This window comes from Sander vitreus, chromosome 4 (genome assembly GCF_031162955.1).
Source record: "Sander vitreus isolate 19-12246 chromosome 4, sanVit1, whole genome shotgun sequence".
NCBI classification, from domain to species: Eukaryota; Metazoa; Chordata; class Actinopteri; order Perciformes; family Percidae; genus Sander; species Sander vitreus.
Genome location: NC_135858.1, coordinates 10467846 through 10612024, shown reverse-complemented (window position 1 = coordinate 10612024; position 144179 = coordinate 10467846). Strand labels below are relative to the sequence as shown.

Genomic DNA, 144179 nt, shown 5'->3' with positions numbered 1-144179 from the left:
GCTTCTGGTCACGTTCCAGCACTTTGTCCACATTAACACGCATAATATCCACCACCTACTCTCTCACACACACACACACACACACACACGCTTGAGTAACCTCGAACATTGTTACCTAACAAAAAACAACATACATAGGGAGATCACAACTGCACTCACTCACTGTAAAAGGTAAAAAAAAAAAAAAAGGTAATACACACTTCTTAATGACAGAGTTAGAACCAGACCGGCATGCATGTGCGTGTGCACAGACGGTATTGCAAACTACACATAACCCATATGTTCCACTGATCCACAAATCTCACAATTGCCCCTCCTCTCAGTCAGACTGGCAGCTGGTGGAGAGAAGTGTGCAGGCCCATGCAGGTCTTACATAACCATGGTAGCAGTGATTATATAATTCTCTGGCAGCCAATCGGAGGCTTTGTGTGTGACATGGTAAGGGGAGAGTTCTGTTTAGGAGGGGCTAACATGAAGAGGGCCACAAATGAGAAAGAGAACAGTAACGATTAAGAACGAAACCATAGGGGGAATGAGACTTAGCAGCCACTTTTTCCTGATGGCGTCACTGACGTAGTTTTGAATATCAATTTTCTCTGGCATGTGAGCTGACATGTGGAGGAAGAGCACATTGTGGTGACTAATGACACTGCTGCCAGGGGTTATGCAATCTTTGCTCCAGACAGACATTAAAGGAAAAAGGGAGTTAAGGCACTGACGCAACAAGGAGACCGTCGGCTGTCGGTCCAAATTGGGACTGTGAGCGACCGTGAGACCTAGTTTTTGTGGTGTGTCCCACACCATCGCCACACGTCAGCTTTCGTCTGCCTTTTCGTCGGCCGAATAGCCAATCCATCTGATTGGCTGTTCCGCTTGAAAAACGGTAGTGAAGAAAGCAAACAAACAACTGAAGGGCGCACTCAGAAGGGTCTGACCTAATTTCCTTTTAGAATGACATACAGGTGCTGGTCATATAATTAGAATATCATGAAAAAAGTTGATTTATTTCAGTAATTCCATTCAAAAAGTGAAATTTGTATATTATATTCATTCATTACACACAGAGTGATATATTTCAAATGTTCATTTCTTTTAATTGTGATGATTATAACTGACAACTAATAAAAATCCCAAATTCAGTATCTCAGAAAATTAGAATATTACTTAAGGCCAATACAAAAAAGGATTTTCAGAAATGTTGGCCAACTGAAAAGTATGAACATGAAAAGTATGAGCATGTACAGCACTCAATACTTAGTTGGGGCTCCTTTTGCCTGAATTACTGCAGCAATGCGGCGTGGCATGGAGTCGATCAGGCTGTGTCACTGCTCAGGTGTTAGGAGAGCCCAGGTTGCTCTGATAGTGGCCTTCAGCTCTTCTGCATTGTTGGGTCTGGAGCATCGCATCATCCTCTTCACAATACCTCATAGATTTTCTATGGGGTTAAGGTCAGGTGAGTTTGCTGGCCAACTAAGAACAGGGATACCATGGTCCTTAAACCAGGTACTGGTAGCTTTGGCACTGTGTGCAGGTGCCAAGTCCTGTTGGAAAATGAAATCTGCATCTCCATAAAGTTGGTCAGCAGCAGGAAGCATGAAGTGCTCTAAAACTTCCTGGTAGACGGCTGCGTTGACCCTGGACCTCAGAAAACACAGTGGACCAAGACCAGCAGATGACATGGCACCCCAAACCATCACTGACTGTGGAAACTTTACACTGGACTTCAAGCAACGTGGATTTTGTGCCTCTCCTCTCTTCCTCCAGACTCTGGGACCTTGATTTCCAAAGGAAATGCTAAATGTACTTTTATCAGAGAACATAACTTTGGACCACTCAGCAGCAGTCCAGTCCTTTTTGTCTTTAGCCCAGGCGAGATGCTTCTGACGCTGTGTCTTGTTCAGGAGTGGCTTGACATAAGGACTGAAACCCATGTCTTGCATACGTCTGTGCCTGGTGGTTCTTGAAGCACTGACTCCAGCTGCAGTCCACTCTTTGTGAATCTCCCCCACATTTTTGAATGGGTTTTGTTTCACAATCCTCTGCAGGGTGCGGTTATCCCTATTGCTTGTACACTTTTTTCTACCACATCTTTTCCTTCCCTTCGCCTCTCTATTAACATGCTTGGACACAGAGCTATGTGAACAGCCAGCCTCTTTAGCAATGACCACCTTGTGCAAGGTGTCAATGGTCGTCTTTTGGACAGCTGTCCAGTCAGCAGTCTTCCCCATGATTGTGTAGCCTACAGAACTAGACTGAGAGACCATTTAAAGGCCTTTGCAGGTGTTATGAGTTAATTAGCTGATTAGAGTGTGGCACCAGGTGTCTTCAATATTGAACCTTGTCACAATATTTCTGAGATACTGAATTTGGGGTTTTCAGTAGTTGTCAGTTATAATCATCAAAATTAAAAGAAATAAACACTTGAAATATATCAGTCTGTGTGGAATGAATGTATACATTATACAAGTTTCACTTTTTGAATGGAATTACTGAAATAAATCAACTTTTTCATGATATTCTAATTATATGACCAGCACCTGTACAGTAGATTACTGCTGGCATGGAGAGTTATTTCCTGTCACGCAGGCGCAGAACATAGGTGGTAGTTGGCCGTCAGTTTTAGTCTTTGCGGTGTGTTCAAGCACAAATCTTTTGGCCAAGACAAAGGCCACATCCGGCGACATAAGGCAACACCACAGTCGGCCTGCGTCGCCACTACTTCATGGCCATCAGCTTGGTATGTCAGGGCCATACACAGAGCGGCTGAAGATGGAGCGAGAGAAGGCAATAATCAGAGACGTATCATACCTCATCCACCTGGGCCTGGGTCTGCTGCAAGCGCCTGTTGCCTGACGCTGCACCAGAACCTTCTGGACCGGCTGCTGACCTGGTGAAAATGATGAAAATTAAGTGTAGATATTAGCCTTCTGTGAGATTACACAAAAAAAGATTTTGCATAACATGTTACTTAATCTGCACCTAAACTATTAAGACACATATGACTAATAACAGCTGGTGATAAGTGGAAGCAAACTGGTCTATCCCATAGCTATATAATCCCTGAACACAGTCAAACCACTTTGACCGCAATCAGTACGATTGACCAGACAGTTCGTGGCGACCATGCGCGCCATCCACACCGCCAACGACCACGCTGAACACAAGAAGCATGAAACCCGTTTAAGAGTAACATGACGTCATGCACCCAACCCCTCTCAAACAGCAAACATGCCCCTGACTTCTTAATTTCCTGAAGCTTGTTCTGTCATAACAACTTGGGAAGATTGTTTCTAAACAAGGACAAACATATAAACCATGGTAACTGGAACAAGGAAATTATACAGTTTGCTTTAATTATGGGTTTTAGATTTGATATGTATCCTTGTCCCCATTTTCCTTGGTCCCTACACCCCTTTTTACAGTGGTTACCTACTGCCACCATCTGGCATGAGACAGTATTGCTCTGCAATGATCACACTTTTCTTAACAAAGACAATAGCTAACTGAAAGCGATGGGTTGAAGGCTTTTACACCAAACTGTAGGGATTATTCAGGATGTATAATGCCTCAGTAAAAGAGACAAGTGTGGCAATTTACACCACCTGCTTAGACTCTAAAAGAACAGCTGTAGATGGATCACTTGATTCTGATTGGTCAATTACGGCATTCTACGGTCTGTTATTTCTGAATGGCAGCCCGCTGCTATGAATCGAATGAAACGAACCATTGCGAGTTCTGATCATAGACTCTGGAACACCATTTTAAATCAAGAAAATCATTTTTAAAATCACAATTTTGTGTCAAACTATTGATGTCTTTAGTAAGTAGCCGTGCAATAAGCAGGATAATGAAAAGCGAGCGGGACAGACATACAGACATATTGGTTCCAGCGTATATGTTGTTGGACATGAAAGGTTTTTTTTTTTTAACAGAACGCATGCTTGGAGTGATTTGGAAATGGTGTCATTAGGTTGTTTGTCCAGCAGAGCGTGGTCAGCAATTGACTGATACTGAACATACAGTACTGATGTTTATTTAGCTATTTATTTTTATTTTATTTAATCTTTATTTCTGGTTATGTATAATAATTAGAGCCTGACCAATAAAGGATTTTTAAAGCCGATATCGATACAAATATTTAGTGATTTAAAAATCTGATATTCCGATATATATCGGCCGATATAGATTTTTTTTTAAAATAATCCAGAAATGCTTAACAAAACATTAACAGATTTCCCTAACATTAGTTATTTGTAGTTATTTATGAGTCCTCACTAAAATATTATGATAATGCAGTTTAAAAATAAACCCATTTGTTTTATTGTCACAACAGAACATCAAAATATATTAAAGTTCTGATAAATAAAATACAAATATAAATACAAACTTAAGATATGAAACTTAAAGGGTTAAACACGAGTGTTGCCAACAGGGACGTTGTAGAGCGCCATCTGGTGGACAAAATATGCAAAGACGTGGTTGAAAGGGGTTTCATCCGTTTTTATTTTATTTTTTAAATATTCATTTATTATAAATGCCGATACCGATAGTTTGGAAAATGCCTAATATCAGCCCACCGATATATCGGTCAGGCTCTAATAATAATAATGTTATTATCTCTCTCTCTCTCTCTCGGCTGCTGTATCAGTAATCAGTGAATTTTCCCCCCTGTAAAACTGGTATCGGTCTCATAAATCCTATATTTGTTGGGTTCTAAATTAAACCCCTTCAGGATGATTCAAGACCTGCATCACCTTGACAGAGTTTAATTTGCAGTAATGACCTGCTTGCAAAACAATTAGGCTATTGTAAATAGCAAGCAGGCACACCCATGCATACTAAAACACAAACACAAGGTCCACAAAACCTTTTAAAAGATCCCTTCTCATCCCTTGCGGCAAACAAAGCTTTAAATGAAATTGCTTCTTGGTACAAAAATTAAAATATCTGATTTATATTTAATCAAGGAATGAAACAAAAGTGAAAGCTAAAAAAGGGCCAAAGACCCTGATGACGAGCAGTACAAATCCTCACATCATCTTTCTCATTTCTCCTGGTATTACAGAAAGAGGGGCCTTCTTAGTTTCAAGATTACACCATTAAATATGTTTATGAATATGAGGAAGCAGAGTGCAGCAATAATAAAGGATATATTTCCATATATTCAAGCCAATTACTCCATCCACTCTCTCCAAACTCCCAGTAAATGTACATACCCAAGCCTTATGGGCCAGAGCAAGCATACCATCAGCGCTTTGGTTTAGAATCAATATGTTGTGCCCGGGTTAGCTCAGTCGGTAGAGCAGGCCCACATATATAGAGGTTTATTCATTGACGCAGCGGCCGCGGGTTCAACTCTGACCTGCGGCCCTTTGCTGCATGTCATTCCCCCTCTCTCTCTCCCCTTTCATGTCTTCATCTGTCCTCTGGAAATAAAGGCCTAAAAATACCCAAAACAATAATCTTAAAAATAAAAAACACTATATGTTAACAATCCTGACGTACACTGCCACCTACCAGGTCAGGAAACAAACCTATTTGTTCATCATACAACCTGGCTGTTATAGAGCAGAGTGGCTGAGAGAGAGTGTAAACATCACAGATCAGTTAGAAATAAAACATCTGTCAGTATTTCAGAGGCGACTGCAGCTGCGCCCCCTTGTTTAAATATATCAAATGTAAAAGTGAGAGATAGCTCACTTACATTCCAGACAATTTAATAAACTAAACACAAAATGCATTTAAAAAGAAGAAGGATTTAGATTAAAAAAAAAAAACGTATTACGTTTGCTTTTATTTTGTGGAAACGTTTTTTAGTCAAAGGTGAAACAACACAGATATGATGCTATAGTGGGACTTGCCATGCCCGCCCTATTAACTTCAATAGAACTCGCACTGGAACATGACTCCTCCTCCTCCCTCCTAATATTCCTTGATGGAAAATATGGAAACAAGGGAATTTGATTTGGCTTGCGGTGTGGTTATTGTAACATGACCAAAGTTCGATAAACAATAAATGGAAGAAATAAACATCACGGAGTCCTAGTTACACCATTTTAATTAACGTTACCCTCTTATTTATACAATTATTGACTAACGTACTGATAACAAAACGTACGTAAGCCATAAATACATTTCCTGCTGTTAAATTGACATGTTACCACTAATTACTTGTAACGTTACTTTGCTCAAATTGTAGTTATGCCCAATTACAGTTGCACTATTTAAAACCACAACATAACTACGAAATGTTTTCAGCTTGTTTTTAACTGAATGCATACACGTAGGTAGTTCTCTCTCAACCCATTAATAGAGATAGCTAACGTTATATCTATGAGGTCAACAAAACAGAGGAAAGGCTAAACTAGCATAGCGTTAAAGCTCATTGGCGAACACTAATATTCAACTGCGGACGTTATACAAGTCCGTCATCTACAGCAGCATGCTTCCTTTAATTGTCTACTTAATTAACGTTAGCAAATGGACGTTAACAGTTTGTGTTGACCAAAGTTACCAAGCTCTAATGTAACGCTGCGATAGCTAGCTAGCTTTGCTAAATCTCAACCCGTGCTAGCACTTGTTGCGTGCTAGCGAGTTGCAAAGTTTTGGGCGTTGCTTTTTTTCTGTGATCTTGTGTCACCAAAGTACCCGGAGGCCGGTATGTTAGGCAGGTTTGACCGAGTAACATTTGATTTTTAAAAACGTATGGTATAAACGTGATAGACTTACATTGTGAAATGAAATTTCTTTGAACGACAACGGCGCTGTTTCTTGTCTGTAAGCTAAAGCTAAAGTGTCAAGCCGTAACAGTTACTGCCGTGGTTTGCTGCCTTCCCGTGCTATCGGAAATGGGAAAAGTCATGCGTATGCAAACGACCGATGAGTAATGTACTAAATAAAACCAGTAAAGTGAGAATTTTCTTTTTTACTCGTTGTACCAAGATGTGATGGCAATTTATATTATGATAATAAAGTCTATAGAATAACTTTTAGCACAATTAATATACAAAAACTAAATGTTAAGCCTATTTCTGATTGTATTGTTCCTTATTCACCGTGTAATCATGCACAATGTAACTCTGTGCTACTAAATAAAATATCATAAAATAACCGGCTCATGTTATCTGGTACATTTTGTTATTAGATTAGAAAGTATTAAGAGTAAGCTTACGATGAGAACATGAAGGCAGCATTAAAGAGGCAGTAGGCTAGTCTGTCGCCCTCAGTGCATTGCTCCAATTGTCAACGCATAACATTAAATTCTAACATCAAAGGGAGCTTTTACTTGAATATATGGAAATATATAAGATTTGTCATTAAAATAGAAGCGTAACGGTTTAAATATGTCTAGTGTGTTTCTATTAATTCTATTGGTCAACTGTCCAGTAGATATGCGAGCGAGGAAAAAGCGACCATCAAAGCCCGTGATCATCATGTGACATGGGAACCTGATGGGAACCAAAACTTTACATTGTACATTTTTAAAGTTAGGAGCATTCATCGACACGTATTTCATAACTGCAATAGAGGAAAACTTCGTTATTTTAAATAGACCACATGGACAAAAAATATTTCTGTAGATTTAGTTCTTCAAATGTGAAATAGGCTACTTGGAGAAAGAAACACACTGCTGGACCACTGTTCTTGATTGTGTGCATTCCTCCGACTTATAAATAGAAACAACACAGAGGACAATGATATTCTTTGTTTCACAGAACATGAAATAAATGCTACAGGTTGCAGGTCAGGACACGATCTGAGCTATTTTCCTGGCAGTGAGTGAGTTGTTAAAGCCATTAATCAGTGGGTTAGTGCTAATTCCCTGGATTGTTTTAATTAGATGGACTACTAATACCAATATTATAACAATAACAAAACATATAAGACACACAGGTCCACATTGCAGAAGAGATGAATGCACACAGACTTGTTTACAACCATCTGAAAATGTTTAACCCATGATTAATTGTGTACACACTATGTGACAGCATTAGCAAGTGATTACAGTGAACAATTATTAAAATGAGTTATAAGAGTATTGAAGCGGTTCATGGTGGCCCAATCTTACGAAGACCCTTAATGTTACAGTCCTTAAATTACCCAGCCGTATAATTTACTACAAAATGAGACAAAATGAGCCAACATGCTCAACATTAATTTAAATGTTCCTATAAAGCTTCCTGTTGAAAATGTATAGTTTTTACTTAACGTGCACAGAAGCTTTATGGTAGGTCGAATAGATTTTTAAATGTTAGTTATAACATACTACTAAAGTAATTTAATATTGATGTACTTTTTAAAGTCTTAAAACTTTAAACTCTTTTTAAAATTGTACAAGTTGTACAAAATTGAAACAGAGTTTACAAGAAATTCTCAATTAAATGTTCTTACATACTGGACACCTACTTTTTTTTTCTATTTCCAACTCAAAAGTCACAGTTACTGAGCTGTAACAAGTAACAGTATCAAGTACTGAACCTATAACAATAACAACTGGAGGTAACGTATAAAACAATCTTTATCACAGTTTTTAATATTATAACTTAAACAAAAAGAAAATAAGCATGCAAGTTAATCCTTGAAACAAATCATCTTAATTGAATAATTCCTTTGTTCAAAGGTTAATATTAGTACTTTATATTTTACATTGATAGTGTATTGGTAATTGTAATGTTTTTCACTGATATACAATCAACCATAGTTTCCCTTGGTACCAGGATGCTTTTGGGAAAGCCGAGCTTCCCTCGACCCAACAACAACATGTCGTCTTGTGCTCTCCCTCTTGGCTACATCCCAGATCCTTCATCCACTACGGCTTCCCCTCCAGGGCTCTGCTACAAGACAAAAGTGTTTTTAAGGCATAGTTGTTGTAATGGCTTTATTCATAAACATCTTTTTGTAATATGACTTACAAAAAAAAAAGTTTAGATTCAAAGCCAAACTACATCTTACATGGTTTATTTCTTTGTGAGCAGCACCTCCATTATACAGCAGGCTGGAACTCTCCTCCTATAAAGAAGTTGTTTTATTTTTTTTATTTTTTTAAACAAAGTAGGCTACATAATACACAACAATACCAAGCTGTGATTGCTGATAATATCCACGAGATCTCGCTTAAAAAACTAAATTGGTTTATGGCATGACTTTATGTGAAATAAAGGAACAACATAAATGTCCTGCAACATGACAGAAATCCTCCTCGATCACATTCCACCTCTCTACTGGCTTTTATGCTGGTCACTTGATATTTGCAGCAGGTGCACTAAGTAACAACGTTGATGTTAATGGCCTGTCTTCACTCTGTCTTCTCATTGCAAGCCTGGTATGTAGGAACACAGTAATGGTAAACGCCTGAGTGATTTGCATGATTGAGTTACACCTTATCCCTGTCGAACAGAGGAGTGCTTCTAAACCCTTGAGTCAAAGTTCTGGACATGATCTTTATTCATTTAATGTGGCTAGAATCTCCCTCTGTGCAGAGACTCAGCTACCCAAACAGAGTGATGGCCCCCTTTTACTGTAATTGAAACCTTCCTGTTGACATTGTCTATAGTTACTGAAGTCTACTTGTTTTGAAAAATTAGAACTTGCAGAGAGTAATTCTAAAGATTTTCAGTCTGAATACTTCTAAAATAATCAAATTGTGCTTTGAAATGTATTGTTTTTTACTGTGTTTTAGTAAAAAGCTTGACCTGAGTAAGTTTGAAAGGTAACATTGAGATAAATTAATAGAAAGAATAAAAAGTATGTTAGTGAGAGCTAGAATAGGACTGTATTTAAACTTCACTGTGATTATGGTTTTGTACAAAGTATGTAATGAGTTACATTACATGAGATATAATTTATAAACATGACTGTGTTCCTCCCAAACCTAAAGAAATTTCAAATTCACTACTTTCCACTTGTCCCAAAAATAATATAAGATAATATCTATTATGTAGCAATTCCAGGTTTTTAACCTGGAAAATAACAATGACTAAACCCTGGTTTATCAGAGTGACAGCTATGCATCCTCAGCTGCTGGATGAAGGATTTACATAAGAACAAACAAGAAAACATATGTAAAAATCTATTTTCAGGTAAATGTTTGTTATACAGAACTCTCTATTGGCATCAAAGGTAAAAGACAGACCAAATAACGGAAAACTTACATATCCTACATCTTCTGCTTCCATCAGTTCTCCAGCCTCACTGACCTCTGAGCTGCAGCCTCCAGGAAAACACTCGGACTCACGCTTCTCTCTTATTTTTTGTAGGAAGTCCGTCGCTGTCGATTTTCTCAGCAGCGCTATCGCATAAACAGGTGACACACAGATGCAATAATTTCCCATCAGATAATAGCCGAGAGGTTGCATTTTCTCATGAGCTTTCAGTCATGCTGTGTAATAAAAAAAAACATCTCACCTCCCTGGCAGATGTAGGGGATCATGAGCATCATAGTCAGCAGTGTTGCAGCCATCGCCTCATGCAGACTCTTCATCTCTCACACACTTGCAGCTCCTGGCACTTTGCGTTTGTCACCTGAGAAATCCCTACCCCCACCACCTTCCCAGGTTCACTTCCATGGGAACAACAGACATTGGGTGGATTTGTACTGTATTACAAGTCAGCAGTGGGAAGCGAACAAATGTGTGAATGTGTGGAGAACGCACATAATATCTGTAGTGTGTTTTGAAGGCATTGTGAGAGTGATGAGAAAAGTGTGTGTGTGTGTGTGTGTGTGTGTGTGTGTGTTGTGTGTTTGAAGAGTGCAAAGTCCTCAGAATAGATTTTGGTTTGGAAAGAGTTTAAAATTTTAAAGATGTATTTAAAATGTTCAGCATTTTTATTTGCTGTGGTGAGTAACTTTCTTGCATGATGTGTTATGATTCACTATGACTCACTGACAGGGCGTCAGACAAAATGTAACTACCACAGTTGTATTCAAGTACAGTGGATAATTTCAGAGTTATTAGTAATGGAGCTTTAAACAATGAAATAATTATCAGAATATCCTCGTGTGAAAAATGTATTCAGTGCCTGTACTTGTGTTGAATGGTCTGCAAATCATGCCTTCTATGTGATCGTCCAGTTAAGTGAAACGAAGCAAAACTTGTAAATGCTTGATGTTGCTGCCACCTAGAGGTGTGTATATATATATATATATATATATATATATATATATATATATATATATATATATATATATATATATGTGTGTGTGTGTGTGTGTGTGTGTGTGTGTGTTTGTGTGTACACACACCACATTTACTAAAGTATTCAAACCTTCATGAGTAACGTCTAATTCCTGTTCAGCATAGAGTCAAGTTATTTGAGTATTTTTTTTAGTATATTATCTTAATATGAGAATGTTTTCCTAATAAATAAATAGAAACACAATAAATGCAAAATTTGATGTCAGTGTACACCACTGGTTCCTAACCCTACACAGCCAAACTTTTCTTTTTTGACTGATTTTCAACTGCCATGTAACTTTTTATTTTAATTAACCCACATTCCATGATGATACATTCCATGATGTTATAGCCTGACATCGCCAGACCAAATCGCAAATGCGAGTTATCTGCCAGAGAAAAGCTTTAACCCTAGCTTTTAGCAGCCTGCCGGCTGCCACTCAGTCTCCGGCTGCAGCACAGGCTTTGGCCTCAGACTCGGCCACTGGTGTGACTGCTGCACATCCGGGGCTCCAGACTTGACGCCACGGTCTTTCCCTGCTAATATGCTCCTCTCCCCCCCATCTTGCTACAGCCGGTTGATCATACAGCCGGCTGGAACACCGCCGGCTGTGAAGCAGCGACCCCAGCGTCAGCTTCTACCTGCCCCACCCTCGGTCCCCCCCAGCTTCTCAGGTGGCTGCTCCACCCACGGCCCCTCAGCTGGTGATGCTAGGCCCAATGACTTCCCAGGACCGTGCATTGTTTGCTCCACAGGTCCTGGGTGTCAGCATGTCCTCTGTCCCTCCTGTTCCTGTTCCTATTCTTGTTCTAGTTCCTGCTCCTGTACCTGCCATAGACAGTAAAAGAAACCTGCACCTGACTGTAAGCTGACCCGACATGTAGCCTACTGCATAGGCTAACGCATGTAAAAAAAAAGCTGGCAGTTCAGGATAGCTGAGACGGAACACAGCCAATACAGGGGCATTGTTTACTGCCCCTCTGTAGAGGCTGCTCCCAAGGAGCAGTGGTTAGAGGAAATTAAAAGAAAAACAAACAAATGATTGTTTATTCCTACCTCCCAACACTCCCACCACCCTCAAACCAGAGGTAGGGAACCTTGACTCTTTTATTTCTGTACATAGTTATGTTATTGCACGTTGCATATGTGTTTTATCATAAAGCGTAAATGTTATAGACTGTTCAATTGTTATACGTGTTCTGCGTTGTTTCTATTATTTTTGTTTCCATTGTAAATACAAGTTTGTATTTTCCCTATCAGTTTTCCTACAGCCTAAGTTAACTTTGTATTAAATTAGAGCAGACAAATTCTAATATCAATACTGCAAGTTATAGACACCACCCTGACAGCAAAAACATAATTTTTTTTAAGGAACACTTGGCAAAAACGTTAAAATATTTTTAAATATAATGCAGTAAAATACATACCTATTGGAGATACAAAGAATATATGATAGTCAAATACGTAATCTAGACTATGTGCATTAGTTATAAGTCAACAGCTTGAATGAATTTAAGTTTAAATGGGAAACACAAACACTTTTATTCTGCATATTGTAAAACTCAACCTTGCCGGTGTTGAGATTCGAACTTGTGATCCTGTGGACATGTCATCCTGCTCTAACAATGCACAAAAATAACTTTTTTTTAATTAAAAAGAAATTATATTATAGTGATTAAAGACTGAAACAGAGGTGCCACAGAATTTAGTTTTCTCCTTTTTGTCTCTTTTTCCTCTTCGTCTGGTTCCCAGGCTAGAATATTATACGTTACTTAGCCTAATTGTTAAAATGTTAAAGCCGAGCCAGCCAGGAGTCGAACCTAGTATCTTCTGATCGGTAGTCAAACGCGTTATCTATTGTGAGTGGCGTGGTAGGTGCTGGGGACCAGCCAGGGGATGGCACGGCAGACGCAGGGGACCGGCTGGTGGGTTGCGCGGCAGGCGCTACATCAGCAGAGACGGCGCCGAGTCAAGGCCGTCAGCAGCCGTGGCAGTGGGACCAGCGAGTGGGGGAGGTTCCAGGATGGGGACAGTAAAGTCCTCTACCTTAGGCTCAACATAGCCCTCATCCTCGGCCACAGACACCTCCTCTGTCTCTAACGCAGCCAGTGTGCGTTTGTAGTCCTCCAGTGCACGGCCAGTCTGGTGATACAAATAGGCTACTCCACCCCAACGAGCTCACCTGAAAATCACAAAAACATAAAACAAACACATCAAACTATATGCAAGTAGATGCAAAACAGTTTAATTCAAATGAGATTTTTTAGACACAAGTAAGTGTAGGCCTACAAGTGTATTTCCGTGGAGGTGTGTCCTAGCAGTGATTTATCATCAATGCTAGGCTTTATGAATGAAGCAGAGGTCAGTCTGTGAGTGATCAATCGTTTTCAAGTGGTGGAGGGGATCCTTCGGTAACTTTGAACTTAACCTGCAGGTTATAAACAGTGTCTATTTATGTCTTGTTTATGCACTAAGCTAACATGACACTTACAATACAGTAAAAAAAAAAACGTAAACAAACTTACCAACAAAGTCGAAATATTCCTATCTTCCAGAAACGAAACTTGCCTAAAACTTTCCAGAGGGAAACGCGCCTCCTCATTGGCTCCTTTTCTAGGGAGACACTCGAGCTGTCATTGGCTGCTCGTGGCTGTTTTCTGGTGGTAACGAGCCCCCTCATTGGCCATTTCTAGAGAGTTATTCGAGCTGTCATTAGCTGACCGTTGCTCGACACACAGCCGGCCGTGGCCCTGCAAAGAACTAATGTACATTATTCGCTCAGTCTTGACCTAGCTAGAAGGACACTTTCTGCAGATTCCAGACAGAAGCCGCAGTTGCTGAAGAACTAGTGTGACATCCCTCCCAATAGGCCTATATTAATAGGAAATAGGTCCTATGTGATGTGGCCTACTGTATTATTGTGTTACAATCGCAATTCAGTGGTATGATGACGGTTTATTATGTTTTACGTTACATAATGTAAGTAGCAGTGGGCATAGCTATAGGTTAAATGTTGAAAAGTCGAGCCAGCCAGGAGTCGAACCTAGAATCTTCTGATCCGTAGTCAGACGCGTTATCCATTGCGCCACTGGCCCTACAGAATGCTATAAAGTACCGGGAAGAATCACTTTTGTTATTGGTAAGAAATGGCTATGAGATCTCTTTTGATTGGCAAATAATGGAAGGGAGCTTTGGGTTTGATTGGTAAGAAATGAAGATGAGAAAGTGGACGGATAAGGTGCGCCAGTATTGATCTTCCTGAGTCTTGACTCTCAGGATCCTGTTGTACAGAATGCAGATTTCAGTTCTGCCTCTCAGCGAAACACTAGAATGATATATAATGACACACATATGTCCCTCCTAAGCTTGTGACCTCTCTAACAAAGTATACACACTATGAGAGTTCAATAGAGTGAGAGAAATAGAAAATGTTTTGTATTCCCTGTGTCAGGGGCTTGTGTTCTGAGGTTCACACAGGATTCAACTTTCTCGTCTGTCTGGTTTTTATCGGAGTCAGCTGATAAACATATCAACTTACCATACCTGAGCACCAGCTCAACATAATGGGACAGCCGGCCTGCGCATTTACATTTTCATTATAGACCCTGGAGTGTGCCTAAGTGTGGAAAAGATCTCTAAAGTCAACTCCACTGAGCATGCATGTGTTCATGTTGTCACAAGAGGGCGTCACTGACCTATTCCAAACTTAGTCTTTCACTATTGGCTGTAGATACTTTTACGACGTTTCTTTGTTGCATTAATTGCCACCTTATCTCACAACATTGGAGCTGGACGATTTGTTGTAGCCTATTATTAATTGTATTTATTAGCCTATTTTATATAAAATTATCATTTTACTTTGGAAAATTCACACACAGGCCTGAATGCACACACTTGCACACCTCCTGGTCTCATTTCAAAGGTCAGAGGCACATTCTTTGCAGGGGATGCTGGTGTGGACGGGTTGATCCACTGATCGCAGGTATTGTGGCTGGAGGAGGAAGCAAGGGCCACAGAGAAGTAATCATCGGTCCGGTACTATTTCGTTGTGTAAAACGTTATTTACTCACTGTAAATATCTGTTGAGGCAGCTTTTTTGGAAGTAGGCTAAGTGCATGGAGTGAAAGCCCTGCAGTTTTTTTTTCGTGATTTCATCCATCAGCAGCATCGTGCGGGTCGGTGCGCCTCACTGACCCACAGTCGTCTCATCTCTGTCGGATCATGTGGATTATTTGGGTGTTTATTCTGGCAGCGGCGGGTCCTGATAGGAGCTGGGGATGTCAGCTGCCCCGCGACTGGAGACCGCAGACAGAAGCGTGCCGTGCCGAGCTAGCGGAGATCATAGTCTTTGCCAAGGTTTTGGCACTGCACAAGGAGTCTTACAATGTGTATAACGACCTGCCGTCCGACACCGAGCTGCTTTTCTCCGCCGAGATTGAGCTGCTGTGCGACCAGGCGTGGGGCAGCATGCTGGAGGTCCCCGCCGGCTCCAGATTCAATGTCACCGGCCTGGGCTACTTCACCTGCTTCTCCTACAGTGTCACCAAAAACAACAACTACTACTTCTTTCTAAGGTGAGAAGACAGGATATCCCATAGCCTATTGATCGAATCAGTCATGAAAAAGATTTATTGTCACAGATGCATTTAGTTTTATTGTACAATGAGTAGAGAGACTTTATGCATCAATAGAGTTAGGCCTACAGTACATAAAATAATTTTTTTTATGATTCATTTCCAAACAAATAAACCTGTTCAGTTAGGGCACACTTTATCTCATAGATGTATGCCCTCCTATAAGTACTCTTACCCTATATATTGCTCAGAGAGGACATGCATTACCCACTTGAACCCTCTTTTTTTAATTGTGTGTCTTTGCTTTTCCAGATTTTCTGTTTGAGCTTAAAGATAAAGCTTGAAAAATGTTGCATAAATGTCTTTGGATGCTTAAAAAGCAGGCATCAGCTTTGTCAAGTTTTGGGAAGACAGTTTATAAACTCAAACTCAGCCAGAAAAGATGACAGGACCGCCTCCTTTTTATTCATTTTGCATCCATGAATGGCAAAACGTTATTGATTTGATAATAACCGATTGTGAAAGAAAACTGCATAGCCTACTATATTTCAATCTCTATAAATGTGTGAAACAATGGGGTAAGTCATCTTATGCATGTGATGTAAAGTCTCTCCGGAAAACTTGAGATATCCAGTTAGTATAGTTGATTCAACTTATGCATCCAATCATATTTCTCATTTCTTCTAAGAAATTACATTGCAAAAAATGTTCTGGCATTGTTGCCGTTATTCAATAGTGACAGTAACAGTTGAAAGGATGCAATAAAATAGGAGGAGCCAGAGGGGGAATGACACTGAATTAAACGCTAGTCCTCCAGTACATTTCTCAGTAATGTATTTTCTAAGTATGAAAAAGTTTAAAATGCATGGATTTAACCTCACCTCCTCATGGCCTGTCTCTACAATGAAAACCAGAAAGTCTTCAGACCTGTGCACAGAGCTCTTACAAAAAGAAGTAAAGACTCTCGGAGGATTCAATCAATCGTTGGCCAATAAGGAAACATTCAGCAGTCAAAAACAGAGGATTGGCACTATCCACACATATTCTCTTTTAATCAGCATCTGTCCATGTGGTACCATATTGATTTCAGGTTAATAATATATTTAATAACCTGCCAAACATTCCACTCAGATTTCAAAAAAGTACGAGGCAGGTTCATTCTTAAATGTCTGTGTTAGACAGAAACAACACTGTTACTCAGGAAACGTCTGTTGCATTCCAGCCAGTGTAATTACAGAGCCAGACATTTCACAACAGCTTGAAGGTAAACCTGGTCGGTATAGGACCACCTTTTGTCTTGCTGAAACACACAAGTGTGCTGCTCGATCAAGGGAACGTGTGCTGACAGGCCTTACCGATATGTTTTGTCTCATAGATGAAGAGTTAGATATTCAGAGGGGGTACTGAAAAGCATTCCTGAAGTATAAAGTTTGGCTGTCCCACATGAGGGTCTGCAGCAGGGCCAACTACTATAGTATTCTGTATAGCATATGTTACACATCATATGCACAGAATCACACTCACATTGTGTGATTGTGTATGTCTGATGACGGCTAAAAGACTTTTAAGATGATTTCATTGGTTTTAGTTCATTACATCTCCAGGGATGATGTTGCTGCCCCATGTTGTGATGGCGAAAACATCCGGACCTTATCCCCATAATAAGCCTGGCGACCACCATCGGAAACTCCCTGAAGCTAAAGTCACAACAGAGTTACGTTTAAATGCAGACCTGATGATAATTAAGAAGCAATGATTGCTCCAGTAAACCAAAGCAGTGGTTTTTTTGTCAGTGTTTCCCAGGGATATAATGGAGGGATCAACTCCCCAAGAACGCTCATGCACATTTTCCTTTGCAGCATACTTTAGCCCACAAAGCACTCTCCAGCTACCAGTCCACCATATGGACCAAAGTACGGTGGTGGACTGGTAGCTGGAGAGGTGCCAGTTCACCTCCTGGGCACTGCCAAGGTGCTCTTGAGCAAGGCACCGAACCCCCAACGGTGCGCCTACCCATCGACAGCTGCAGCCCCCTCACTCTGACATCTCTCCATTGGTGCATGTATAGGTACTGAGCATGTGTGTGTATTTCAGGCCTGTGTATAATGTGTGTTCTAACAACAGAGTCAAAACATTGTAATTTCCCTTGCAGGATTAATAAAGTATAAATGATTATTATTATTATTATTATTATTATTATTATTATTATTATTATTATTATTATTATGTCGATCTATGGGAAACATAGTTCAGATGGGTAATAAATAATGTCCAACATCGTTTTTGCACCTACGGTTTTGAACGGATTAAACAAACATGATACAATATGCTAATTAGTGAGCTTTATAGGTGCTGCTAGGTGTTTTTTGTTACCTTTGGGATGAGCCAGGCTAGCTGTTTACCCTGTTTCCAGTCTTTATGATAAGCTAACGGTCTGCTGGTTTTTGCTTCATATTCAGAAAATCAAATAAGATTTCCCAAACTGTCGGAACTTTTCCTTCAATTTTTTATTAAGCTACTGGTATTAAACCTTAAACCGTATTAAACCGTATAGATGTATCACTATTCAGAGTAAATGTCAACTTTCATGAAAATTGAAAAATAATGAGCTCCATGGCATTCTCGCGAATGTTAGACTCCCTGTCATAAACCTAAAACAGACCTGTATAGAGTTTCAAAGGAGTGTTGTTGTGGCAGCTCTGCAACACTGAGTCCCAGACAAATGTATGAGCAAGCCAAAACTAAAAAGTTCTCATCGCAGTCTCCAGTGGATGTCTATTTCCTGTTATAGAAGAACAACACTTATCTCAGACCAAAATAGTCTTTCCAATCCATCATGAGTATAATCTCCCAGGACAGGACAAATCAGAGCCTAGCATGGAGAACCAAGGATGTCCCTCAGGACCTCTAAATAAAACAGATTGACTGTTCTGCTTGAGCCATTAAGAATGTAAAGAAATGATGCCTTTAATTTTTGACAGGACAGCTAGGTGAGAAAGGGGCTAGCGGAGATCATAGTCATGCAGGAAAGTGTCACAGGTCAGATTCAAACCCTGGACCGCTGAGTCGAGGCATAAACTTCTCAGTATATGTGCGCCTGCTGAACCCACTGAACCAACCTGGCCAACGGTTTTAATATGTTGAAGTGCATTTGTGCTGCAGTGTAACATATACCAAAAAATGTATTACATTTTCACAATACATTATACAAATGGGTTTTATGTCACTATTGTTGTGCTCAGTTTATTTTTGTGTTCTTTGGATCCACAATTCCTTCTGACCTCCTGGTCACTGTGCTTACACCTTACCTTTGACCTTTTCTGTTGAAGCAAAACATCAGCTTTCTCTTTCAACCCCCCCCCCACACACACACACACACACACACACACACACACACACACACACACACACACACACACACAGTCTCTGATAGGGACAACCAAACTTTTGATGTCCCTGGAGGGTTACAAGATGGAATCCAGATGTATGGGAACACGCTGCTTCAAGACTTCCTTCCCTCACACAATCTCACACAAGATATGAAATATGCACAGTGAATCCATTTGGCTTGTAGTTTGCTGGCTTGACTCATCCACATAGTGCTTGAATTTGCATAAGACCAGGCTCTGCAAACAACTATGCAGAGATGTTTTTGTGTTTTTACTATTTATAGGATGAATAGGAAATACACATGCACAATTATACGTTCATTTTTTGTGTATCAATACAACTGTTTCCTTTTCTGCCATGCAGGATGGATGAGAACTACAACATTATCCCTCATGGAGTGAACTTCCAGGACCCCATCTTCCCCGACACTGCAGATAACCACCGCATGTTTGCCAGCCTTTTCCAATTTGCCAACTGCACGTCTGGTACCCAGGTTCACAGCTACGCCCCGGAGTGGGAGGCTCAGGAGGACAGCCGGGTATGTAGTCGATCAGAACTACCACCATTCCATGGTTCCTAGTGTTGTTTGCCTCTTTTGAAGTGCCTTTCTCACACTCAGTAAATGATAAGTTGATTATGTTGTTGTGTAGGCTATTTACAATGGCTACACAAATGGTTTAGGAAAAAGAGTGGATTGAACCACAATAGCCCAAACTGTGGTGCACACATAAAATTATTCAATATTACATCCTGTTGTTTTCAAAGGAATACAACGAAGAAACTGGCAAGTGAGATATGTTCTTAATGCATGGGAAACCAAACACACATTTCCTGAGTTTTGGGCTACGGCTACACAAATAACTCACTATGTTTAAAGGAAAAATCTTCTTTAAGAAACATTGTTTTGCCAGCTTTTTGGCAAAACATTTTGTTGTTTAATGGAGTATTTTCTTATGCCCAAAGACAACAGCTCTAATGTAGAAGTGACATCATGTGGTGACATGTCCAGTGCAACTGCAATGGTCTTTGATGGCTCAAAAAACACAAAAGTCAGGTTTGTGTGTCAGTCCCTCAGAATCAAATACCAAGTGCTAGTTTATGCAGATGTTCAACAATTTGTATTTGTCTACATGTGTAGACTAGCACACAAGTGTAACCACAAGCAGTGTTGTAGTACTCAAAACCGGTCTTGGTCGTTTGGTCAAGACACTTTTTGAAGGTCTCGGTCGTGTCTCTGAATCAACCATATTTTTACTCAGCCTTGTCTTGGTCTTGGATAAAGAGGACTCTGGATTTTATTTCAAGACCGGTTAAGACCACAACTTCAGGGATATCACAAAATTGCCTGTGTATCATTTGATTTATGTGTTAACATCATTACTGTGCTTGGATGTAAAATGTCCTGCTTCAAATGAAACCAATAACTTTCGACTTTTGACTCATTTCTAGCTGTGCAATGTAACGCTAACCGACACAGCTGGGGCCACTTATATTTTTTATCTGCACTTAGTAAGGAAGCATTAAGAAAGGTAAGCTAAGTGTAAGAATATTGAGTAAAGACAAACCACTTTTTTTTTTGAAAAACCAACTGCCTTTGTATGTTGCATGCAACAATGTCATGTCCATCCTCTGGGGGATGCTGAAAGTAATTTATGGAAATGTAGAAAACCACTAACTAAAGTAAAACCAGGAAAAGTGGATACATCATAAAAGTTAAAGCGTAACTCTTGCCAAAATGCAACCTAGGGTGTTTTTGTGAATGTACCTGATTCAAACTTTCATTTAAAACCATAATTAGGACGGAAACGCCACTTTTAAGATTTACCGTATTCTCGTTTTCAGTCAAATGGCTGTTTGAATGGGAGTGCTAGGGGCACTACAATGATAGCATCAAAATCACTATTTTTAAAACACTAAGAAGGCTCGACACAACATGAAACTTTGCTCGAAGTATCACCAGGGGCTCTACACATGAACTCCAGCATTGAGAATATTGTGTACACAGAGTTTACTAAATAGAAAGGTTTTGAATGACTTACTTTAGCAGTTGTTGTTTCCGGTCGCTACCATCTCGCCAGTCAAAAAGTGTCGATCTCCGAATGCGAATGAACGGACTCCATAGGAGGAAATGTCATTCTTATATGAGGGTCCTTTTTCAACTACAAGGTCAATATTGTTTTTCACTAACGACAAAACAACAAATTATCCGTGCATTTATATGGACCTAAGCTTTAGGAGCTTTCCATCTTTACTCTCCTCCCTGTTACATTGCATTCGGCGATCAACACTTTTTGACTGGCGAGATGGTAGAGAAAACACCAACAGCTAAAGTAAGTCGTTCAAAACCTTTCTTTTTAGTAAACTCTGTATACACAAACAATGTTCTCAATGCTCAAGTTCATGTGTAGAGCCCCTGGTGATACTTCGAGCAAAGTTTCATGTTGTGTCGAGCCTTCTTAGTGTTTTAAAAATAGTGATTTTGATGCTATCATTGTAGTGCCCCTAGCACTCCCATTCAAAAGGCCATTTGACCGAAAACGAGAATACGGTAAATCTTAAAAGTGGCGTTTCCGTCCTAATTATGCTTTTAAACGAAAGTTTGACTCAGGTACATTCACAAAAACACCCTAGGTTGCATTTTGGCGAGAGTTACGCTTTAATGGATCAGATTGATGAGTGTGTGAGAGTATCTAAAGGTCGCTACTCTTTCTAATGCTTATGACAAAGTGATCTGAATCAATATGCTTCAGCTCCACTAATTGATGAAAGCTCATTAACCTAAACACATTTGGCAAACGCTAACACCTGGTTCTCCCTGACACTGTAGGTTTCCTGAATCTTGTCCCAGAACCTATATGTCAGTATATAAATGGTTTACAGTCAATCACCATTGCTTTATCCCCTTTAATGACTCTAAACATTTGGCCTAATCCAACTGATTTAGGTCAGTCTTCTTCTGTTTCCAATCATTTGCTGACTACTCATAAAAGCACAAATCCAGCATGGATAAAAGAGAATGAAAATGTGGTTTGTATTTCCATTAACAGCAAACTTTTGGGTCAAGCCTGTGAGTGTAATTACAGAGCAACATTTAGATATAAATGCTGCATCATAATCATTCTCATGATTAGATTTCCTCCTAACAAAATAAAAACAGACTTTGTTTTTACTGGTACTGCGCAACTATTGTTTGGACAACTAACTTAAAATCACATCAGAACAGATCATGACATCACATAATCCAATGTCAAAGTTAATCAGATGGCATGATGTCATTTTCAGATTTACAGTAACACCAAACAGTATCAGCAATAAAAACATTATTTTAAGCAGTTTCCCACAGTTTTATGGTCCCAACACTAATGCAGAAATATTCGCTTTGAAGGGCTGCAAACACTGCCCTGACTTGATGGCTGGATACAAAGGAAGATTTCAGCTTCAGTTAACGTGGTCCAACTAAAATTTGTCTGCTTTTTCTCAGATGTCAAGCATGCCTCCTCTGAGATGGAAAATAACACACAGAGAAGGATTCGGTCTAGCTTAGAATATAAATCCATTTGTTTTGTCCACGTTACAGTTAGGTTTGGATGACATCAGAGTGGATACAATCCTGCTGGGTACCAAGGGTGTGCCCCATGGATCTATTTTGGGGCCTGTCAAAGACTGGGGATCTTGAGTTTGAAAGGCTCTGGGGGGCTCTAACGAAATGTATGCTATGTAACAAAGTTGCATTGTGGGAAATGTAGGAATCAGTGTTTTGGAAACTTGAACCATACTTTGCTGTGTTTGATTGACAAATTGTCTCTATGCCAGTGGTATGATTTTACAATATACCTGATTTCTGATTCAGCCATTAAGAAATAACAATTCTATTTTTTTTCTTAATGACATTAGATTAGTAGTGCAAATAAAACAAAATGTATGTTGTTTTTTGGATACAGAGGTATAGATGCATTTCTCCTTTCACACTCTTTAATATTCATATCAATAATCTTAGCATCTGACATGATGGCAAATTTACAAATAACGCATAGAAGATCTTGTTGCTAAACTGTGACAGAAGCTTTACTTTTTGTACAAAAAAACTAAAAAATGCTTCCCCATGAGTTGTAGGAAGCATTATGGAGATATGATTCATGGATATGCGACTGTGTCTATTCATAAGCATTTAGATTCTTTTAAAACTTTAAATCCTAAGTTTACGAACGGAGGTAATTCAAATACTCACTGCTGCACTTTATATGATAAATAAGTTCAATGTGCCTTCCATTATTGAGAGACTTAATAACCACTGACTAACCATTTATCTACAAAACCCTTGTTGGAAAATCGTCATGTCATATCTCATATATGCTCTGGCCCATACTTAACCTGCCCTGATGATTGATTAATGCTTATGAAACAATATATCCAAACTAATGTAAGAAAGACTGCTTTCCTGTAAGGGCAGTAGTCTACACTGCTTTAATTAAGCTTATATCCTCGTATATTATTCTGTCCTGTTAAAGGGTAATTACTGTTTTTTTCAACCTGGACTCCATTTCCCCATGCATTTGGGTCTAATAGACTGAAGTGACCAAAAATCTTTGAAATTGGTCCAGTATTGTGCGAGATCGCAGTGGCAAGCGATGTGTGTGTGTGTGTGTGTGTGTCTGTTTGTGTGTGTGTGGGTGTGTGTTTCTGTGTGTGCGTGCATGCATGTGTGTGCGAACATTGGTGGTTCACATGCACAAGTGGCAACATGAACTGACAACATGAGCTGTGTGTATGTGTTCTGTCTATCACGTTGGCCATTGTTGTTTTAAACGAACCGTCGCGGCCATCACACTCACCTAAACCACGCCCGTAGCTGCCAGTAGCTCCTCACCAGACGCTGATTGGTTTGGTAAGCTGGAAGTTCAGACACAAATACATTACTTGAAGCCTGAAAAGATGGACTTTCGTGTGATATGTGATCCTGTGATTCTAGCTGGATCGCGATGACCGGGTAGACATGATAACAACTGATAACAACATGATGAAGTGCCCTCTAGGGTGGCCTTAAAATTGAGAAAACAGGATGCAGTGCTATATAGGCTGCCCTACATGCTAAAAAAAACTTTCTGCACACTGGTGGCCCACTACATGCAGCTGTTCCTGTTTCATTTTTTTGCACGTGCCCCTCAGACAGCCTGAGTCCACCACTGCCCCAGCTCTACATAACTTGATTGTTCTGCTCCTGAACTTTATCTTTTGCATTATAAGGTTTCATACCCCTTTTAAATCCCTTATGGGACATAAGTAAGAGCACATGGAAAAAATCCACAGATAATATTGCAGAGAGTAATGCACTAACCAGTGCCATCGGCAGCCAGCAGCACATTTTTAACATTTCCTCAAAACCCTCAGCGGTTGTTATCTGATGGCAGGGAATATACATCAGTGTTTCATGCTGGCCCCATGTGGAAGCATTAGGATCTATGGAGGAAATCCACACTCAGGCAGACAAGCATGCAGTGAGAGGCAGCTGGAGCTAATTCTTTCACCTAGGAAAAGGTCGTCTGTTGCAGGTTCACAGGCATGTTGGGTTTCATCTCTAGTTGGTGTATTGCTGAAACAGGCGGAGCATGTTGTGTAACCAATTTTCCTCCCTCAGAGACATCTTGGTCCCTAGACCTAGAGCAACAATGTTTGTTGTCTTTGGCTTATTTTAATTGGCTGGTAAATAAAGATCATACAGTACATGGCAACTCTTAAAGTGAATTGAATAAATCGGGTATAACCTAAAATAAGACTTAATGAATTCCTTGACTTTTTTCGCCTTCCCCTTTCTTTACTTTTAAGCTACAAGCAGCCAAAAAAAACACACTTTTTTGTCTCACTCATACATAAACAGTGAAATATGCTGAAAGACTTACTAGCTGTTGGCTATGGTTGTCAGCCCAAAGAGCATGCCAGAAGTGTTCTCTCATGTGCAAAGGAAATCCAGTATCAAAAACACTTGCTACGTCATAAATGTTAAAACAAAACATACTAAATATGACACTAGTATTTAGTATGAGCAGTTATGGGATGAAAGTCTGTATATGATTTCATTCAAAAGGCAGAGGGAGATGAAAATCTGTTGGGAATCTTGCAAAATATATGCTGATGTTGGCCTTCTTCATGCAAGTAACGTAAAGTATTTAATCAATATGTGACAGTTCAGTATTCAAATGGCTCACAGTTAGTCACGTTTCCCTGCAGTACACTTAATCACATGCTCCTTACGCTTTTCCTGATATTTCAAATGTATTTGATCTTCACAGTTGTTGTGCTCTGCGGTGCAGAAGGCTCTGTTTGAGGAAGAGGAGAGGGTCTGGACTCTCTCCCAGAAGGTGCGCTCCCTGGAGAAAGCCAACGACCACCTGAGGGAAAAGGTGAAGACCATGAAACGTCTGCTACGCCAGGCCCAACGAGAAACAACAAAGGAGCAGCAGATCCTTAGCCTCAAACAGCTCTATGAGTCAAAGACGGCCCAAACTCACCCGGATCAGGACACTACCCAGGACCAGAGGAACCAGCCACTAAAAAAGGCCCTCTCCAAGAAGTTAAAAAACTAGAGTACAAACAGTGGTGATCAATTTAGAGTAACACCATATACTTTAATTGTAATTTCATTACATTCTCCATGTCTTCAACTGAATTACAGTAGTAAGCTTACTTCAAAAGGAACATACCAAGTTTCAAGAAACATCACCTGCACAACCAAATTTGGCCATTTTATTTGTCCAGTTTTATTTCCTGGTAAAATTGAATTGTGCCATTGAGACTGTCACCTATAAAGAGAGCACATCTACTATTTACATCCTAATCCGTATACTAACTACTCTGTGTGTGTGTGTGTGTGTGTGTGTGTGTGTGTGTGTGTGTGTGTGTGTGTGTGTGTTTGCATGTGCGTGTGTGTGATCGTGTGATTGTGTGGGGGGGCTTGAGCTATTTTGTGTCCCCAGATGAACTAAAGTGAAGGATTAACTGCCTCTGAGATAAATGATTTAAATAGTTTTACAGGAGTAAGAAATCTCCTCAACTCTTATTTCACCCTATTAGTCCAATATGATATTTCTGTCTGAATAACTGTTTTTTTTAGTTTAATTCTGTGGCAGCACAAACATTTTCAAAACATCGGACCGAGCTCTGAGCTGACTGATGCACTGTTGAACAATGTGAGGACAATGTTAAAGCATTGACAATTGGATATGTTGTTTCTTTCTGTGCTGGACACATTATGCATTGTATAAATATTAGAATTAGTTTCTCCCTCATCAGGAATACTATCATCAAAATGCTCCAAATCAACCATCTTTTAATGGTCCATACTTGGACAAGGTGATATGAACATGTCAATGTCTTTCTCATAATGCTCTGACTGTGTATGTGAGCGTATAGTTACAGAGAAGCAGTTGTGTCAAAGTTTAAAAAGCTGCAAGACCTAACATTATGTCACATCATACTTTTCTACCTTTGCCTGCTTTTCATTTATTTGCATAATTTATACCCAAGAAACTATCCCAAAGTGTATGATTCTTTAAATTCAGTGAATTGTTTCCCAAGAGTGCCTTTTCCCCCCAAGCCCTTCCTTTATGCAAGTCTGTTCATACACATTGTATTGAATAAAAGTGTATTTTTTTGTATTTGAAAACAGAGTGCTGAGCACTCATTAAATCCAGCCAGTGAGCCTGGCGTGGTACAGGATTGGCTTTTTCTGTGTCAGAAATGAAAGTTTTGCATTTATTATAATTTCTGTATTTGCTTCTATTATGATTTTGCTTCCTCTAAACTATAAACATATGGTTTGCTTTACCAATAGCATAATGTGTGTAACACATGTATTGTAGCTTTTTTTTTTTTCATAAATAAATGGACTTTTACAAAACTTCCTATGTGGTCATTTTTAGTTGTCACAGTTACTTTTTTAACTTTTTTTGGGTGGAATTTGACAGAAATGAACTATTTTAATATGAAAAGTAATACATCCACAGATTAGAGTGAGTCACCATAACAACTACATCTACAAAGCACTCAACATATAAATCAAACAAAAAAACAATATTGTGAAAAGTAGCTTCCTGTGCTTAACCACAATCCCTACCGTGAGAAAAGGGATGAAACGCTTTTGTAGTTGCAATCTAGAAATGCAGATTGTAGTCTTGGTGTTCATGCTTGTATCTTTAATTTGCCTCATTGACTTTTCAAGACCTGTCCAATCAGCTACAGTTTAAAGCAACAATTTGAACCACTTTCCTGGTTTAGGTGCAAACAACAGTAAAAAAAAAAAAAAAAGTCTCTCTTTTCATCCGCAACACACTTTAAAATAAATGTGTCTAGCCAAACACCAGAACAAAGTAACAAACTCAAGTAAAGTTCTCTAACCTCAATTGAAACGCTTCCTGCTTTCGATATATATTCAAGTCAGACGTGATAAATGCTTTTTGGCTTGCACAACATGTTTAGCGTGATTTAGTGGAAATAAATCAAAGGTTTTCAAAGAATTGGTTTCAAAGTTTTAAAGAAACATCAATTTCTCAAGCTGTTGTCCAGTTTTTGGTCTGGAGCACTTTTAGAGGGAACACAGGACCATTCGAGATGTAAAATCATCTTGGCAGATGACATTTTCAACACAATTTCGAGGAGAGCTGAACCAAATCTCTTCCATATGGTGGCGTCGCATGAACCGAGGGAGCGAGAGGCAGGGTTTGCATGGCAAGAGGAGAAACAAAAAAATGGACACATTTCAAATATGTTTTACTATATGTCAGGAACTCTCTCGCAGTATTGTTCTGCAGTAAAGCTGGACATGAAGCGGACATTTACAAGCTTTCCCTCTTACGCATCATTTGAACCTCCTTAGCAAAGAAGTAGTTACTGTAGGTCTTTGAGAAGATGCACCTTCCCAGTATTTGTTTGTGGTGCTAAACCAAAGTGTATAAAGTTCCAACGTTGAATACCCAAAGGTGAAAAGGTAGCACACACACACACACAGATCTCCAGGACAAAGTTGACTAATCTCAAATTCAGCAATTTATTCTGGCCTTGTCATACAAAAATAAATTGGTGAAACTGAGATTAGTCCCAAAGAGAGAAAGTGTTGCAGAGAACAGCTCCTTTTATTGTCTCCTCGTTAGCTCTTTGTTCTCCCCGTGAAACCTTTGCATCAGACTACCTTGCCTGCAGCCAACTGTCAAAATCCCATGGACCCGGGCCAAAGATGATATACACACACTGCTTTCTCAACATAAACCACCGTGCACAGCCAAGCTGCAAAACAGATGTCAGGCAATACGACGGCACAGTGGTGGTCCCTTCCAGAGGACCTGCTATCTGTGGATATGGTTTATTTTATCTAGCCTGGTTATATGTTTTCAAATGCTGTTACTTTCTCTGGCTGCTCTGGTTTCAATTTTTCTTTTTTTTGTATTGATAAGCCCAGAGCATCTGATTGGTTAATACAGTATGTGTTTGTTTCTTTTTTACCCCCCTTTCTGTTCAATTTTTGTCAAGCAGCTAAACTCTTTCACTCTGTCAGTCATCGCTCCGCATAAAGAAATCCACCAAAGAGGTTTCTAACTTTGAGCTCTATGACCTGCCATTGGCTCCATTATTTCTGGAGCTAATAACTTGGGTCTGCACATGGAGAGCCGGTGTTTCCTTTTAAGAAAAGAACATCAGCTCTTTGTGTTTTAAATTAGTCAACCCTGTTATATTAAACTCTACAGCCATGCAAGTGGCTCTTTGAGGCAACACAGTGGTGCTTTGAGCTAAATACTAACATAGCGTAGAGTTCATGATTCTGCTTCTTTCTTTTTCCGATTATCAATGTTAAATAGCTTTTTTTTGGTCAAAATCATAAATGTTTGTACAGATCCTAAGGCAATCTATCTAACACAGACTAGACCAAAGTGATGAATGAAAAGGGAGACATTAACAACACCAGAATCTGCTATTCATATCAAACTTTCTAGGGAATTTGATATTATGTTGCACCCAAGTGCAAGTCAGCGAAACCTTTAATCTCTGTCAGTTTGCACCTTCCTCACAACTCTGTCATTCAGTTTTGAGTGAACATTACCCAGCACCTCTGTGAATGTGGATTCGATTTGAGTGGAAACGCTCATCCATCATCTCTTCACACTTGACCAGCCGTATACTCTGGCGAAGAGGAGGTCATTTTTCATTGTTGCCTGTCCACGTCGGTTTCAATAAGGATGACGGATGTGTGTGTGTGTGTGTGTGTGTGTGTGTTTGCCCTCAGAGACCGCTGCTGTTCCAGTCAAACTGAACTCACAATATTGTGCTTTTAGCCTCAGCAAAAAAACTGTAATCTCAATCTTGAGACACCAGAGAGGGAAATGCAGGATTTTGTGGAGCTAAAAAGAGTGAGCACAGTAATTGACTTTAAGGCTACAATAATGACCATAACACCGGATACAATTCCACAGCCCAGTAATGGCATACAAAAAGACCATGGCTCAGACTTGAGAATTTCGATTTCACTGTGTTTTTTTCACTCTGGGAAACACTTTGTCATGTCTGCAGTTCCTGACTAAAGAATATGACACACACTTTATTTCAGGCTGGAAATCACCTCAGGAGTACTTAGTGTGTTTGCATTTAGTTAAATTCTTCTGTCATAAAGGTAAACTGCTGTTTTTACCTTCACGAACAGCCTACTTCTTCCCCTCCCTCATCCTCCTCTTCTCCTCCCCCTTTCTTTCTTTCTTTCTTTCTTTCTTTCTTTCTTTCTTTCTTTCTTTCTTTCATCCTCCATCCTTCACTTGTAATTATTACTTTCTTCGTCTGGGTTACTGGCGAAGTCCACAAGACAAGCAGGAGGAATTTGACCTCATGTGTTTGTTGTTAGCGCTGCCAAGCGGGTTTCTTTATATCTGATGGTTAGACTCTGGGACGTTAGGTTTATAGTTGCTGTATTTTCCAACCTGAATGTTTACAGCGGTTCTGAGTGATTGTTCAACATTTGAGGGTTTTTTTTGGTTTAATTCTAGCCTGCATGTGAAGTATTTTCATATTTCATATTTTCATAGTTTCCAGAGAAGAGTACCATACAGCGGGGTGACTGTTGTTTTGTGAATCCACCAGTTGGTAATTGATTTTACTAGTTTGATAAACACTGAGGTGTTAGATGCGTCTCAGATGTGAATACACGTGAGTTGGTCAGTGCTACAGATCTGATCATTAGTATCATAAGCTGAGTCAAAGCAGATGGTGATGAGGTTCAGAGGTGGAGCTGATTGGAAGACCAGAAGAGTCTGAGCATCTGATTGAAAGAGAAAAAGTATGTGTGACAGAGGTGGAGCATGATGGATCATGCAGTGTGGTGATGAAGCTCGATGGCTTATATTTATTTATTATTTATTTTATTTACCTTTATTTAATCAGGAAGAGACTCATTGAGATTAAATCTCATTTTCAAGAGTGTCCTGGCCAAGACAGGCAGCAGTACAACCACACATACACACAAACACAATATACACAAAAACACTAAAAACATAACTGAAACAGCAAATCCCTTAAAGTCAACCCAATCCTAAGCACATCAGGCAAAACATCTACACCCAGATGTGGCTGCCTCCAAGTCAATCAACATCCTCTTAAAGGAACACGCCAACTTTTTGGGACTTTAGCTTATTCACCGTAACCCCCAGAGTAAGACATACCCTTCTCGTGTCCGTGCGTGTTGTAACGCTGTCTGACGGTTCCACCGGTAGCTTAGCCTAGCACAAAACCTGCAGGTAACTGGTTCCAACTAACCTACTGCTCTGAATAAGTGACAAAATAATGCCAACATGTTCCTATTTACATGTTGTGATTTGTAGACTCACAGCGTGTACAAAAAACAACGTAACATGAGACACAGCCATCTTCTAACCGTAAACAAACTGGGATCTATATTCTCAGAAAGGCGAAGCTCTGCTACTTCTGCTACTTGGGCGGAGTGATTTGCTTTACCTTTCTGAGAATATAGTTCCCGGTTTGTTTATGGTTAGAAGATGGCTGTGTCTCATGTTACGTTGTTTTTTGTACACGCTGTGACTCTACAAATCACAACGTGTAAATAGGAATATGTTGGCGTTATTTTGTCACTTATTCGGAGCAGTAGGCTAGTTGGAACCAGTTACCTGCAGGTTCTGTGCTAGGCTAAGCTACCGGTGGAACCGTCAGACAGTGTTACAACACGCACGGACACGAGAAGGCTATGTATTGACTTGTCTTACTCTGTCTAAGTCATCGTGTTCCTTTAAAGGTCCTATGACATGCTGCTTTTTGGATGCTTTTATATAGGCCTTAGTGGTCCCCTAATACTGTATCTGAAGTTTATTTCCTGAAATTCAGCCTTGGTGCAAAATTACAGCCACTACGAGCCAGTCCCACAATGAGCTTTTCCTTAAGCCCCTGACACACTAACCCAGCGGCCGACCATTGGCAGAAAAGGCAGTCGGACTGATCAGTCAGCTCCCCGATTTCCAAAAAGTGCCACAGAACACACCAAAGCGACGCCGACTTGAGTGTGTAATACGTCTCCATAACAGCAGGCAGCGCTAATCTGTATTGTCGCCCAAAAAATGAAAACCGGCAGCTGATTGGACAAACGCGTCACGTGGGTCTGGTTTCTCCGTAAATTCAAAGCCAGACTGTCATGGCGGCTTGTTTAGAATACGATCTCATATTTTACTAAGCGTGTTTCTGAAAACATTTTAAGCGAGAAATAGGCCATTCCATTTTAGATTGACAAATGTCAGTTTAAAAGATTTTCATCAGATTTTGAGAGGCTTAGTCACGCTCATCCCGCTCGTGATTTCCGTGTTAGCACTCCACCAATCAGATTGGTCATGGAGTCCGACTGCCAAGACGCAACAAGTCAGGTCGGCCAAAATGAAGGCTGATGGCCCCTTCGGACAGACGACGGCATGGAACACACTGAACAGACTCGAGTCACTGACCTCGCCAGACTGTCCGACGGCCGATAATCAGGTTGGTGTGTCACTGCCTTTAGGACGTGCCATTTCTGTGTCTGTAGCTTTAAATGCTATTGAGGAGGAGAGAGGGGGGGCAAGGTGGAGTATGGGGGTGTGGCCTTGACCAACTGCCATGCTTTGCCATGATGTCTCTCTCTTTCTCATGGGCGGGCAAAGCAGAGAAAGGGGAGGTAACCTTTCCCCTTATGACGTCATAAAGGAAAGATTCCAGATCGGCCCATCTGAGCTTTCATTTTATCAAAAGCAGAGCAGGATACCCTGGGCTTGGTTTACACCTATCGCCATTTCTAGCCACTGGGGGACCATAGGCAGGCTGTGTTTAGGGCTGCAACTAACGATTATTTTAATAATCGATTAATCTGTCGATTATTTTTTCCATGAATCGATGAATCGGATAAAAAAACAAAAAATAAAAAAGCATTAATTTACATCAACTCAATACATACTTACATACATACTTGTTGTTTTAGTTAATAGTTGTGTAAAGGTAAGTAACCCAAAGAGCTACAGACAACACACACACACACACACACACGCTGCACTGCTCCGCTCCGCACTTCTCCGCTCTGCGCTCAACTCAATTTATTTTTTTTATCTCCGCAACTAAGGGGCATACAACGAATCGATAATGAAATTCGTCGCCAACTTTTTTAATAAACGAATTTCATCAATTTTATCAATTTTATCAATTTTATCGATTTTATTGATTCGTTGTTGCAGCCCTAGCTGTGTTAATGTTATAAAACCTCATAAAGTGAAATTTTCATGCCATGGGACCTTTAAAAGCGACCAATGAGACTAGCTCATTAAGTTTTATGGATTTCTGTAACTTCCATGTAGAGGGAGCAGCAAACTTAAACGCTTTTTCCCCCATTTCAGTTCTAACCTTTGGAACAGACAGAAGAAAAAGATCCTGGGAATGAAGATTGCAAGTCCCGATACTATTTACACTGATATAGGTCAGAAGGTAGGATGGACGTAGATCTAAAATAGCCTTGATATATGAAGATATGCCAGTGTTGAAGTCTCCGTGTTGATAAAGAAGGCCATCCAACACGTTCATACAGTTCACAATGGTGAGTGAGGGCTTTAAAACCAGTGATGAACGTCAGAGCTCCATGGTATACAACAGGGGTCAACAACTACATTTTTCCAAGGGCCAGAATGTTTCTAAGCAGACACTCCGGGGGCCGGACTTACAAATAAAGAAAATAAAATGAATTTATACCTAATACGCCTATTCTTGTTTGAAATTTTCACTTTCTTACTGAATTAATGCTATTTTTAATTTTTGTTACATGTATTAGTGTGAGCAAACTCCTAAAAAATATGGAAACTCCATAATGATAACTAGCTCTTTAACTAGAAAAAGATCTCAGACTAGGAGGCAGTTCACTGAGGAGTGATGGTTAAAGTCTGTGATTAGGGAAACATGGTTGTAGTATGCAGCGTCCTGATTGGTGGAAAATGCTTGCAGAAAGAAATGGCTGTTGTCAGGTAATGGTGAAAGATGAATGGACTGATAAGCAGGCTATGCATTATGCCCCATTTGCAATGACACGATGCTGTTGCAAAATAATACAACCAGCATCATCATCAACAATGAAGAACGCGAACATAACGATCGTGTCATTCACATGCATATTAAGTAGCCACATGCGTCTGTTGTGGTCTTATAATACCTCCATAGGTTTACCGCTCCAGCAGAGAGGATGGCTCGTTCAGTTAAATTTATAAGAATTTGTCCAAATTTCAAAATTCCCAGCAAACTAAGATAAACAGTTAGACTACAAACAGACAGCTTTTGTTTTAGATGGTTTGTAAAAATTTGCTATTTGCAGAGTAGGCTAGAGCTGTGTTCGCATAAAACAGTGTGGTGGACAAGAGTGGACTGAGCAGACAGAGCAGATTGAAATATCGCTTTCTACATGTTTATGCCTGTCTATAGAGGTGAGTGCATTGATAAGTATTGACTTTTTACTCACAAAGGTTTTATTTTACTTACAGTAACCAGACTAGCGTGAGTTGATCTGCCCCAGCGGCCATTGGTAATCCTCTTTGTATCGTTCCCAGTCAGGTACTGCGTGTTTTAACGCACACACATCTCGGCTCAGCTGTGTGTGTGGAGCGCGGGCATCCCGGCATGTGAATAGAGATACAAATACAGGGGCTGGGTTTGTGCTCTACCTGTGTAATGTTACCTGCTGTAAATGCTTGAAATGCTAAATAACAGAACGCATTTTTTCCTCTTCACATTTTCTGAATTCATGATTAGGCTTATTCTGCGGGCCAGACTAAATGCTTTGGCGGGCCGGATGTGGCCCGCGGGCCGCCAGTTGTATCCAGTATCCAGTATCCAGTGCATGTACACTTATAGAGAGTAAAAGGGTTACAGAATATCTGTCAAATGTAAATCTGTATTGTGAAAAAGGTGTAATTATCATTATTGTTGTTGGTATTAAAAAAAATCTACAAAATGAAAGTGTTTTGAAATCGATCAAATCCATTTGACCTGAGTCACTGGGCATGTTACAGCCGATCGATCAGCAGCACTCTTTGCATCGTGGTACAAACCCATGCTGTAAAATCTGACTGAGCATATTATATGAACATGCATTACTGCCTGAGAAAAGGTTTCAGAAAGCATAGGCCTGAAGTCTGCACATGCACAGTGTTCAAGCGTGTTTTTGCATGTCAGGGATTGGTGGATGGGGCTTCAGTAAGTCAATCAAAAATGTTTTTCCTCAAGCTGGTTTTGTTGAGAATGGGAAGTACGAACCTGGACCAGAATTAGTTTAGTGGTAAAACTGAAAGAACTGCTGTTATTTCTACATCCCAGTTTTAATAAAGGGTGTAGGGGCCAATACATTAATTGTAATTTCAAGTGTTTACTATGTAAATAAGAATATAAATCAGTGGAAATGAAGAAATGAAATGCTCCTGAAAGTAGCTGCTGTGTTGGACTGACCTGATCATGAGGGTGAATGAATGAATGAATGAATGAAACTGAGTTATCAGGAAGTCGTTCACATAGACATTTGCCACATTTCTCTAGTGACTTCGACCCCCAATGTGACGTCAGACAACTCATAATTCCAATCTGCATCCTGTCGGATGTCTGCTTTGATCCATTGCCCCCACAAAATCTGTCAAATCCCATTCTAGATGTGCTACGGTGTGGAAACAACACTCTTTCAGGATTTTCCTCTGCATATATCCTGCTCTTTTCATGTTTTCTTCCTGACAGTGTGTTTCCTTTTCATCTGCCGTGGTCAGGGACTTTGTCGTCTGACGGACAGAGTCGAGGTAAACTCCCAGCACAGGCCAGTATCACATGTATTACTTGTGCAAGTAACATGGATGTCTAGTTTCTGCCGACGTTTGACCCTAATTGCAGGTTGAATTTTCCCAAAAGTAGGAAAATTAGTGGCTCTCCTCATACTGCCAGATACTCTCCATCCTGTTTATTATTACCTACTGCGGTTTGCACATGCCATGTCATGCAGGACTTTTGAGGGTCTGCAACTTGTCATAAACTGTGGTGCTTTGGCTTCAGGAGCTGCTGTACTCTGCGTTGATGTTCTGAAAGGGGTCAGAATTCAGTCCATGTTTCTCGCAAAAACAGATCCCTGACCATCTTTGTGGACTTAAACAAACTTTGAAGAACTAGCCTTTGAAACATTGTAGCAAAACACTTTCACATAGTCTCTCCCACTCAGATCTGCTACAATGAGTCATTCACAGCGAGTGAATTGTTCAAAAACTGCACGTCACTCATCTCAAGGGCCTGGAAAGTAGGGTGATCTCACTGTGTAGTTAAGTCTCTTTCCCTCTGCTGTGCTCCAGCACCTCAGGGACTTTGACATGCTCAAACTCAAACAACCTGGTTTCACTCCGAAAACAATGTGAGGCCAAAGAACCAAGGAGAAATGGAACTGGAAAATCTTTTTACATTAATGATTTGTGTCTGTTTTTCCGTGTTTTGGTCCAAAGAAAATATTTGGCCAAGATGCTCTCAGCTATCTGACATTGCATCCAAAACAAATGCACAACTGAGATACAAGAAAATATCTCAGTCATTAGGTGTGTGTGTGTGTGTGTGTGTGTGTGTGTGTCTCTATATTTATTTGGTATTTTGTTCATAAATCCACTCTAAATCTATCCACACAACTAACCATAACAGCGACGTGTGTGTGTGTGTGTGTGTGTGTGTGTGTGTGTGTGTGTGTGTGTGTGTGTGTGTGTGTGCGTGTGTGTGTGTGTGTGTGTGTGTGTGTGTGTGTGTGTGTGTTGACCTGTTCAACACACAGTCTGTAAGAAGTGTGTGCTAGTTTGAGTGTCAATTTAGTCTTGTTCAAAGCTAAATAAACATTATTAATTGATTTGTATCCTAATTAGCTCCTCACTCTTCACCAACATGTCATATGGCGTTATACATTATTTGTGCAGTATCTACATGATGAGATTAAACTTTGGATGTCCTTGTGTCATGAAAATAAACAGCATATCAGACTTGACGTGGCGTGTCATTGAATTTGTTGTTACCTCCACCAAGGAGGTTACGTTCATTTGTTTATTTGTCTTTTTCTAGTCAGAGGTTGATTACATTTGCTGTTGAGTTCTACCATGGGCCAAGAAAGAAGTGATTTGATTTTGATGCAGATGCTTTATGAATAAATGACCAAGTAAAATAATAATCATATGAATGGCAGAGTTTTCTATTCCCTCAAATATTTCTTTTCCCAAAAGGCCTCATAGAGGAAGACCAGTCTAGTACAGATTATTTATTTTTTTTAGATTCTTTTTTGGCCATTTTAGGCCTTTATTTCCAGGACAGCTTAGACTTGAAAGGGGAGAGAGAGGGGGAATGACATGCAGCAAAGGGTTGCAGGTCGGAGCCGAACCCACAGCCACTGCGTTAAGGACTAAGCCTCTTTATATGGGTGTGCGCTCTACCAGGTGAGCTACCCAGGCGCGCCAGTCTAGTACAGATTTAACATATTCTACTTTGACTAAAAAAGAGTGGAAAAAGAGGGAAACGCTCAACTAGTGAAATTTCTCCACACCCTTGACAGCACAAATGTTGAAGGACAACATGCATAATAGGCACATAAACCTCCTGAGAGCACTGACAGACAGAAGCACAATAGGTTCCTGCTGACAGACAGGAAGGCAGAGTGTGTGCTCGCTCTTTCGCTGTGCACACAACACATTTGATTATTAAACCTTACCTCAACACTTTGACATAAGGTGAAACCTTGAATAGTCAGTCAATCAATCAATTTGATTTGATTTGACTATTTCCCAAAATATGCCATTATAAATTCACATACAGCTTGACCTACACCATCTTATCAGTTATCTTCATAATTATTGGAGTATACATTTGTGCCAGGTACAGTAGGTCACCCTGGATGGGAGTAACAAAGGTTTGTGGACCTGTGAGACAGCAGTGCTCGTCAGAAAGCAACTGAGGCCAACAGTGCTTTAGCTTTTTAGCATTGTTAGCAATGTTGGTCTGTCGGTTGGTCCACCACTTTGGTCCAGACAGTAACATCTCTTCAACTATTGGAGGGATTGACATGGAATTTTGTAAAGACATTTATGGTGCCCAGAAGATGAATCCTCTGACGTTTCTTGACAAGCTGCACCATTAAGTTGAAATTGTGGTTTCAAGTAAAATCTTGAAAAAGTCTTGAAACAACTCAAAAGTCTTGAAAACCGACTTTGGCAATCCCCTGACTTTTCATCTAGCGCCATCATCAGGTCAGAATTCTAACTTGTCCAATACTTTAGTTTATGACTAAAAACCTGCAAAACTAAGGACATTCCCATCAGCATGAGGTGTACTGTTTAGTGCTACTTGGTAAATGTTAGCACGCTAACACACTGAACTAATATGGTGGACATAACAAACATTATTCCGATACTTCAGCATGTTAGCTTTGGCATTGTTAGCATGCTGACATTAACATTTATTTAAGTCCCAGTATGGCTAACTCAGGTATGACTGACTGAATAAGGCCGGCTACACACTGGATGCGTGGCGTGAAAAGATGTTTATATGTCATTTTGACACAAATTCATTTTATAAATGACATTTTGATGTTTGAAAGTAGGTTTTGACATAAATGCAGATATAAATGTAATTTAAAAAAATTATAAATAGTTATTGATTTTCAAATATTGCACCTGTCAATCCAGAACGAAATATTCTGTAGCCTATTTTGCCGTCAAAACTGACGACTTTGTCTTTGCTGTAATCAAATCAGTATATATTTATGTTTAACATGAAGTATACTACTGCTTGAGTGCATTTTATCAATAGGAAACATACATGTGTACAGACCGCGTCAGACACGTTTCTGACACGCAACAGAAACGCCACGCTCACGCCACGCTCACGCCACGCATCCAGTGTGTAGCCGGCGTAAACTATATAGGATTTCTGCCAGTAATAAAGCTGAAATGTGTAAGCAAACAAGTTGGCAAATAAACAATAGCCTACCTCATTACAAGCTCAAAATTCTCATACAGCTCAACTGTATACTGCATTCATATTGAGTGTATGCTAGTAATTTTGTGCCTTGTTCATTTCATTTCATCCTATTCATGATGATTCTCATCATTATAGGAATTAGCTTAAAGTGTTAGTTTGAAAAAGGTTTGAATTGCTGTAACCGCTGAGATAAATCCACTATGCAAATGATGAAGTTGTGAGTCAGTAATACCAGTGTTGTTCACTTTTGGCTTGTTTCTGTATCGTGTCTCTATTTCACATTCCATGCAAGCATGGACAACAGCACTCCAGATTCATGATGGCAGGAGGATGCGCACAATCTTCATCAATGTGCTGCTGCTTTCATACTGTAGGGGAAATTAAACCCAGGCATAAAGTTGTTTGTGTTAGCTTAAAAATGTCTTCTGGACCCATCCTTGATTTAGATGTACTGTTTTACACGGTGCCAAGTTTTACCAACGGCCATTTCACTTAATTTTTTCCACTCTACTCCACATCTAAACACCGCTTGCATCTTTCAGCACTCACTACCTTGTGATCCATGCAATTTATCTCCCATTATTTTGAACTAGTCCCTTGTTTCTGGTTTGACCGCATCATTTTTACTCTGTCTGCTGTCTCCTGAATGAGGTCGACCAGCAGACTCATGCTCTCGCTCGGTTCTCTGTATCCTCCAGTGCAAACGATCCAGAGAGCCAAACCACAAGCCTCAATTACCCAGCATTCCTCGGAGAAGACGAGAGAGGCCTCATGTAGCAGACTATGAAATTAACATTCATGACAAACCTCTCAAGCCACAAAACTATTTCATGAGAGCAACAGTTGCAAAATTTCCCCATTGAGAAAAGTATCACTTCTATTGTATTATTATTATTATTATTATTATTATTATTATTATTGTCATTATTATTATTATTTTCATTATTATAACATAACTTTCTTACAGGTTTCTCGTTTCTGACAAAGGATGAGACTTTTAAAAAAATCTGACATGATACGTTTATACCCTACAAGTTAAACTACATTTGATCAAAATGTAGACATTTATTTTACCATATTACATGTTGTTATGCTATATAAATATATAATTTCAAAGAAAACAATAGAAACAAATAGTCAACTACACAGCTTAGCAAGTAAAAGCTAGCTAGGAGTTAGCCACAGCTAGTATTGGCTAAAGCTAAAGCCACTGCCCTTTCCCCACTAGCTGTCTCCTCCTGTAATTGAATACATTTTGGGAACTAACTTCTTGGTAATTTAGTGTATTATCCCACATAAATAAGGCAGCAGCAAAATCCAGTCAAGACTAAAAACTGCTAAATTAGTCCTGCTAACAAGGTAACTAGCCTAGCTTAGCAAAGTAGCAGTTCAGCTGCTAACTCAGCTTTTGACTCAAGTGGCATTCACGATTTGGTGTGGTTAAATCACTTGTACTTTAAATTGCACATGTATTATTGCTCATTCATTTATTAGATTTGTTTAAAAGTAATAATATTGAATGGAAAGCCGAAAGGACAACTTTTGTTGGTTGAAAGTTGCTAACGTTTTTCTAAAGGTCATTATTACTTTGTAAAATAATAAATAAGATAAGGCATAACGACGGACATGCCATCCATTATATCTGTCAGGGCAGTATTGGTTGCATTATTTCCTGCTTAAGTGCAAAATAATACATTTGCTTAAAATAATTGTTTTCCAGAAATAAGCCCTGTGATTAAACATTTTGGCATACATTGTTAAAGATGTATGTGACATGAAATATAAGCTTACAAAATGTCTTTTTATCTTTTACAAATGGACTCAGACAGATTCATAATGCATAGCAGGGGATTTAATGTACATTTCACTCACAAATCTGTTTGAAGCACAAGTCATTGGCTTTCACACTGAGCAGTAATCACTTTTCAACAACCCATGATGCACTGCATCTATTTTACAGTCTATGGTGTATACAGCGGTTACTGTAGCCCAAAACAGCATTTCTTAAAAGGCAACATATTTAGTTAACAATCTTATCACACATTGGTCATTCTCTATAAGTGTTTAATGAGCGATCAAAGGAGAAACCTTCACACAAATCATTGAATTCTTTCTGGCTGATGCATTGTAAACTCCAGGAACAAAATGTATGTAGGCCTATAGTATGTCATATCACTCCTGCTATTTTCCTGCCAAGGTGGTTGAGTGGTGAGGTAATGGGATACTACTTGGTTATGTATTTCATTGTCATTTGTTTCATTGCACTGGAATGTAAAAATCTTTAGTTCCAGGTTTGCCTCAGCAGAGAACAGCACAAGAACAACAGAGATTTCTTTGTTAGGTTTGCTGGTTCAAACCTCATTCACAGTGCTCAATTATAACAAAGTGAATTCTAACAAAATACTTTTACTTCTCTAATATATCTTTAGATTTTTTCCTACAAATTATTTTTTCATTTAGGGTTTTTGGGAATCATTTTTGAGCACTTTTAGGATTAAGTGCGCTAAATCAAAAGGAGCTGGAGTATGTAAAAAAACTTTGTACAGTATATTAATACAATAAAATTAATCATCAGTAGGCAAATTACAGGAGCTAAATAGGACTACTGGAGATTTATGACTGAATGTTTGTGGCTATATGTCAAATTAGCAGAGTTGTTTTTATTATCAGAAGATTAATTGTGATTAATCTTCTGATCTTCAGTCTGCCAACATGACGAGACTGAGGACAACAACCGCCACCATGCCTCAGCTTTCCTCTGCGTGTTTGGGTCTTTCTCTGTAACAGTAATTCATGAAGTACGAACATACACACTGAAAATCCCAGAAAAATAAATATCTTTTATCTACGCTTTACAGTTTGGAGTCACCAAATACACTACAACGCCTATCCAATTAGGAATGCAGAATAAAGCTCAAAGACAGTACATTGAACTTGCTTTGACATGTTAAAACGTTAATACAACTTTTGTTGCTCTTTACTTATCTGCATGACAAACTTGAAGAGAATTTTGAACTTGCTAAAAGAGTAAAACCTCCGACAAAATCTCTCCTTTTAAAAGCACTCATCTCATGGCATCTGTTACATTATCACAAGAAGTGTACACACTATTCATTGTTGATCATGGGATTTGAAAAAATTCCAAGCTACATCATGCTAATCACATCAGTACCAAATGTCTATATGGTTGTATCAGAGAGAAAAAGAAACGGTTAAAAAGAAAATGTGATCCTGTTAAGGACAGGATGATGCAATCAGAGGATGGAAGATCTCAGCGCCACTTTCACTGCCTTAGTGGAGATCTGTGTGCCATGTAGGGCAGTCCAAAAGGAATTACAAAGGATTCGAACAAATGTGCATTAAGCTCCTCTACATCTGATTGTCTGAGCACCATTCTCCTCTAAACAATTTACATCGTAAAAGAGCACTCACTGCTATAAATTTGTCTATGCATGTTTTAAAAAAAAAAAAAAAGAGTTGGATGAATGGAAAATTAATACAGAGTTTGTACTCTTCATGCACACACAAACATAAAAAGCACCGGTGGAAGTGTAGTATAGATGAAGCGAGTCAATCTGATGCATATTCACATTTTTTAATCCAGGTTTCCTTTCTAAACAGGCTGCATGTTGAGGACATGAGTCTGTAAAATAATGTAAAAAGAAAAGGATTGGAATGAGGGTACGATTACAGTACATGGTGACAGATGCATATCAAATTTTGGTTGCAGTCTTTTTTCTTTTTTTTTTGCATTCACACAACATACTTAATCCTACTAAATCAGCCTAGTCTCGAGTATGGCTAAGCACACTGATCAATGCTTTTTCTGGTTTGCAAATGTGGGTTTTTTTCACAAAATTTACTATAGGATTTGTGTTGAAATACATCAACACAGTTCCTTTATATGTGTCATTGAGAGAGCTGGCAATATACTAATAATATTTCTGAAAAAAACATGTTTGAAGGATTCTTTTTGAAAATAATCCTGATGAAGCTCTACAGAAAGGCTTTAACAATATTATTGTTTCATATTGTAATGATGACTGCATTTTAAAGTTTAAAATGTGATATATACAAAATATGGAGTTACTGAAAGAGTCTATACTTTGACAAAACATTTCAGAAGCTACCTGAAAATAAACTCATCATACTGTATATCCTAAAGGCACCGTAGACAAAGATATAGCCCTGTGCTCAAGTGGTTAAAGAGGTTGGGGTTGAAAAACGAGAAGGGAGAAGCTGCTTCCTGTCAAAAAGCCTAACCGCTGCATGGAACACTATATCGCCACAAGAAAGGCTACATAGTCGATAGATGGAGTTTTCATTGCATAAACTATTCTTACTGATTGTCTGAAAGCACGACTTAAAGACACAGAATGCAGTTCTGAAAAATTACAAGATTTGACTCAATTTCATTTCAAATACCGCAACGCATCAAAATGCTCTATGCCTTAGCAACTTTGCACGCAACACTCACACATCATTTGCATCGTACTGTGATACTGCATTTCTGCAACAGGGTATATCTCTTAAGATAACAAAACATGCATGGGGAAACGCTCTCCTCATCATGCAGATATTGTCTCTGGATTTACACTCTGGATTAGGAGGTTAAAAAGACAACACAAATATATATATATATATATATATACATACATACACACATACACATACATACACACATACACACACATATATATATGTATAAAACAATAAACAATAAAACAAACAAAGAGACAGGCTGAACCAAAAATTAGTAAAAACAGTGTTCAACGAGCTCTGTCCTGCTTCAGCAAAAAAAATACCCCCTGACATGCTGGTGGAGGAGGTTATCTTCCCCTCCTTCCTTTGTATCCTCTCCCCATTTTAACTCATCCCAAACTACCATCCTGGTCTGTAAAAGTAATCCTCCAGTGCATCATCATCATCTTCATCATCAAGTCTCCCTACTCCTCCTTTCATCCCATTTTAGGTCTTCGTTCTCAGCCTGGACAGACTTGCTCCCCCTGCAGGTGAGAGGTTGGAATGACGCTGTATTCCTAACCAGATAAGGGGGGAGATGGTACCTCCCATTCCACCAAGGGGGTAAAATTTGGAAAGTCATTGGGATTGATTAGGCATGTAAGTGGAGCAGGTGCAGGGATCACACCCTGCTGGTTGGGTGACAGCGGTAGGTGCAGTTGGACAGGGGGTCAGCTCCGCCGTCAACGTTCTGGGAGCATCCTCCCTCGCAACAAGCATCTGAGAGAGAAAGAGGACTCAGTTCAGTACAGATCAGTACTGTACCTGTTTGTCATTAAAGCCAATACATATGTTACACTAGAAATGACAACAGCTGCAGTCCATATTCACTGATGTATTTTAGGGGTGTGAATCTTCACTGGTCTCACGATTCAATTTCATTACGATGATCCTGTCAACGATTCGAATCGATTCAATACCACGATGCATCCCGATGAGTCTTCTCCTCAATATTATTATATATTGCAAATTCAAGCAGTCAGATATATATGAACTCCCCTTTTTATTGTATCTGCTCTTAAAAAAAGACACTTCCTGATTGGAGCAGAGTCTGAACACAGTAGACAACAGACAAAAGACAAAAAAAAAAAAAAAGCATCATCCGGAAAATCAACAAGTTACATCAGTAGGCAATAATTGATTATGGTCTGTCACTGCATCGATGCAGAATCTACCACATCTGCATCGCGATGCATTGATGCAATGATTAATTTCAATGCCTCTAATGTATTAACTGTGTGTGTGTGTGTGTGTGTGTGTGTGTGTGTGTGTGTGTATATGTGTGCAGCTAGTACCTGCTCCTTCCTCAAGCAGATGAGTTTGGCATGGACTGGCCAGGGTGGGGTTGAGTCCCTCGTGGCTGGTGCCCAGCTGGAGACGCCTCATGTGACGGACCACTGCTGTGGCGTTGAATGCTTGCTGCAGAGGTAAAGACACAAATGCAATATAACCCAGAAAACTGTAGAATCTCATTCATCTGAAACTGAAAGTGGACCAACCTCGACAGCCTAAAGCAGTGGTTCTGGACATTTCTTCAGAAGAGGGTGCACGTCTGTGAGTTGTGAGCAGTTTATTTAAAGAGTGTTTCATATTAGTAGTTTTTAGAGGCCCCGAGAGTTAAACTGTGCAGAGTACGAGCAAAGTTTAAAGAAAAACATTAAAAATAAACCAAATTGGCGCGCCCAGATTGCTCAGTTGGTAGAGCGGGTACACATATATAGAGGTTTAGTCCTCGACGCAGCGGTGCGGGGTTCAACTCCGACCTCGGCCATTTGCTGCATGTCATTCCCTCTCTCTCCCCTTTCATGTCTTCATCTGTCCTGTCAAATAAAGGCCTAAAAAAGGCCTAAAAAATGCCCAAAAGACAATCTTTAAAAAATAAATTAAAAAATGAACCAAATTCTACCGAGGCACAATTTTTTCTTCTTATTTCCCATACTGGTTATCATCTTGTGATCCCATGGATTCATTTAACAACCCTTGAGGGGGTCCCAACTACCAGGTTTGAAACCACTGGCCTAAAGATTTTTGGCAGTCCCAAATCTTTACCATTTCTAGCTATTCTTCAGTTCAGACCAAGACAACACTTTTTATTGTAGCTAAACTGTATTCTCTCCACGTACACTAAAAGGCAAAACAAATAATCATATGGCATACATCCAAGATAAACTGGAAGTGTGACTTACCTTCCACTTGCTCTTTGCAAAATTCTTCTTGATCTGAGCACTGACAGACTCGTGGATGTTCTTATCCAGAGCAGTATCCCCAGCAATCCTGACAAACAGAGGAGGGGTGAGGGTTGGGGGGGGGGAACATAAGAGTGAGTCTGCGCGAGAGTGTGTGCCATGGATAAAAGTGACATGTACAGCCACAACCGGGATTAGTTAAAACCAGAGATGTATAGTAACGAAGTAGAACTACTTCAATACTGTACTTAAGTACTAAAAGGCTGTATCTGAACTCTACTGGAGTATTATTTTTTTCTCCTACTTCCACTTTTACTTCAGTACATATTTTCAATGACTTTAATACTTTTACTCCGATACATTTTGTATGTGCTGCATCGTTACTCGTTAGGCTAAACATTTGACATAATAGGTGCTTTCCAACTGGATAGTACTTGTACTTTTTATAGGAAAAGTACACTTCTAAGCAGTTCTAAGAACTACTCTCCCCCAAAATCTTTTTTTCCGTTTGCATTCCCACTGGCCAAGTGGCCATAGGGACTGGTAGGAGGGGTAAGGGAGTGACGCAAGCACGGCAAAGGTCTTTATAGCATCGTCACTAGACCTTAGCGCCACATACAGTCAGGTCCATAAATATTGGGACATCGACACAATTCTAATCTTTTTGGCTCTATACACCACCACAATGGAGTTGAAATGAAACGAACAAGATGTGCTTTAACTGCAGACTTTCAGCTTTAATTTGAGGGTATTTACATCCAAATCAGGTGAACGGTGTAGGAATTACAACAGTTTGTATATGTGCCTCCCACTTTTTAAGGGACCAAAAGTAATGGGACAGATTAACAATCATAAATCAAACTTTCACTTTTTAATACTTGGTTGCAAATCCTTTGCAATCAATTACAGCCTGAAGTCTGGAACGCATAGACATCACCAGACGCTGGGTTTCATCCCTGGTGATGCTCTGCCAGGCCTCTACTGCAACTGTCTTCAGTTCCTGCTTGTTCTTGGGGCATTTTCCCTTCAGTTTTGTCTTCAGCAAGTGAAATGCATGCTCAATCGGATTCAGGTCAGGTGATTGACTTGGCCATTGCATAACATTCCACTTCTTTCCCTTAAAAAACTCTTTGGTTGCTTTCGCAGTATGCTTCGGGTCATTGTCCATCTGCACTGTGAAGCGCCGTCCAATGAGTTCTGAAGCATTTGGCTGAATATGAGCAGATAATATTGCCCGAAACACTTCAGAATTCATCCTGCTGCTTTTGTCATCATCAATAAATACAAGAGAACCAGTTCCATTGGCAGCCATACATGCCCACGCCATGACACTACCACCACCATACTTCACTGATGAGGTGGTATGCTTTGGATCATGAGCAGTTCCTTTCCTTCTCCATACTCTTCTCTTCCCATCACTCTGGTACAAGTTGATCTTTGTCTCATCTGTCCATAGGATGTTGTTCCAGAAATGTGAAGGCTTTTTTTAGATGTTGTTTGGCAAACTCTAATCTGGCCTTCCTGTTTTTGAGGCTCACCAATGGTTTACATCTTGTAGTGAACCCTCTGTATTCACTCTGGTGAAGTCTTCTCTTGATTGTTGACTTTGACACACATACACCTACCTCCTGGAGAGTGTTCTTGATCTGGCCAACTGTTGTGAAGGGTGTTTTCTTCACCAGGGAAAGTATTCTTCGGTCATCCACCACAGTTGTTTTCCGTGGTCTTCCGGGTCTTTTGGTGTTGCTGAGCTCACCGGTGCGTTCTTTCTTTTTAAGAATGTTCCAAACAGTTGATTTGGCCACACCTAATGTTTTTGCTATCTCTCTGATGGGTTTGTTTAGATTTTTCAGCCTAATGATGGCTTGCTTCACTGATAGTGACAGCTCTTTGGATCTCATATTGAGAGTTGACAGCAACAGATTCCAAATGCAAATAGCACACTTGAAATGAACTCTGGACCTTTTATCTGCTCCTTGTAAATGGGATAATGAGGGAATAACACACACCTGGCCATGGAACAGCTGAGCAGCCAATTGTCCCATTACTTTTGGTCCCTTAAAAAGTGGGAGGCACATATACAAACTGTTGTAATTCCTACACCGTTCACATGATTTGGATGTAAATACCCTCAAATTAAAGCTGAAAGTCTGCAGTTAAAGCACATCTTGTTCGTTTCATTTCAACTCCATTGTGGTGGTGTATAGAGCCAAAAAGATTAGAATTGTGTCGATGTCCCAATATTTATGGACCTGACTGTACAACAACAACAAATGATGCTAATACTTCCATTCTCGTAGTAATTCACGTAATGTTTTGCTCAACACAGACAGGGCTTTATTATACTCAGAACAGACCCCGCCTCTGCCTGCTACGCTGTGGACGTGTGTGTGTGTGTGTGTGTGACTGTATGTGTGTGTGTGTGTGTGTGTGTGTGTGTGTGTGTGTGTGTGTGTGTGACGGCCGGCGAGCCGCAGGACACGCTTGTGGAGTTTAACTCCGAAAAGACAGTTAACCACAGGTTCCCGTTAATCTTATGATGGACATGTGTTGTGATATTTAAACAAATGAACCGTCAACGGCGAAATAAAAAAGCCTCTTATTTACGAGAGCGGTCTGAGAGACCTCCAGCTTACCGCCAGGTGTCTGAGCATGACTTGGCTGAGCGACGAGCTAGAAGCCGGGGCAGGCGCTTGCTGGCTGTCGCTTGCTGGCTGTCGCCTCACTTGATGGAGCTTCTGAACTCCGAAAACTTTGAAGCAAATTGTCAATTCGGCATCAATTTTCGCAAGACTGCCTATATTCGAAATCTAAACAGTTAATTTCTCGCCTACAACATTGTCAGAAGTGAATTTAATGATGAATAAGATGGTGAAAATTGTTAAAAATGTCCCGTTGTTGGTTGTTGCTCTGTCTGCAAATTTCCGAGTTGGCATCAAGTACACCTAGGAAAAGGGAAAAGATCCTGCTCTGAAGTAGGAGCTAAAAAAGTACGCTACTGAGGCCAGAGGAACTTAAAAATCCCCAAATTTTCCTGTTGGAAAGCGACGAAAAAAGTGTTCTAGGAACGTTTAATTCTAAGAACTGCAAAAATCCCTCCGGTCGGAAAGCCCCTAATATAAACAATATGATATTCAAACTTTTGACTGCTTTCTTTAACAACAACAACATAACACAATACTTTTACTTTCAGTACTTGAGTTGTACATTTTAAAATAAACTACTTGCAATACTGAAGAACAAAAAATGTTGAATACTTTAGTACTTCCACTTAAGTGTGGTGCTTAAAGAGCACTTCAACTTCTACTCAAGTCACTTTTACTTTACTTTACTCAAGTCTGGGTCTCTAGTACTTTATACATGTCTGGTTAAAACTAGTAAATCACTGAAGTTGAGAGTATTAAGGTTTTAATCAGACGACAGAGGGAGGACCAGTACCAGGGGTGCTGCAGAGCCTGATCACAGGTGTACCGTGTGTTGGGGTCTTTCTCCATCAGGTGGACTATAAAGTCTTTAGCTATAATGACAAAAAAAAAGATTTTACAAAGTCAGTATTCCAAAAGTTGCACCAGTTGCATTGATGTAATAATTTAAGTGCTGTCAACAAGAGAAAACAAATCTTAAGGTAATTCCCATATGCCGGAAATTTGTCCGCTGCATCAATTGTATACTTTGTTCTAAATGTTGAAGAGATCCTCGCACAGAGCAGGGAAACAGGGATCAAGTCCAAGAAACAATACTGGGGGATACAAAAAATAAACATGGGATCATTGCTTATGCTTGTGGGCTCACCACCTGTAAGGTGAAAGGTAGGGATTGGATAACATATTAACTATCTTAGAAAACTTGAGACATCACTCTCTCTGTATGAGAAAAAGCTTGACTGGCTCTGGAAACACACTCTCGGATAAGAGGTGCTCTCTGTCTTGTACTGTGTGTCAGGTGAGTGAGTGGATTCTAACAAGTCCGGGCTGCCTACTTGTTTTTCCTGCCGGATGAGAGTGTCTGTGTGTTGCTGAGAGGACAACTTGTTGTTTGCACATAAATGTGCACAAACAGCTGTTCGGCAGTGAGTATTTAGTCTTCTTAAAAAGGTGCAGTAAGCGGTGTTAATCCAATACACTTTTTGTCAAATTCAGCAAAAATCTCCTCGCAGTCTTTTTTGTGCTGAAAAAAAAAATCTGGTGTTCCTACAAAGCCCTGGCTGTGTAAATGGAAAACGAACAGAAAGGAGAGCATGAGCACCAAAACACAATTCCAGCCAATCAGCAACAGGTGACTCCAGTTGCTCGTGCAAGCGAGTGATGGGGGCGGGGTGGGGGGTAGGGGGGCAGCATGTGAATGGGCCGTCTGGCCAGGAGTTATCAAGAGATCGCTGAGAAACAGCAAAAGCTAATCCACAACCTAGATAACATCGATTCTGCCATATTTCCTTTAGTTAGCAGAGATACTAGCAGAAGTGTTTCACTGGTCGCTATGGCAATGTGCGTTACATGTGTGTCCAATCTGGGGTGGAGATTCTAAAGGGTGGGGGGGGCAGCTGAGTTCAAATATCAACAATCTTTGCGCAGTATCACTTACTGCACCTTTAAGGGAGAAGGTGCAGGAGAGGACTTTGTTTAAACATGTTTGTTGTTACTGTGAAGAATTTCATCTTATTTCAGTATTTATCAAGGCAATATTTGGCAAAGATTATTGTACTAGAAAATATTTCAGCTCAACCTTACCTTAAGTTTCCTATTCCTTTCTGACATTTATACAATTTAATATTCAATGTCATTTTCAGGGTTATTTTTATGACTGGAAGATGCAATTAAAGAATCCCAGGTTGTTGAGTTTTTCCAGGACATGTGTGGGATGTAGAGTCTACGTTTTAACCCTCACATATGATCACAGGCTTTGTGTTGTGATCGAAAGAATGAAATCACTGGTATAAGCAACAGAAATGAAATGTATCCCATAAAGTGGCTGACCTCAGTCTATGTGATAAAGTAAAAAGTTAAGTAAGGAGGGAGGATAATGGTTTTAGGCCACTTCTCAAATAGATTAAGAGGAATTCAGTAGGTTTGGGCACTAGGAAGATAAAATAGAATAGAATAGTTTATTTGTCATTGCTTTAAAGACAACGAAAAGCAGTTTAGCAGCTCCGCATTGACAGCATAACGCAACATTAAAAACACAAACAGTCATGCCAGGATAAAATAAATAAATAGATTTAAGTTAAAAAGTTGCATAAGGGATTAGGGTAGATGAAAGTGCATACAGTGCTAACAGACAGACAAACCGGCAACACACACAAACAGAACAGTCAGACCCAGGACAGTTTCTAAGCTAACTTGAAATCAGGGTAAGCTGTTGACAAAAAGATGTTCTGGGAGGTTTAATAATTGTTTCCCCGGTGACTTTTAATAGATTATGCATCTCGAAAAATAGCACATCTAAAGAACTTAATGCATATTTGGAGAGCTACACATTCAAAGATATATATAGATGTGTTTGATGTGTCTCTCTGAAAAATCTGCCTTTTTAAGAGAAAAATAGCTTACTGTACCTGAATCAGAGATATCATCCCAGTAAGGAGAATCAAACTCGTATTCTGCCTTCAGGATCTGTTCAAACAGTTTGGCATCATTCTCATGGTAGAACGGAGGGTAACCACACAACCTGAGACACACAGGAGAGCACAGATGTCATGTTTTTTCTACTAGAAGCATCCCAGGAGGTTAAAATGACAATCACTGCAGTTATAAAAGCAGTCAGCAAGAAGATGATTATAACTGCATCAGTGAGTATAACACCTGAATCTATCCTGTGTTAGGCTCGGTTCATGTTTTAAAAAGTGTACTTACAGAATATAGGCTATGACACCAATAGACCAGCAATCCACTGCTTTACTGTAGGGTTTCTGAGCCAACACTTCAGGGGCTGAAAGAACAAAACAAGGTTATACAAGAGCATTAGCATGACAGATGTTTAACGATGTGTGACACTAGGCCTGTCGCGATAGTCAATAAATCAATTAATCGCATAATATAAAAAAATGAGCTCGATAATTTTTCCGGCCACGATAATTTCCATTTTCTCTCTCTCTCTCTCTCTCTCTCTCTCTCTCTCTCTCTCTCAGACGGTGAACTGAGACTCCGCTACCTGCTTGTTGGTCAACGGTTAATAATCGGTTATTTAATTTCATTGTGCTTTCTTTTGGAAGGCTGGCTGCCAAAAATCGCCACTTACTAGCTAATTAATTAGCCTGAGGTAAACAATAGCTATTAGTAAACAGAAGTGACGTGGTGGCTGGCGTCTGGTGTGTGCGCCAGTTTGTGTGTGTGTGTGTGTGTGTGTGTATGTGTGCCGCCCCCGCGAAGCTCCGACCTGTAGACAGCAGAGGAGCAGAAGAAAGTAGCTGCACCTTCGCCAAAATGAAGACTGAAAAACAGAACTATTTCGATACAAACATTTACTCGCCATGTGGCAGATAGCCACATAGATATAGATAGATATAATTTATTAATTATATATTATTTAAATTTCATATTTAGTGTTTATTAAATAATTGCTAAATGTAGTACAGAGTCTGTAGTCTATCGCACAAACACTCCACGATTCCTGCAAACATTTGACAGCCAGTACGCCAGTACGCCTGGGAGAACATACGTGTCACAAACGGCAATTCCACAACTGTACAACAGCGTGAAAGACGACATACTAAAGGAGATCAAAGACATATTGTGGATATTTAAAATGTCTTCCAGTTAAGTGTTAAATATTCTTTAGAAATAAAAGTTTATTGATCTTTGAAAAGGTGTCCCTGCATTATTATGCCATTATCATTATATTAGATGAAAATGGTCTCAGAACGACAATATTATCGTTTATCGCAATAATTTCTGGGACAATTTATCGTCCAGCTAAATTTGTTATCGTGACAGGCCTATGTGACACATGTTCAGCAGCATTAGTACGTTAAAAAGTGATTCATTTTCTAGTTGAGCATGTGAGTAAAATTTGAGATTTTTAATTCCTGACTTTGAATATCTATATGAGCTTCCGATTAGCTGTAGACGGTGTTTATTGAAAGATTTTGCATTACAGTACCAGTCGGATATTGGCATTGTGCTAATATCGCATGACACAGTGTTCCCTGCCATGTAAAATGGATTCATTCTAAGCAGAGTCTCTGACTTCTTTACCAACATATCCAGGTGTTCCACACGCTGTCGACATCACACTGCCAGAGCCCTCAATCTTAGACAGACCAAAGTCACTGATCATGATCTTGGAGTCTTCATCCATGCTGTAGTACAGCAGATTCTCTGGCTGCGATGAGGAGGGACAAAACCAAAACCAGAAATGAAAGATGATAACAGAGTACCCTCACACAAATCATGCAAACTTTTTCCTGAACACACACAAAAAAAAAATTGTCAATGACGCTCATATGCAGGCTAACTTTCCATTAATATCTGTGGCCTGAGTACTGACCTTGAGGTCGCGGTGCACAATGCCCATGTCGTGGAGGTATTTGACGGCATCCAGAATCTGCTGAATGAGCTTACTGGCATCTTTCTCCGTGTAGAAGCCCTTCTCTATGATACGATCGAAGAGTTCCCCGCCAGATACCCTAGAAACCGTAGGAGGGATCCAATCATGAAAGCGAGTATGTGGAATATATAGTACTGTATGGAGACAACAACCACACAAATCAGACTGGACTGGAAATAATGGAAGGAGCCCACTGATTGGCCGAGAGAGCTAAAGATTTTCCTTCTTGATGTTTGCAATGGAGGAATAGTGAGATAAAGTCTGAAAGTGTAAAAATATATGGTGTAAACATAATATTTTGAAAATATTTGTGAACAAGACAAATTGTCAAGAGTGTGAGACAAACCACAGACAGTGTGATGATGTCTGCTTGATGTTAGACTTAGAAGCCACTAGATGGAGACTTCACTCTGTCTACAGATAATGTGAGGCCATGTGTTTGAGCCTCCAGGAGAAGCAACCTTTTAACAGAAGATCAGAACTGTGGGCGTCTGGTCTTGAGCATTCAAGTGTTTCTCCTTGCAACATATTGTTTTGACGAAGGACGGGAGGAACGGGGACGTACTCAAGAAAACAATTTTCCACTCATCCTTTCTCTTGATAAATGTACACCCTCCCTCTCATGTCTATGATGTGCCATTGACTGTGATTAATGCATCAATAATTTATTTTTTTCTGGAGCCTCACAGTTAACAGCGCTTCTGATTCTAATCTGTTCTCTCTCTCTCTCTCTCTCTCTCTCTCTCTCTCTCTCTCTCTCTCTCTGACATTTCAGTAGTTGAGGTGGGTGGGTGGCTGACAGGCTGCAGGTGTGAGGGCAAACTCCCCACTGGTGTTCATGAGTAGGCATAGTACAGTGTTGCGTGTGTGTTACAGGGTGCAATTAATGGCATGTGACATGCAGTGTGCGTGGGAGAGAGTTTGAAACCCACATCACACAAACCCACACACATGTTAATACTCACAGTTGCATGATAAGGTAGAGGTGTGATTTACTTTCAAATATCTCTTCCAGAGATACAATGTTGGGGTGTTTGATCCTGGGAAGAAGGTGAGAAGAGAAATAAGGCAACACATTCTTATAATATTAATAATTCTACTAGTCATTCTGTTGTCAACTCTGTGCTCTGCTGCCCCTTGAGACCCGTGGGTGCGGTGATAGGGGTAAAATGATGACTCACCAGATCGAGATTGGTATGGTAACAGTGTGTATCATACCTGTATTACACTTTAATAGGCATACTTGTACATTCTAATACAATTCCATGTTCATAGCTCTGGCATAAATTCTACCATTACAAAGGTCGCAAAAACTGAGCATGATAGGAATCATACAGTAAAAGTAGACTTTATGGTAGAACAATTGGATTGCATTTGGTTGTACAGATGTACCTAATAAAGTGGCCACTGAGTGTGTACATGTACAGATGTATTTTTATTACCCTGTTCCCGCCTTGTGACAACTTTAATACTCTCCATTTAAAGGGGCCCTTCTTGTAAACAATCAAAAGTTATGTTTACATTCAGTGTCTCTCACCACAACACATGATGTGTAGCCCTGAGGTCTAACAAACATTTTCTTTCTCATAAAGCATTTGCAAAGCCAATTTTTAAAAATATTTTTGTTATAATTATTTGCTTGTGTGTAACCCATTCAATTAATTAACCTTAGTACCTGGACTATGAATGTGGGCTTGAGCGTTATTGAGTTTACTTGAAGGTAGGAGGACAAAGACAACACAAAGCCAACATGTGTCTGAGCTGTACCAGAGGTAACTGTGTATGAGTCAGCATGAGCTCATGCTGGATTACGCAAATGACTCTTATCCAGATTGTAAATACATGAACTTCATTCTGCTTAGCTCAGTGTGGAAGGAGAGATGGACCCAGTGAAGGATGAATGATGGATTAAACCTGCTGAGTGGGCAGACTCATGTAAAGAGTGTGAGCTCAAGCATGCACTTTCACACACAATTACAGAAGTCAAATAAACGCAGTAAAGGTGCATTTAACTTGAATTTCTGTGAATGTGTGTTTGTGAAGTACTTATGGGGGACACTGGTCATGCAGTAAGCATGATCGATCCGCGTACAGTGAACGCTAAGAGTCTGTATTACCTTATTTGCAGATGTATGCATGCCGTATGTTATTTCTGACAATTTGATAAACAAAAATGTCTATTATGCTTCAGTAAATAAAAACCCAAATTAACAAAAATAATATTAATATTCAAATACTACCGTTAAAATCTCCAGGAGAGTCTGGGGAGTCTAAAACTGAGTTTAGGACTCCTATTCTAGTTTATGTTCTGCTTTTTCAACGGTTGTTTGGTAAATTGCTCTTAAACACATTTAGAGAAGATTTGAATCGCTATTTTCATTCTCAATTCTTGTCATTTTGGCGCTGGTGTTTTTTTCTTTGGGGCTGGCTAAAACCTGCTCAATGGTGTTTTAAGCCCCCAACCTCTGCTTCCAGGCAGCGCTGAGACTGTTGACTTCAAGGCACCTAACCCCAAACCTAACCCTAACCATTGCCTAATCGACTTCAAGGCAACGCTGCGACCATTGACTTCAAGGCACCTAACCCTAACCATAACCATTGCCTAATCCTAGTGCATTCCAGACAGCGCTGCCTGGAAGGAGACGTTGGGGGCTTAAAACACCGATAAACCTAAAACCTCTTCAGGGGGACGCCAAAAATTCCTCTATGTAGGAAAAACCTTGGTCATGTTGACTGTCAGGGAGCTGAAATGTCTATTGAGGGCTGGTGAATCTCTGCAGTAATGACTACATCTGACATCTGGGTGAAATTGGTAGATCTACTGAGTCTTTAATCCATTTTCTGTTGAGTCTAGGCATGGGCCGGTTACCGGTTTCAAGGTATACCGCGGTTTATAAGAGTCAAGGTTTCAAAACCACTAACATTTTCTGTCATACCACTCTAAGGTATGAGCTATTTTTTATGAGTGGTCAAGGAGAGAAACTGCAGTTTAGTAATCCGTCTCCCTGCCAGTGTGCAGTGTGTTAAAAAATAAAATACGTTGTGTTCAATGAAAAAAACCCGGACATTTGAAACAGCCATGTTAATAAGCCTTTTCAGAGTTTCAACAGAGCCTCCACAGCAACTTTACACCAACCATCATTGGCTACAAATGACTTAGCTAGACCATGATTAGTCCCTCTTCTCCGGGAACCATCACCTTATCGTGGTGGAGAGGTTTGTGTGTCCCTATGAACCTGAGGGCTGTGTTGTCTGGAGCTTTGTGCTCCTGGTAGGGTCTCCCAAGGCAAAGTGGTCTCAGGTGAGGGGCCAGACAAAGAATGGTTCAAAAATCCTATGAAACATCGAGGAAGGGATGAAGTGACCCTGCGCGGAGGAAGCCCGGGGCCCCCGTATGGAGCCAGGCCCAGATGGAGGGCTCGTCAGCGAGCGTCTGGTGCCCGGGTTTGCCACAGAGCCCGGCCGGGCACAGCCCGAAAAAGCTACGTGGCGGACATCTCTCCATCCCATGGGCCCACCACCTGTGGGAGGAACCGCTGGGGTCAGGTGCGCTGCCACATGGGTGGCAGTGAAGGTCAGGGGCCTCGACGGACCAGACCCGGGCAGCAGAGGCTGGCTCTGGGGACGTGGAATGTCACCTCTCTGTGGGGGAAGGAGCCGGAACTTGTGCGGGAGGTGGAGCGCTACCGGTTAGATCTGGTGGGGCTTACCGCTACGCACAGTCTTGGTTCTGGAACCATACTCCTGGATAGCGGTTGGACTCTTTTCTTCTCCGGAGTTGCCCAGGGTGTAAGGCGCCGGGCGGGTGTGGGGATACTCACAAGCCCCCGGCTGAGCGCCGCTACGTTGGAGTTTAACCCGGTGGACGAGAGGGTCGCCTCCCTATGCCTGCGGGTTGTGGGGGGAAAACTCTGACTGTTGTTTGTGCATATGCACCAGTGGTTGTTTGTTGTTGGACTTCTGTGCTAGTCATGGATTGTCTATAACGAACACCATGTTCGAACATAGGGATGCTCATAAGTGTACTTGGTACCAGAGCACCCTAGGCCAAAGGTCAATGATCGATTTTATAATCGTTTCATCTGATCTGAGGCCGTATGTTTTGGACACTCGGGTGAAGAGAGGGGCGGAGCTGTCAACCGATCACCATCTGGTGGTGAGTTGGGTCAGGGGGTGGGGGAAGACTCTGGACAGACCTGGTAAGCCCAAACGGGTAGTGCGGGTAAATTGGGAACGTCTGGAGGAGGCCCCTGTCCGACAGACTTTCAACTCACACCTCCGGCGGAGCTTTTCGTGCATCCCTGTGGATGCTGGGGGCATTGAACCCGAGTGGACAATGTTCAAAGTTTCCATTGCTGGTGAAGAGCTGTGGTCTTAGGGTCTTAGGTGCCTCAAGGGGCGGTAATCCACGAACACCGTGGTGTACACCGGTGGTCAGAGAAGCCGTCCGACTGAAGAAGGAGTCTTTCCGGGATATGTTATCCCAGAGGACTCCGGAGGCAGTTGCAAGGTACCGAAGGGCCCGAAGGGCTGCAGCCTCTGCCGTGAAAGAGGCAAAGCAGCGTGTGTGGGAGAAGTTCGGAGAAGACATGGAGAAGGACTTTCGGTCGGCACCAAGGTACTTCTGGAAAACCGTTCGCCACCTCAGGAGGGGGAAGCGGGGAACCATCCAAGCTGTGTACAGTAAGGATGGGACGCTGTTGACCTCAACTGAGGAGGTAATAGGGCGGTGGAAGGAGCACTTTGAGGAACTCCTAAATCCGACTAATACGCCCTCTATGGTAGAGGCAGAGCTGGAGGATGAGGGGGGATTGGCATCAATTTCCCTGGTGGAGGTTGCTGAGGTAGATAAACAACTCCACAGTGGCAAAGCCCCAGGAATTGATGAGATCCGTCCAGAAATGCTTAAAGCTCTGGGTGTGGAGGGGTTGTCTTGGTTCACACGCCTCTTCAACATTGCGTGGAAGTCTGGGACGGTGCCTAAGGAGTGGCAGACCGGGTGGTGGTTCCCCTTTTTAAAAAGGGGGACCAGAGGGTGTGTGCCAATTACAGGGGTATCACACTTCTCAGCCTCCCGGTAAAGTCTACTCCAAGGTGCTGGAAAGGAGGGTTCGGTCGATAGTCGAATCTCAGGTTGAAGAGGAACAATGCGGATTCCGTCCTGGTCGTGGAACAACGGACCAGATCTTTACTCTCGCAAGGATCCTGCAGGGAGCCTGGGAGTATGCCCAACTAGTCTACATGTGTTTTGTGGATCTGGAGAAGGCGTATGACCGGGTGCCCCGGGAGATACTGTGGGAGGTGCTGCGGGAGTACGGGGTGAGGGGGTCCCTTCTCAGGGCCATCCACTCTCTGTACGACCAAAGCGAGAGCTGTGTCCGGGTTCTCGGCAGTAAGTCGGACTCGTTTCAGGTGAGAGTTGGCCTCCGCCAGGGCTGCGCTTTGTCACCAATCCTGTTTGTAGTATTTATGGACAGGATATCGAGGCGTAATCGGGGTGGAGAGGGGTTGCAGTTCGGTGGGCTGGGGATCTCATCGCTGCTTTTTGCAGATGATGTGGTCCTGATGGCATCATCGGCCTGTGACCTTCAGCACTCACTGGATCGGTTCGCAGCCGAGTGTGAAGCGGCTGGGATGAGGATCAGCAACTCTAAATCGGAGGCCATGGTTCTCAGCAGGAAACCGATGGAGTGCCTTCTCCAGGTAGGGAATGAGTCCTTACCCCAAGTGAAGGAGTTCAAGTACCTTGGGGGTCTTGTTCGCGAGTGAGGGGACAATGGAGCGGGAGATTGGTCGGAGAATCGGCACAGCAGGTGCGGTATTACATTCAATTTATCGCACCGTTAGACGAAAAAGAGAGCTGAGCCAGAAGGCAAAGCTCTCAACCTACCGGTCAGTTTTTGTTCCTACCCTCACCTATGGTCATGAAGGCTGGGTCATGACCGAAAGAACAAGATCCAGGGTACAAGCGGCCGAAATGGGTTTCCTCAGGAGGGTAGCTGGCGTCTCCCTTAGAGATAGGGTGAGAAGCTCAGTTATCCGTGAGGAGCTCGGAGTAAAGCCGCTGCTCCTTTGCGTCAAAAGGAGCCAGTTGAGGTGGTTCGGGCATCTGGTAAGGATGCCCCCTGGGCGCCTCCCTAGGGAGGTGTTCCAGGCATGTCCAGCTGGGAGGAGGCCTCGGGGGAGACCCAGGACTAGGTGGAGGGATTATATCTCTAACCTGGCCTGGGAACGCCTCGGGATCCCCCAGTCGGAGCTGGTTAATGTGGCCCGGGAAAGGGAAGTTTGGGGTCCCCTGCTGGAGCTGCTACCCCTGCGACCCGACCCCAGATAAGCGGATGAAGATGGATGGATGGATGGATGATTAGTCCCTGTATGTCTGTGTTTGAGTAAATATTTGGTCTATATAAAATGAGAAGAGGATGAACAGCCAGCTAACCAATGTGATGATATCATATGTCTACATTATACATCAAACCACCATATAATAATAGATTATCATTAAATCATCATCATTAAATAAACACCAATAAATTATAGCTGGAGACATAACAGGAGTCATAAAAGAAAAGTCAAGATGACAGGTTTGGCTCATAACAGGAAGGAGAAACAAAGACAGCGTGGGCCGTATAATGTTCTACCACCGTTTCAGCCTCAGCATTTTTATTACAGAATAACATTTTGTGTGCCAACTGTCTCCTGTACTCAAAAACAAGAGAGCAGGTTTACTTCACTGTAAATCTTCAGTGTTGTGGGGTGGGAATTTTCATTATATGGAATAAGTACATTGCTGACACAAAAGTGGGATTTGATTTTCAACAATTACACAGGTACATGATCAATTTAGTGTCAGCAATACTTTACTTACTGATTGTAAGTTTGGCTGTTGTATTCAAACAACTGGCTGTGATTACACCTTTAACTGGACTGGACTGAATAATCCAAAGAGAGGAAATATATTTTCAATCTGATGACTTCATGACCTTGCAAACCAAAGGAAATGTTAACATATTACACTATTTTAGCTTACAATTACACCTATTCAAAGCATCAGAAACTATCTGGTTCTCAACTCCTAAATGCTGCTGGAAATAAGACTGATGGCAGCGGTGAGACTGAATCTAAACAGTAACGTTGCAAACCATAAAACCAAAACAATTATATGAAAGACTGCAGAGCCGAGGGGGACTGCAGCGTCGGGTTGATAAATCTCTGTGGGTTCAACACAATGAGCCACGCCGCTCACCTTTCATGTAGTCATTTGATCCATTGTTAATATAAAAATATGAATTCATGCAGCTTTAAGGAAATACTACTCAGTCAGACCTCGTCCCCATTCTCTGTGTACAGAGGGGGAGTTGAGGATGACGTGTTACAATGAGTAATGAAACCTTTGTATGAGTCTACACAAACTTCAGACAAAGAAGGCAAACTATGATTTTCAGGCCAAGTTTACACCATTTGTCAAAATTGTAACAGCTAACTAACCCCCACCACTCTCATTCCACCTCACCTCAGGAGGGATCATAGCTGTATATTGGCTAGAGTTGTGTCTCCCGTAACCCAGGCAACAAGAGCTCTAAAAATAACATGGGAACCAATGTAGATCAGCCCGTTTCACCATGGCCTGTGGTTCCCCACATCTAAAGAGAAGTACGTTTGAACCGCAATTGTGTTATTGTCACTTGCCTTTGTCTTTATAGAATACAACCGTATATCTCATGCACAGGTAGAAAGGGAACATGTGCATGAGCTGGGTAAAGAGGAATCACGTGTGCTAGCTTTTGTAGGTCCAGATTAACCAGGAGATTGTTTCCCGAAATACAAGCTGGTGTTGAATTTTCTACCTGGATGGTTAATTAGTTAGTTAGTTATTTGATTGAACTGGCCTTTTTCTGTACAGAATATATGGATCCAAGTCTTACAGTTTATTACTGTTTTACAGCTGTAAGGTGACCTTGAGTGACATGAAAGGCGCCCATAGATAAAAGGAATTACTATTATGTATTATAACAGTAATCAAGTGAAAAGTAGATAAAGTTCCATATGATGCATATTCAAATCCGTCTTAAAACACACCTTTTTAAACTGGCATATTCGGTCTGATTCTGTCTCTAATGGCTATAACCACATTAGCACTGATTAAAATTGTGTATCTAGTTCTTGTATTAACTTACTATCGTAAAAAAATACTGTTTTGTTTGAGTTTATGATGTCTTAATACATTGATGCTTGTTTTTAACTGTGCCTGTAAGGTGTTCTTGAGTGCTTTAAAAGGTGCGTATAATTAAAATGCATTATATCATTACATGCATCATATTACTACAGTATTATATATGATATCTAGTAATGTGATACAACTTACATGATGTAGTAATGGAGATACGATGATGTACCATCTTGAACCTTGTGACTAGTATTTCAGATGCAGGCTAATGCTGCACATTGTTAAACATTGAAAAGTGTGTGGTACAATACAGACTGGCTTAAAAATGTATGTTTATTTTATATATCATGTTATTGATTAATAAAGAAATATAGGGTCTATTATTGCTAATCATAGAAGTCCACTTACTTGTGCAGGACTGCTATCTCATTCTCAATGCTGTTTTCCTTGCCCTCTAAAGCCTTCTTGGGGATACACTTGATAGCCACCAATTTCTGGGTACCCTTCTCCTCAGCCAGGACCACCTCAGAGAAAGCTCCCCTGAAACACAAACACACAGGTCAGTCTGTCAGACTTCAGTCCATTTATCTTTCGTGTTTAGGTAGAGCTCTTCACATGACATCTTGGAGGGGAAATTCCTGCTTTGATGTTAAATCGTGATAACTTGTCTACTTGCATCTTAGTGCTGGTAGAAATTCTAGCCTGCTGATGCCAGATTGTGTTTATTTTTTAACTTCAGCCTCCTCCTGAAGTCTTTGAGTTGCTGCTGAGTCAAGTTTTGGAGACGGGACAACTTGGTGGGATCATTTGGAAGCACCAATATCAATTGCTGAGGTTTATCTTGGTGACAAATTTTGATACTGGACCAAAACTGTTTTTAATTTAAAGCTTCACTCATGTGATGACCATCAATCAATTGGATGGCCACATTATCATTCTGTGCAACATACTGCATGGTAACAGGCCTCTTTTTCTCCTTTTAACATACTTCGATTACATCGATTTTAAAGTTAATAATACTACTGAAAAAGTGTCAGCTTAGTAAGGTACTTGCAGGTATGTGTATGTGGATCATACAGTTCACCATAGCTAGGTTCAGACATATAATAACCATTAACATAACAGAGAGCTAACTCCTTGTATTCTTTAATTTCAGCATATAGGTGGACGGTGCCAACTAAAATCAATAATGACAAACAAGTAAAATCAACAGAACTTTTTGTAGCATTTTCCCATGACCCCATTTAATAGAAGAGACAGACATTTCTTACAACCCAGTCTCACGGCAGTTCGTGAAATGGTCACGTAATTTAATCTATTGATTCGTGTACACGTTTATCTCGTTTTTTTCGTGATGGTCAGCACGTTTTTAAAACTAATGTATTAAGAGCGACTACGGTAGCGAGTAGTATGAAAGGCCGAAAATCTGCATAGGGAGGTTGGTTGGGGTGGTGGATGGGTCAAACAACACAGGACTTTCACCCAGGAGACCGGGGATCGTGTCCTGCGTGTCACGTTTCCTTAACCCAACTGTCCCGTTCTTCTTTAAATAAACCCAACCATCCCGTTCTTCTTTTCCTAAACCCAACCTTGCCGTTGTTGTCCCACGTCCCGTTATTGTTTTCCTAAACCCAACCCGGTGTTCATTTCACGCCCGACTGACAGAAAGAATTGTGCTGTGATCACGAAAGATGCTTCCCACTGAAATACATTAGATTAAAAAACGTGCTGACCATCACGAAAAAAAAAACAAGATAAACGTGTCCATGTACACGAATCAATAGATTAAAAATGACGTGACCATTTCACGAACTGCTGTGAGACTGGATTGTTTCTTACAACCTCTGTTGATGTTTAAGGTAAAGCATCATAAGGGCCTACATTACTCCCTGTCACTGTAAATTCCATATTGTGTTTTTGTGTAACATATTTCTCAATTCAGTTGATTTAATGGTAAATAAGTTATACAGTGGAAGTGGTCTCAGATGTATTATATGTATGAAGTCCATGGAGGATTATGCAACATAATGTCTACAGTATGGTAATTAGAAATGTCAGCTGTTTTACAGTATCTCTTTGGCCACATATAGCTGTACCTGTGGGCAGAGAGGAACCAAAATCTTCCAGTCACTAGGTTTGTAGATACTTTGTCAGCTTTACAAATAAGGAAGGACTGCATGGTTCCATACCACTGTGACCAGAAAAGAAAGTGCATGACCTAAAGCCCTTTCACACATGCACTACAACCTGCCAGCACCCTAGTACAAAGTCTGTGTAATGTCATGTGTGAATAGAGCTGGTAAGAAATAAACAATGGACAAATAGAGTCTTTAAACGCTTTAGATGTAAAGTTAATCGCTGTCAAAGTGACGTCAAAATGAATGGCAGTCAATGGAATGCTAACGGCGGGTGATTGCTAGGTAGCATCAAAATGGCGCCATAGGAGGTACGCGTTGTAGAGGCTGGCTTACCCCCTTGGTGGTTGCCCTGAGTTCCGAGCTCGGAAATTCAAGGTCAGGGGGCGGTCTCCCACTTTGACCTCGGAAAATCAGAGTTCCGAGTACAAATGGAACGCACTATAAGTTGCTGTGAGCTTCTAAGCAGACGGCAGAACATAACGTTATCTCGGAGCTGACCGAGCAAGAGAGCAGTCTTCCTCTGTCTCACTCAGACTCACCCTGGGTTTGGTGGTTTAAGTGTGCTGCTAACTTATAACACTAACATTACCGTCGGCAAAACACCCCTGCACATCATATCCATACTTAAACGTTAACTGTCAAGCCACTAAGCCTGTTTGGAAACGAACACCTCTGCAGTGTTAAATTCATTATTGATAATAATGACAAGACGAGTAAAGCACCGCCGTCATTAAACGCTGACTGTGGCGATATAAACATGTATTGTGGACGAAAAAGACAACACCTCTCTCTCTCTCAACCTACACACTCACACTTCAAGTCCATCTTTGTGAGTCCAATGTGAGTCCGTCTCTGTACTCGGTCCGGTTCTGGTGGTTGATTAACGCAGATTGTTGCTGATTGGCTCTCATTAACAGGCCGGATTGGGTGGCGCATGGTGCACCCCAATGAGTATATCTGTGAGTACTCTACATTTTAATTATTGTATCATATTTTGAGTCTATTCTGAATCTGCAAGGTTCTCTGTCAGGTAAATGCAATGTTTTTCTCTGAAGTAGAAGTACACAGTAAGTCAGTATACAGTAGTGTGGTTGCATATTAAGTGCTTTGGGGTCCTTCTGTAAGTTATTTTGGAGTTCTGTAGAAAGCTACAAGCAGCAATACAAGAGGCCAAGCAATCAACCCCATTTTGAACGGGCACTGTACTAGTTATCCTTAAAAACAGAACACTGAACCCATTTCCTGATAAAAGTAAGAGTCATCCTGGGAGTGAGGCCTTGTGGTCACATCTCAACATAAAGTAATTGTAACAGAGAAGCCATTAGCTTTGGCAGAAATCCAGCTGCGTGGAGGAGGTTGTCAGTGCTGCAAATTCCTCTGTAGCATCTGGAGGATTTAGTTGACATTCTCCATACTCCCAGTGAGGGGCTCTGGGAGAAGTGTCAAACAGTGGTTCACACACACACACTGAAAAATCTGAGAACACTAATGTGTTTTTAACTATGGATAGTCCTATTTGTTTGCAAGCAAACCCCTTCCAGTGGCACATCATTTTAAATTATTACCCAAATTAAGCGAAAAACTGTAGACAAAGCCTGTTTGTCATAAACAGAAGTCTCTTTACCACTCACTTCCTTGCACCGAATGGTGCTACGCATTGTTTTTAATGTAGTCCCAGAAAATACTTCCTTCTTTCTGAATGTCATTGTGTTAGGGAACAATCTCTAACACGACACCATTTAAAAACAGGTGAATTCTGTATATTGTGGATGTGGACTATGTAGCACATTCCATACAAGGCCTTTTTTTGCCCATGATTATGTTTATTCTGGGCATAATAGCAATACAGTAATTATATCGGCTGGAGGAGAGTACCAACGTTAATCTGCAAACAAAGGGCGATGTTTTGTGAAAAAACAACACCAAAAACCCCTCTATTTAGTTTTACTAAACATAGCAATAACAATGAAGAAATAATTTAATTTGTTTGATACAACGTTCAATAGTGTGGGCTTTCTGGGCACCTGGATGGTCACCTGGTAGAGCGCGTGCCCATTTACAGAGGCTAAGTCCTCGACGTAGCGGCCGCAGGTATGGTTCCGACCTGCGGCCATTTACTGCATGTCATTCCCCCTCTCTCTCCCCTTTCAAGTCTAAGCTATCCTGTCAAAAATAAAAGGCCTAAAAATGCCCAAAAAATAATCTAAAAAAAATAAATAAACAAGTGTTGGCTCTGGCTGTTCTACACTTAAGCCTTGTCACGTCTCTCATTGGCTCACTCATCCAAGTGCCTTTCTACAGACTATATTGTGGAGAACCACAATATTTCTACTATAAGGATGGAACTGTAGAAGATCCCTGTGTCTAGCTGTGAGACAGATGTTACACTAAAGAGTGAAAAAAAGAAGAAAAAAAGTCCATTAGTTACTGACACAGTGCAGGCCCATAAAATATGAAGAGCATAATTGTGATGAATATTTGATGGGTACTGAGTAGTGTGTTGAGTTTGCTGAGAGCTTAATTCTAGCAAAGGTTTCAACTGGAATAAAAGGTAAACAACTGTGTTTGCTGAGCTGTTCGTGCTCCTAACAGGACATTCTTATCATCATCATGGGACCTCAATAAAGACACTCTTACTGCTACTATCCAAACAGTAGGGCGGGTTCTCAGCAATTCACTGTGCAAATACATTACACAGGAATTTAAATATAGACAGGCAGCAACAAATTGTAAATGTATGGAGCTTCAAACAGAGTAAATATTTACATGATGATAAAACAACGTATATTCTAGTGATGGACAATGTCCAAACACAGCCTTTTTACTTCCACTGCTCAAAAGGTTCAAATATTAGCATAGTTAATTTACTTAGCTCTGTATTATATCACTCTTTTCTGTATCTGCGTAAGTTGCTTGCACTACAAGCAACCTTCTCATTGTGTAGGTGCATGGTGCCTTACTCGGTGCATGAAAGCCATTCAAAACCAAGATGCAAATCTCAGATGCAATCATGCATGCATTTGTACTCACTCCCATACAACTGACACACAGGCACATAACATAAATGCAAACATGTAGTAGCAGACCATTATACGAGGCTGTGGTTACATCCACACAGATGAAACTAGCCAAGCTCTGATTTACAATGACAACAACAAAGACCATATTGTTAAGTTAACTATTACTACTGACACACTTATGCAACCAAGCCAAACACAATATGCATTGTCTTTTTGCAGAGCCAAGGAAGGCCCACTCTTCGTATGCTGTTACAGCCTCTCCTCTTTAAAAAAAAAAACAGTGTCCTTTGTCACCATCTCCTGTATTACAGAGGTGTCTGTGCCAATGCAGACATGCACAGTACAGGCGCCGTGTTGAAGTACACTCAGATAATATCAATGTTGATTTTCATTATACAACCCAGTATAACATAAAGAAGGAAGCTTTCTTCATATGCTGTGGTGTTTTAAGAATACAGAGCTTCCTTATAATAGGTTCTGCCATGTACTGTTTTCCCTATAAATCCCACATTTCTCAAACTCCAACCAATTGTGCCATCTGTCCTGCTGAGAAGTTGGTCAAGAAGGTATGTAAGCAGATGACAAAATGGTAACTGTGGAAAGGTCAAAGAGACATAGGGAGGGACCATCTGGTCCAATCAGAGCAGAGAGATACCCAACTGTGAATCTGGCCCTGAAACAAACGCAAAGATCTGCAAAACCAAACCCTATTTGCCCTCCTTATCTGGTAATTAACACAATGCATAACAACAGCATCTAGAGTTAGAGCTCCAATGCAATATATTGAACAATTTAAATCCTAGAGACATTAATCTAAAAAAGTTTAAAAAAAAACCAAAAAAACTGGTATTCATACACAGCCCTAGCTCTGTAAATGGGAAACAAACAAAATGGCTCGTAACGAGCCACACAACACTATTCCAGCCAAACAGCCATCTATGTCAGTGGTTCCCAACCTTCTTTCCTTGGCGCCCCCCCTGCTCATGTCTAAGAAAAGCTGAGCCCCCCACCCTGAAACCGAAGTTGAGGTTACTCTCGAGATAGAGCCTTACTTTCTTTTTTGATACAGAGGAGTTATCAGCACTTTTACGTTTCTCCGCCATGTTTCATTCATACTATAGTGATGCCGTGGCGGGATGATAGCAGCTAGCAGCTGACCTGATGACAGCAAGGGTCCCAGGTTAAGAGGTCCCGGATAAAGACTTGCGCACCCCCTGTGATCTTTGCCGCCCCCGAGGGGTGCCCGGACCCCAGGTTGGGAACCACTGATCTATGTCCACGACGCTCCACTTCCGAGATTGCTACATTGCTGCCGGACATCCCGCTGGATTTCACTCTTTTCGGCCGGATGTCCGGTACCTTTCGCTTTCTTTGTGTTGGAATTTTAAACTCTGTTCGATTTACGAGGACTGTGGTTAACTGCTCCTCAGATCTCTGCAGGGTAAATCCAGACAGCTAGCTAGACTATCTGTCCAAGCTCAGTTTTCTGTTGCACGACTAAAACAACTTTTAAACATACTCATGTTCCACCAAAATAAGTTCCTTCCAGAGGCTATTTTGCAGCGGCATCGTGGCTTTGCCCGGTGCTTAACGCCACCCATGACGATTGTCATTGGTTTAAAGAAATGGCAATAAACCAGAGCACGTTCTTCTCCCATCCCGGAATGCTGTGTAGACTAGCCAGACCCTCCTCAGCAGCACTGTGGAGGAAGGTCTGGCAAAGCGAAACTAGCCAAACAGCAACAGCTGTGTTCGTGCACAAGACAGGGAAAAGGCCATGGATGTATGATGAGAGAAGGGCAGACGGAGCAAGCAGAACGGTAAAAAAAAAAAGAAAATGACGGAAGGGGGTGCATTTGTTTTGGTTTTGAGTTCAAATATCATAAATCATCGAACAAATCACGGACTCCACCTTTAAGGTAATGTAACCAAACACTTATTGAGTCATTTTAATTATGCATTTCGTAGTCTAATTCTTAATATATCCTGTGGTCTTGGGATCAAGGTTCGGCATGTTTTTGGTACAGTGTAGAAAAATATAACACTTCACAGTGCCTGGCCATCATTGTTATGTACAAATCCAGCCACTGGTACTGAAGCACTTTGAGTAAAGTGACATATGTGCAATAAGAAACATTCCTATGCTGTTGATAATTGCTTTGGTTGCACAATGAACTGATTCCAGATGTTTCTAGATGAATACATGTACCCCAAATGTCGCAACTCTAAACTATCTGCCTATCACCAAAGACATACCAACTTAACAAATAGTTGCTAAAGAATGTCAGACATCTAGCAAGCTAAACACAAATATTTTGCTTAGAAGACCAAAATGGAGCTAAAAGCAGAGCAAATGTCGGCGGCCAGAAACATGACTCTGATTGAAGGATAATGTTTTCTCTGTGGTGGATGCAGGCAATTGTGTGCTAACACATTAGCCATTCAGTGGCTTAATTAATGCAACTTAAAGTGCTTTATTCCCCATGTAAGAGAATACTAGATCCAGCTTTCCACTGTTTCAAGTCCACTTACTGAAAGGAATTGGTTTGAAACACACACAAAAAAAACCTAATACCCTTATACAAGTCGTGTAGTGGATTGTAATTAAGCTGCAAAGCAAGAATTTGCTTCCCTTAGGATTTCTAGGACCAGAGATAAAAAGGAAAGTTTTCTCAAGTCAGTTTGCTGATATGTGGGCAGCTTGCAATGTGAAGAATTGCTTTTCAACTGATCGCTTCCCACCCCTGCCTATCCTATTAGCATTACCACTCTCGATGGGTTGGAATTAGAAAATGTGGCGGTGTACAAATACTTAGGTGTCTGGTTAGACAGTTCCCTCTCCTTCCAGCAACACATAAACCACCTTAAATCTAGAGTTAAGTCTAGGATCAGTTTCCTATTCCGAAACAGGGCCTCCTTCACTCACGCTGCCAAACTCGCTTTGGTGAAAATGACAATTTTACCAATTCTAGATTTCAGTGATGTCATATACAGAACTGCCTCAAACTCTCTCCTGAAAAAACTGGATGTTGCTACCACAGTGCCATAGGTTTTGTGACCAGAGCCCCTTATAACACCCACCATTGCAACCTTTATGCATTGGTTGGCTGGCCCTCGTTACACACCCGACGCCTCACTCACTGGTATCAACTCATTTACAAATCCTTGTTAGGCAAAGCCCCGCTGTACCTACACTCACTGGTCACTATAGCTTTACCCACCCGCAGCCTTCGCTCAAATAGTTACATCTCCTTGGTCACTCCAAAAGCCCACACCTCCTTTGGCCATTACTCCTTCCAGTTCTCAGCTGCAAATGACTGGAATGAATTACAAAAAACCCTGAAACTCAAAACCCTTATCTCACTAACTGCCTTCGAAGCACGTCTGCCTGTGCTCCTGTCCGATCACTGTACGTGCTAACTGTTCCCCGTCTTTCATCCACTGTTTTTGCACACCCTTACTCCATTATCTCCGTCATGCCCCATTGCATAGTTGCACAGATGCACATCTTCACTTCATATCGTTTACGCTAATTTGCACTATTCACCTGCCCTTGTAAGCTCAACCATTATTGCTTTACACCTTTGTTGTCACACAATTTTTGCACATCTACTGATCTACTTCGCTATCTAGATCACAATCTGCACTAACTGTATATTGACTCTTTACTACATTTCAGCATTCATATAGTCTGTACATTCTTGTATGCTGTGTTATCACTGATCTCCATCATCACCAAGACCACACTTTGCACTAACTGTACACTGACTCTGATTCTCAGCATTTATACAGACTGTCTTTTCTTGCATATTGGATTATTACTGATCTACAAATGAGAACCTGCAAATGAGAACCTGTTCTCAACGGCCTACCTGGTTAAATAAATAAATTTAAAAAAGAATATGGGCAATAAGAGATTATAACAATTGTTAAAGACTATGGGAAGATGTACATGACAAGCTTGCAAGTGTATTTAAAATTGTAAGGGGGGGATATATTGCTTTGAGCAGATGGAGATGCATAAGTGGGCCAGACAGTGGGCATTTATGTGTGTGTGTGTGTGTGTGTGTGTGTGTGTGTGTGTGTGTGTGTGTGTGTGTGCGCGCGTTTTCCAGGAACTGCAGGCTATGCCATGCTGAGCTGTGCTGAAACACAGGCTTCTGTTCAAATTAGGTCAGGGTATGGCTGAGGGTGCCATAAGCAGTAGGGGTGGGAATCTCTTGGCACCTCACAATTTGATTCCAATTCAGAGGAGAACGATTTGATTCTAAACTGATTATTGATGCATCTCGATGCAACTATTTTTTTATGTACATTTCCATGTGTGATTTAAAAAAAATATACATATAAATCTGAGTTTGCTACTCAGAGTTTGCTAATCACTTCCTAGACAAAGCAGCTAGACAAAGCTTAGATTTTGACATACATCTGTCACACACCAGTTTTAATGAAATGTTTTGTCTACTGAAGTTTTTATTTTGTAGCCATTCCATGCTTAAGCCTTAAACATGCTTGTGAAAGTCACCTTCTCTCACAGTAATCTTCCATGTCAGAGGCTCAGTCATGTTTAAAGGTGGATAATTGGCTTCTTAGAACATGAAGGTGTCAGATGTAATGTGATAAAGTAGATGAACAGCCTATAAGTGTTTTGCCTAATTCTTTTATGTATATCTTATTAGATAATGTGTATATATACACAAAATTAAAACATTTTTTCCTTTTTTGTGTGTTTTTTTTCTGCACTCTTGCCTAAACTCTAAGTTGTTGTCCATTATCCCATCCTCTTTTAGTTTGTTTCTGTTTTCTGATTTAACTTGTCTGGAGACAGTAACTTTTAAATAAAAATCAACACATTTAAAAAAAAACAACAAAAAAAAAAAAATCTACCTCGGGGCACCCTGGCTCACCTGGTTGAGCATGCACCCCGTGTACTAAGGCTCATTCCTTACTGCAGAGGCCCGGTTCAATTCTGATCTGCAGCCCCTTGCTGCATGTCATCCCCCTCTCTCCTGTCTTCAGCTATCCTATCAAATAAACCCCCCCGAGAGAGAGAAAGAAAAAAAAATAAATTCGACCTCTTTCGATTAGCCTTCGCCATTATATAATATTACATTTCACTTGCTGTTATTCGCTGGTTTTATTGTTCCACTTGCTTTTTAGGCAGTTTTTTTATGTGTTGATTTAATTGCTTCACTTGTTTTTAATGTGCTTAATGTACTGGTTTTATTGTAAAGTGTCTTTAAAGACTTTGAAAAGCGCTATATAAATAAAATGTATTATTATTATAATTATTATTAATAAAGGTGACAAGGAGGGTATCATCACACTTTTTGAGCACAAATAACGTCTGAGCACTGAATCAAAAAAGATGCAGAGTGAAGAGATGAGTAGAGATGGAGGGAGAGAGAGAGAGGGAGGGGGAGAGAGAGAGAGAGAGAGAGAGACAGAGACACACACACACACACACACACACACACACACACACACACACACACACACACACACACACAGTAGCATGTCACAAGCCTGACTCAACTCCTGTATGGTCTTATCAGTGGCTGACACAGCATTACAAGGGCAGACAAGCTAACATGTTGTCCTGCATGTGCTTTGTCCAGTACAGGAGCGGGGCACTGTGTGTGCCTTCTCTCCTTTATTGAAGGACGGTCTTAGCTTTATTCTCATCCTACAGCTTAGACAAACTAAACCTTTTAACAAAAGAAAAGCAAGGCAAAAAAAACATTAAGGAAGGAGATATCACATGAATGCAATGGGATTAATATGAAATGTATATATTATATAATATAAATTATGGAGAGAGGAAGGGTTAGGACAAAGACAGAAAAAGAGAAGCATGGAGAGATACAGAGATGAAAAATAGATGAAGTGGGACACCCCTCATGCTGGGAGTATTATCCGCTCTATAAAGGTAGCGGTTTCCTTTGCACAACACACTGTACATTTTGCTTTGTGGATGATTTGTTTGTAAATACCAATGTATTTTATGTATGCATTTTCATTCATGTTGGCCATAATAAGCTGTTTCTGTTTAATTGTGACAATAAGTAAGTTCTGAATGGACTATGTTCATACTGTTTATCCTTCAGCACATTCCTTATCAAGAACATTTTTTACAGTCAAAAACTTAATTTCTGAGTTGTAAGTGGCACCCTAACTTGCACTTGTATATCCTGCAGCGCACATGTATCAATAAAGTAAATGAACTCAAAAGACAATGATAGCTGTATCACATATATTACATTTCTCCTTAAAATAAGTTACATTAGGTGACTCACTGCATATGCTTGCACCTTGTTTATTAATGGTCAACATCTATCACCTAGCTGTTTGTGCAGTACTTCATTATTCTCCAGCACATACGCTTCATAGACCTCTGTATTAAGGAACTACTTTGTTTGTTAAATAGTTCCAAATAAAGAAAGGTCTGACCTTTGACAATTACACACAGAATTTGCATTATTTCATCATGTCGTAATTCAGCCGTAATTGAATTCAAGTGAATTTGACATTAAGGCAGAGTCAAAGCCTTACCTCTTGTCACACAATTTATAGTCTTTCATAAATGCCTCTGCAAGCACAAGTGTGCACATAAACACTTGTGCATTGCATTACACACACACACACACACACACACACACACACACACACACACAGCAATGAGTGTTGAGTTCAACATTTCCACTCAGAAGCAGAGAGCCCTCAGCCTGAGTGGTAAATCTGCGTTAAAACCCGTGTAATGTAGCCGAGAGGCACGAGTGTGAGGGCACAAGTGGAGCAAAAGGTTCCTCTTTTGAATACCAGATTGTGACCCAGCCCTGACTACAATTCCTGAAAGACAAAACAACAGCAATCTGTGGGGATTCTGTGTAAACAATTAAGCATCAACAAGAAAACACCTATTTAAATATACGTTGTGCACGCTTGGCTAAAAAAAATGTCAAGCACTAAAGCCATGGCTATTTCATCTTTGTGGTCTTTTATCCACTGAATATGGATTAAAAGGCAATGAGGAAGATAAGCTCACTGTGAAGTCACGATGCACACAAAAATGCCCGGGAGGTTTTAATGAGAGATCTTCAGTCTGTCAAATCAAAAATAATAGCCTGTGAGCGAGAGGGCTTCTTGCTTTGTAAAAAGAGAAGATGTGTAAGAATGGGTGCTACGTGTTCATTCAGCGAGGTGGAGAGAGAGATGGGAACACTAGAGGCAAAGGTCATTAAGAAGAAAAAACAGAAAGGAAAGACATACAGAACAACTATGAACCTTTAATTACACATATCATTCATGGACCTACACAACAGTGCATAAAGAACAGATACACAACTATAGCCGAAACAAGTGTTGTCTTTCCCTCACCCACACACATACACACACACACACAGTACCACTTCCAAATCAATGGTGGCCAATAGGCTGACTATAGGGGCAGAAGCTACTGGGTCACTGTTCGACATGAGTGACATAAACAGGCAGGGGCCAATCCATCAGCCCAACGATTTTAGATGATTACACCACGCTCCCCTACCCTCCACTCCTCCCATACCCTGCCCCTTCATTCCCTCTGTGTTGTGCAATGTATTCTGGGCTTAAAAAAGGCCAAGAATTCCCCCTCACTGCTCTCGGCATTCATTCAAATGTCAGAAAAGGCACCACGGCCCATTTGTGCAGTTTGTCACAGTAGAGAAACCTCAAGTGTGGGAACATAGAAATAAAAAACAACAACAAAACACAGAGCGGCTGTTTGCTGTACTGAATCTAAAAATCTTTATAACAATGTATTCCACAGCATATTACATCCATATTACAGATTCAGAATAATATGTATTCCTAATGACCACATCTGTCATAGACCTGTGAGCTGGTAGACTTGTTCGAAATGGAAATGAAAGTAGAATTGGTGCACTGCTAAAAATAGTTTCTGCTGTCATATAACAGTTACAGCAAAATATAGAATATATAAATTTTCCAAATACGTTACCTGCGAATCTATAAGCAGCCAGGTTTGAATGATGACATACTAAACAACATATGCTGGAGAGTGCAGGGTCAGTCAATGTTTGACATAAAGCCAAGGGAAGCTCCGGGAAAGCCAAGGCAATCCAAACTTCCGAAAGAAGGTCTGGATGGGTGGGTATATATGTGTATGTATGACATGGTAAAAAGGAATTTACTTTTTAGAATTTTTTGTAAGCAAAAGCTTGCGGATAATTGTGACATATGTTTTTTTCAATGTTCCTAACAATTTAACTGTAAGAGTAGGCTGTTATTTAACTATATACATACTATGTCTTGTTGACAATAACTCTGAAGTGGGTCCAATGGTCGGCCTTATGCTGAGTTCCGTGTTCTGATCCCTGTATAATGAAAGCTTTCATTTCAGCTGAAAATCAAAGGGCGGCAAGACCCACTAGGATCCCTGTTCCACAGCGAACACAGTGTGAAACCAGGAAACAGTTAAAAGAGCAGGTGACAGGAATTGGGAGCCAAAATGGAGCTGGATTTGTGACAGCAGGGATAAGGTTTTGGGCTGGGTTAGACAGAGATAGAGATAAACAGAAAGACAGATCGTGAGGGGGAGTGGGGGTTGGGGGGGATGGGGAATTAACATATGTTACTGAAACAAATGAGAAAAGAAGGAAGGCAAAAGAGGATTTGAGTTGATTGCAGTGACAGTGTCACTGTGTGTGTGGATTATTAATTCCGATCTGTTTTGATTACAGCCACAGCGTGGCAGCAGCTGGGGAGGGATTCACAGTACAAAACCACACAATCCACTTGTATTGGGTTTAAAGTCCCCGTATCATTTCATTTGTGTCACTAAAGACAGGCATTTAAAAAAAAAAAATCAAATGTAAAAACTATGTGTTCGTGATACTTCTCATATATGTTAACATGCTCTAAGAATAAAAAGTTAAAAAAAGTATTCATTACATCTTAACATAGAAACAAGACAACCAATTCTATACTTTGATTGCAGAGGCCAATATGTGTCAAGTCGTAGAAAGATTTATGCTAATGCTGTAAATGGGATAAAAAAAAAAAAATTCAGTGATGAGGTGATTTGCAGCACCTACAGTACATCTCCTTCATGATCAAACATATCAGGGAAGGAGGCTTCAGAAACATGAGCACATTTGTGGAGAATATCTGTCTGTGTGCCATTGTTTCTGTGTTTTCCTGTGAAAGAGCGAGTGAGTTCACCTCTTGCGCAATGCACACACATATGCACCCGTTGGAGGATTATTAATAGCAAATCAAAAACTTTGTTTCCATAGTGACTGTTTGAGTCCATTATGGAAAGTGTCTCCTGTTGTTACCAAGACAACAATCCAGCAATGGCAAATGAATGTGGCGCACAGCTGAGTGATGCGGTGAGCTGGTGATCTCTCTATAAACAAGCTCAGCATCAAACTGGGGGCAGGTGGAGGACTGGAGTGATAACAATAAGAGGGTTGAAAGGATGGGAAAACATGCGACCATCAGTTGTGCTTATATACTTATAAAACTTCAATTTGGCTTGATATTGCTATATTTACCTGTATATAATATCCCCCTTTCGTTCCCTCTATGTACATTAGTGTGCTAGAAAAATAATTTAAACATTTCATGATTCAAACTTTAAGTTGGAAGTAACTAACACAATTACAGAAACAAGCCGCATTATGATGCATACCATTTAGCATTGGCAGTCACTCTAATTTCATCCCTATTCAGTTCTTTGAACTGAGGTCCACTGCTACTCTTTCTAATGCAGTTTGACTGTGTTATGAATTTTTGATCAATGCTCCTGCAAATTTGGCCACAGATTATTCAGCCTTTGCTGATTTTCTTTTGAGTGGGATCTTGCCTTCATTCGAGTGTTTACAGTAGAAATGCCGACAGAAAAGACGGTAAATGGCCATAAAGCTGCTGTGACAGACTTGTGTTCACACAACTTAATCCTGGACCAACAAGGATATGGGTGTATGTGAAAGGTGCATCAAGTGAGACACCTTGGATAAACATCCTTATGACACTCAGCACCCATGATTAAGGATCATAAAACAAAGAGTAGTAGGATTAAGTTACACTTAACTGCAGTGTTCTCTCAGAGCAATGTGTTCTTTGAGAGCAAACTAGGGACCAAATTGTCCTGCTAATTTGGGAAAGCTGGGCAAACGCTTCACAGCGGGAAGGATAGCAGGACCAATTAGACAGGAGGACCAAGTCAACCCCAGGAGGGGTCAAGAGGACAAAAATGGTCCTGTCTTGGTGATGGAATATGCTCTATTGTTGCAAGTGCCAAATGTATCTTTGGGTTTGGACAAGTGTACTGTAGTGCTACCAGAATTATGTTCCTGCTTACCTGTGTGAATATAGTATAGTCTGCCATATGTGTTATTGATTTGTTTCTGTTGTAAAGCACTTTGAGCTGCATTTAATGGAATGAAAGGTGCTATACAAATAAAGTGTATTATTATTATTCTAAGTCGGGCTTAAGAGATGCAGAACATGAGTTACGGCTCTACAAATGACAAGCAGTAGGCATGCCATCAAGCACTCCAAAAAGTGTATGTAATCTTAATGTACGATGTGTTTCCTTTACATAGACAAAGAAGTGCATTAAGATTGCCACAGCTAAAATTGGGAGCCGCCCCTCCCCAAATACCTCACACTCACCAGCTATGCAGACACAGCAAGAGACAAGAAAGCTAGACTCCAAGGTTGAAACTGATGTCAAGTAACACTCATTAGTGTAAATGACTGTCTACATATTTTTTCATCTAAGTTGCACTGTGTTAAGCTCTGTTGGCCACTCTAGCTTTAGGAATTATTGTTGATTAGTTAGGTCTAGCTGTATTGTGTCTGTGTAAATTCCTTTGCCAAATCCTTTAGAGTAACCACTTTATTAACTACACCTGTACAGACTTATGTAATCTAATACAGCAGCCCAGCAATAACTCCTATCTTTGTAAAGTATCAAGTTTAGTTTTCAACACTGTGTCAGAGGTGTTGAATCAACTCCAAGGTAATTTATGAGGCTGTATATTTAGTGGTGCTGTTGCCCTGTGAACTGTATTTCCTTAAGAGGTGTTTCTAATGTTCTGTCTACAATCACTTTTATGCAGGGAGCAGAGTATCAGCCTCTCAATGTAATGCTTTGTGGCTGATTTGTTGACACTGTGTCGCCGAGGTAAATCAACAGGGTTCTGATGACATAGTCAACAAATGTAAACATTGGAAGCTTCACAAAGATATTGTAGTGCACTTGTAGTAGTAGTAGTGCTTGGGGCTGGGTATCACCAAAGAATTTCTAATAAGAGAAGAAGTTCCACTCTCTCGTTACTTCCGGCTTCTGAACTGGTTGCAGTTCCACCAGAGTTCCATATAGGCTCACAGGCCAGTGCAGAATGAATGGGACTCTATGGAGCTATACCCCTCAAAGTCCACTTTTCTCAGGATATAATTTTTTGTCTAGTAATTTGAATGTTGCATTCGAAAAGGGAGGTTAAGAAAATACACACTGTTGGTGTTAGATTTTTTTAAAGTGGCTTTTTTGTTCTAAAAAGCCTTTTAAAATGTCAATGACGTCATACACATATACGGCCAGAGATAATGCTTTACGGCAAGCTCTGAGTCGCTTCCTTTGTTCTCTCGAAGTATCAACAACACAGCTGACAGGTTAGGCTCTCCCTGTCAATACACGTGCTAGAAAGAGGTTTGCTAATGTTTTAAAGACCACGCCGAAATATTCACTCCGACATTCTGGTTCTGCTTTGGATGCCGTCAAGCGGGATCTCTGGTCGTAATCAGTCCTTCACTGACCAATCAGCATTCATTAGCAGAATGCTAGCGTGTTATGGGCAACAAATACTCAACCTGTAAGAAATCGAAAGGACACAAGTACTCGTTCATTCAACTTTCGACCTATAATCCATGTTGAACTTGCAAAAACTACAATCAAATCTGAGATTTCTCAACGACAATCAGGCGAAAAAGACAAATGTAGCCGTCTAGCTCCATAGTGTCCCATTAATTTAGCACTGGACCGCGATCACCCCCAGTGGAACTCTGGTGGAACTGCAACCAAATTCGGTACAATGGGGCTGAATAGGGAGTGGAACGGCTTTCTGTAGACAGGCTTTGGTATCGTTCAAAAACTTTCGATACCGGTACAGATACCAATGTCGTGACTTCGACAACGGTTCCTAAACGATACTTTTTTCGATGCCAATTTTTTAAAACAAAACTAAATTGAAACATTACACTTTATGGCACAAATCTTTTTATTTATTCTTCAGCTCCTACTACGTGAGCCCCGTCTCTGTGTAACGTAGAGTTTTTCCTCTGTGTCTCTACGACATGGAACGTTAGCCAATCACAAGCGTTATTAGATCTTGGTAGAAACATGCTGCATGCTTATTGGCTCCCTGACGCTGCTCCTTAGGTATTGAATGACGGCACATTTTTCGATACTCAATACTTTCAGTCGGTACATAAACGGTATTGAATTTGGTACCTAGCCCTAGTAGTGCTATTATATTACTGAAAATCTACTGCAGGGTTATTGTATTCATTTGCATTAGACTGCATACACTGACCAATCCCAATTAATCCTATTTATTCATTTGCATTAGACTGCATACACTGACCAATCCCAATTAATCCTATTTATTTGACGGAAAATATCCTTTTGACTACCAAGAGAAATTGTGTTTGGAGTTTTGCCCAAATATAAATGTCACAAGATCTGTAATGGTGCTCTGTGCTCAAAATGATTTCACTGGATAAACGTGTGATCTGAAAGTAAAAGTTAACCAGTATGGCCGACTACTTTAAATATTGTGTTTGAATGCGTTTTTAAATTTTAGAGAGAGAGATTTAGATAAGATCTTGTAGAAGTCTTTGTGTGTTTCAACTAATGCACAAAAATAGCTGTTTGTGCTAACATTGTAAGAGATAGTCTGAGCAGCTGAAAATGCAGGTGCAATTTCATGCCAAAACAAATTGAAGTACCAAATTGCACTGCACCACCTGATCTGTATTCATACAAACTCATCTGTGCCACACCACCGACATGTACCTTGGCATAAGCATATTTGTTATTAGCCATGAAATTACCAAACTGGTAAAGGTGAAAAAAATGGCCAGAGAAACACAGTGTTGTTACCCCTGGCTTTGCACTGACACAGTTACCACATGTGTGCTGCTTGCACCACATCAGGTTCCCATTAGAGCCTCTTATGTCCGATTAAGCATCAAGCTGTTTATCTGGGGACACTGAGGAGCAGCCCAGCATAAATACACTTGGAGCACATTTACAAAATACAGCTAGACTTTGTCAGGAAGCTAGTTGTACAGTAATACATTTATGGCCAGTCAATCCTTACCAAATAGGGTCTATCCAGTAATTAGCTCATAATTACTTTCCCAAATAGTTGCATGCTAATTTATCAAATGCAATCCATACAAAAGGGTCAGGATCAGAAACAAAACAAATGCAAATGTTCTGTACTTTGTACATCTGGGGGAACAGTTAACAAATATGCATTAAATGAATCAGTAAAAATGTAAAAACACACACCCTTCATTCAAATTTTGACAATGTTTCCCAGAGTGTGAAAAAGCCATCAAACAAAGCTGAAACACAAGGGTTTTTGTCACTGGCACTGACACTTACGTTCCCAAGATCTCTTTGAAGTCATACTTATCCTTCACATCTGTGGTCTTCTTTTTCCAGGCATGGCAATCGTGACCCAGTGGCATCTTCTTGTTGTTACAGTCAGAAACAATACTAGAGGAGAAAAAGAGGATAGGGAGGAGAAGCTCATTAATACCAACCAATACCAAATGTATCTGCTTCCATCTCCCACATGCATTAAATACAATACTGCACTGATAGTGCTGCTCCCTTTTCTTTTATGGTTGATTGTATTAAAGTGAATAAAAAATGATTAAATTTTTTTATGACTTGGATTACTGGCATCTGTGGATTTCTTAAAGTGTTTGCCACTTGTGATGTCACACTTACAGTATGCAATGCATGATGTCATGTTGGGAAATACTGGCATATGATCTATGCATCTTTCAAACACAGAGGCAATTCAAAGTACTTTACATTAACATATGTAAAAAATCCACAGGCCCCATTGCTGTGTAATGTATCATGTATTTAGATCTTTAGGGTTGATGGCTGGGGTTTGCATTAGCTGTGGGTGTGTGTTGGAGAAGAGCACTTCTTGCAGCTAAAAGTTACACAATGAAGTGAAGTAACTGACTAACTGTTTAGCACAATCAAATTGTATGATGCCAAAGGATAACTTCTATTTCACAGGTTCAGGCAAGGAAGTGGCCTAAACTTACCACTTACAAAATTACAAGCAGCTTGACCAACAGACCGTTGCAAAATTTGGTCGGTCTGTTACATAGGCAATTGCATCTGGCAACTGCGTCTCAGGCATGCGGTAAATCCTGATTTCTCTCTAAAGGCCCAGACACACAGAGCCGACAGCCAAACGTTGGCAGAAAAGGCAGTTGGGCTGATCAGTCTCCCCAAATTGGTCAAAAAAGTGCCTCTGAAAACATTTTAAGCGAGAAATAGGCCATGCAGTTGCTGAATTTGTCTTCATTTTAGATCAACAAAGGTCAGATTTTCGTCAGATTTTGAGAGACTCTAGTCTCATTCCGCTCCCCGTTTCCGGGTTAGCACTCTACCAATCAGATGGGTCATTGAGTCCGACTGCCGGCAGTGCCCGCCCCGCCGATTATACATGTCAAATCGGCCAAAATGAAGGACGACGGCCCCTCGGACGGACGACGGCACGGAACACACCAAACAGACTCGAGTCACTGACCTCGCCAGACTGTCCAACGGCCGATTATCGGCTCTGTGTGTCCGGGCCTTAAGACAGTTTTCACACACAAAACATATCTTATGACAAAGGGTATTTAACACAGGCTAAAGTCGCCTACACATGATCTGCGGTAAAACCCATCTTCACTGGCTGTGCCATTGTTTTCCTTTGGTGGAGGAAGCGCTACCCTTGGTAAGACTAGGCAAGGCAAGTTTATTTGTATAGCACAATTCACACACAAGGCAACTCAAAGTGCTTTACAGAGGCAAATAGAGACAAATACATTGTAAACATAAACAATCAAAATACATTCAAGAAACTTGGCGTTGCGCACCGGAATTGCCGCCGAGTGCTGCGATAAAAGTTAAAATTATTTCAACTTTGACCTCATTGCCGCTGACCTTTCAAGGCGCAACCAAAGCCAGACGCAATAGGCTTGTTTGAGATGAGCTGCGCCATGCCTGTAAAGTAGACGCAGGCGGCGGCAGCAAGGGACAAAAAGCCGCGGTCAAGTCGGACAGCTTCCAGCCGATTGCAGCAGCCTTCATGCTGAACGGGAAGTCAAAGAAACACTCACATCCTGTTAGGTCCGATTCCGATTTAATAAAATGTTATCAGACACATATATCAGCTTGTACACAGTCTCCAGTTGTTTTTATTAAAACAGAGTAGCTGTCAAAATTCTCTACATGCGATCTGTTGCTGATGTTTATTAATAACAGACTGTAGATGATCCGTGATCTGAACGGATTAAGTCTCTGATTTCTTAACGTCACTATCAGGCACACAACATGTGTTCTGTACAGAATAAGCCTTTAAATCAGACAAATGGCAATTAAAATCCCTCCTATTCAAAAACAATAAAAGGTTTATATAAAACGTCGTCAATATGAGTTGATTCTGAACCAATCAGCTGTTAAATCAGCTGAGAGGCAGGCGTTTCCCAGCATTCTCTGGGTCCGCCTGGGTCTTGCAGTCGATGAAAAGCAACTGCGCTGCCTGCGTCTCAAACCTGCGGCCGCTTTGATATCGTGAGATTATCGTTGCCCATGTGTGCATGACATCAGAGCAAGTCGGACACAAATCTAACCGGCATTCAACGGGCAGTGATCGCCGGTGATCGATTCTGCGCAGACCTGGCTCATCTCGAATGAGCCTAATAATGAAGTATACCTGCGCTGTGCTTTGCCTCTGTGCTCTGGGCCCTACCTCGCGGTTTTACCTCCTATCATGTGTAGGCGGCTTAAAGCTGCATTTCATACATTATACTGAAATACTTGTCACACAGGTAAATACAGGGTCATTGTTGTTTATGAGTCCTGCAACTTTAGCCTTCAAAGCGGTTGCTGCAAAAGGATCTGTTACCTAGCACAGCAGCTGGATCCTCGTGATATGACGAGATCATGCGAAAATCGCAGGATCACATTTCACATGAAAACCCATCTTGCCAGGCTTCAAGTAATGCATTTGTGTTTGAAAAGCAGCAGACCGAACCAATCAGCGTCCGATGAGGAGCTACTGGCAGCTACGGCTGTGGTTCAGGTGTGTGTGACGGCCACGACTGTTCGTCAACACAACAATGGCAGACGTGATAGATGGTTCATCCAATCACCTGCCAGGTTGTTGTTTTTTAAGTGCCCGCCCTTTTGCAAACCGTTTCCAAAGACGGCTTCTGTGTTAACAAAGCATCTGGCGCATCAGGTTAGAGGATCTGGTCGGTATAGAATTTCCTTTCTTTATTCAGACATGTTATGAAAAGTTACGTCCTGCAGTCAAGTATCTGTGTGATCTACAAGAGTGGAATGTATGGCAAATGGGCTAAAAGTCAATATCTACTAGGTTAATAAGTAAACTATTGTTTCACTTTAGTGACGCGGCTGTTGCTGTAGAAGAATGACTTCAAGTATACAGTGGTAACCCTTTTTATAGCAGAGCCAAGCAGTGCAAGAGATGCATAAAAACCTAACCCTTTACTAATAACAAAAGTTATTGTCAAAATGTCAATGGTATGACTGAAACTTAAAGATGAGCCTCTGTGTGAAGAGCCAAAACTCACCAGTGTATCAGTCTATAAAATATCAGCTTATCTGTAATGTGTGTGTGACTTTACTGAGCTTGTGTAATGCTCAAGTTTAAGATACAAATTAGCTTCACAAACTGGGCCAAATAAAAAAACCATGCCAAGCTGTAAACACTTCTACCTTTAAGAGTTAGAAAAAAGACACAATGTTAATTTGACTTGTGTCTCACATTTATCAGAAGAAGTTAACGTTCAGATGTTTGTCCTCACCACACTCTAGAGATCACAGAGCACCCTGCTGTCACAGCGATCATCATCTAAACCCAGAAAGTGACTAGAACTCAAGACCTGGAAGACTAAAATAGCCCTGTTCATATCAGCATGCCTCTCTCCTCTGTTACTGCTGCCTGCCTGGCAACTTCACAGTCGGCCATATGAGATGATGTAACGTATTGTTCTGGATAGTCCAAGAGTCATTTTGTCAAAGACTATATGATAGCACAGTTAATCATTTCCCTATTACTTCAGAGTAAACTCATTTCAATTCTGAATTCCGTGTAGGAGTGGCATTAAGTCATAGACAGGGGTGGGCTTAACACTGCTGTTATCTCAAATGTTAAAAAGGACATGGCCTCTTCTAGCTGCACTGAGGTGCAGTCACTGATTGCTGCTGCACACACACGAATGCGGTGGCCCTCTCGCCGCCTTCAATAATGTCAGAAGTTGGCTTCATACGCATCATCATAGAAACCCAAAGAAGCTGCTATGGTATCTGAGAGTCGACATCGCTTTAGTGTCTGATGGCAGGTGGCAGCAAAGGTGGAAATCATTCTGACTTTGACGGCTGTTACGTTTAGTTTTAAAAAAAAATCAAAATACACCGAAGCATCTAGTGTGTGGTTATCGACTATGGATTAGAAAGACATATCACACACAAGCAGTGAAAAATGATACAATCTGATCAGGTGCTACATACAGCATCTGATATACAGTGGCTTGCATAAGTTTACACACCCATGCTAAAGTTGACTAAAAAGAGGAATAAAAAAAAACAACATCTTTTGGAAATTGATCTTAATGCCTTAATTAAAACAATTAGGAAAAATCCAACCTTTAAGGACACACATTTTCTTTGTGAATGAATAATGTATCATAAATAAATAAATGTTCTTCTGTAGAACACAGGGGGCATAAGTCAGTACACCCCTATGTTAAATTCCCATAGAGGCAGGCAGATGTTTATTTTTAAAGGCCAGTTATTTCATGGATCCAGGATACTATGCATCCTGATAAAGTTCCCTTGACCTTTGGAATTAAAATAGCTCCACATCATCACATCCCCTTCACCATACCTACAGATTAGCATGGTTTTATTTCAGTTAGCCTAATAGCTGGTTTGATTTGCATTGAGAGATGATTTTATGGAAAGTACCCCATGCCAATCGTTTTTAGTCAACTTCAGCATGGGTGTGTAAACGTATGCAAGCCACTGTAAACTCACTGAAAAATGTAACCAAAAGCACAAGGAACTAAGCTTACAGTTTAACATTTAAATGAATCTCATTCATCATTTCCCCTACTTTATTTAGCACGCCTTTAAAACGCAACTGAAGTAAAAGGAAGAATCTCTTAACTTTGCATGAAAAAGCAGCATGCAAAGCAATGTGCTTTGGGGAAGCAGTAAGAGGAAGTCCAGTGTATAAAAGCTTTTCCGGTAAGTCTGCCCTATTGGGGCCTCTGTTCCTGGAGTCCAATACCTACTGTAGGGGACAAACAAACAATACATAGTAGACTTTAACTCTATTCCTCAGTACATCTTCAACTTGACAACAGTTTTTTTCTTTGAGAATTGAGGATCCATTACCCAAGCATGAATGTGTTCATTAAAAAAATATCTGTAGTAGGTTAATGCGTATTAATCAACGTCTGAAAATACAAATACATAATAACTGTGATTCTTCTCTAGGCTTTCTAATGTATGCATGGTTACAAATAAGAGTACTTTGAGTTTGTAGTGCTGAAACTAACTGACTAGCTAGTTGGCCAATAAAAATGTTCTGTGATAATTATTCAAATAATCATTAATTAATTATTTAAAAAGTATCAATCATTTGTGGATTACAGCCTCTTAAATGTGAAGATTTGCTTGCTTTTCTCTATTTCAAATTGATGCAATGCAAAACACTTTTTTTGACTACCACATAAAAACAGGAGCTATTTTAAGACATTTCTTAAAGCTCTGGTAAACTGTGATAGATTTGTCAGCATGTTTGGCATTTTTGTTTGGCAAGAAGAGTTAAAAAAATGAAAGTAATAGTTGCAGCTCTAACCTTATCTCCTGACCAGCATTATTTCGGCAGGGCATCGCAGTACATGTTTACACAGTAGTAACCTTTAGGCTAAAAATAACTGCAACCATTTGGAGGAAAACACTGAAGCCAGAGAAACGGTGACAACACCTCTCACATACTGCTTTGTTTTTTAGCATTTCACCGTGCTCATATGGAGATTCATGTTAATCCATGCACTGAGAATTTATGATATTGAACATCAAAGTCATTTAAACATCAAAGTCATTTAAAATCTATGAATGCATTAACCCTTGCTTGTCACTGGTTGTGCTCCATTTAGAAAGCTACAGGAAATACCAACGTGCCCCTAAATCTCCTTTATAACACTTGGATTTCACTTCAATGGCACAAACATCTGGATGTGTTTTACATTGGGCAACTTCATGCTACATTTCAAATAACACATTTCAAGCAATTGGAGCTTTAAGGACAAAGTTGAACAAGGGGGGGGAGGGTCTGTTTTTCAAACAGGCAAATGCTATGAACAGCAGAATAAGGTTAAAGTTTAAGACACGCAGGGGCAAGTTTTAAAATGTGGGAGAGCAGGGGAGAGAGACACATGCAGGGATCGTATGAGCATGTAGAAGGCCAAAAAGAGCCCCTCCATGTCCACTGATGACACGACTTTTGACCAACGGGTGAAGATAAGTTTCTCAAAACCCAAGAAGCAAAAGGATTGAAGAGGCTGGATGTAGGGAGATGCACGATACTATAACCACATTCCCAGACTAATATGTTACATGCAGCATTCATCCTTGCGTTTAAGGTTTACACAAAATAGAGTCGCTGTACTCACTGGTTTCCCATTCCTGTGATGTGCAGTAGACAGAAGAAACACACACACACACACACGTCATTTAGCTGACACTTTTATCCAAAGCAACTTACAATTGCTATATATGTCAGAGGTTGCACACCTCTGGAGCAACTATGGGTGAAATGTCTTGCTCAGGGACACATTGGTTGATGTATTGCAGTGGGAATTGAACCCAGACCTCCCACACCAAAGGAACGTGTCATATCCACTGCACCATCACCACCCACACATACACACACACAGAGTATCAAAAGCACAAACAGACAAACTCATAGAGCCAATATTAAAAGATGTCTAAGATTTTAATGAAAACTTGACCAAACTGAGCTCTTGGACACATTTTCGGTCAAATCAACTTGTTATCTTTTAACTGGACGGCTCATGTCTCTACAAAAGTGCCGATAACCTACGACACACTTCAAAGTTGCTTATCTTTTGTCCTTAAACACTGTCAAATATTGATTTGGGCTTGTGTTTACTACTATTAGGAGTAAACACAGGAGGCAATCTACTGCACGGCTCAAAACTGTGAGGAATTCCGCTGCCAAGTTATAAACAAAGACTTAACTCATGCCAACGGTCTGTATTCCTGTTAAAGCAGATTCACTACACTGGATGTGTGATGATTTTATTTTACTACTTCTTTTCAGGGCTTTGTTAGGTCAGGCATAGCTACCTATCTTATCTTTTGGAGCTTTTAGAGCTGCAGAAGGCAGGACCCTTTCAATCAATTTGAAATTTGCCCATCTTTTTCCCATTCAGATGCCCAGGTTTGGGATCACATTTCATATAGTTTAATGCATTTTTGAAGGATAGTAATCCTTTTTCTAATTCCCAACATTTGTCATGTTTTTAGTGTCAGTGTTTATTATCTCTTTGGAAATACCGGGCATCAGGAAGAGATAAACACGTCACACATTTAGTAAAAAAAATAAAATGATTCATTGGGTCAAACGGTTAAACAGACAAAGATCCCAGGTCTCTGCAGTGGTGGGCGAGTGGTTTTTCCTGTGTGCCAAGAACAACACATTTAAAGCATAGACACGGAGGGAGCAGTGGAGAGGCAGTTTGGAATGTCTCTGTTTTGATAACTTGTTACGTCTATCAACAATAACTATCACTGAAGATCACTATACAACTAATCTACACCATCGCTCCCTCAAGAGAGAGCTTGCCATTGGTGCCTATCCAAAACTGTATGGCTCTCGATCCATCAACCCTATGCATCCACTGGCTGACTGTCAAACACAGAGAGATTTACTAAGAGCAGTCTGATTGGTCAGCTGGTGTCAGTGACGCACAACGAATCTCCTCTCAAAGTGAGCTTATTAATTGATAAGCAGACTTCTCCTTACAAGATCCCATAGACAGAAGAGGTGTGTGTGTGTGTGTGTGTGTGTGTGTGTGTGTGTGTGTGTGTGTGTGTGTGTGTGTGTGAGAGAGAGAGAGAGAGAGAGAGAGAGAGAGATGAAAGAGAAAGGGAGAGAGGAACAGAAAGTAAAAAAAAAAAAGTAGTAAAAACTAAAAATAAACGTTAGCTATGTTATGTTTACTGAGAAAACATTCACGCCATTTCTGCTGTAAAGATTAATTATAATCCCACCAGGGCTCTCTCAATACATAGCATAGAGTTATTTATATTTGGTCAGACCTATCCTACTGTATAAACTTGACTTTATTAGTGTGCATTACATTAATTCAGACAGCAGTCTAGTTACTGGTTTGTATGAAAGAAGACAAGTAGGCTATCACTTCAGTACATATTCCACGTCAGTATGTTCGAAACTGCAGCTTCAGGTATACAGGAGGTCCTCTTCATGTGAATGACATTACATCTGCATATCGAGACTGACGGTTAACTTCAGCAGTCTCCCCTGTAGTGACGCTAATACGACTTATAGTTTTAAAGTCATTACAAAACCATTACAATCACCTCAAAGAGTTGTAAAACGTTCCCCTAAACAAAAAGTCCCCATAACACGGAGTGAACGTAGCTAAAGCGCCTGTTAAGGTTAGCGAACGTTACAGATAATGTTGCATTGTAGAAAACAATCAATCAAACCCCCTGGCAAGAAACCACGCTCCAACATCCTTCTAGCCCTTGAGATAGAGTCAGAGTGACAAGTTTGTGTCAGGATTTTTTAGCAGCAGTTGATCTTACCTGAAATTTAGCAGTCAGTAAGGTCCAACGGCCGTGTCAGTGTTCGTCTGTCTGCCTCTACAACTCGGAGCGCTCTCATACGGAATCTGTACTTGGCAACCTCACCAGAAGCGCTCATCCTGACGTCACTTCAGGGCAGGACGACCAACGGACCAATCACCGCTCGAGCTGTGGCGGACAGGTAAACATCTCTGCGACACCATTGGTCACCTCTCTCCACCCGTGCTGATTATGATGAAAGGCTTGGAGGTAAGTGGTGTCAGTGTACAGTATCGATAATGGTTATAACAAATCACTCCTACTGACATGGTGGTGGTGGTGATGAAAATAATTAGCAGTTGCTAAATTAGCCGTGATTGTAGCAAGCAATCTTATGGCAGTAGCCATAGTGACAATGATGGACTTGCAGTTGTTGGCATCTAAAACTCTGGACCATATACACTTGGTTAAGTGCACAAACAGCAGAAAAGAACTGGTTGCCATTACTAATATCAGCCTAGTCTAGGCTGCTGGTAGTATGGTGGTTGTATAGCAGAAAACTAAGTTTGATCCTGAAATTGTTTTCAACTTGCTGCTTAACCCTTTATACAGCAGCATAGACTCTTTTAGGCACGTTCGTTCACTTTTCGTGTGTTTATCATGTGTCACATATGTTTCAGTTCCATACCCAACATCTTGTCTATCGCATGCTATTTATCTTTTATGGTTTGATTTAATTTAACTTTATTTCAGTGATGTTTTCGCGTGTCCATATCCATGCTCCATGCACGCTTTGTTTTTGTCTTGGTAATCCGCGTTTTAGTGAGTTAACATATCTTTGGTCAGGTTTGTGTGTTGTTTGTATATGGTTTATGACGGAATAAAATCCATTACCAAACCAATTTGACTAATTTATTTGTGATATTGCTTAAAAAAATAAGGCCCATAATAAAGCCACCCAAAAGTAGCCTATGTGCATTATTCAGCTAAATATTTTTAAGGGATTTATATAGCCTACAGCCCTGCAATCGTGCTTGTGGCAGTTAGGGCCTATAATGTTTAGTGGCCATTTGCTATTTCCTATCCTAATTCCCTTAAGATCTTTGTTGTCAACGGACCCAGAATTACAGGAAACGTATACAGAAAAAAATACGTATACATCTCTACATCTACAAGGAAAACGTGTTTTCTTCATTGTTTGAATTATTAAGACCGAGAAAAGTATCAAATTCATAGGCTACAGGACAGCCCCAGGCCCAATTTAACCCTGATTACACAACTGTGTTGTTATTACACCCGGGCCTCTTACCTTCCCTCCTTTATTAACGATATGGCATTGTAACCTACAATTCAAGGTAAGGAAAGGTACAATAAAGAATTTCTGAAGTGTGGGCATTTATAAATGGAATGGCCCTGTGCTGCAGCTGCTTCTAACGTGCCTTTAGTAGGCTGCTCCCGTGTCTACATGCAGACGCTGGGTGGCGCTGTGGTTACACAGAGCTGTTTTTGGTCTAGTTGGACCCTCTCACCATCGTCGGCAGCGAGCTGCCAGTTGCCTAGTGACGAAAAACTATGGACTGCTGCTGATTTCCTGCGTTTTCAAAATCTCATCGCTGGCAGTGTGAGCTAGTGCGGAGTTTTCCAAACAGATTTCATGCTATCCTTGTCTCTGCAGTTGGAGTATGGAACGGAATAAAACAGTTAATCTTGCCGTGAATGTCGTGTAGTGTCATCAGCGTTTCAGGTCGCGTTATGAAGCGTATTGAAGAATGATGAATAATTATATTTTCATCAGGGTCGTTGGGAAAGGGAGCTATGGGGAGGTGAACTTGGTGAAACACAAAACAGACCGAAAACAGGTGAGAAATGGAATTCAGTACGGCCCACAACAGTTCAAAAAAGCAACGTAACGTAGCTTTAACAAGTGTAGCTAGCTAGCTAGTCGCTTGAAATGTTATAATCACCAGGCTTGCCGCTATGAAGACCCAGCCAGCTTTAACTAACGTTAGCTTAAAGTTAGCTTACGGTAAGTAACGTTAGGCTGCCACATCACAGATTTGTTTACGCTCTTTTAACTTGTTATATTTAAGATATGTGGAGCAGCACATAATGTAACAACATGACAAAACAACGTCTATGTTAGTAAAGATAAATGTATGTTATCATTTACAGGGCAATAATATTCAGTTTGACAGCTGATAAAAAAATTTTCCTGTCTGTAGTGGTCCCTAAAGAGTTTGAGACGACAGGGAGAATTTATTTGAACCCATTTAACCTTAAGAAACCGCAGTTTCTTTAGCTGGATAATGAATACTTCTGACCATGATGGTGACTGTTATCCCCCTCCTTTTTAAAGCAAGTTTTGTAGTTTGAACGCAAGCCATAAAACAACAAAGTGCAAAGCTCCTGTGTCAACGTGTCATGGCTTCATATGTGGATCACTACTATTTCCAGGGTTTCGTTAATCCCTAATTATGTAAATGTGAACTAAAACTGAGTTCAGTTCATTGCAATGTGGTTGGAAATGCTTCACTTTCTCCATCTTATGGTGACTTTACATGTTTTGGTTTCTTAATTTGTTCATGTTCACTAATATATAAGGACTCACTAATATATAAGTACTGTATAGTTTCAATAGTTTCCAATTCAGGGAGAGTAACTGTGCATTTTTTTTCTTTTATTCAGTATGTTATTAAGAAGCTGAATTTAACCACCTCCTCCAAGCGAGAACGGCGTTCTGCAGAGCAGGAGGCGCAGCTTCTGTCCCAGCTGCGACATCCTAACATTGTGACATACAGGGAGTCTTGGGAAGGAGATGACTGCCAGCTGTACATTGTGATGGGTTTCTGTGAAGGCGGTGACCTTTATCATCTACTCAAACGGCAAAAGGGCGAACTCTTACCAGAGAGGCAGGTGGTGGAGTGGTTTGTCCAGATAGCCATGGCACTCCAGGTATTGATTGAAAGTAAAGGCCACGCAAGGTCAGACATAATTTAACGTCTTTATATGAGTACAGGACATCTGAAGTCACTGTTGTGATTTCTTTGCAGTACCTGCATGAGAGGAACATTCTTCACCGGGACCTTAAAACGCAGAACATCTTCTTGACCAAGACCAACATCATCAAAGTTGGGGACCTTGGCATCGCACGAGTATTGGAGAACCAGAATGATATGGCCAGCACACTCATAGGGACCCCTTACTATATGAGTCCAGAGCTCTTCTCTAATAAACCCTATAACCACAAGGTAATATGGTTGTCTGCTCTTCTTCTGTAGTTTATTCATGAATTGTCATAGAAACTGCTTTACAAATGGATGTTATTTTTTTTTCTAGTCCGATGTATGGGCCCTGGGTTGCTGTGTGTATGAAATGTCCACACTGAAACATGCCTTCAATGCCAAGGACATGAACTCGCTGGTTTATCGCATTGTAGAAGGAAAGGTGGGTTTCATTTTTTTACATATATTTTGATATTCTGTTCAGTTCAAGTTTGAATGACAATCATCTTTTTGTATATATATATATATATATATATAGTCCCAGGACATTGTTTTGAATTTGCAATAGTCTTGTCCTTGTCCCACGTAACCATGGATAAAACAGCTGTGGGTTTATCTATTGGTAACTTTAGCCATCTTGATTAGGAGTTTAATAGTTGATTCTCTTTTAGTTAATATATATAGTTATTTTTCTGATTCTAGAAAAATAATTAATGGCACAAATAGTTTCACAATGATTTATAACCTTTTCTTTGGTTTTCTTATCAGCTGCCACAGATGCCCAGTAGGTATGATCCCCAGCTGGGAGAACTGATCAGGAGCATGCTGTGTAAGAGACCTGAAGACCGGCCTGATGTCAAACTTATCCTCAGACAGCCTTACATTAAACGACAAATTGCCATGTTCCTTGAGGCCACTAAAGAGTAGGTGGCACTGACAGCAAAACACCTTGCTGTTTCTTGTTTCTTTAAAGCTATTTGTTGTGTGCAAATTTCATTTATTTCTACCGTCAGATATTCGTTTGTCCCTCCTTTTGTTGTTGTTGCTCTGCAACAGTGAGCTGCCAGCATAAAGTAGAATGATAAATAGTTATGTAATACATCTTAAATGTTTATGTTTGCTTTGGTTCTTACCAGAAAAACGGCCAAGTCAAGAAAGAAAGCTGTGGCTGGCAGTGGTGATTGTAGTGGATCGTCTGTGGTGTCATATCTGACAAAACCTGAGAGAAGTCCCCAGCCTGAATCTCCAACCAGGGTGAAACGGGTGAGTGACTGGAGAATAGCAAGGCTGGTTTAACACAGACAACTCTATAATAATACTATCATATTTTAGAATATTCCCACAGTTTTTAAGTCTCCTAGTATTGTATTATGCTATGACCATGCCAACTTAGTCGTGCTAGTTGTTGAAATGAAATGCTCCTTTATGGTTTGCCTGTTGAATATGGCTGTCATGGACGGTAATGCATCGGCCTAACCTGAACAATGTTGGTTATAATTAATGCTAACAGTAAGCTACTGTGCTTGGCAAATAGGCAGCCATAACGATAACTGGTAGTCATATTGGTAACCTTAAAGGTGCCCTGCCACACAAAACCGTTTTTACTTGCATTTTTTTAAATATGTTAGGTCCATATGTGTTTGTGTTATGTCATGAATCAGGCCAATTATTATTCATGAGCTCGCTCAGTTGCGCTGGGTAAAGGATGCTGATAGCCAGGCTCTCATTGGCTAGCTGTTAGCCAATCAGAGTCAAGCAGCTTAGCTCGTTGAATGGAGAACTGGTACAAATCGAGCTGAGTCTTCCTGCAGGCTTTCTATACCACACTAAAATGGCGTGAAACAAGGTAACCAAGGCATTTTTTTCCACACAAAAAAATGTTACAGAGTCCATGGTAGAACTTCAGACATTACCACTAAGTAATGAAATACGTGTGGCAGGGCACCTTTAATGAATCTGATTGTACAGTTTTTGTTGATTTATACAGAATCAATAGAACATGTGTACATCTATGTTCTTGCAGCATTATCTTTAGATTTATACCATACATGACATTGCATTCAGGTTTTCCAAATCAATCAATTCAGTCCTGAATAAGTTCCATTGTTGTATATTTATTGTATGTGTGTGTGGATTTATCCTGGCCATCAAAGTAGTGAGATGTCAAAAACCGGATTGCACCATTACTATGGATAGTCAAAGCTGTTTATCCAAGCTTCTTCACTTCGGATGTCAGGCAGGGAATCGTCCGTGTTTATTATGTTTTTTGTTTTTTCTCTTTATCCTCAGAAAGAAGAGAAATCACAACACCATAAAGTTCAAAACAGCGTCGCAGACTGCACTACAGTCCAAACACCTCGGCCACCCGAATCCTCCTCGCCTGATGCTCTCAAATCCAGCATTGCATCCCTGGCAACCATCAGCAACATAAATATTGATCTCCAACTGCAGGAGGATGAGGAGCGTGTGAAGAGACAGGTGCAGGGGCATCAGGCAGTTGTTTCACACCACCGTGCATGTAATGAACCTGTGACTCACAGTGTGTATAAAGACAGCAAGGGAAGAGGGAAACCAGATCCTTCTCCCCCTCCTTCCCCTGTTAAGCCCCCTCTGAAGTCTGTATCAAGTGTTGGCAGTCGGGGAGCAGACGAGAGGATGTCATCCAATGGATTGGTGGACATTCATCCACAGGCCACACCAAACCCTGGGGATACATTTTCTGTCTGTGGGGAGAAACAGATGTCAGATGTGGATGATAAGGATGATACCATGGAGTTACTTAAAGAGGCAGACATGCATAACCCGAAACTGGAAGTGGAAAGAGAGGGGGCTTTTTATATCCTTGAGAGGAGATCTGCACCCAAATGCAATACGGAAAGTATCAAAGTAGTTGTGGAAGTGAATATGGACGATAAAAGTGACACTGTTACCCTTCTCAAGGGAGCTCCGACACAACACCATACCTCAGATATACAAGTAAGTGCTCTTAGTAAAAGAGCTGTATTTCTGTTGTTTTCTCATTAAGTATTCTTGTCTATGTTAAAATGTGTGTTAATATATGTATTTGTAGGAAAGCCTTGAATCTACTGAAAAGCTGTTAGAGCCCTTCCCCCGACCACTGGTGAGCATTACAATTATTGTGCTCATTCTGTGAACTTTTGCCAGAATAAAGCCCATAAGCCTAGCTGATTGTGTAATACTGCTAACATCCAATGGCACAAAGTTCAGGAAGTTTTTGTTGTGTTGTTGGAAGATTTTTGCCACAGTGGGAAAAAGTGTAATTGTGTTCTGTTCAGGAGCCTGTTGGGGAGAAATCTCCCTTACCAGCCAGTAAACTGGGTCTGATCACTCCGTGCCAAAGTCCCCTTCACTTCTCATCAGAACCATCTATATCACAGCAGGACACAGAGAGGGACATAAGACGGACACATGGGGATCAGGACACGGTAAAGATAGATACAGGAGCTAATGTTAGGTATTTGAAACTTTGGAAAAAATCTGTTCAGTTACAGGATTCAATTTAGCCTAAATGCTAGTGCCTTGTGGGACAACATGGGAAACATGAGAAAAAGAAGTTTTCACCCCCCAGAAAATCGATGTGCCTTTTTTTTTTCCACTGCTGTTGAGTCTGCTGATTTTCCTCAAACTTACCATCATAATGCATTTGTAAAGGAACACAATTTATGCTGCGTTCAAGTGAAGATATGACTGTTGGAATTATCCTCCTATAATAAGTAAATGTTTCTGTAGTACTATAGTAACTTGAGAATAACACAATGATCAACAGTCAGTGAGGTTGAATAAAGTCATCTTTTTTCTTTATATCTTAATTTATCTTAATTTTCATTTATTTTTTTTTATTTTTTTTTGCCGTCTGTTAGTCCAAGGTGGCTGCTCCTAGACCTTTACCTCCACCTCCTGTTGAGGGCATAGCCGTGGAAGGGAGGAAGAGGAGTCGGAGGTGCACAGAGGCCAAGAAGGCGAGTGTAGCTGCAACCACATTCTTAGCGCTGCCGCAGGTGAGAGTGCCCCTCCACCCACGCACTGCATAAAGCCACATTACTGCAAAGATGTGAATGTAATACAAAACAATATGAAAATGAGAAATGATGGCTCAATTTTATTTTCAGGATCGTCCTCTGTCTGCCAGAGAGAGAAGAAGACTGAGGCAGTCCCAGGAGAGTGGCAGCAAACCAGGTACATACTGTTTTTTCTTTACAGTTGGACCAATAACAAAAAAAGTAAAGTTATAGGAGGCTTAAATAAAGCTATGAAAAAAACTAAACGTAATCCTACAAAATGCACGTACTTAGATACACACATATACACTTAATAACAACCATACATGCACATTTTAGCTAAAATATTCTGTGCATTGCAGCTCTATAAAACCAAAATAAAGAATACTTTCCTGCTCTTTCCACAGGTGTTAGTGTTGTAAGAAGGGCATCTTATGATGTCAGTTCCACTAAGGACGAGCACTACAATGCTCCCTATACCAGATCTGTTTCAGACTCTATCACTGAGACCGACTGTAAGGTACTGACACCCCATCACTGTGACATTCAATTGTACTTCATACAAAGGATACTGCACTTTTTTGAATGTCTACTGGTATGACAAAAAAAGGTTAGATGTGCCTTGTGAGTCTAATATGATGGTTTTACAGTGAATTTAAAACAGAAGTTACATTACATTACATGTCATTTAGCTGATGCTTTTATCTGTGTTTTAAGCCCCCAACGTCTCCTTCCAGGCAGCGCTGCCTGGAAGGCACTAGGATTAGGCAATGGTTAGGGTTAGGGGCCTTGAAATCAACAGTCGCAGCGCTGCCTGGAAGGAGACGTTGGGGGCTTAAAACAACACCGATACACTATCCAAAGCGACTTCCAAGTAAGTGTTTTCAACCTTGAAGGTGCAAACTCCAGACAACAAGTAGTAAGTGCAAGTACATTAGCTTTAAATAAGCAAAACTACAAAGAGCCATATGAAAGTGCAGCTTTTTTTTTTTGGTCAAAATATCTGTGTGAACATGTCTGTTACAACAGTGGAATGTTTCATTACAGCAAGATAAGTTGCAGGAGCGAAGGTCAGATGAAGACGAATGCAGCTCATCCATAAGTTCCACAGAACGTTCGGAGGGAGACTGCAGGGAAAGGTGAGAGCATACAAGACAGGAGAAAATAACAAGTGCAGCTCACCTCAACTCGAAATTAGTCAGCATATTGCTTTGCTTTCGTATTTTTTCGTATTTGCTGTTTCACGTTGCTTGAATAACATTTGCTGTTTAATCCATGATTTATGGGTCATCTGCAGGAAGACTGAATCCAGTGACATGCAGGATTTAGTCCACATGATGACCCAAACTTTGACAATGGATAATGGAGATGGTATGAGTGAGGTGGACAAAGGCAGATTTGGCTCTACTGCGTTGCCAGAATTTAAACTGAACAGGAAGTACAGAGACACCCTGGTGCTTCATGGGAAGGGTCGAGAGGAAGCGGAGAACTTGTCACTCGGTGAAATACCAATCGGTTAGATAATTGATCAAATTCTATTGTCATTGATCCGCCATCCTGGAGCTTGCTTGTGTTTAACCAGCTTCTTTCTCCGAAAAGGCTCCACGTCTGGTCCAGCCAAGATAAGGAGAGCGATAGAACACCTGAGAACAGATGTGGTGAAGGGCCTCGGGGTCAAGCTGCTGGACAGAGTCCTGGAAATCATGGAGGTGGAGGATGACACCAAACGAGAAGTATGATTTAAAAAAAATAAAAAAGTAATAAAAGTAAAACACACCACGCCAAGTCATATACACTGTACCCATGGTTTAACTGAAAATGTTCAGTAACATTAAGTGTTCAGGAGGAGCAACTAAATAGGAGGTAAGGCAATGTGTTTGTTGGTTTGTTCATTTGTGCACTATGCTTTTAGCCTGACAAGCTGGCGGAACTCACCATTGACAGAGCTCAATCCGAGGGGCGGGATAAACGGTTGTCTTTCAAATTCCCTCTGCACGTAATAGGATAGCGCTACAACCAGGCAGAGCAACGAAGAAGGTAGCGAAGCTAGTGTTTAGATTAAACTTTTGCCATATCCGGTCGGCAAAACTCTGAACACATCTTCCTTTTTTAAGAATGATTTCACTGCCGTTCTTTGTTTGTTTTTTTTCTCAAAGAAAAGCTTTACTCCAAGTCTTCCAGAAGACTGCTGTTCCCAGCAGCAGCAGTCATAACCCCGCCTACCGACTCTATACACAATGTGATTGGCCTGTCCAGAGTTTGGTTTTTCTAGCTCGCAGAGTGCCTAGACCCCCCTGGCTGCAAAATAAACTTGCTGCCACTAGGGTGCGTCTAGATTTCTAGGCTACAATGCTTTGCAAAGGCTCAGGGATTTTATGGTTTCCTTCAGTGAAACACATTGTGCATTTCTGTGTTTATTGGATAGGAAAGCTGAGATATGAAAGGGGGGAAGACATGCAGGAAAACCATCACAGGTTGGATTTGAACCCTGGACCTTCTGCGTCAAGGAATGAACCTCTGCATGTGTGCCCGCTCTACCAACTGAGCTAACTGGCCACCACATTGTGCATTTCTATACAAGAAAGGGTAATAGAAGTCACAAAGATGAAAGCCTAGTGTACAATTCACATAGACAAAACTTAATGATTTTCTAACGCATTGGTTAGGTCAATGCATTAATTGAATGTTTCCTTTATGTTAGGGTTCTGACATCCACAAATAAATGGGGCTGCAAGTTAAATAAGTTATACTTAGTTCAAAATAAGTTAACTTTAAAATTGTATGTTATTCCGTCCATATCACATCTCCAAATAGATTAACTTCCCTATGCACAATGTAATCAATTTGTCTGCGAAGTTCAAAACCCAGTGTGTATAGAACTCAAAAAAATAATTCCGCTGTCCTGTTTCGAAAATGATAACAGTTGGCATCCCTTTTTCTCACTGCAGCTGTGCCTCCGTGACCAGATGGGGGATGAGAAGTACCAAGCTTATGCTGTGATGGTGAGGCAGCTGAAATTCTTTGAGGATATTGCCATCAAGGTTTAGAGGAAATGCTGTATATACTGTAAGGGAGCAAACATTTGCATTTCCATGACACCAACTGTGAGAACAGGCAACAGATCTCCAACAGGAAACTTTTGTCTTTGGGAGGAATGTTTCAGCTTCCAAGTAGAAACTTGTATGAAATGACTAGTCAATATTGTTCACGAAATTGAATTTGTATCCTGCCAAAACACCAACCTGCTTGTGTGACATTGCCACGTTCTTGCATGCAAATCATCATTGATGCTTGCAGGTTTTGTCATGGAATTGCCACAACGTTACTGCTCTTGTGCAAGCAATCATATGTTAATGAATTTGTAAAGTTTCTTTTTTTTTTACCTCATTCTTCAAACACAGAATTCGTAATTATTCCTGTCATTTTCCGGATGTCTATGCAAAGATTTTGAGTCACGTTAAAGCACTCGTCTTTCTACTTTTTGTAGTGGATACTCATTTGTTTATAATGCAGACTAGAATTTCAATTGTTTTACCTATACTGTATCTTTGAAGAAACTAGATCTCACTTCTGCTGCTGTATTGTAGTTTTTTTTTTAAATATTATGTAGATGCATTGTAGATATTAACATTTGAATATTTTCTAATAAATCAAATGTATTTTTTGTTTACACCTATTTTCCAAAAATGTTGAGCACCACCCTAAAACAAACCTGCAGAAAAACAAAACAAACAAAAAAAATACAAATGAAACATCCCGTTTATAAAACAGAGAATATCCGATGTTTATTATTTTGACAAGATTATTTCGTTATTGACTGACAAACACTGCAACAAAATTTTCTTCGCCAATGCCGAAAATGTGAACTGTGGGACCTAATTCAAAATAGTTTCCAAAATAAAGGATGTATTAACAGCCAGGCAGAGACAGTTCTGAGTTATTTATGCTTTTTCTTCTTGAGAGTTTCCTGAGGTTTTTGGCTTGACTCCCCGCTGGTCTCTGGTATAACTGGCTGCCAGGACAGAGGATTCTTTCTGTACATAGGCCATGGAGGCAGCGTCAACTACAGCCAAGGACAAAGAGAAGAAATTATTAATGTTGGCTGTTGTTTATGGCCCCCCAGAAAAAGTATTTACATGGTATACAACCACAAGACGGCTAACAATGTGCAAAAATGTTGTACGGTCCTGGTCTATGGCGTTGTCTTGTGTTAACAGAACAATGTACATTGACAAAAGTGAATTATCTTGGGTGCACAACGTATCGTCCCTTCCCCATAAATAAAGCACACAAAAGATCGAAACAACTTACCACACAGGACACAGCAAAACCAACCAAGACGATGTACACTGTCCAACCAAACTGTTCAATGATCAGACCATACACAAATCCAATCACCTGGAAAGACAATACAAATAATATCAGTGAACATGAAAAAAAGGTGACAATACAATGGCATTCTAGTGGGATGTTTGAATTTCTAGTTTGCATGTGTCATGGTTAGTTACCGCTGAGATGAGTATTATTCCTTGGAAAATCTGTTCAGCCAGTTTCTGGCCTTTATAATCCTGTAACACAAGGGATGGGGAAACATAATTTAGGCAACATTAATAAGCAGTCTTCTGTGTAGTGGTCCGCTGGGGCAGCAGCATTTCGACTGCCAGCTCTGTCCTGGGATGCCCCCTCGAACCAGTGGAGGTGGTGGGAGAAAGTTGAATGATGGCAAAGCTATCATCCCTGATGGATAACATGTCCCACCCATAGACTAACAAATAGTGGACGTAGCATCCGTGACGTCACCCACTGGTTTGTGGACTGCCGTTTTGAAGCCTCAAGTTTGGCGATACAGGCGTCGCCATCTTGTTTTTTTGCAACCGGATATGGCGATTTTTGACGAGAGGGTGGAACTGGGGAGGATGACACGGCTAAGCCAGTGGTGTTTATGGTTGCAATGGCGCTGCGCTAAGCTAAACACTAAAGGGGGAAAGTTGCTGATTTTCAACCCTTCTGAAGTGAGTCATCCAGTGGAGATTTACCAGCTTTACCGTAGTTACCAGCTGACGCTAGCAGTAGCTAGCTAGCTTGATTGTCATAACGCTGAACAAGACATTTTAGGCAACCACCTGTTCCCATTAACTTTGATGAAGTGAAAACACTGTGAGAGGGTCAATGTTTAAGACGAAAATACGGACAACACCCAAAAGCAACATGGCTATTTTAATGTAACCAGTGCCATGGTTAGCATTGCTAAGCCTCTGTCCTGATTAACAGGTTGGCATGTAGCCACGCCCCTAAAGCATCCCCTGCTTTTTTGTCAATTTTAAAACAAATGGGACCATAATTTACAAAATGAGCATCATGCTGTATTGAAGAAGACTTGAAATTAGCAATTGAGGCCATAAACCCTTGAGGGAAATGTTTATTGAGGTAATAAATCAAGTAAGAAGTATTTTCCCATACACTTCTATAGAAACAGACTTCTTTTTTCAACCAGTGGAGCTCCCCTCTGCTGGAAATTAGATAGAATGCAGGTTTAAGGCACTTCCACATTGGCTTCACTTTTCAGGCCTGGAAGCTTTGTCCATTATTTTTACAGTCTATGGTCCCACCCCAAGCAGGACTCTGATAGCACTGAGCAGCTCCTTCAGTGACCAACCAATTTCATAAAATCCATTTCAACAAAAAAAAAAAATTACATTACAAATATTTTCCCCCCCAGCTCCTTAACACCTATGTAACACACTGTAGTCAAGTCTCTCAAAATACAACAACACACACACGTGAGCCCTTTCTATGTGCATAACATAGATGTATACCTATGTGTGCATAGCATACCTGCATCCTACAACGTGTAGACAGCAAATCATTATTAGATCTTGGTATAAGCATACTGCATGCTTATTGGCTCACTGACGATGATGAGACTTACTTCTTAGATATTGAAATTTGGTATTGAATGACAAGGGATTTTTTTCGATACTCGACTTCGGTCTATGCCTAAAAAATACCGAAGTTCGGTACCCTGACCCCAGCCCTAGTCCACCTGTGCAAAATAAATAGCTGGTGAAACTTGGGTCTTGCCTAATAGCTTTGTTTAACGTTACACTATCCGTATTAGCAGGTTAAATAAAGCTAGAGTAATGAAAAATAAACGTAATGTTAATGGCGATGCTAACGTTAAAGTTAAAAGCTAACGGTACTAAACAACTTTAGATGTAGCTAAGTTAACTGTAAGTCCACTCACATACGGGCCAAAATATCAGCTAACAACTGACAGCAGGTTAACTTCGTGTTTGATATGTCACTCCGTGGAAAGAAAATCAGAAACATTGGATGGTTGGTCAACTAACGTTAGCTGTGAAGAATATCATCATCGTAACGTTAGCTAGCAGCTGTTACCAACTTCAACCACTGCACTAGCTAGTAAGCTTGATAGAAAGCATGAATAAATAGCTAGCATAACTATGCAGCTCCCCACCAAATAAGCTAATCGTCTCTTACCATGTGCGACGGAATGGACTTGAATACAGACAGCATTTTTCTACTTGAAGTGAACAAGCATATACGGACCAGATACGGACAGAATTTGGTTCAAACGGGAGCAAACCGAAGCAGGTTCAGTTCCGGTTTCAAAAAGATACGTCGTGTTGTGAAGGACCCATTCGGCTGCAGAAAAAAAAAGTCCATCCATCCAAAAAAGACATTAAAGAGATTTAGACTAGATATTCAATATTCTTGCACTTTCTGTGAACTAGAAGAAGAAACAATATGTCATTTGTTTTATCACTGTATATGTACCATAATATTTGATTTTCTTCCATTTTATAAGAAGGAAAACTGGGCAAACGAGGTGGTTTTTTTTGTGCAGTTAATGTTATTAGAAAAATTCCACATTCAGAAATGGGCGGACTCCAACCACTGACTGTAACTCCAACCCAATTTTTTGACATTTTTGTAGAAGAATTGCATCAATATGGCAACTCTATAAGAGATCCTAAAAATAAGAAGGTAATTAAGACTAATTTTGTTAGGTACATTTCTCATAGACCGATGAAAATTGATTTGAAATTGTATTTCTATATATAAAAAGCTAGTTCACATATCTCTAAATAGTCATGATGGGGTAAATGGGTAAAGTACATAGACTGTATATAGAAGGTAAAGCTTTGCCTGCCTAAATGACTGCCCGTCAATATGTCTAGCGACTTTTGGCCATCATAGTTTAAGCATACAATTTTGACCTTGTATCTCTAGTCATTAAATCACATATAGGACTACATACTAAATTAAACCTAAAATAATTTTTATTTACTGAAAACAGCAAGCAAGCGTAATTTTACAATCAGGCAAACGCATTGGCATCTATTACTACGTGCAATTGTGATGGCGGATAAACTTGTTGATGTTGAGTTGGCAGTTTGGCTTTTTAGCGTAAATTACTTTTGTTGTCCTATCTTATTTCTTTGAAGAGCTAACTTCACCTTCGCTGTATATATTTTAAATTTAGGCATATTAACACAGTTAAAATCGCCACGCAGCGGTGCAGGAGCAATCCGGGTTCTCCTCAGTCCTCATTAGCCAGCTAATACATATTGAGCTGCACTCAGATCAACCCTTTCAGTTTTTATTATTTTTTAATGAGGCGGAGGAACTGATGAGACCGTTGTCATGACATTGAGGAGAGGTGAGTCAATCTGAAGGAAGCATAGATGTGTTAAATATCTGTGGAAGGAAGCATGTATGTAGTCTAGATAAAACGTTACAGTGAGAATGGAAAACTAAATAGATACTGGTAAGACTAATACTGAGGCAGACTGGCTTCCATTTACATTTAACATTACTTCCCAACAGATTTGTGGCTTTCACAGTTCCCACGCTGACACTGTTGGCCTGTGTATCTATCATTAAAATGAGCTCTTCATTGTGTCTTTCAGTAAACGTGGTCATCCTTTTGCTGCTGGCTGTGGCCTTCCTGATCATAGTTCAACGAAATCTCCTTAACCTCAGTGACATTTTATACAAGGAAAACGAAGGTATGTTTATCTTTGTGCTGGGTAAGTATTCTTTGTGTCAGCTGCTCTGTACCTACACACGGGATACACCTTTTCCTCAGAATATCAAATGTGCTGTTGTGAGCATCTAATCAGACAAATTCAGTGCATTAAAAGTAATTTGTGAAATCCTAAATATGTCTTTATCCAGATGCAGGGATGATTCTTCCCTTTGAATCCGAGTTGTCTCCGGAGTTCAGACAAGAGTCGGTGAGGAAAGGAGAGGAGATCCCTGTCCTCATCACTGCTGCTGTGGAAAGACTCGGAGCTGTGGTTGCTGCCATGAACAGTGTCTACCAGAACAGTAAAGCCAATGTCGTCTTCACCATAGTGACCCTGAATGACACGGTGGATCACCTAAAGTAAGATGATGAAGCATGTCTGTCTTTCTACAGCATGCATACCATTATATCCTTGGTTTGTCTTCAGGTTAGCTAAGAGGAATTTGTGAAATGTCTATTGTCTGACATAACCTTTTTCTCCCTGTTTTACCAACAGTGAGTGGCTTAGTAAGACACGGCTTAAAAATGTCAAATATACTATAGTTATTTTCAAGCCTGAGCTCCTTAATAGGAAGATATCTAAAGATCCTCAGACACTGGAAGCTACCAAACCAGTAAGACAACTGAATGTTTTATCACTGTCCCAGAAAAAAATAAAATAATTTTTCCTCTTTTTTTTTTTTTTTTCCAAATGTTCATCTCTTGTGAACTTTGTGTTAATGGTGTTTTTTTCAGTTGACTTTTGCCAGGTTTTATCTACCTGTGTACATACCCGAGGCAGAGAAAGCCATCTATTTGGATGACGATGTCATTGTACAAGGTAAGACACCACCTTAAAGGACTACTTGTCATGCAGAAAATGAGTTTACATGCACCTAATGAACTGTAAGATAAAATGTGCTGTGGAATGGTAATTTATGAATGGATTTTGCCTGTTCTGTTTGATATTAGGGGACATTCAGGAGCTTTATGAAACCAACCTCAAACCAGGACACGCAGCTGCCTTTTCTGATGACTGTGATTCAGCATCTGCTAAGGGCATCATTCGAGGGGCTGGAAATCAGGTGGGCCATCTCTTGCATGAGTTTTTCAGTTATGCAAAAAAAAAAAAAAAAATTAAGAGTATCATAATGTAGAATGTTTCTATGTGAATATGCCGACATTTGATTTAATAAAGAATCCTCTCTAATAGAATAACTATATAGGCTTTCTGGACTTCAAGAAGGAAGCTATTAAGAAGCTGGGGATGAGGGCCAACACGTGCTCCTTCAACCCCGGGGTCATCCTCGCCAACCTGACGGAGTGGAGGAACCAGAACATCACCCGGCAGCTGGAGAACTGGATGGAACTTAACGCACAGTACGTAACTCACATTCACAGCGGTAAAAAGATAAATATGTCTCTAATATGAGGAAGTCTCTTATGTCAAATGTAGACAAACCGAAGGCAAAAATCTTGATTTTTTTTTTTTTTTTTTTTTTTCATTAAAGCTACAGTTGGTAACTTTTTATATTATCACATTAGCTGAAACTGTCACTTGTTACTGAACTGACTCAATCATGTTCCTCTGCCTCTTCTTGCTCCCTAATGGCATTTGCAAGATTCTACGCCTCCCGAAGGAAACAACTAATCAGAGCCAAGGAGTCTCTAACCCAGTGTCAATCTGTCTCAATCAATATGAATATTGATTCATATTTGATCAACGCTGCCTAGTTTGTTAGTTTGAACTGAGTTCACAGGCAGTGATTGACACTGTTAGAGACACCTCGGCTCTGATTGGCTGTTTTTCTTCAGGCGCGGAATCTTGCTAATGCTATTAGGAGGAGGCAGAGGAACATCTTTTTCACAGCTTATCTGTCTCATGTACTACTGTCAGGATATAGTGACAATTTGAGTAAATATGACTAAAACTTGTTTTTATAAAAGTTACCAACTGTAGAGTTAATTGTACACAATTATATTGTAGTGGACTCTTTGTTGGTTTCCTCAGGGAGGATCTGTACAGTAAGACAATGGCAGAGAGTATCACCACCCCCCCACTCCTCATTGTTTTCTACAAACGTCACTCCACGATCGACCCCATGTGGCATGTCAGGCACCTTGGTAAGTTTTGATTAGTTACTGATAGGAAACTAGAATACATGAAGAGTTTTTGTCAATAAAACATTGGCTGTATATCAAACTGATTTCAAGGCAAAGCAATGTATTTATATAGCACAGTTCATACACAAAGGCAATTCAAAGTACTTTACATAAGTATACACATACAAAGCAAATCACCATAAAATTCCACAATCAAAAACAAAGCAAAAAACAGTACATTTAAAAAACTTTCAAATCATAGAGGAGAAATGGCCATCTCTAAATGACCTCAGGAAAAGCAATGTCAACCAGAAAAGTTTTAAGTCTTGCTTTAAAAGAACACAAGGTTGGGGCAGATCGTAAGTCCTCAGGAAGTTCATGCGGTGCAAAAAACTAAAAGCTGCTTCTGCATCTTTGGTTCTAACCCTGCAGACGGTGAGTAGGCCTGTCCCAGATGATTTTTACATATTTTACAAACGGGCAGCCCCTATTATTGTTTCCCTGGGAGGTTAGTGTGATACTTCCACATACAGTATCCACAATACAGACGTGTGCTGCTGTAGTATTTTGAGAAGCTCTTATAGAGTTTTAAAATAAATGGTTCAACATTTCGACAGATATGACAGTGGTATCTATCTTCTCGTGTAACTCTTGGCAAGAATGCAAATAAGTATACTTCCCAAAATGTTGAACTATTCCTTTTAAAGCTTTAGTGCGTAACTTTTTGATATTAATGAACGTCCGTTACATTCCAGCCATTGCCAAATGAGTTGCTACAAAGCTAATTAAGACTATCAGCTCCAAACAACTCTCTCTGTATTTCTCAGTATGGCTGTGTTCAGAAGATTGTGTCGTCCGGCAACTTTCCTGTGCAGAAACTCGAGTGAAGATAATTACCTCTTGTGAAGAGTCCATGATGTTTTTCTTAGTGCCCCGTGTCCTCCTTGACTACTAGCAACTGCGTAAAGGAGGGGTGGGGGCTGTGCGAGATCACAGAAGGCTTGTAACATGTGGACATGCCGACAGTTTTGTTGTCATTACTTAGAATTCCTCATGGGGGGCGACAGAAACTATGCATTATAGCTTTAACAGGCGTTTAAAACATTTTATGAGGCAGTTTTCTGTTGTAAAAGCATATTGCCAGTTTAATTATACCATTATAACTTGTCAGGTTAAAAGTTTTTAATGATTTAAGTATTTTTTACACAAAATACAGTGGACATATCATATATCATATATCATATGATGGCCAAACCTTGTTTTTCAGGCACGACAGGTGCTGGAAATCGCTACTCCCCCCAGTTTGTGAAAGCTGCCAAACTCCTCCACTGGAATGGACACTACAAGCCCTGGGGGAGAACATCCTCCTTTTCTGACGTGTGGGACAAGTGGTTCATTCCAGACCCCACAGGAAAATTTCATCCCGTGCGAAAACATGCAGGGGACAACTAGACTGAAAAATTGGTTTTAGTAAACTTTCGAGCAGCCAGGCCCACCCAGCAGGACTACGCCTCGCTCGCATCTCAGGAACTAAGTAAGGCCTTTTCACTTTCCAGTCCTGTCATCCTAAGAACATGTGGCCCCTGTGTACTCTCGCATTCCCTTGTTTGCACCTAACATGCACCTTTTTTCTATACCCAGTGCGTTGTATTATGCTTAGAGCGCACACATTTTTCACATTTCTTTAGTCCTGAAACTTTCACTAGAGTCGTAGATCATTTTTCGCCCTATGATAAGAGTGGTGTTTCATGAATAGACGTTAAATATAATATAATGTAGCATTGGTGGCGTCATCCATTGGTTTGTGGACTGCCGTTTTGAAGCCAGGAGTTAGCGTTTTGGCCTTTGCCATCTTGGTATTTTGAAGCCAGAAGTGACCATATTTGGACAAACGGGTGGAGCTGGGGAGGATGACGCAGCTAAGCTAGTGTTGTGTATGGTACCATGGCGTTACGCTAAGCTAAACGCTAAAGAGGGAAAGTCGCCAATCTTCAACCCTTCTGTCATTAAACGGAGTTTTACTAGCAGGTAGACGCGGACTGGTGCTGTTCATCTGCACGTACGGCAGTGAGCTGGTTGAAAACCTGCAGACTTTGTCTTAAGGTTGCCATTATTAGCACTAGCTAGCTAGCTTGATTGGCAGGGCGCTGAACAAGACATTTGTAGTAGAGTGCGGATCAGGCCGCGTTTTTCTGTCCGAGCCCGGCCCGTGTCCGACAGAGCAGTAACCCGACCCGAGCCCGACAGGCATTAAGATATTTATGTCCTAGCCCGAACCCGACACAGTTAAAATCTCATTTTTTTTCTCATACTAATGACACATGTACGTTTGTTTGTGTGGAAAGCCCACTTTTATTAAGCAATTATAGGAAGGCATTCGGAAATGTCAACAGACGAGCGCATCTGCGCACACGGGGCAACAAGCGCACGTTAATAAGCTGTTTAATTTAAAATGTTCAATGTGTTAACCTTTCCTGATTACTGTTTTCCGACCGTGGTCAGAAAACCAGGGGAGACTCGTTACCTCCATGTCCGACGTTATAAAAAGAATAACCTCGGGGTTAAAATCCCGTTCCTGGCGAGCAAATGAATGAACTTGGCTTTCAGTCTGGGGTTTATCTCGGATACCGCACACACTGTGTACAAAACTTAAACTTATTCCACCAACTCTGCTCCGGTCGCATCTACACGTCTGCTTTCTCTGTCTCTCTTCTTCCCACTTTACACACACACACACACACACACGCACACGCACACACACACACACAGCTCTCTTAAAGGAGCCGGAGCACCATTTTACAACAAATGCCTTATCGCGCTGATGTGACCGTGACCGACCCGAACCCAAACTTAATTTCTAAATATCTGTCCGAACCCGTCGGGTCCCATCGTATCCATCCTCTAATTTGTAGGTGACCAAAGTGTTCCAATTAACTTTGAAGTAAAAACACAGCGATAGGGTCAAAAACAAGTTCATGGGTATTTTAATGTACACAGGGCCATGGTTAGCATTGCCAAGCCTCTGTCCTGATTGACAGGTCAGCGTGTAGCCACGCCCCTAAAGCTTACCGTGCTTTATTGTCTATTTTAAAATAAATGGGACTGTAATATACAAAATGATCATGCTGTATTGAAGAATACTTGCAACTAGTGATTTAGGCCATAAACTCGCTATGAAAATGTTTATTGAGGTAATTAATCAAGTGAGAAGCAGGGTCATTTCCCCATAGATTTCTATAGAAACTGACTCCTTTTTGGATCCAGTTTAATTGCCCCCTGCTGGAAATTAGATAGAATGCAGGTTTAAAGGCCATTTTATAGTCGTGCGTAAAATCAACGGCATAGCCCCGCAGACCCCTCTGCGTCTACGCCGGACCCTACGCCGTAGCCTGACGCGCACCTCTCGAAAAATGTAACGCTCGGCTGTGGCTTGGTAGCGTTGCATTTCCCCCGGCTCATTTCCTGGTTCTCCTTCTCCATAAACAACATGAAATCAAGGAGAGGGTTAACTTTTCCTGCTCCAGATTTCCCACCATGGTCAGAAAGAACAGGGGAGACACTTTTGTTTCTCTCACTATGACTCTAGAGTCGGTACTCGCTCCCAAGTTAATCGCCGTCACTCTCTCACTTCTCCCTCGCTCTATCACCCACTCCCCACAAACACGTGCCGGCTGGAAGCACACACCAGTGCACAAGTATAAACATCAAGCCACTTGCGTAGGCTACGGCGAGAGCTCTGCGTTGAGCCTCCGCACAACTGTAAAACGGCCTTAAGGCACTTGCTGAACATAATTAGAGAGGCATTGCATCTGAAGGGTATGTTCTATGCATCAGACCCAGTCAGCATGATGCCAAGACGACCATCTACAACTGAAGCCATTGTCAAAGTAATGATGGCTTAAGTAGGTATGTTTACATGCAGCTTAATACCGACTAATTTACTTTATTTATATACAATGAGTTAATCGTTACCTCAGCTATAAACTGGTGTCTTGAAACACGTTCCCCTCAGTTTTATGACTTCAGCCTGAATTGTAATCATGTTAGCCATGCAGATGCCTCATGTCATTACCTCAATTCAATCCTTCCTGTGGAAAAGTTGCATACTTTATTGCACACACATTTATTTATCAGATCCTTTTAACAGTGGTCGTGCTCAGTGCAGCATTTCAATCACAAGAAGACAGACAGAAAATGCTGTTTAACTCCCTCTTCCTCTATAATTCCATCATTCTCCATGGCAATTTCATAAATATGAATTGTTAATCCCTTGCAACTACAGTTCAAGAGTGTGCTGCCATTTTGAGTTGTCCCACCTATCAATTATAATTGCCATAAATGAACAAAACTTTAGTACTGTACTTACTGCCTCTCATGCTCAACTATTTTTAATCACTTTATATACAGACCACTAAGCAAACTACACCTCTGCAGAAATTGCACAGTATACCCATGCTTTATATCTCTATCAGGATTTTTATACACATTGAAAAGCATTCGCCTTGCTGGTGTAAATATGTCATCCTTTGTATAGTACATGAAATAAAAGTTACATTTTTATCATTTGAATCTTGTCATTTTTCCAATTATCTGTAATGAATGAACCTGGTTATTTTTGAAGATTTTCCATTTCCAAGATTGTGTTTTCTGTAATACTTCCTGAAAGGGGGTGTAAAATAATTAAACCCAGGGTTGGTAATGTAAAAGCTATCAAGATTAGAAAGTAGCATCTCAGGGCTCCGTCCAACCCCTCCCCTCGGAGCTCCAACCCACCCACAGACGTGCACAAGCATCGATGCTTCAGAGCAGAGTGGAGAAAGGAGCACAATTTTACTTCATGTCTCATTCACCGGTAAGCAAACGCCTAATCATCACCAATCGTACCGAATTTTAAAACAAACATGACTACTGTTGGCAATGTGGCGACGACGGCATTGAGCTAAGGCTCGTTCACGGGAGGGGTAGAGTACATGGATGTATTAAGAGATGTGGAAACATTGTTCGACGCAAAGCCCCGTTTATTCCGATGAGTTGCTCAGTGGCGCATGAAGCTAAAAAAAATACCCAGATCTTCTCCTCTGTTTCTGCATTGTGCGGCCTATGACATCATGATGGACGTGCACTAGCGATTTCTTTAACCTCGCCTCCCAGCTGAGCTTGTCTCTTGTGTATTTAGAAACAAGTATACAGGCAAACTCACCGTTCATTGTCAAAATATTCACTAACGTGTTTTCATTATTCTTCATTCAAATGCTTATCAAAATAAACCCATGGATGTATTAAGAGAACCAAGGAGATATTATGTCGTGCTACTATCTACCACTAGCTACTAGCCAATAGCCGGTCATGTGGGAACAGACGTCAATAATTACTGCTTTACAGCATACGGCCAAAGAGGTTATACTCTTTGATATGGCCCTCGGATGTATATATTATAAGATAATACAAATGATGAATTATATTCTTATTACAGCAACTTGGGAGAACTGTCATGAACCTGCAGGGCAGCTCAGCCAGTTACAGTCCTGTGGGTCTGCTTGCTTTCATTATGCCTAGTTAAATAACTACGTTTGGCTATTAGTGCATGTTACAACTAAAAAATGACGATTTAAATAAGGACTATTTAAGTATTTGGACTGGCAAGTTGATGTACCTCAAAAAATTTATTCGCTGATATAGACGTCTTTCGCCATGTAAAGGCAATGGGAAAGTCTTTGGGCCAGAGGGCGTCATGTGACGTTGCAATTCCACTGTTGGCCTCTATGCCCATGTTTGCATCAAAGCCCGGCGAGGTTCCTGGGGGCGTGGTAGAATAGACCTTTCACAGCAGACATGTTGACACATCATAGCACAAGTGTATTCAAAACCATTAATGATGGCTGCATTCCACTTAGAGACCCTGGTATTGTGCATGCTGACTCACTGAAATGATCACTTGATGGAATTGAGCCATTGTTGAGGTTATCAATAATGTATTGCTGTCGGGGTGTAAAGACCATTTCAAACAATATTAAATAGTTTATTGTAAATAGTTACCAACCCTGCCTTTGAAAGATGTGGTTAAAGATCGCTACAGCATTAAACTATTAGTTGTGGTGTTACTTCATGGTTTTGGGAAGAAGAAAAAAAAAGAAAAAAAAACAGTAAGAATAACAGATTTAGGCTTTGTAGAGGGTTTATTACATTTATAGTACGTCATCTATATACAGTTTTCTGCATCAACACAAAATATTACAAATGACCTCTGGACATTTCAAACTGGAGATCATTCACCGACAACATTTGGAGTCAGTGGATATATACATGACGACTTAATAGATGAAGTCCATTATCTGAGCAGGGATTAGTCCTAGACCACCAATTCAATTGAGCCAGACTGAAAAATGTTTTCTAGGATAAATAAGTCCTGTCCCACTGTGTCTCAGATTCAAAGTTTGAAGTAAAAGCACAAATATAATTGACTAGCCTTAAACCACTCAACTAGGCAGTGCCTTTCAAACTGATTCTTAATCAACCGTGCCTGTCATGGGGTGGTCAAAAGGCACCCTGACAGTGATTCTTTACGTCAGCATGTTCGTATACGCTGACAAATCCAGGTCTGCATGTCCGCCAGACAAAGAAGGCAAAGCTTATTTAAAATCTGTGTTGAAGTCATAGGCATCATCTGTCGTAGCTACAGAGAGGCCGATGTTGATGGGGACTGACTGAAACTGCACATGGCCGGGTTGTTCTGGAAGATGAGGCGAGATGTAAAAATAAAAAAAAATAAAGACCAAATAGGTGGAGATTTTAGTAAATTTAAAAAGGACATTTTTGTAACAAAACTTACTTTTGAGTAGCACCTTCTGTGGTTTCTCTGGTGCTTCAGTTTCTTTTGCCTCCTTAGGAGTTTGTTCAGGCTGCAAGAAAAGCAGATGTTTTAACTATTTAAACTCATTTCGAGATACACAGAATGATTTCAATGAGAAAGGTCCAGCCAGCAGGATCAGAGTTGGATTAGAAGTCTTCATAAACAAATCAAGACTTGAATTTTTGTCCTCATTTCCAGGTGACTAGACTGCTAGCATTATTTGAAGCAGCTGCATTTTTTGAGTTAAAAAAAAAAAAAAAAAAGGAAAAAAAAGGTACATCTATAGTTACCTCATTATTCTCATCATTTTGCTCCGCTTCTCTCTCTGTGGCTGCAGCACCAGGTTTTTCTTCAGAGACGTCACTGACACTCAGCAGGCCTGCAGTTGGGCCTTTAGAGATGAAGCTGACACTGCTGGCCTGGTTTGGGAATTTAACACCTTAAAAAAAAAAAAGAAGCAAAAGTTGTTTTCAGCAACACAGACAGAAGTGAAAGAATGTTCTTTCAGTAGCTAAGGTACATTGACAAGTCTGAAGCCCGTTAGTGGCCTTAAGAGGCCATGTTGCTCTTTACACCCAATGTTAAGAAGATCCATTGATACAGCGGACTGAGCTTCAGTGCTATTGTATTTTGGAGCCCTCCACTCGCTCCAACACTTGCAACAACCAAAAAAAAGAGACTGCAATCTTCAAAACAAATTGCTGTTCGAAGAATCCAATTAAACACTAGTACCTTTCAGAGTTTCCTCATTGCCCGTTTTCAAATTGTTTAGATCCCAACCGTTACGCATTTCAGCGACAACAGCATCAGACATGTAGGTGGGGAGGCTGTGGTTCTCCGGTGCCTTACAGTGGTAGCTCATCTTGGCTCTAAGGAGACACCAAACCAGAGACAGACTTCTGTGAGATCAAGTAAAACATAGCACTCCTATTCTACTTTATGAATTGTCCTATTTGCAGTTATCCTGGCACAGTGTTGGGATCAGAGTTGGATTAGAAGTCTTCATAATAAAATTCAGACTTGCGTTTTGTCCTCATTTCCACACTGACGAACTACAGCTGCCCACCCTTTCCAATCCTTGGAGAATACAAACACTCACCCTGTCCAGTCAGCAAGGAAAGCTGTGGCTGCCTGCTCCGTGTTAGGGACTCCACCTTTCTGCAGATATCCATGCTTTTTGGCGAACAAGGTTAAAAACTCCAGAGAGTTTCTGAAGTCAGGGACGTTATACTGAAGCATGATCTGAAACCATGAGAACACATGACCTGAAAATAATAAAATCACTTCACGTTTAGGGAACACCCAAATCCATCTAATACTCAACAAATCTCTCCTGTGATGGGAAGTCCTCCTACCTGGCTGTGGTCACACTGTTTGAGCAGAGTCCTGACAGCCTCCAGCACACTCTCCTGGCCCTCCTCCACCTGCAGGCTCCTCAGAGCCATGGAGACCGGTGGGTTGGACGGTGACGCCACCACTCCTGGGCTGTCTATTAGCTTCACGTTCTTCAAGATGTGCACCTCCTGCATGGATCTGAGGGGGTGGGAACAGGTAACATTTGACTATTGGGGTAAGTTACATAAAAGAGGGGCCTAAGAAATTTATGTCAATTACAATATGAACATAATCCCACAGTTATGTGCATAATGCTTGTGCTAAATAGGTACTGTGATACGGAGCCCAGACAAAATGCTGTTTAGAGCTAGCGTTGTATGCTTCTTTTCAGTACTCACTTTGTGATGCCTCTCTTGATGCCGGCATTGCATGCAAGGATCCCCTTCATACTGTTGACAAGACTGCTTTTCCCCACATTAGGAAAACCTGCCGGTAAAAGAAGATTGCATCAAAAATGAGCATTCAGATTATCTACTTTGAGCAAGTTCAAAGAAATGAACACAATCAGAATCAATACAGTATATCTATCACACAGCTGCATAACAGAGTTAAGTAATTTAAGTCCTCATAGAACTCAACATCTAAATCCATAACTGATATAACAGAATGTCACACAGAATGCTGTTTTATGTAGGGAGAAAGCCGCGCTTACCAACTACGCCCACTCGGAGTGAAGCTTCATTCTGTGTGTTACCAGCAAAACTGGCAAGGAGCTCAGTGAGAGAACCGTTTCCAAAGCAGGCTGCTGCTCGGGATCTGTCCAGGACTTCATTGGAGGCCACTATTGTGCGCTTTCTAGCTCGCTGATGAAGACAAAACCAGACAAGTAAAATTACTTTTTAAGTACCATCCACAAATTCACACTGGCTTTTTTTTTTTAGTTAGCATTTAAAGTGGCTAAAGTTCCCTCCCACAATCTAAATACAGCATTCATGCATCGGTAAATATTTCTTTAAAAAAAAAAAAAACATTTGTTTTGTTCACAAACGCACTACAAATCAGCTCATGACAAAGATGCTCAATTGAGTGGTTTGTGTGTTACTCTTGGAGGTTATAACCAGTTATAACAGCACAGCACAAGCTGCTCAACCTTCTCAGTCCTCCTCATTACGATATATAAACAAAACTAGTTCTTAGTAATAAACCAATCATTGATAGTTGATCCCTCGACCATTTGCATTGGAATTAATTTAAAATCCTGACTATGGCAATTCTAATTATAATGCAAAAAGCTGGATGGTGAACATGTATTAGTCAAAATAAGAGGTTAGAAGCCCTTAGCTCAAAAGCTAGTAGTTGAGACGAAGGTTGGTAAATGCATCCAAAAGCTGACACGTTTCTAAAAAGAGGGTCATCGACCAATAAAATCTGTCTGAGTTCAACGGTGTTTATATAAAGCATTATAACCTGCAAACATGCGTTTTTGATCCATGTTGCATGTGAAATGCACCTCCTACCACTGTTTTGTCCTTGATCTGTGTTGACGCTTTGAACGCCACAACTGGAAACTCCAGTTGTAAGCACTGTATCCACCTCTCCACATTTTCCTTTGGTACCAGATCTACAACACAGAATATCAAATAACATTTAGAGTCCAGACAAACCATGTTTCTTTGAAATTCACAACAGACCACAAACCCCTGCTCATCAGTGTGTGTGTGTGTGTACTTGACTATAAATTAACATGACAGCGACTCGTGTCCATTTACCTATTTTGCTTAAAACTAAAATCAGTTTCTTGTTGCCTTCCCTCCTCAGTACTGCCTCCTCCAGCTGTGGACACCTGCATCCCAGTGGATCACGAGCATCAAGGACTTCTATTACTACATCAGATACATCAATAACCTGAAAAAGTAAAAAGGTAGATCAGACTGAAGATGATCAGGTGAAAGTCATTCATTTTCTACAGTAAAACATGCTGGGACTGGGAAGTTTTACCTTATTTAATTCAGAGCAAAAATACTGTTTTGAGTTCTTGTCTGGGGGAGATGGTTTCCCTTGCTGTATTCCAACCTCATCCTACGGAAACAAGACCCCCCCCCCAACATTTTTTAAAGTAAGTCAACAGTAGAGTGATACAAATTTGAACTGATGATTATTTAAGCGTTTGCCTTTTACCTGCCGAGCCTTCTTGGCCTTGGGTTCTGTTTCTTTACTTGTGACCTCCTTCTCCTTTTTCCTCTTTTGGGCTCGCTCCAATATTTTAGCCTGTCTCTTTTTCTCTTTTTCTTCTTCAATCTGAGAGACAAAAAAAAAAAAAAAGTGCAATGAGTATAACAGCTATATCAGACCAACACGAGGACAATTAAAAACACTGTCTGTCCAGTCCCGTTTCCCAAAAACATCAGGGCTCAGATGAGTTTTGCCAATCTGAAAAGTGATACATGTATAGAAGATAGCGTTAGTTGTTGTGATAACGTGCATTAGAAGAGCAATGATGCCAACCTGTAGCCTCCTCTGCTCTGCCTCGCGGAGGACCTCCTCTTTGAAGGGAGCGCTGCTGGGCACGCCGGGATCTTTCTTCACTCGTTTGCTAACTCCTTTCTTCTTTGCCTCTTTTCTTAGCTTTCTGGTGTGGTCCCGGACCTAAACACGTAACATCAAAATGTAACCTATTTTCTTATAGCTAGCTAGACATTAAAATTAGTCCTAACGAGTTCAAAATTACAGTAACGTTAACATTAGCGGTCGCATCTCGCTCACACAGGCCTCGTCGTCCAAAAGTTAAACTGCGGTCTTTATAGTAATGGGGGATAAAGTCAGACACTTACCTTTTTCTGTATTTTATAGCGTTTGGAACATGTGACCCGCTTACTTGCTTTCTTTAACTCTAAAGACAAAATACAAAAGTAACGTTAAAACACGTGAACGTCGGTTGAATAGTTAGCTTAAAAACGAAGCTAAAGCAGACTGAATAATGGTGGCTGTTAGCGATTAATAGTTAAATTTTTTCTAGCTAGGTTTATTGACCGAACATTAAAGCCCTAAACGTTTGAGTTTTAGGCGCTCATTATATTAATGTAACACCGCTATTAGCGCTTGCTTACTTACTTGGTCGTTTCATCGTGGAGCTACGGTCGGATCTGCCACTGTGACTGCACAGCACTGCTCTCGCACGTGGAGGAGTGAGCGAGTTTGATGCTTCGTCATTTCCGCCTTTGTCAGCGCAAGTTTCGCCCCCTGCCGAGCTGGAGTGCTTTATGCTCATCCGTTGAGAGTTCAATACTTCAATCAATGGCTGTGAAGACCATAGACACATATGGTGAAGACGCTGTCATTTCATCTATTTATATAAAAAATATATGTTTAAAACATAATAATAATTACAGAAGAGGATTAGGGCCACATGTGAAAAATGTATGAGTTTTTTCCTCAGAATTCTGACTTTATTCTCAGAACCTCAAATACATTTTTCACATGTTTAATTAACTTAACATGTAATCAAGTGCAAGGAAGCTAGTCCTCCAGGTCATGTCATCCTTATCACTAAATAATGAATTGGTGATAAAATAATAATATTGAAAAGTAATTTTAATACATCCTGACTTGTTAGGATGTAAAATACAAAAAAAAAGTAATCTAATTTTAGCAAGTCTACAGCTTTAGCAAGTCTACATTATTTTGCACTTTCACATTTTCATTATAGTATTTTTAATACTAAATATCTGCTACAGTAGTTGGATATTCATATCATGATATTCACATATTGTTTTTTCTATATTACTGGTATCAACAGTTTTCAATGGCTTTATTTGTTGTTAAATTTGATTTTGAATATGGTATTTACCTTTTTCTGTATTTTATATACTTTTGAATTTTGATCATGCACCTGATTGGAGATGTAACTGCAATTTTGTTGTTGAAGACTATTACAAAATATATGTGTATAATCCACAGACTGTATACACACACAGTATAGACCAATGGTTCCCATACTTTTTGATGTGACCCCTAAACTGGCATAAATTTAGAACATGACGGCCCCCCATTTATCCCAGGGTCCTCCATCTGATAGAATTTTTGCTTTTTGATGTATTAATACAGAAAGTGTATGAAACCCATGACCAAAACAGTCGTACATCCTGTCATTGTGTTATTATGGTTGGAATTATAGTGAACATTTTAGTGATTTTCTTCCCCGTGTTGCTGGGGACCCACTGGAACACCCTCAAGGACCCCTGAGAGTCCCCGGAGCCCACTTTGGGAACCAATGGAATAGACCACGTGTGTGTGTGTATCATATTGATGCCCCACTGTGTTGTTTAAATATGTGGGACTAGATGGCCCATTTTACACACAAAGATGCAGAATGCCTTGTTTGGGCTTCATGCAATAATGTCAAAGCTGGCAGTGAGTGCTTGTTAGGATGATAACCACAAAAAGGAGAACCATCGTTAAGATTATTAGAGGCCCATTAAGACTGTCAGAAAATATTCAGGAAACAGCCAGCCTTTAAATTTGTAGGCTATGTGCTTAGCATCACTGGTCCCAAAAAGTGTAACCATGAAACCACAGGTTAATATCATTTATGTTAAACTACCATTTGCAGCCATATGGCAAACAATATAAAAGTTGTCATAAATAGGTCATAGATTAGCACTTTCACAACATTAGGGTATGTTGTTCTGTCACAGTGATAGGCTAGTAGCAGGTGTCGCACCATAACCTAACTAAATCACTGCTCTTTACATCCACGAATCAGTGGGGTCACAGACAATATTGGACAATGTAGAAGGGGAGAAGGCGAAGAAGAAGACGTAACTCCGGGTCACGTGATTGGGTCGAGCATCTTTTTTTGGTCCATTTTGGATGATAGCAGAAGCTCCGTGCAACTCAAGAAAATGACCAAACTGCAGTTTTTAAACGTGTTTTTGACTGAGCGTCTCATGCTTGCTGCGCAGGAGATCTACAAATCTGTCGAGGACACGATTTTGGAGTTCCAGGAGGAGATAGCGATAAGGGAGCGGGAGAACGACCATTTGAGACGCAGGCTGCGAGACGCTGGAATTGAAATATGGCCAGGTTAGCTCCGCTGAAAGCTAGCGGTGAAGCTGCGACCCTTTATGTCCTATCTGCCGAGTCTGTAGGGTGGCATTAAGTAGTGGGATGGGAATGACTGCGTACAGGACTAATGTAAAAATACAATAAATAGTCTCAGAATGATGTTGTGTCACTTCATACAAGTTAACTTTAGCCGGTAGCGAGCTAGTTGACTTTAGCTGCTGTTGTTGTGGAGCGGCTAGCGCGTTAGCAACCTTTGTTCGTTAGCAAACCAGCTAGGTTAGCCGACTAGCCTACACCCGAGTTAGCATTCAGCTGTATCTGTATACTAGTGCGCATTTTGACGTAGTCAGGGTACTAATTCACGAGGTATTTGACAGGAACAGATACAAGTGAACACTGACAAAAATAATTCACACTATTCACTTGTTGTGTCATACTGTTTGTGTTTGTTTACTCCAATTTTAAAACTCCCTATCCACATAGAGTAGACCCATGCCTGAAACTGCTGCTTAAGTGTTGCCAAAGGTGCCATTATTATGAGTGTAAATACTCCATGCACTCTGAATAACAATCCATTTGTAGAGTGCAGTGTTTTTCTCTTGTGCATTGTTAAATATCACAGTTACACCCACTGTGAGGGAGCGAATGCTTTGTGTAGGCATCACATACAGTATTTGTATTGTCTATTAAACGTTCTGAAGAGTTCCCCTGACTTTTGATTGATTGCTTAGGGCCATTATTTTGTAACCAAATTGATCATGAAACAAGGTGTGTCAGGATTTGGGTAAATTACCACTTCTGCTAAACAGTTTTGTTGGGGGAAACAATTCTATGGATATTTCTACTAAAATCGTTCTGTTAGTTATAGTTAACAAGATAGTGAGTTCAGCTCTTCGTGTTTTTGATGGGAAAAGTTGTCTGGTAAAAGGGTGTTTTACAAAAGAACACTGCTGATACTCCTTCCACATTCTCTGGTGGCTCAGCCATAGCTTCTAAGTCTATTAAGTTGAGGAAGTCCATTTTGATATTTAAATACAACCATCATAGCTTCATAACTATGCATTTCTGTGAACTACAAGTGCCGTATGGAATATGTAATTCAACTAGCATAGCACTGTTCCATGGACACAGTTGTGTTTGCAGCAATTAAGTCAATGTTTTTCATCTGAGCCTCTTCCTCCTGTTGTGTTTTCAGATCGTCCATCCATGGCGCTGTTGGACGAGGAGGATGGTGAGCATCCACGGCGTGAGTGGAGTCCCAGCATGGGGCATGAAGAGCGTATCCCCATTCTGATTAAGGATAAAAGAGATCTCCGGGCCAACCAAGGAGATGATCAGCTTCGTGGCCATGGCTCTTGCAGCACACCAGAGAACATGTTTACTCCCCCGCGTGTTGGAAATGAATATCCCCAGGATGGCCCGCACACATCCAACCTCCCTCAGAGTCAAGGTGTGGAGAACAGGGAGAGGGATCCTGCATCTCGAGGCTCCTCAAGGCATGTGAAGGTAGAGAGTGGAGGAGGCCACAGAGGCTCTACTTCCTCCAACAGCGGCGCCCAGCCACTCGCACCAGTCAACCCAAACTGCTCAAATGAGAACAACATTGACATTATTGGGGTGGAGAATGGAGGGCAGATGGTTGGTGCTAAAGGAAATGGAACTGGAGCTAACAGAGGACAGGCCCCTCACATGCGCAACCAAGGAGCCAATACCGTGGACTGCCCTCATCAAAAATCCCCCCTACAAGGCCACATGTCTTCCTTTTCCTGCAAGGTTTGTGGTGAGGCATTTAGTCACGTTGGCCACCTGCATGTGCATGTACAAGTGCACACTCGAGAAAAACCTTACCGTTGTGGAGTGTGCGGAAAATGCTGCAGCTCCTCTGGCAGACTCCAGGAGCACCAGCGTAGCCACACAGGAGAAAAACCATTTCGCTGCCAGATTTGTGGAAAGGGCTTCACACAGATGGCTCATTTGAAGGTACACATGAGGATCCATACTGGGGAAAAGCCATACAGTTGCCCTGTGTGTGGCAAATGCTTCAGCCGTTCTGACAAAATCAAAAGGCATCTCCAGACCCATAGCCGCGAGGGAACATATTTCTCAGGGCAATGATGCAAGTGTGTTGTTAAACAACCCAGTTTGTGAGTCATTGATAAGGGAAACTTTCCTACAAAAAGCTAAAATTGCTGCCATTCAAATGAGGCTTTTTTTTCTTCCAACTTTTCAAGAACTAGGGATTCAGCAAGTCTTAGAGAAAGTTTCTTATCTAACCTAACACTTCACCATGCCCTAGTCTCTCAGTAGAGTTTGTATTAGCCAGTTTAGTATGCCATTTACTTAATTTTGTACTTGTCACAGAGTATTAAACCTCTAAGACACAATCTGAGTTATTAGCTAGCCTTTCTGAATTATCTAGCCTTTCCTTAGTCATATAATTAGCATGATGAAGTCTTCCACACATGCCTTGAAACTGAGATGCATTAAAAAAGGCAACAATGTTCAACACAGTCACGGCATATTATCAACCAGTCACTTCATATCCATAAAGTTTACGCTTTAGTTCAAAATCTGCAGACTTGACATCTATATTGTAATCATTATTTTAGGACCTAAAATGAAGTCAGTGCATGAAATTATCTCAATTAACTAGAGAATTGATGGCCTGACCAATGAAGCCTGTGTGTCATCTGTCTAACACTGCCAGTAGTTTTTTATGTAGCAATTAAACAATGACACAACATTTTAGGCGAACAAAAAGCCACTAAAATGCGCCCGTAAACTGTGGACTTGACTGACTTACATGGAGAAGTCTAACCTGGCACTTATCTCCATTTTCGTCTTTATTTTAACATCCTTTTTCTTCTTAGTGCTGTTAAATTGTTGCAGAGCTAAATACTGCCATCTCACATCACCAGTGCTTCATGTTGTACATTGAAATATGGATCAATCTATTGTGAGACTGCTCCACTATTTTGTGAAATAATGTGATATTCTGTAAAATACCACTAGTCTCGATCTGCCATTCATTTTGGAATTTTGTGTCTTTTTTAATGACATGCACAATGGCATCTTTCTAAGACGGTGCAGAAATTCACTCTATAATAGGGCCGTACAGTATTAGCTGAACCTATCTGTGGTTTTTCAGGGGTCTCACTCTGCAAGGATTTATGTTCATCTGTGTTTCCATCACAATAGTCATTCACATGTGACACATTTTTGGAGTGGCCTCAGTTGTGGTTGTGGATTTTCAGAGGTGATGTTTGGTGTATCATAGAATCAGGTACTTCCTCTGCCCATCTTAGACTGACCCCTGCACAGTAGACCCTAGAGTCACCTTTCTCCTCTCAGGACTAATGCTGCATTCATAACATGAGGGCTAATATCTGACTTGAAATGGCTATTATAAATGTCAGAAACTCAGGGTTTGTGAGTTTTCTCATGGAATTTATCCCTGCAGAAATAAACATGACCGTAACACTTCCAATTTGCATCTGAACATCCTGCAAGAAGATCAACTAAATGAAATCTGATACCTTCAGAGTGTGTCAGAGCTCAGTTGTTGCTCTGGGATGGTCACCAGTGAACCCTCCATGCGTAATGAATGCAGCATGAGACAACTACGGCATGTCCTCACAGCTGACCAGTGGCCCTTCACTCACAGTCTTCTCTGGGACACCTTTGCTCCCCCTGCACACACTCTAATGTACAGTGTTGTATCATTATGTATTAAATGTTATTTTTTAATAAAGTAGTAATTGAATATCCATTGTAATTGTCTTGTATTCTATGCAAACAGAGCAAACTTTAAGAATCTAACATGGCATGGTGCTGATGATCAGTGCTATCTACCTACAGTACTGTTATACATACAGGTACAGAGGCTAACCTCCAGTCTCTTCTGGGACAGAACTTTGTATGCAGACTTTACTGTGGTTATCTTGTCATTTTAGGAAAAGCTCAGGCATTACTAAAACATTAAGGATGCCTCTGTATTCAAGTGCCCCAGCAAATCGTGACAGTGAGCCAGCATGCATTAAGGCCCTGTAATTTAAACTTCTGAAGTAAGTGTAGCCACAGAACTTTTAATCCTTATTATTGCGTTTGTTTCACAGTTGACATCTTGACATGCCACAGTGGGAAAAGCACAGGTGTAAAAAAAATCAAATGAACTATGTTATGTGCATGCTGGCTCACTGTTATGGCTTTACTGCGACACATGAATAACAGAGCCATCGTTAATGGTATTAGTAACACCTGCGCTTTACCAACTATGACAAGTCAAAATGTGTGAGGTGAAAAAAAGACCTACATAAATAACAAAACAAATATTTTTTCTTAAAGTATTTCAATTCTAACTGTAAATCCTACTGCTGTGCTTTTAAAAAAAAAAAAAGCCACATTAAAATTCTCAAACCCATCATGTCCCCACAGCCAGTGAGTATGTTGATAAGCAATATGTACAAAAAAAAGATGAATTCATAGCAAGGCATTCAAAAGTGTTTGTAGTAACATATATATAACACCTGGTGGGGTACTTTCCATTACAATGTTTTTCATGAGGGCACTTGACAAAAACATTTTTTAAATTGCCATCTGCCTGGTCAAATTTTCTAGATAAAAAAAAAAGCTTTCTGAGTTATTGGTTAATGCAATGTATGGTTCTCAAACTACATCTTAACTCAAATGAAAAGCACATACAGAATAGATTATTAAATGAACAACTGGAAACTGGAGTTTGCCTTTGCCATCATAAGATCATATACATAGACTTGTATGTTCTACACATTATGCTGCAACTGCTAATATCAACATATCTGGTTGTATGCAACCTTGTGCTGAACCATGTATTTACACATGACATCCTCAAAGCTTAATTTCTTTGAAGAGAGTACATCAGTAAGAGAGAGTCACTGAAAGCCCTAACAAGCTTTATGCACCAGTTTTATCATTCCGAACGACTACAATATGTTTCCAATAACATCTTCATGATGTGAGGGAATACTCAGTCCTGTGATATTTATTACGGTCATATAACAATGTATTCTGTTTCTATGTTGACAATAAAGGCATGTCTGCCAGCAGCCATGAACCATGAACCAGGAGACAAATCCAAAACCAAGGAGACTTCACAGATCACACTTGGATACAGTCCTGTGATTTGCAGGGAGATGCCACATCATAAAATGTCAATAGCTGCCACACAGAAGTTATTTAGATATATTTCCCTTTAAGGCGATCAGTCTGACAATCCAATTTTTTAAATTTGAATTTATTAAGAGGATAGTCCCAATGTAACAAACTGCCTACTTTGTTATTGTATGATTACATTAGCAAATCACAGGCACTCCAATCAGAAACCTGTGGTGTAATCAGCCATCAAAGTCAGATGATGACACGTGTCCCCAACTCTATAAATAAATACTTTTCTTTACCAACTGCAAACAAAGAAAAATACATTACACTCAAGACAAAACATGCAGCATCTCATCTTTTAAAACAAGTTTGCACACCTCAGCATTTTCTACCCCTAGGTAGATTTTATTAGTCATTTATGACCAAAACACATAATTCACACTCAGCTTTTTCTGGAGGCTTTTCAGGGGGTTAATTATAAACTGCACGCAATTGATACCTAAAATATGTGATTCAATTTCAAATTATGTAAAAAAACAAACTTTCCTTCTTTTCTTACCCTGGCATTTAGCCATGTAGGTAGTTTTGGCCTTATTTGACCCAGGTTTTGAAATAAACATTACATCTCTGAGATGTCAGACTCCATAAAAAGTCCACCCAAAAAGTCACTGTAGTCTACTTTTGTCAGACAATTTTATCAAAAATAATTCTAGGAGCATACAGTGGTTTCTCTCCACAACAACTTCACATAAAAGGGACATTTTGAGCAATCACCTTGCCCTTTATATCTAAAAATAACAGAGAGCATCACTATTTTATGAGCTACAGAGGTTTCAAAGTCTGACAGCTGTTGCGATTGAGTGAGCGGTGTGATGAGACTTCTCCAGGGATCTCTTTCAAATGTTGATGGATCTCTAGCTTAAGCATACAGTGAAGATGTCAGTTCATAACCCATGAGGATGGCATGAATATTAAGTTTTATAAATATGGTTTATGGTCAGTAGCTGCAGGTAGGTTAGAAGCAGAGGGCATTGGAGATGGATATTAGTCTATTGTAAATAGATCTCTGACCGGAGACATATATTTCAGCACAGAACAGTAATTCATAAGTAATGGTTTCTCATCTTTAACAAATTAATCTAAGGTTTAGGACAGAAAGGAACAGAAGAAAGCAATTTGTCTGTCCGATAATGTATGTATGGACATTAGACAACACATACTGTACCTGATGTGAAGTATAGTGCAAGTTGTGTGTGCATTTGGGGTTTTACTTTTTTTAAATTTTATTTTATTTATTAGGGACCATGTACAATTTTAAACATAAACGTTACCATTTGATGCATTGTACTAGAGTTAGCCTCAGGCTAATTTACATCTACAGTCCCCTGGCAGGGCACACTAAAAAACATACAAACAACACCAGTAAGCATGCAGGGGCCAGGCCGTATAAGATCTTGTACACTTACATACTCACATACTTGTACGTGAGTGTGGTACTCTGTCCCTGTTTTCGTTTCAGCTTTGTGTGTCAGATACACAAGTTTTCCAGACATCTATTGACATTTCTTTCATTCCAGGGGAGCAGTATTGATCTCTTCAGAGTAGCCTGCAGGGAGCCTGTGAACTACGTTCCTGTGGCTCTGCCCTGCAGGCAGCCACTTCAGGAGACCAGAGTTTCTATTAGCCCAGTCTGTAGGCTACAGCCATTTACTGGAGAACACTATGTTGTGTATGTAAAAACCTCATAGTTTATCATGACAGGGAAAATAATACATTTAACTTTGTGATCAACTTAATGGTCAATCTAAGTTCTGTGGCAATTGAAATAAATTGCATACAATGGGAACAGTGTCTTGTGTAAAGCAGGAATCGCACATTTTTAGATTTTTGTTGGGGCATTTCTGCCTTTAATGGACAGGACAGCTAGGTGAGAAAGGGGAGAGAGAGGGGGAAGACATGCAGGAAATCGTCACAGGTCGGACCCAAACCCTGGACCTCTGCGTTGAGGAATAAACCTCTCAGTATATGTGCGCCTGCTCCACCAACTGAGCCAACCCGGCAGTTTCTAGTTTGATAGACAACTGTGGGGAAGCAGTGGGTGCCAAAGTACATTAGGGTTTAATCATGAACACATAAGTTATCATGTAAATGGCAAACAACCTTAAAGCTATAGTTTGACATTTTGGGGAATATTTGCTTTCTTACCGTGTTGTCTCAGTGAGGTTGCCACACAACCATTAAATATTGCAGGAAGTCATTGCGTCCTGCCAAGAAATAGTAATAATAAATTGAATTTGTATAGCGCTTTTCAAGGACTCAAAGTCGCTTAAAGTAGTGTCACATTAACAATTGTAAAACTACATCTTGTTTTTTCCCCACTTCAGTTGTGTACAGATTATACAAATGATAAATAATCAGTGAGCTTTAGAGGTGGTGATTGTAGATTAATTTTGTTACATTTTGCCAGAGCCAGGCTAGCTGTTTCCGCCCTGTTTCCAGTCTAAGTTAGAGGTGTCCAATGGAGTTTTCTTGGAAACAAACAAAAGCTATATTTACATTCAGTGTTTCTCATCAATGAGGTTGAACAAATGTGATTTATGTGTTTTCTTCCTCGTAAAACTTTTGCAAAGTAAATTATTCTAGTGAATAAGTGCTTTTTTTCAAAATATCGAACTATTCCTTTGAACTGACAAAAAGCTGAACTTCCAGAAAGCAAAACAGTTAAAGTGCTCATATTATGCTTTTTGGATTTTTCCCTTTCCTTTATTATGTTATATATCTTTTCTTGTGCATGTAATAGGTTTACAAAGTGAAAAAGCCCAAAGTCCACCCCAAGGGTTCTAACCATCTCCAACAGAAAACACTATTCCCAAACTGCTCCAAACAGCTCTATTGTAGTCCAGCCTTTACTTTCGTGATGAACGTGCGTCACTTTGTAACACACGTTATAATGCTCGCCTAGCTGCTAGCGTGGCACGCCCTCATACTCTGCTTCTGACTGGCTAGTAGTCCTTACCTAGCTATTGCGCATGTGTGACTCCCAACAAAGATAGAACAGAAGTGTGATGCCTCACTTTGTAGCTAAAACAGAGAGCTCAACACACAGGGTGAAAAGAGGAGCTGCGGCAATGTGCAGTACAACAAAAATATGATGTTTTTTGAAAGTGAAACCATGTAAACCTATTCTGGTACAACCTCTAAATACAATTATGCACCTGAAAATGTGCATAATATGAGCACTTTAAGGGTTTGCATATAGAAAACACCTCTACCTAGGTATTACAACGGAGCATACCATGATACTGTTGCCAATAAATCTATAGTCAATCGCAAAAGACCGTCATGAGACAAATTTAGATCTGTCAGGTATTAAATCAAACGGTGCTCTCGCATCTCCTATTGCTTAATGCTTGCTTGTTCAGAGTTTGGTTTGCCACAATGGTAGCAAATGTATCATGAAAATATTTCTGCTGGCAAAATTTCCTCAGATGGAGCCAGCAATGGCATTCTCCTGGTATGTTGATGCTCACATGCTCATAATAATCTAATGCAGAAAAGACTCTGACAAAAGACTTTGTTAGGTATGTTCAAGAGGAATAGAACGATCACTCTCAGAAATGTCAGATAACAAGCTGCTGCTTATGAGTTTGGCCCGGACTAACAGTTGGCTGATTCAGGGTTTTTGCAGCTTAACTGAAGCTTAACTGAAGCCATACAATAGGTGGAACTGACGTAAAAAAGTGCCTCAATATTGCCGGAACATTTTAGATATAAAAAGAATACTGCACTGTGTCTGTATCTCTGTGATAGAATGATCATGTTAAGGCTCTTATTTAGACATCACATGTTGACAAAACCTTGATGAAAAACCACGGTTTTACAGATTACAGTTCTGCTTTTCAACTCTGCTGTTGGTTCATGTCATCTTTGCTGATGATGAGTTATTTACCTTGATGAAATGATCTAATGATCCAATAGTACTAGTGCCAAACATGATATCTCTTGGGATGTAGCTATCTCTGGTTTTATCCCAAACACACACAAACACACACACACACACACACACACACACACACACACACACACACACACACACACACACACACACACACACACACACACACACCTGTCAGCTGAAAATATTCATATATTCATATAATATAATATATTTGTCACATATCCTTCTTCTTCTTCTGCTTCTGTCTGACCGCTCTATGACACATCGATCTGTTCTTCACAGAGAGGAGGCGGCAGGATTACGCCTGCATCTCTATGATCCTGTGGAAATTAAAGCATATATTGTATGTTGGCAGGAGTGTAAGTGATTTTGAGGGCCAGTCAGAGAAATGTGGCTGCATGAATAATGCTTCATGAGGAACTACAGAGGTAGTAACATAGTAAATCAGTAATAGAGGCAGAGAATCAGTAATGTGTTGTGGGTGTGGTCTGTAACTAATGTGATGCCCTTAAGCAAGTTGTAGAGGGTCAATGAAGACTGTTGGAAGACAAAGATAATTTAACAGAATGATGACGTTATAGACTGTATATGTTGTGTAACAATTTCATTATTTAGGATAATGTATATTGGATATATGGATTTTGTTTTTTTCCTATCAAATTTCCCTTAAAACTAACTTTCTGGGAAACTAAGGTAAATCTCACAAATTAAAACTCAAGGACTAATTATTAAGCAGTCCTTCCCTCCTCGTGATTTAGACCTCTTAAGTCACTGAGACCAAAGTCTCTCATGCTATAAAGAGTTTTTACACTAATATGATTTGCCATGTGGTCTAATTACTATATATAATCTCTCGGAAAATCCATATTAAGCATCACAGGAAATTAATTTGTCCATAATAGGATTACAGACCTCAGTCACAAATACCATCAACAGCAGAGTACTCAGTTCACTTGTTTCTTCCTCTTAATGCCAGCTTTTGGAAAGAGCTGGAGGGTAATGCTGGGATATAAAATGCTACGAGAAATTGAGTTGTTCAAAGGCTTACATGGGTGAAACACATATAAAGGATTGAAATAATGGAAATGTGTGTGAAAGAAACAAGTCTAAGAGTTAAGAGATATTTGGAGAATGATTGTTTTGCAGGAGAAGCAACACAGGACACAGGATTCTGGCTTCTTAGTGTTCATCTCACATTGGATCTCTATTGTCAAGGAGATTCGGCCTTGTCTCTCTCTCTCTGTTTGTTTTATTCTCCTATCTGTGTGAATGATGTGCTTCAGTTTTGCTTCTTGTGCGTTTGTGTAGCCTGTCCTCTTTCAGGGTTAAATGGTGGAAAGGAGGTAATGTGGCTCAGCTGTTTGGCGACACCTGGAAGCTGCTTGATATCCTCCTGTCTATATTGTAATTTTATTATGTTGGTCTATTCTGTACACATGACATCTATTGCATGTCTGACTGGACTTGACTTTGATTTTGCCATTCAACCAGGTGACTCTTTTTCTGTGTGCCGATCTGGCGGCCACATTCTGCTTTACAGTATGATCAATCATGCACACGTTGAAGGAGCTGATGACATAACATTTAACTGGAATTATACCTCATACAATTTCATGTGATGAATAAAATTGATTGATTTATCATGCTTGATCCCATGCATTGTTCATCTGCACAGTAACATATCTGTTTTTTGTAGTCAGGTGCCCAACAGATCAGATACACTGATGCATGTTCCTGTACTAATGTTCCTGCATAAGAGGAAGCTGCAGTTTCACGACCGCAGTCCTAGGATCGATTTCTCAGCCCCTAGTTACCAAACGAACTGGCATACTGCACAAGTGTCAACACTTAAGTTAGCAGCTAGCTATTAAGGGTTAAGATTTGGGTTAGGTGAAAAGACAGGCTGTGTGTTAGAGTTACGCTAACTACATTCTAGCATCCACCCGAAAAACTAGGGTCCTAGAAAATGCGGTCCTGAAACTGCAGCTTCCTCTATTACATGAACATGCTAGGCCTCATCCTTTCATCCTCCTACCTCTGCTCTTCCTCATATTTTTCTATTTAACCTCAACTTTACCTCATTCCTTCCATAATAGCAAAAATCCTCAGCGCCAATGGTATGAAACGGTACACACTTCCTGTCTCCTAAAGGGGCGTAGCCTAGTTTGGTGGATGAAAAGTTATATTTAAATAATTTATTAACATGTTCTTTTGCTAGCGTTTGATATTTACACAGCTAAAAGACATATTCAGCATCACAGAGATTAGTTTTGTTAGCTGACGTTAGCTTCTCTGTGTTGCCAGATCTCGCGAGAGTTTGGTCATGAGACAGAAACAGGTCTCAAACAAAGTTAATTTTCTCCTGATGTGTCCGTCTGAAAGTTTTAGTGTCAGAATGTTCTGGAGATATGAGGCTTGTGAAAAATTAGTCCAATATTTACTTTGGTGTCTATGGGGCGAAAGAATCGCTCATAATCTGTGTTCACGTTCACTTCTCCCGTTGGAATCAATACACTCAGGACCTGCCGCTAGTCTCCTAAAGCGGCGTGGCAGTGGCGGAGCCCACGTGACACAGATACAGGAAACTACTCTGAGTTGGGGCGTCCCCTCTCCACACCTCTGTCCTTCCTTACCCCACCTCCTCCCTCCCCCTCCATCACTTCCTCTTCTGCTTTCACCAAGGGGGTAAGCGAGCATCCGAAAAGCGTACCGCCTATGGGGAGGTTCATAGGCTAGCAAGCCATCACCTTCTGCTAGCAACTTTACATCTGAAGCGTTTAAAGACTCTATTTGTCCATTGTTTATTTCTAAAGAAACACGACAATGTATAAAAGGCTCCATTACCTTGTATCTCATGTTATGGCCCCGTAGCAGCCGATTTTATAAAAATAGGCTAACGATTGTGTCATAACCACGTGACTTTCTGTCGCACTGTAGATAAATTACTGTATAGTCAGGAGAAGCTCGCAGGCAATCGGGGGGACCTGGAGGCATACAGTCAAAATTACAAAATAATTAATCAGAATACTAACCAAAAGTTGCTCCTGCTCCTACACTCATGGACAGCTCCTACTCACGCTCTCCGTCTCTGCAAGATTGAATGATTGAGATTTCTCTTGGCACAGCTACAAGAAGACTTACAACTTTCAGACAGGTTGCTCACGTCACATCTACGTCGTCAAGCTCAGTTTGAGGCTGCGCAGTAACGCTCAGCCATCACCGGAAAAGTGCTTCTAATAGTCTTCACTGGTCTCCATGGAAGTATATGGTGTCGCTTAACTGTCTATGGCTTTCACTTTCTCTTGCAGCCTTGCCGTCTCTTGGCCCTGCCATCATATTTCACAGCGGCCTTTTAATGTTGATGCCAGCCTAGGTGCACATATGCACTGCCATAAATCTCGGGGATTAAATGTGCAGCTGTAGTTTTCTGATTCCCCTATCCAGGAAAACAGGGAAATCTGTGCAAATGTTAGCATGCCTGGCTTACTAGCTTTCTACCTACAGTATTAATCTAGTATTACTTCCAAAGGAGCCTATAGTATCATTATTTTGTGATGTCACAGGTTACATAACCCTGTTCATCCCTGTTTATAGTTACAGTAGACCTACAAAGCCATACACTGGGGCTAAAACATATTTAATATTATAATTTGTTTGTGATTTTGTGATATATACTATGTATGTAGGTTGTACATTTTTATTCTAAACTTGTACATACTGTACATGTACATTCTTGTTCATTCATCTAGGTATATTTTTCAGTTGTTCTGGCTTTTTATAATATTTGCTATCTTATTTTATTTAATCATATGTTTTTTAAATCTTATTTATTATTTCTAGTATATTTCTTGTATTTTTGGTTTGTGTGTGAGTGAGTATGTGTGTATGTCCTTGGTAACTTGCTACTTGCTGCTTTAACAGAGTCATTTTCCAATTTGGGATTAATAAAGTCCATCTATCTATCTAACTAGCTTTACCCTAAACAAACACTGCAACTCCTTTATTTCCATGTCTTCTTCATGAATCATCAACTTGTGAGCATGCTAATTTTTTACCTGGGATATGTAGCTTTAGCCTCAGTCTTGTAGCATTGTATCATGTGGCCATCTTATTAAATACAACACCTTTGACAGGTTTTGTTGATTTAAACATAAAAAGATAGGATCTTCAGCCAACTCCCAGAGTTTTAGAGTCTGGATGACTTTACGTTAGCTAGATCCAGGTCATAAAAATATGCTCGCGACAGACAGTCGTCATTTCAGCCGACAACGATAGGTTTTCTCGGCTGAATTGATGACTGTCTGTCGTGAGCATATTTTTATAACCTAAAAATGAGAAGCCTGCTCTTTTTCTCTTTCGTGTAAAATACCATAAGTAAAACCCATTCTTTCAAAAATTAGGCTACTGCGAATTTCAACCACTGTAAACTACATGTCTTGTGAGAATGGAAAGCTTAACAGAAGGCAGGGCTTATCGTTTTTGCTTTGAATGTCACCATTTACTTATTGTTCCTTATTGGAAAATATTACCAGCACCTGTTATAATTTAATGCTGTTTGCCTCCTATTGTTGTAGCACTTGTTTGTTATGTATTTATACACTTCATGCATTGCATGCTGTTTTTTACAAGATCCTTTATGGCCTTTCTGCTTCACTGGACAGCTTTAAGTGGAGAATGACATGAGGGATGGACAGGTGACATGCAACACATGAGTTACATACAGAAGCTAGAATCGGTCCTCATATCACTTTTTCTCTAAATGTTTGCATGTCTAGATCTGGTCTGGTAAGGCACTTGATATCATTTATCAAGCGATTGTGCATTGCTTTTCCCCACAATATTGAATTTGGCTTCAGCCACTTTGTTTGGTTTAAGATGGTAATCAGTTTCAGTCACAGCAAGCAATTTATGGGCAAGTAATGCAACTTAAAAATGCATACTATTATGTGAAACTTGCCAAAGTAAGAAAAATAACTTTTATAAATAAGGTCATCTTTCTTTTGACAAATTGCTACAAGGTTATTCTAAGGTTACTGTAAGTTATTAAAATACTGCCGACCTTTAGTTTGGCTACTACGTTGTGTTAACAGTATAAGAGAGAGAAAAGAGGCAAGAGAGATCAAATGAGAGGATGAGGGAGTCTTGGTTGACTGGGCACTGAGTTTAGTGTGCCTCATTAGAGATGAAGCTTCATAAAAGAGGATACTCGCTAACAACCCTGGTGCTTTGACCCCAGTGGGGTGACGGGGGCAATGGGTTCTAGAGAGGACAGGCTTGGATGAATAGGCTACATCAGGATTTGGGGTGCCCCACTTGGGTCCCTGAATCTCCTATGTTGTTTTCGCTACTATAAATCATGTATCCTTATGAAAGAATTACCCTGAAAATCAATAACATTAAAAGACTTGCCCATTAAACAAATTGGCAATAGCTCCAGGACGGCATAAAGGACTTTAGGCACATACTGTAAGTTATGGAAGTGATTTACTGCACTCTTTCTCCAGCATCCTGCCAAAAGCTGCAACAAACGCCCTGCAACTTACGAAAACACACGCAAATAGACAAAACACAAGCAAATTAAGAAAACAACTTCATTAATTTGACAACACATGTGCAGCATTCAGCAAACGCGCTGCAAATGCACACAACACAACCAAATACATAAACGCACTGCAAATACACACAACACAACCAAATACATAAACGCACTGCAAATAAAAAATGATGCAAAAAGAAAAGCACGCAAACCCCGAAAAAAGAAGTGATGCAAAAAGAAAAACAACTTCATTAATTTGACAACACATGCGCAGGGTACAAGCGGCCGCTGCTCTTTTGCGTCGAATGGAGTTAGTTGAGGTGGTTCAGGCATCTGGTAAGGATGCCCCCTGGGCGCCTCCCTAGGGAGGTGTTCCAGGCACGTCCAGCTGGGAGGAGGCCTCGGGGAAGAGCCAGGACTAGGTGGAGGGATTACATCTCTAACCTGGCCTGGGAACGCCTCGGGATCCCCCAGTCGGAGCTGGTTAATGTGGCCCGGGAAAGGGAAGTTTGGGGTCCCCTGCTGGAGCTGCTACCCCCGCGACCCGACCCCGGATAAGCGGATGAAGATGGAAGATGCGCAGCATTCAGCAAATGCACTGCAAATGCACACAACACAACCAAATACATAAACGTACTGCAAATACACACAACACAACCAAATACATAAACGTACTGCAAATACACACAACACAACCAAATACATAAACGCATTGCAAATACACACAACACAACTAAATACATAAACGCGCTGCAAATATGAAACAATGCAAAAAGAAAAGCACACAAACCCAGAAAACAAATGCAACAAAAAAACGCAGCATCCAGATTACACAACGGAAGTTCTCCAGACCTCTAGAGGGCGCAGCTAGTGGAACAGCTGGATTTTCGACCCCACAAGGAGGGAGGGAGGGAGGGAGACATAGACAGTATATAAGAATGGACCAACAGATGCCGTTGCTCTGGACGGAGACCAGTGAAGGCCATTAGAAGCACTTTTCCGGTGAGTGCCGAGCGTTACTGTGCAGCCTCCAACTGAGAGAGACGACGTAAATGTGACGTGAGCAACCTGTCTGAAAGTTGTAAGTCTTCTGGTAGCTGTGCCAAGAGAAATCGCAATCATTCCCAATCTTGCAGAGACGGAGAGCGTAGGTATATGTAAGGAGATAACATGGGCACAGGCTAATTATTGCTAACTAAAATGCTAGTTAACATTAGTAATTAAACTTAAACAGCTAATGTAAGTCAAAACTGTCTGCGAGCTTCTCCTGTACTATATGGTAATTTATCTATTATGCGACAGTAAGTCCCGTGGTTATGACACAATCGTTAGCCTATTTTTACAAAAACGTCTGCTATGGAGCTATAACGTGAGGTACAAGGTAATGGAGCCTTTTATACATTGTCGTGTTTCTTTAGAAATAAACAATGGACAAATAAAGTCTTTAAACGCTTCAGATGTAAAGTTATTCGCTGTCAAAGTGACGTCAAAATGAATGGCAGTCAATGGAATGCTAACGGGGGGGTGAGTGCTTATTAGCATCAAATGGCGCCATAGGAGGTTTAGGTTGTAGAGAGAGAGAGAAACTGCATATACTGTAAATATTAAGTCTATGTTTGAGATATGTTTTCTCTCGTTTGGTGGGTGTGTCTCGGCTCAGGTCACAGGTGATACTCAATCAGCAGAGACGTCTGTAAATAAAACCTTTAAAACTGCATCAGCGTTTAACATTGACGTTTGTTTAAGCCATATTACATGAGAAGGTTTAATTTCGAGGTCCGAAAGGCGCATTACTGAAGTATAGGCCTCCTCAAGTATAGGCCTCCTCAAGTGTAATATTGTGATTATACAACAACGGTTACCAACAAAATAGGTGATCAATCTGTATTCATATTGTGGAGCAATTTGCTCTTGAAATACAAAAATCCGTGGGATTTATCAAACTGAATAAATCCCGCTCGCACATATAAACACAAAACTGCTTTGCTAACTCCATCGTGTTGTAAGTAAGACATCTGCTGAAACAGTTATTGTATTCATTAGAATGATTGCCGTACTGTTTAGTTCAAAAACATCCAACACACCAAAGTACAAAGACATAGGGACCAGACGCAAGCTTTTATTTTGAAAATCCGAAGCTCGGGGACGGCACCAGCCGGGAGGGCATGAGACGGGAACATTGGTTGTGTTGTGTGTATTTGCAGTGCGTTTATGTATTTGGTTATGTTGTGTGCATTTGCTGAATGCTGCACGTGTTGTCAAATTAATGAAGTTGTTTTCTTAATTTGCTTGTGTTTTGTCTATTTGCGTGTGTTTTCTTAAGTTGCAGGGCGTTTGCCCCTGTCGGCCACCGTAGTATCGGGTGCATTTTAGCGCAGTTTGTTATCTGCATGAATAAAATAACAGTTTCCTTTTGTCAACGATCCTGTTGATGAAGAAGCTGTATTACTTCGCAGGGAGTTAAACATACGTCGGGAGATGAAATTGAGGCCCCGACTGTAGATGCATTTTCATTTCCAGATAACTACCTATTTGTATTTGTTACCTGTGATTAATATGAAATTAAGACACTATATTAGAGCTTACGCATTAACTCGAGCAGCAATTTTCTCCCACACCAATTCTCGTTATTTTACAGCAGCCGCTGTGTTGCTTTTTTTTTAACTAAATACATGTTCAAACTCGCTGTATGTGCGCATGAGTATTTCTGTTTGTTTGTGGTTGTTACCATGGTGAATCGTAGTATCATGGCTCCATTCATGCTGCCTTTTTATCGTGGTGGTGCACGCGCTTAGCTCTGAGTCAACCTACTCCGAGTTGATTGAACCAACTCAAATCAGCTGTTCTGAAACCGAAAACTCAGAGTTTCCCATCTCAGGGTAAATCAACTCAGAGTTCAGGGTTAGACTCAGAGTTTGTTAAACCTCCTTCCTGAAACAGACCACTGTTGAAGACCGCTTTAAGTTGTTTTGCTAAGTTTAACAATACATTATTTGTTTTTATGTTAAACTGTTTCCACCTTTCCCTTGGTTTGCCCCCGGGTTTATTTAATAGTTTGCATCCTCGGCCTCTAGACACGATAGGGACATAACATTATGTATAATGTATAATAGTACCCTTATATTGCATAAATGGGCATCTATTTCGGGCCGAGTTGGCATGTGATTGAAACTTGTGATTCATGGTATATTGTATTAAATGTATTTTTAGTTCAGTTGGTGAAGGGAAACACTGGAGGAGACTCAACTGATGTCAGATGTCAGATGAAAGAGAATCAGTAAGCAGGTGAAGCAGAGCATTTATTGGCCGAAGGCAGATTCAATTCACTTTCTTTGCTGCCTGTTTCTGTCTGGGTATACATGTGTGGTTTTAACTCTGCAATGAGATAACATCAAATTAATTAACAATGATTCAAACATACGCATAAATTGTATGTGTGAATCAATGAAACAATCAAAAACAATATGAACGCAAATCAACTTACAGGACAAATCATGGTTAGGTAGACGAGTGAACAAAGGGAGGAAGCCGTTATATATATATATATAGCCTCTTATTAAGGGAATTGATTGCACCTGGAAGGGGCAGTCCCTTCCCATGAAGGAGTGTTTGGTTTAACCACCCTGCCTTAGGTGTGGTCCTGTGGCCTCTTCTTGGGGACTTGGTACAAGGCATCGTTTTTCATTGCTTACGATAAATGTTTTTTTTTTGTACACAGTTCCTCGCAAGGTACATTTAATTGACAGATACACATTTTACTACTCACATTACAATTGAACATTTACCAATTTATTCAATAAACAAAACACAGGTTAGCAATGACAGGGCCTTTGAGGCGAACAGATTATACTGTCAGATTAGTATTTCTTAAGAACCTAGAGGACCCACCAAATCCAAACTGTGACAAAAACAGCTGTCAAAGCATGTTACATTATACAATTTGGAACATTTCAAAACTAGTATTTTTTTTTTTTTATCAAGAACACAAAGTAAAATCAATCTTGTTAACAAAGTAAGTTTGGTCACATCCATACAAATATCCCTCGGCGTATTCTCAGAGGTAATTCTACATTTAGTTCAGTCAGTCATTCAGATAGGTTTATCAAAATGTCAGAATGAAACACAGGAGCGAGCTTAAGCAGAGACACGGAGACCTTTGAGTCTGTGAGCGCCTCGGAGAGGAGCAGTCAGGCACGGTGGTGTGTTTCTGCATGAATGGTCAGACTGATCTTTGAGGCAGTTTTGTATCAAACAAATGTCAGAGCCACCACATTTACAGCGATAACTCTGGTGGAGCCCACAGCTGACCAACCGACACAATTTCAGCTCTCTCTTTCCTCTGTATAATATCACACTTCTCTTTCATGTGTTTCAAGTTACACTGCTGGTTAAATGCACTGCTCTAGAGGGACACAATATGTAAAGTGAAGTTGTGCTTACCATTTTCTATGATTTATGAGCACTTTTTGACTAGAGATAGAGATAAGCTTTTTTTTAACAAAGACATGATTTATTCTGTTTTCCTTGCTCTTATCAACCGTTTCAAATCTAAAGGTCACCTAGATGGATGTTACATGTACATTTCCCTCTTCATGTCCACGTTTTCCACACCTGCAATCTATGACCAACATGCTGTCTGAAACCCTGCAGTGCTGACATTTGTCGCTGCAAAAGTGTTGTATCAGACACAATGACCTACCTGGGGAGAGAAGGACACAGTCAATTTGAAGACATTTAGTGTCATTGCATTAACATGTTAACCAGTGAAATGCAGCAAACATCACTTATGGAAATCAGCTGCCCCAGTATCCAAAATATTCAGCAGGGACAACAAACACTAACCCCCCATGGCTGCATACAGATCAGAATAAAGCAGACATGGAGCATCCTGATGGTTTGACAAACAACATAACAATCATAACACACTGAGAGCAAAATGACATTCACAGTAGAATCAAAGTTGTTGGAGGCTGAGGAAATGAAGGGAAACTCCAACAATCGTTTCACACAAACAATTAAAAATATGGATTAATCATTTCCTTTTAAGAAATATAAATTTTGGGAAACATTCTTATTGGCTTTCTTGTTGAGAGTTAGATGAGAAGATTAATATCTTTCATGTCTGCGTGCTAAATATGATGCTATAGCCAGGAGGAGACATTTAGCTTAGCTTAGTTAAGCTTAGCATAGTTTATGTTAAAGACTAGAAACCAAGGGGTAAGCTTCTCCTCGGAACGCGTAGCTCCTATGGCGCCATTTTGATGCTAACAAGCCATCACCTCCCGTTAGCATTCCATTGACTGCCATCAAGCTGTTCCACTTAGCTGCTCCCTCTAGAGGTCTAAAGAACTTCCGTTGTGTAATCTGGACGTGTTTTTTTGTTGCTTGTTTTCTGGGTTTGTGTGCTTTTCTTTTTGCATCGTTTCATATTTACAGCACGTTTATCTATTTGGTTGTGTTGTGTGTATTTGCAGTGCGTTTATGTATTTGGTTGTGTGCATTTGCAGTGCGTTTGCTGAATGCTGCACATGTGTTGTCAAATTAATGAAGTTGTTTTCTTAATTTGCTTGTGTTTTGTCTATTTGGGTGTGTTTTCTTAAGTTGCAGGGTGTTTGCCCCTGTCGGCCACCGTACATTTTAGTAAAAATAGGCTAACGATTGTGTCATAACCACGTGACTTACTGTCGCATAGTAGATAAATTACCGTATACTACAGGAGAAGCTCGCAGGCAGTTTTGACTTACATTAGCTGTTTAAGTTTAATTACTAATGTTAACTAGCATTTTAGTTAGCAATAATTACCCTGTGCCTATGTTATCTCCTTACATATACCTACGCTCTCCGTCTCTGCAAGATTGGGAATGATTGAGATTTCTCTTGGCACAGCTACCAGAAGACTTACAACTTTCAGACAGTTTGCTCACGTCACATTTACGTCGTCTCTCTCAGTTGGAGGCTGCGCAGTAATGCTCAGCCATCACTGGAAAAGTGCTTCTAATATCCTTCACTGGTCTCCGTCCAGAGCAACGGGATCTGTTGATCCATTTTATATATGTCAATGCTGGAAACGGGAGAACAGCTAGCCTGACTGTAAGTAAAAAAAGAATCCACCTACCTACAGTTACAGCACAGGTAGCACATAACGTGTTAAAATTATGTGCTGGCACCACAGAAACAGTACCATCTTTGTGTCCCGTGTGAAACCAAAAGTTTGATGCTATACGGGGTAACGTTACAAAATGCGAATGGGGTGCCACTCTGGGACGGGCAAGTATGAAGCTGGGAGGGAAAAATCCCAGTATACACACTACAAAAAACTAGACTACACCACTGTCTTTAACGGTAAATCAAGGCTAAAGACTTTTCTTTTTAATGCTGCCTTTTTAAAATAATTGTTCTAAATAATTGAAAAAGTGTTATTTATTTACTTATATTTCATACCTGTCTTATTCTATTTAAGCTGTTTTTATATTCTCTTTAACAAATGTTTAAATTTTTTTAACTGCACTTTCAACGGCCTTGTTGCTGTGCTATATAAATAGCTGCCTTGCCTTAACCCAAACCATGATCTTTTCCTAAACCTAACCAAGTAGTTTTTAAAAACTAAAACCTTAATTGTTTCTGTGGTGGTGGCACGTAAAAACACATTACGTGCCACCACCACTAGTGCAGTGTTGAGAGGTTGTGGTCATTTCACAGATTTGAGAGAGGTATCAATATTTGTAAGTGCATTTCCCTAAAGTTTAACTACTCTTCTATAATTTTATAATTCTATAATAACAGATTTATTGCTAGAATACATGATGGCAACAGCATGTCAAATAGCCAAAAACATACTTGCTTATGAGCTCTAGGCCTGAGCAGAGTCCTCATATAGTGACATTTAGGTGTATCCTTTGAAGTATAAAAATAATAGCAGGGCTTTCAACCACCACCAACATAGTATGCTGTCAGCAAAGCTCCCTTTAGTGAGTGACACTTTAATCTCAAGAGGATACACTTTCTCTATGTGATTTGACAACTTTAATATTTAAACATGTAAGGCTGCATCAACCTAATTTAAAATTTGTAACACCTTATTAGAGTAAATAAACAAACAACAAATTGCTTTTGTCAGGTATGTAAATTCACAAAGTGGTGATTATGTTGGCATTTGGACCCAAAAGTAAAGGATTAAAAATAATAAATGATATTCACATAAATAACCCATATATACGCAGAGGTCAATCTAACATTTCAGTCAGGAGAGACACTGTTTTGTTCCAGCGTTGCGGTGTGTAGTATTACAATGAGCTTCAGTTCTCTGTCTGTCTGAGTCGATACAGGAACCAGAGGAAAAGAAATAGATGTAAGAATGGGGGAGTGGTAAAATAGAGTGAGGGGGGTTCAGATGAGAGAAGAAAAGGTAAATCAGGAGTGAAAGCACAGAGTGAGCAGAGGTAAAGAAAGAAACTCCAACAGGTAAACATGTGTTTTTTTACCCCCCCATCTGACTTTTATTAATGTACTGATACAAATATTGATTGTTTTATGGGGTTAATTTATTGAGGGTATTCTGAGCCACAGATAGGATAAACAGAGGAAAGGAAATATTCTCTATTTTTTATTCACTGTAATATATGTGGTGACAAGTTAAAGATCCTATGACATGCTGCTTTTTGGATGCTTTTATATAGGCCTTAGTGGTCCCCTAATACTGTATCTGAAGTTTATTTCCCTAAATTCAGCCTTGGTGCAGAATTACAGCCACTAGAGCCAGTCCCACAATGAGCTTTCCTTATGTGCTATTTCTGTGTCTGTAGCTATAAATGCTATTGAGGAGGAGAGAGGGGGGGCAAGGTGGAGGGTGGGGGTGTGGCCTTGACCAACTGCCATGCTTCGCTTGTTTGCAAGCCATGATGTCTCTCTCTTTCTCATGGGTGGGCCAAATTCTCTGGGCGGGCAAAGCAGAAAAAGGGGAGCTAACCTTCCTCCGTATGACGTCATGAAAGGAAGATACCAGATCGGCCCATCTGAGCTTTCATTTTCTCAAAGGCAGAGCAGGATACCCAGGACTTGGTGTACACCCATCGCCATTTCTAGCCACTAGGGGACCATAGGCAGGCTGGGGGAACTCATATTAATGTTAAAAAACCTCATGAAGTCAAATTTTCATGCCATGGGACCTTTAAACTGATTAAGAAATAATTTCTTATGATGAATACACTTTCTCCTTTTTCACCTAATTGCCTTACTTAAAGCTTGTTTCGGTTCACTGATTTAAAGGAATAGTATAACATTTTGGCAAATGTTTGTTTGATCTGTACAAAAATTAAAGTGTAAAAATTACACAGGGATGTGCAGGAGTATTTCTTGTCTAGACGCAGTGACATCTTGGTCTCCTCTGGCTGCCTGGCAACCTAACAGAGACCACAAGACTCCTACAGATATGATAGTGGGACCTGCCACGCTCGCCCCATTAAATTTATAGAGATGGCACCAAAGTCACCAAATGATGTAATAACCCCTCGCTCTTATTTCTTGCAATACTCCAGGAAGTCCTATCGCCCAGCCAAGAATTAAACTGATTAAACAAAGAGATTAAACAAATGGATTTAAAAAAAGTGAAACTGGAACTAAACACTGGCATTTTCATAAATATTATCATTAATAATAATACTAATTACAAAAAAATCCAACCTCAAGACAGAAACTTACTCAGTAGTGTGTTAAGTGGTTCACTCCATATATCTACGTAATGAAGGTCATTTTTTTTTAATAGTCTAATATATATATATATATATATATATATATATTTTTTTTTTTTTTAATTCTATAATTCTTTTTTAAGTGGCTTTTGAAGAACACAATTTTTTTTAATAAATTATTTGTTGTTTAACTTTAATTAAAACTCAGCAGGGGCGTGGCTGGGTTGGCTCAGTGGTAGAGCAGGCCAGCCCAGTCTCATGGCAGTTCGTGAAATGGTCACGTTATTTAATCTATTGATACGTGTTCACAGGGACGTTTTTCATTGTTGCCATCCTTTACAATGATCAAAGTGAATGTTGTGTCCTAAAAATGCATAATGAATTGAGTTTGAGCTTAAGTGAAAAAACTACAACATACTGTATATTCCAGCAATATCTTTAAAAGGGCAATATAATGCCAAAGGCTTTTTGGTAGGTGCCTAATTCATTTATATTCTGGCAGCCCTCAGTAGATTCATCTAAATGATGCTGTGCACAGACTGACCTTGTGAGTTGTGATTGAGTAGAGATATTGTAATGCGGAGCAAGATTTTGTTTGTGCTACATCTTGATCTGCATACATTTCTGATTAAAATGGAAAGTTGGTGCAGTTTAAGCAACAAAAAAGCAAATAATTTTCTCTGTGAATCAGAAGCTTGTTAGTGTCCATTTTATAGTTTTAGTTTAAAAGATTGCTTTTATTTCTTGCCTTTGACCAGTTCAACATCTCTCTACAATTGGTGTATCAGGCGAGCTTTAAAGAACACTCTCGTGGTGTTTTTCTTGCCTTCTTGAGACCCTCTCTGGCCACAAATTGTCAGCAACATCAAACAGTCAAGCTTGAAGTTTCAGTAATCATGTCTGTTGTCAGGCAATGTTGGTCATTTGCTCCCTTTAATAGACCTGTTTCAACTTCAAGAAAAAAATAGCTTTTATTTCATAGAGGGAGAAAGATACCCTGGAAATTCAGAGTTCTCGCGAGAGCACAATTTGAATTTGCTCAGCGAGTCACTCTGGCATTGGGTAATGATGCTCATTAACTATGCCCTTGTAGCCGAGCTGCACCAATCACATCGGTGTATCTGATATAGGTGGGCCAGAGGCGATCTAAACAGCTGACGACAGTTTAATCTGCCAGTTAGCGCTGCTGGTAGCTACGCGTATGGGGCTCTGGATACGTCACCCCGTGTATTGTTGTGATTGGTTGTAGTGTTATCCAATTGAATGAGATTTTCAAATGCATGCGTGGTGCCGCCCCTCGAGTTGGGCAATTTTCATTACTCAATGCCAAACCCTTTAATCTTTCAGATTTGGGTCTGGATTCCCAGGCTAGGAGAGAGATGTGACACGAAGGAGAAAGGTTGCAGCAGGATTTTCACGCTAAGCCAGGAGGCAATATATTGGTGCAGCAGCAGGGCTATAAAATTAGGGAGAGGGAACACATTAACATTAACATTTTTAACTGCAACTGAATTGAACAGCAGCCGAAAAAGAGAAAGCTTGCCTCTCTTGTTATTACACAGTGATGAGGAAGCAAGCTTTCCCTACAACTACAATGACTTACAGATTATGTCTATAATAAATCTGTGAATTCATCTTTCAAGTAGCTGCATTACTTTGTTTTGTTCATCTGGACATAAAACTGTCTTCATTTTATAAATGCCTCAACTTTAACCCAATGTTCATGTTAATTGGAAACTACAACACCAATTACAATGCTGACATTGTCAATTTGCCTAATCGTGTGTAAATCATCTAATTCTTGGACAAAGCAATCACTTTCTATCATTTTCATTTGAACATTTGCGCTTCAACTGATCTTACTCAGAGAAGTCTTGGACTGGAACTTCAAAGCCTTTTGGCTGACATTTTGGAGATTACAGTAAGACTTTGGAGAGCTCAGTGAAGAAATGAGACCAAATCAATCAAAATATAAATCTATTTACATCTTACCACTAATGCCTAACATCCTTTTATTGTGAGCAAACTCATTTCCCTGGGGACTCATCT

At 40.4% G+C, this 144179-nt stretch overlaps 8 protein-coding genes, 1 long non-coding RNA gene and 3 other non-coding genes across 14 annotated transcripts in view; 4 read left to right on the top strand and 8 right to left on the bottom strand.

The window, feature by feature from the left end:
- vamp3 (vesicle-associated membrane protein 3 (cellubrevin)) overlaps positions 1-6838 on the bottom strand; it is a 9628-nt gene extending 2790 nt beyond the window's left edge. The window contains exons 1-3 of the mRNA XM_078248160.1: positions 6730-6838; positions 2809-2887; positions 1-55 (exon numbers count right to left, since the gene is read on the bottom strand). The exon at positions 1-55 is cut by the window's left edge and continues 104 nt beyond it. Coding sequence (XP_078104286.1) covers positions 1-55; positions 2809-2887; positions 6730-6731 — 136 coding nt within the window. The 5' untranslated portion in view covers positions 6732-6838. The remainder of the gene's footprint in view (positions 56-2808; positions 2888-6729) is intronic.
- Positions 6839-14197: 7359 nt separating this feature from the next.
- Positions 14198-14270, bottom strand: trnar-acg (transfer RNA arginine (anticodon ACG)). The gene has a single exon. It is a non-coding gene; the product is annotated as a tRNA-Arg (tRNA).
- A 653-nt stretch (positions 14271-14923) lies between these two features.
- ccdc3b (coiled-coil domain containing 3b) lies at positions 14924-27030 on the top strand. Its single transcript, XM_078248157.1, has 3 exons — positions 14924-15749; positions 19503-19677; positions 25427-27030. Exons 1-3 carry the CDS (start codon positions 15397-15399, stop codon positions 25718-25720), a joined length of 822 nt encoding a protein of 273 aa, XP_078104283.1. The 5' UTR covers positions 14924-15396; the 3' UTR covers positions 25721-27030.
- A 16297-nt stretch (positions 27031-43327) lies between these two features.
- On the bottom strand, positions 43328-88539 carry camk1b (calcium/calmodulin-dependent protein kinase Ib). Its single transcript, XM_078248156.1, has 12 exons — positions 88430-88539; positions 79907-80020; positions 61476-61607; positions 53866-53940; positions 52841-52979; positions 52549-52675; positions 51208-51283; positions 50910-51022; positions 48797-48875; positions 45359-45446; positions 44468-44591; positions 43328-43892 (listed from the first exon to the last, which is right to left on the bottom strand). The coding sequence occupies exons 2-12, from the start codon at positions 79990-79992 to the stop codon at positions 43795-43797; spliced, it is 1137 nt and encodes a 378-aa protein (XP_078104282.1). The 5' UTR covers positions 79993-80020; positions 88430-88539; the 3' UTR covers positions 43328-43794.
- A 1436-nt stretch (positions 88540-89975) lies between these two features.
- nek4 (NIMA-related kinase 4) lies at positions 89976-99493 on the top strand. 3 transcript variants are annotated; one of them, XM_078248154.1, is made up of 16 exons: positions 89976-90267; positions 91094-91360; positions 91459-91656; positions 91745-91852; positions 92179-92333; positions 92547-92673; positions 93700-94386; positions 94481-94531; positions 94707-94856; positions 95292-95429; positions 95541-95607; positions 95837-95949; positions 96477-96568; positions 96727-96929; positions 97029-97162; positions 98378-99493. In XM_078248154.1, the coding sequence occupies exons 1-16, from the start codon at positions 90178-90180 to the stop codon at positions 98474-98476; spliced, it is 2679 nt and encodes an 892-aa protein (XP_078104280.1). In that variant the 5' UTR covers positions 89976-90177; the 3' UTR covers positions 98477-99493. The 3 variants fall into 3 exon arrangements, 2 of the variants coding, with proteins under 2 accessions (XP_078104280.1, XP_078104279.1); XM_078248153.1 differs by having other exon boundaries at positions 96727-96944; XR_013501864.1 differs by lacking the exons at positions 96727-96929; positions 97029-97162; positions 98378-99493 and having other exon boundaries at positions 95837-96303; positions 96477-96566.
- On the bottom strand, positions 99189-102066 carry spcs1 (signal peptidase complex subunit 1). The gene is made up of 4 exons (XM_078248155.1): positions 101931-102066; positions 99938-99997; positions 99741-99827; positions 99189-99492 (listed from the first exon to the last, which is right to left on the bottom strand). The coding sequence occupies exons 1-4, from the start codon at positions 101964-101966 to the stop codon at positions 99367-99369; spliced, it is 309 nt and encodes a 102-aa protein (XP_078104281.1). The 5' UTR covers positions 101967-102066; the 3' UTR covers positions 99189-99366.
- Positions 102067-102787: 721 nt separating this feature from the next.
- Positions 102788-110127, top strand: glt8d1 (glycosyltransferase 8 domain containing 1). Its single transcript, XM_078248152.1, has 9 exons — positions 102788-103113; positions 103364-103462; positions 103632-103842; positions 103979-104096; positions 104218-104302; positions 104434-104546; positions 104675-104841; positions 105473-105585; positions 106832-110127. Exons 1-9 carry the CDS (start codon positions 103098-103100, stop codon positions 107014-107016), a joined length of 1107 nt encoding a protein of 368 aa, XP_078104278.1. The 5' UTR covers positions 102788-103097; the 3' UTR covers positions 107017-110127.
- Positions 110128-111721: 1594 nt separating this feature from the next.
- On the bottom strand, positions 111722-116957 carry gnl3 (G protein nucleolar 3). Its single transcript, XM_078248151.1, has 15 exons — positions 116861-116957; positions 116581-116639; positions 116255-116395; positions 115928-116047; positions 115748-115828; positions 115519-115654; positions 115267-115370; positions 114462-114612; positions 114148-114235; positions 113770-113947; positions 113514-113656; positions 113147-113283; positions 112705-112853; positions 112394-112463; positions 111722-112294 (listed from the first exon to the last, which is right to left on the bottom strand). Exons 1-15 carry the CDS (start codon positions 116871-116873, stop codon positions 112194-112196), a joined length of 1671 nt encoding a protein of 556 aa, XP_078104277.1. The 5' UTR covers positions 116874-116957; the 3' UTR covers positions 111722-112193.
- LOC144517475 (small nucleolar RNA SNORD19) lies at positions 113383-113456 on the bottom strand. The gene has a single exon (XR_013501937.1). It is a non-coding gene; the product is annotated as a small nucleolar RNA SNORD19 (small nucleolar RNA).
- On the bottom strand, positions 114783-114914 carry LOC144517477 (small nucleolar RNA SNORA47). The gene has a single exon (XR_013501939.1). It is a non-coding gene; the product is annotated as a small nucleolar RNA SNORA47 (small nucleolar RNA).
- Positions 116958-118452: 1495 nt separating the features above from the next.
- Positions 118453-122582, top strand: LOC144516666 (uncharacterized). The gene is made up of 2 exons (XM_078248150.1): positions 118453-118831; positions 120009-122582. The coding sequence occupies exons 1-2, from the start codon at positions 118651-118653 to the stop codon at positions 120926-120928; spliced, it is 1101 nt and encodes a 366-aa protein (XP_078104276.1). The 5' UTR covers positions 118453-118650; the 3' UTR covers positions 120929-122582.
- A 10902-nt stretch (positions 122583-133484) lies between these two features.
- LOC144516201 (uncharacterized) lies at positions 133485-134480 on the bottom strand. Its single transcript, XR_013501819.1, has 2 exons — positions 134234-134480; positions 133485-134041 (listed from the first exon to the last, which is right to left on the bottom strand). It is a non-coding gene; the product is annotated as an uncharacterized LOC144516201 (long non-coding RNA).
- Between the last annotated feature and the right edge of the window lie 9699 nt (positions 134481-144179).

Excerpts from the sequence above, each read along its gene's own strand:
- ccdc3b (XM_078248157.1), top strand. The coding sequence starts at position 15,397 with ATGTGGATTATTTGGGTGTTTATTCTGGCAGCGGCGGGTCCTGATAGG. Across the intron at positions 15,750-19,502 it reads AACTACTACTTCTTTCTAAG|GATGGATGAGAACTACAACA; the intron begins GTGAGAAGACAG and ends TCTGCCATGCAG. Across the intron at positions 19,678-25,426 it reads AGGCTCAGGAGGACAGCCGG|TTGTTGTGCTCTGCGGTGCA; the intron begins GTATGTAGTCGA and ends TGATCTTCACAG.
- camk1b (XM_078248156.1), bottom strand. The coding sequence starts at position 79,992 with ATGCCACTGGGTCACGATTGCCATGCCTGGAAAAAGAAGACCACAGAT. Across the intron at positions 61,608-79,906 it reads TTCAAAGAGATCTTGGGAAC|GGGAGCTTTCTCTGAGGTGG; the intron begins GTAAGTGTCAGT and ends TTTGTGTTTCAG. Across the intron at positions 52,980-53,865 it reads CTCTACCTTATCATGCAACT|GGTATCTGGCGGGGAACTCT; the intron begins GTGAGTATTAAC and ends TACGGTTTCTAG.
- nek4 (XM_078248153.1), top strand. The coding sequence starts at position 90,178 with ATGATGAATAATTATATTTTCATCAGGGTCGTTGGGAAAGGGAGCTAT. Across the intron at positions 91,657-91,744 it reads ATAAACCCTATAACCACAAG|TCCGATGTATGGGCCCTGGG; the intron begins GTAATATGGTTG and ends TTTTTTTTCTAG. Across the intron at positions 94,387-94,480 it reads ACCATACCTCAGATATACAA|GAAAGCCTTGAATCTACTGA; the intron begins GTAAGTGCTCTT and ends ATGTATTTGTAG.
- spcs1 (XM_078248155.1), bottom strand. The coding sequence starts at position 101,966 with ATGCTGTCTGTATTCAAGTCCATTCCGTCGCACATG. Across the intron at positions 99,828-99,937 it reads GAATAATACTCATCTCAGCG|GTGATTGGATTTGTGTATGG; the intron begins GTAACTAACCAT and ends TTGTCTTTCCAG. Across the intron at positions 99,493-99,740 it reads GTTTTGCTGTGTCCTGTGTG|TTGACGCTGCCTCCATGGCC; the intron begins GTAAGTTGTTTC and ends CCTTGGCTGTAG.
- glt8d1 (XM_078248152.1), top strand. Across the intron at positions 103,463-103,631 it reads TTTATACAAGGAAAACGAAG|ATGCAGGGATGATTCTTCCC; the intron begins GTATGTTTATCT and ends GTCTTTATCCAG. Across the intron at positions 104,547-104,674 it reads TTCGAGGGGCTGGAAATCAG|AATAACTATATAGGCTTTCT; the intron begins GTGGGCCATCTC and ends CCTCTCTAATAG.
- gnl3 (XM_078248151.1), bottom strand. Across the intron at positions 115,371-115,518 it reads TTTAGTTTTAAGCAAAATAG|ATCTGGTACCAAAGGAAAAT; the intron begins GTAAATGGACAC and ends TCTGTGTTGTAG. Across the intron at positions 114,236-114,461 it reads ACTCCGAGTGGGCGTAGTTG|GTTTTCCTAATGTGGGGAAA; the intron begins GTAAGCGCGGCT and ends TTTTACCGGCAG.
- LOC144516666 (XM_078248150.1), top strand. The coding sequence starts at position 118,651 with ATGACCAAACTGCAGTTTTTAAACGTGTTTTTGACTGAGCGTCTCATG. Across the intron at positions 118,832-120,008 it reads TGGAATTGAAATATGGCCAG|ATCGTCCATCCATGGCGCTG; the intron begins GTTAGCTCCGCT and ends TTGTGTTTTCAG.